At 51.1% G+C, this 141,393-nt stretch overlaps 4 protein-coding genes across 6 annotated transcripts in view; 2 read left to right on the forward strand and 2 right to left on the reverse strand.

Annotated features, from left to right (window-relative positions):
• The first annotated feature begins 33,921 nt into the window (after positions 1-33,921).
• Positions 33,922-75,530, forward strand: DTX1 (deltex E3 ubiquitin ligase 1). Its single transcript, XM_023203916.3, has 10 exons — positions 33,922-34,196; positions 34,701-35,706; positions 54,603-55,287; positions 70,645-70,706; positions 71,019-71,180; positions 71,493-71,554; positions 72,258-72,416; positions 72,510-72,671; positions 72,793-72,882; positions 74,216-75,530. The coding sequence occupies exons 2-10, from the start codon at positions 35,448-35,450 to the stop codon at positions 74,438-74,440; spliced, it is 1,866 nt and encodes a 621-aa protein (XP_023059684.1). The 5' UTR covers positions 33,922-34,196; positions 34,701-35,447; the 3' UTR covers positions 74,441-75,530.
• Positions 75,531-76,792: 1,262 nt separating this feature from the next.
• On the reverse strand, positions 76,793-114,924 carry RASAL1 (RAS protein activator like 1). The gene is made up of 21 exons (XM_023203906.1): positions 114,608-114,924; positions 110,123-110,179; positions 107,337-107,450; positions 107,085-107,146; positions 99,465-99,594; positions 97,298-97,379; positions 97,064-97,195; positions 94,695-94,783; positions 93,558-93,675; positions 93,259-93,412; positions 92,828-92,892; positions 92,431-92,543; positions 89,684-89,876; positions 85,457-85,594; positions 84,456-84,600; positions 83,077-83,249; positions 81,551-81,688; positions 81,329-81,464; positions 79,485-79,605; positions 78,142-78,194; positions 76,793-77,582 (listed from the first exon to the last, which is right to left on the reverse strand). The coding sequence occupies exons 1-21, from the start codon at positions 114,670-114,672 to the stop codon at positions 77,443-77,445; spliced, it is 2,418 nt and encodes an 805-aa protein (XP_023059674.1). The 5' UTR covers positions 114,673-114,924; the 3' UTR covers positions 76,793-77,442.
• A 14,447-nt stretch (positions 114,925-129,371) lies between these two features.
• CFAP73 (cilia and flagella associated protein 73) lies at positions 129,372-141,381 on the forward strand. 2 transcript variants are annotated; one of them, XM_023203965.2, is made up of 8 exons: positions 129,372-129,427; positions 131,477-131,582; positions 132,658-132,762; positions 133,076-133,276; positions 134,281-134,502; positions 135,099-135,257; positions 137,243-137,331; positions 141,021-141,381. In XM_023203965.2, the coding sequence occupies exons 1-7, from the start codon at positions 129,372-129,374 to the stop codon at positions 137,318-137,320; spliced, it is 927 nt and encodes a 308-aa protein (XP_023059733.1). In that variant the 3' UTR covers positions 137,321-137,331; positions 141,021-141,381. The 2 variants fall into 2 exon arrangements, with proteins under 2 accessions (XP_023059733.1, XP_023059728.1); XM_023203960.2 differs by lacking the exon at positions 141,021-141,381 and having other exon boundaries at positions 137,243-138,910.
• The window catches only part of DDX54 (DEAD-box helicase 54), a 28,274-nt gene continuing 23,690 nt past the window's right edge, over positions 136,810-141,393 (reverse strand). Inside the window, exons 19-20 of one of the 2 annotated variants that reach the window (XM_023203924.3) lie at positions 140,908-141,020; positions 136,810-138,746 (exon numbers count right to left, since the gene is read on the reverse strand). In XM_023203924.3, coding sequence (XP_023059692.1) covers positions 138,514-138,746; positions 140,908-141,020 — 346 coding nt within the window. In that variant the 3' untranslated portion in view covers positions 136,810-138,513. Of the gene's footprint in view, positions 138,750-140,907; positions 141,021-141,393 lie in introns of both variants that reach the window. The other variant, XM_023203919.3, reaches the window with a different exon arrangement.

Consider the following 141,393-nt stretch of genomic DNA (forward strand, 5'->3'; position numbering starts at 1 on the left):
GCCTGGACGACAGAGCAAGACTCCGTCTCAAAAAAAAAAAAAAAAAAAGAAAGAAAAGAAAAAAGAAAAAATTTACAAAAAAAGAAAAATATAAATGCAGCCACAATATACCTGGAGCTCTGGGGATGTGGGTCTCCAGGGACACAGCTGCCACCCACAGCACACTGGGCAGGAATAGTCACGCCCAATTGCTGGGCTAACAGCCTCCTGGTGAATTAGGAATGAGGACTCGCCTTCATCTCTGCTTTGTCAAAATTCCTCCAGGAAATGAGTAAGATAAAATTAATCCCATTCTTGTTCCTCCATGCCCTGCCTCTTCCTTCACTGAGCAGTTTTTTTCCTGCAAACACAATGCTCATGTCAGAAAAAAAGAGACAGAACTACATCATTCAACACTACTGATTAAATGCCAACTTCTGAACACTGACATTTGATGCTTCTGACATACTCTTGATAGATTCACATTTTACAGAGGGGGAAAGGGACTTGGCAGTTGCAGAACTGATTCAAGGCTGCAGAGCTTATAAGAGTCTGGAATTTGATCCAAGCTGGAATTTGATTCTTTCCTATGGCAGCTGTAACAAATTACCAGAAACTTAGTAGCTTAAAACAACACAAATATATATATTCTATTACAGTTCTGGAGTTCAGAAGTCTGAAATGGGCCTCCTCAGCCTTCAGTACCTCTAAGATTTGTGTCTAGCATGCTTTTCAGAGATCCACTGCCTATTTGCAGTGAAACCAAGGTATCAATAGAGCTGCTTCCTTCTAGAGGCTCTAAGGGAGATCCATTCTTTGCCTCTTCCACCTTCTAGAGGCCACCTGCATTCCTCAGCTTACAGCTGCAATTGCTACAATCTCTGCCTCCGTGGTCTCATTACTTTCTCCTTATACCTCTGACTCTGGCCACCCTCCCTCCCAGCCCCACTGCTTCCCTCTTATAAGGACCCATTCCTAATGTATATACCCAATGAAAATATATATCTGATATGGCTCGGCTCTGTGTCCCCACCCAAATCTCATGTCGAATTGTAATCCCAGTGTCGGAGGTAGGGCCTGGTGGGAGGTGATTAGATCACGCAGGTGTTTCTCATGAATGATTAGCACCATCCCCTTGGTGCTCTTCTTGAGATAGTGAGTGAGTTCTTGAGAGATCTGGTTGTTTAAGAGTGTTTAGCACCTCCCCTGTCTTGCTCCTGCTCCCACCATGTGAGACATCTCACTCCCCTTTGCCTCCCACCATGATTGGAAGCTTTCTGAGGTCTCCCCAGAAGCAAAAGCTACTATGTTTCCTGTAAAGCCTGCAGAACCATGAGCCAATTAAACCTTTTTTCTTTATTAATTACCCAGTCTCGGGTATTCCTTTAGAGCAATACAAGAGTATATAAGAATACCTGAGACTGGGTAATTAATACAATATTTTTTAAAAATTTGCATTCACATGTTCGTAGGAACTCTATTCATAATGACCAAAAACTAGAAACGACCCAAATGTTTCAACAACAGAGGAGCAGAGAAATAAATTGTGGCAGAGACATGCAATGGAATACTACCTAGCAAAAGAGGAGGAACAAATACCAATAACATGGAACAACATGAATGAGTTTTGCAGGCTTAACACTGAGTACAGGAAGCCAGACACAAATGAGTACAGGCAGCACAATTCCATTCACATGAAGTTCAAGAACAAGCAAACTACTTTCTGGTGATAGAAATCAGATGGTGATTACTGGACAGTGGTCGCGGAGCAGGTGGGGTAAGGTGGTTCTTTTAAGCACATTTTTAGCATTTGCTAATCTGTCCATTTGTGTTTCTGTACTTTTATGTATGTTTGCCATATTTCACACAAGGAAAGTTAAAATTTTACATTTTCTTCATTACCTCTAAGATCTGTGTCTAGCATGCTTTTCAGAGAGTCACTGCCTATTTGCATTTATCTTTCTAATACCACCTGCCCGTGTCCTTTGTCCACCTCCCTAGGTTGGTCTCCTTTTACCTAGATTTGTGCAAGCTCTTTCCATATTAAATAATCCAGCCTTTTTAACTAGTGCTGCAGGCATTTTCCTCTGGTGCTTTGTTTATACATTCCAGTCATTAAATTGTGTGATTTTTTTCCTTTGAGTTTTATGTCATTGTTAGAAAGCTCTCCACTTCTGGAACTTCATTTGTTTTAGTTTTTACATTTTCATTTTTTATCTGAGATTTTCATGGCTTTGTCCAGAATATTTTAGTGTAAGAAATCACAGGGAAATTTGGCTTTATTTTATTGCTAAGACCAGTTACCTTAACATCTTACCACTTTCTCACAGGTAAGTGGTGCTAGCTTTATCATACATCTATTTCCTTTTGTATTGGGCATGGTTTTGAACCTTCTATTTTTTCTTTTTTTTTTCAACAGAGTCTCGTTCTGTCACCCACACCAGAGTGCAGTGGTGCAATCTTGGCTTACTGCAACCTCTGCCTCCTGGGTTCAAGCAATTCTCCTGTCTCAACCTCCTGAGTAGCTGGGATTACAGGTGCTTGCCACCACCCCCAGCTAACTTTTGTATTTTTAGTAGAGACAGGGTTTCATCATGTTGGCCAGGCTGGTCTCGAACTCCTGACCTCAGGTGATCCACCTGCCTCGGCCTCCCAAAATGCTGGAATTACAGGTGTGGGCCACCGCGCATGGCTCTGAACCTTCTTTTGTGTCACTCATACATCCACCACCCATTCCTGCACCAGGGTCTTCATGGAAGAAAACTCCAGCCAATTGAACTGTTATCCTGCTATGGAATGTGTCATTCATACACACACACAGGGACTGACTCATGCTTCCTCTTTACCTGGGATATCTTTACCCCGTATCTTAGCAGACACATTCCCATATTTCAAGCATCATGGCAAATACCACCTTCTTTAAGTCTTTCTTAATCTTCTGAGTGATGTGCACTCTAGGGAAATCTAGCATCTTGACTTTGGACATGTTTCCAAAGACTATTGCCATGATTATTTCCAAAGACTATGTTGTTCTGTAGGAAGAGAATTTTGGATCTACCAATAAATCAACTGACATCTCAATGGTTATCGAAGGGAAGTTCATCAGTCTGCAGGTAACCCATGCTGAGATAGAGCTAGAATGAGAACAAGAACTGACAGTTGTATAACTTTGCTGGTTGCTAAAGTATTAAAGTGTTGCATGATATGGTGTTTTGGTCCATTCTCACATTGCTATAAATAAATACTTGAGACTGGGTAATTTATAAGGAAAAGATGCTTAATTGGCTCACAGTTCTGCAAGCTGTACAGGAAGCATGGCAACATCTGCTTCTGGGGAGGCCTCAGGAAGCTTCCAATCATGGCGGAAGGCAAAGGGTGAACAGACATATCACATGGCGAAAGTAGGAGCAAGAGAGTGAGGGCAGGAGGTGCTACATACTTTTAAACAACCAGATTGCATGAGAACTCATGCACTATTGTGAGGGCAGTACCAAGGGGAGTGGTGCCAAACCATTCATGAGAAATCCACCTCCATGATCCAATCACTGCCCACCAGGCCCCACCTCCAACACTGGAGATTACATTTCAATATGAGATTTGGGTGGGGACACACATCCAAAGTATCTCATATGCCATGGTGCATTTGCTCTAGATTGTAAGTTTCTTGAAAGTAGAAATGAAATACATCTTTGTGGAGGCCAAAGCAGCTCCATCTCAGACACTAATCCACCATATGGGCTTCTGGTTAACCCCAGTTCAAGAGGGCCCCTAAAATTTCCAGTTTATCTATTGTTCCTTGTGGAAGGACCGGTACTTGCTATAAATCTTGCTCTCAGGTCAAACCACCTTGATGTTTTCTATGTCAATTGCCCTAAGCATCCCCTCTGAATCACCCTTTCCCTATGGTATATAAGCCCTGGGTCTGGGAGTAATGGTGAAACTGCCTTTGCAAAAATTCTAACAGTGAGAAAATTATGACAGTGAAGAGATCTGACCCAACCGACTCCATCTTGCCTTTAACCTCCAAGCTTCCTTGTTCACTCCTGGGTGTAGGCTGAACTAACTTTGGGGAGGAATTTAGTTTAGAGTTTAGCTTTAAAACAAAGGTGATAAGACTTCCTTCCCAAAAGAAACTCCCTCCTTGCTTAGAACTCAAACCACCTTTGTAAAACCAACACATTAACCACAAGATTAGAAATTGTTGCTCAGGAGTCGTGCAGCCAGAGGCCACAAGATTCCTAACTTCCCCGGTTGCACCTAAGGATAATGTTACTATTGTAAGACCTCAGACTGGTGTTTGAGATATTTTTCAGCCACTGAATTCTGATGGATTAGTTGGTCCCACCCAGACCAGTAAACTGCCTTATCTGGCCTTATGGCCCCCACCCAGAAACTGACGTGGTACAAGAAGACAGTTTCAACTCCCTGTGATTTCAGCCCCGAACCCACCAATCAACATTCCTCATTTCCTATCCTCAGTCTGCCAAACCATCTTTTTTTTTTTTTTTTTTTTTTTTTTTGAGACAGAGTCTTACTCTGTTGCCCAGGCTGGAGTGCAGTGGCACAATCTTGGCTCACTGCAACCTCCACCTCCTGGGTTCAAGCGATTCTCCTGCCTCAGCCTCCTAAGCAGCTGGGATTACAGGCATGTACAACCATACTCAGCTAATTTTTTTTATTTTATTGTTTTTAGTAGAGACGGGGTTTCACCATGTTGGTCAGGCTGCTCTCGAACTCCTGACCTCATGATCCATCCACCTCAGCCTCCCAAAGTGCTGGGATTACAGTCGTGAGCCACCATGCCCGGCTTAAACCCTCAGCCTCTGAATTTTCAGGGAAGCTGATTTGAGTAATAATAAAACTCCAGTTTCCCGTTTAAATGTCTCTATGAGTATTAAACTCCTTATTGCAATTCCCCTGTCTTGATAAATCGACTCTATCTAGGCAGTGGGCAGGAGAACCCACTGGGCAGTCATAATAGCGTGGGGATCCACCATCTGGTCTTCCCACTGCCCAAGACACAGACATGGCTTCGGTTTGTAAGACACTATTAAGTATTTTTTCCTAAGAAACTTGACTTACCAGCCTCTTTCTTTGGCCTCTCAGCTTCTTCCAACTTTTGGGGGTAGGTTTACATAGACCTGCCCACTGCAGAACGATCTTGTATTCATGTATTTAGTCACTGACGTCCAAGGAGATTGATTAGCAGAAGGAACTTGGAATATCCAGTAAACTATAATAATGTTATTTGCCTCCTGTCTTAAAATGCTAACTGAAAAAAAAAAAAAGCCACATATTTAACTAGGTTCATTCATCCAAAACACACCTAGTTGTGATGTGCTTCTTTGAGTACAATGACCAAGTTGAGTCTTACTAGGTGAAATTTAATGGTGTCTGTAATCCCCACTGTTCCCAGCATTCCAGAAGTCCCTCTCTGTTTGACGCTTAAAAATAATACCACAAGCAGTTACCATTTCCCAAGCTCTCTGTATGTGCTGGACACCTAGAAGACATTAGCTCCTTTAGTCCTCACAACAGCTCCCTGAGTTTCATACCCCCAGAGCAGAGCTCATAGAGGCCACGGGCATAGACTCAAGCAGGGCTGTCCAACAGGACTTTCTGCAGTGATGAGAATGTTCCAGATCTACAATGTCCAACTCTGTACCCAACAGCCACATTGGCTACTGAGCACATGAGATGTATGCCTGAGAAAATGAATTTTAAATTGTATTTAATTTTAATTAGTTTAAACTTAAATGGCCTCCAAATCTAAATCCCAGCGCTGCCACTTACTGAGTGGGCTTGGGCAAGGTACTGTACCTCACTAGCCTGGCTTTCCTTTCTGTTAAATGTTATGAACTGAATTGTGTCCGCCCCCCCCACCCCCCACCAAAATCATATGTAAAAGCCCAAATCCCCAGTACTTCTTTTTTTTTTTTTTTTTAAGACAGAGTCTTGCTCTGTTGCCCAGGTTGGAATGCAGTGGCATGATCTCAGTTCACTGCAACCTCCCAGGTTCACGTGATTCATTAAGTAGTGATGGTAAAGGAGGTCATGAGAAAGGGGAAGTCATGACATCAATACAATAAGACCAATGTCCTTATAAGAAAAGGATGCAATGCCAGCGGTACATGTACACAGAACACAGGAAGTGTAAGGTGGCCATCTGCAAGCCAAGGAGAGAGGCCTCAGGAAAAACCAATCCTGCTGGCACCTTGACCTTGGACTTCCAGCTTCCAGAACTTTGAGAAAATAAATTTCCACTCTTTAAACCACCCAGTCTGTGATATTTTGTTATGGCAGCCCCAGGAAACTAATACAGTAAGATAAGAATTATAAGAATTGGCCAGTCATTTTGGTTTGCACCTGTAATCCCAGAACTTTGGCAAACTGACGTCAGAGGATTGCTTGAGGTCAGGAGTTCGAGACCAACCTGAGCAATATAGTGAGATGAGACTCCCTTGTCTCTACAAAAAAATTAGCCAGATGTGGTGGCACGCATCTGTAGTTCCAGCTACTCAGGAGGCTGAGGCAGGAGGATTGCTTGAGCCCAGGACTTCAAGGCTGTGGTGAGCTGTGATTGTGCTATTGCACTCCAGCCTGGATGACAGAGCAAGATTCTATCTTTAAAAAAAAAAAAAAAAAGTATAAGAACTGACTTCCAGGGATTGTCGTGAAAGTTAATTAACAGATATGCAAAGCACATGGCATAGTGCCCAGCACCTAGTAAGTGTTCACTAATAGTCACTAATGTTATTATCATTACTGATGAGCAGGCTGAGCTCAGAGCAGAAGGAACTTTCCAAGGCCACAGAGCCAGAAAATAGGAGAACTAAGTCTCAAACTCGGTTCTATCTGATACCAAGGGACACTGTTCTGCTCTGCTACCTTCCTTCCTTCTTCCCCACCTGGAATAGGAGACCCCAATCCCTATTTGGTGCAGATAGATGGCACGCAGTGGGAAGAACACAAACCCACTGCTACCTTCCAAGTCTGTCTCTTCCCAGTAAGGAATCTTGGCACACGGATTCCAGGTATTATTCTGGGCCCAGATAAAAAACTAAATGTCCTGGCCGGGTGCGGTGGCTCACGCCTGTAATCCCAGCACTTTGGGAGGCCAAGGCGGGCAGATCACAAGATCAAGACCATCCTGGCAAACACGGTGAAATCCCATTTCTACTAAAAATACAAAAAATTAGCCAGGTGTGGTGGTGGGCGCCTGTAGTCCCAGCTACTCGGGAGGCTGAGGCAGGAGAATGGTGTGAACCCGGGAGGTCGAGGTTGCAGTGAGCCGAGATCACGCCACTGCACTCCAGCCTGGGCGACAGAGCCAGACTTTTGCCCCAAAAAAAAAAAAAAAAGAAAGAAAGAAAAAACCTAAGTGTCCTATCATGGAAGTCTCTTAAGGAACACCAGAAGACAGGAACGGAAATGTTCACTGGCTTAAACATCTGGTTCCTTGGCATTCCCAAAGATGAGACTAATGTCCTATTGATGCAGGACAGGTGAGCCCCGAAATTGGGGCTTAGCCCAGGAGGGTTCTTGGCTTCACACAGGAAAGAATTCGAGGGCTAGCTAGTGGTGTTAGCAACTTTTATTGAAGCAGAAGGGCACAGCAGCAGCAGAGGTCCTGCTCCTTGCAGAGTAAGGCTACCTCACAGGTGCTATGCCCAGAGTAGCAACTCAGGGGCAGTTCTGCAGTCATGTTTATGCCCATTTTTAATTATATGCAAATGAAGGGGCAGGTTATGCAGAAATTTTTAGAAAAGGAGGGGTAACTTCTGGGTTTTGGGGTCATTGCCTTAGAAAGGGATGGTAACTTCCAAGTGTTGCCGTGGCAACTGTAGACTGCAATGGCACAGGTGGGCATGTCTTACGGAAAGGTGCTTTTGCCTCTTCCCTGTTTCAGCTAGCCTTCAATCTGGTCCAGAGTTGGAGCCTGCCTCCAGCAACCAGTCCCGCCTCCTACCTTTCTACTGACTCCAGAGAGTGTCCAAACCTCTGGCTGTCTCATCTTGGTCAGTCAAGTTAGACACAACCATGCTTATTTCTGTCAGGAATGCGCGAGTCCACCACATAACCAATTCCACTGCCAAAGCTGGGGCTGATTTCTGGCCAGGGGCCCCCAAAGACTTCTTATCCTCAGTTAACCTTAACACACTGTTTGGGCCACTCATACACAGAAATACTACCAAGAGAAATAAGGCATCTGCCAAAACCAGATTACTTCTTTTTTATTTTTTTAATTAATTAATTAATGTTTTGGAAATGGATTCTTACTCTGTCGCTCAGATTTGGAGTGCAGTGGTGTGATCTTGGCTCATCACAACTTCCACCTCCCAGATTCAAGCGATCCTCCCACCTCAGCCTCCCGAGTAGCTGGAATTACAGGCACGCACCACCATGCCTGACTAATTGTTGTATTTTTAGTAGAGACAGGGTTTCACCATGTTGGCCAGGCTGGTCTCTAACTCCTCACCTCAAGTGATCCACCCACCTCGCCTCCCAAAGTGCTGGGATTACAGGTGGGAGCCACTGCACCCAGCCCAAACCAGACTACTTCTTGCCACCACATAAGGCCATTGCTGAGAAGGAAGTAAGGAGCCTGCCCTCAAATGCTGCATAGCCTCTCCTCTCCGAGGGGGAGAACATTAGTACCTCCCAGGAAATCAAGCTTTAGACTAACACAATTCAGCAGAACAGCCAATATGGTCATCGGAGCTGAAGAACTTTTCATCTGATGAGCCTCAATAATCAAGAAAGTGATTGGGTGCAGACAGGAATTCTGTCCCCACTCTGCCATGAAGAAACTTGGCCTCCATTTTTTTAACTGGCAAAGACAAATTGTATATATTTATGATGTACACCATGATGTTTTCAAATATGTATACATTGTGGAAACCTAAATCAAACTATTTAACATAAGCATTACCATACACACTGATATAGTTTGGCTCTGTATCCCCACCCAAATCTCATGTCCAGTTATAATTCCTAATGTTTGGGGAGGGACCTGGTAGAAGGGGATTGGGTCATGGAGGAGGATTTCCCCTTGCTGTTCTCGTGACAGTGAATGAGTTCTCATGACAGTGAATGAGTTCTCATGAGATCTGGTTGTTTGAAAGTGTGTAGCACATCCCCCTTCACTATCTGTCCCCTGCTCCACCATGGAAAGACGTGCTTGCTTCCCCTTCGCCTTCTGCCATGATTGTAAGTTTCCTAAGGCCTCCCAGCCATGCTTCCTATACAGCCTGCAGAACTGTGAGACAATTAAACCTCTTTCCTTCATAAATTACCCAGTCTCAAGTAGTCCTTTATAGCAGTGTAAGAACAGACTAACGCACATATTTTGTGTGTGTGTGGTGAGAACACTTAAAATCTACTCTCTGAGCAATTTTCAAATATACAATACATTGTTATTAACTACGGTCAACATGTTGTACAATAGTTCTCTTGAACTTATACCTTCTTGGCCTCCACGTTCTAGTTTCTAAAATGAGGGTGTTACATTAGCAGGATAACTAAGTTCCCTCCCAGTGCTAAAATGTTAAGTACAGAAGAAGAGAATTCTATAGTAATCCCTAAAAGTATTTTAAACCACTATTAAAATTTCCCTTTATACAGTAATGATGCAATAGGAAAATGAGTGCAATCTTATCTTTCATTGTAATAGCCTAATCAAAAAGAAGACAACACTGAATGTAATAAAATTGTTAACTGCTCTGGGCTTGGTGGGCAGGATGAGCAAACGCAGTGAGAAGGGGTGAAGGGGAAAGGCGCTCTCTCTGATCACAATGAGAAGACAGCGGTGCCTCCATCCATCATCACGCAGGGGCTCAGAGAGCTGAGAGGAGCCCCAGGGTCAAGGGCTTAAACTTTCTGAGCTTTGAACCACTTGGGCAAACCACTCACCCTCCTTGCCTCCCAAAACCGACTTCTGTAAAACTATGAGAACTTCAGTGCTACCATGGATTAAAAAAAAAAATACAGTGGCTCACACCTGTAGTGCCAGCACTTTGGGAGGCCAAGATAGGAGGATCACTTGAGGCCAGGAGTTCAAGATCAGCCTGGGCAACTGAGCAAGATCCCATCTCTACAAAAAATTGAAAAATTAGCTGAGCATGGTTGTGCACTGCTGTAGTCCCAGATACTTGGGAGGCTGAGGTGGGAGAATTGTTCGAGCCTGGGAAGTCAAGGCTGCCATGAGCTATGATCACACCACTATACTCTAGCTCAGATGACAGAGCAAAACCCTGTCTCAAAAAAAAATTATAAAAGATCTTTCCACCTAGTAATGTTTAACACTGAGTAGTTGGCAAAACTTGTCTGGGTATCAAGAGTGACTTGAGATAGGTAGGGGGATGGGCAGAGTTTGGGGGTCCTGAGATACAAGGACCAGTGCTCTGAGGCGGTGCCCTGGGAAGGATTAACAGCATGGCACCGCCATAGAGATGTGCCCCTAAACAAGGAATTCCAGCCTGAACAAAGAGGCCCATTCCCCAGGCAGTAAAAAGAAACAGTTGAGGACCACCCAGGTGCCATATGATTGGAACAGTGGACATTTCAGTGGAGCCCAAGTTCAGAGATAGCCAGTGGCCAGGGACTCAGCCCCTCCTTTGCACTGCAGGAGATCCCTTCACCAGGGAAGAAAGCCCCAAAAACCACCAAGGTGGAATTTTCCACTCTACATGGATGGGAGCCTAGAAACAAAACTAGGCTGATTCAAAGAAAGCAAAGACACGTGTTACGTCTAGCAGACCTGAGTCTGTGGGCTGTGAGACATTCTCATGCCATTCTACAGGGGGCCCCTTCTGTTCTTTCCTACTTGGTGGCTGGTGGGACTTGCTAAAACTCCTCACTTTTAATATCTTCGTCCTTAAATCTGGATCTTCTAGAGGGATTGAAGAAGGATAGACCTTTCAATCCAATCTTCTTTTTTTTTTTTTTTTTTTTGAGACAGTCTCGCTCTGTTGCCCAGGCTAGAGTGCAGTGGCATGGTCTCAGTTCACTACAGCCTCCAACTCCCAGGTTCAAGAAATTCTCATGCCTCAGCCTCCCAAGTCTCTGGGATTACAGGTGCTTGCTACCACATCCAGCTAATTTTTATACATTTAGTAGAAACGGGGTTTTGCCATGTTGGCCAGGCTGGTCTCAAACTCCTGAGCTCAGGTAATCTACCCACCTTGGCCTCCCAAAGTGCTAGGATTACCAGCATGGGCCACTGAACCCAGCCTTTTTTTTTTAGCTCGAGTGCAGTGGTGTGATCTCAGCTCACTGCAGCCTCCACCTCCCAGGTTCAAGCAATTCTCATGCCTCAGCCTCCCAGGTAGCTGGGGCTACAGGTATGCAGCCACCACACCTGGCTCGTTTTTTGTATTTTTAGTAGAGACAGGGTTTTACTGTGTTGGCCAGGCCAGTCTCAAACTCCTGAACTCAAGTGATCCACCCACCTAGGCCTCCCAAAGTGTTGGGATTACAGGCATGAGCAACTGCACCTGGCTGATCCAATCCTCATTTTACAGTAAAGCAAACTGATGTCTAGAGACTTGGAGCCACTTGCCAAGGTCAGCAAGTCGGTGGCTGGGCTAGGACTTGAACCTAGGTCTCGCACTCTACCCTTGAATTCAATTCTCTTTTGGCTTCTACTCTGTCTCCATAGCCACTTATCTCAGTGATCCAGTGGGTTTTGCTGGTTCATTGTTACATACTTGCTGTGCACTAGAGCTCTCTCTATGGAACACTTTTGTCCATTTCATAGGGAACGTTTCTAAGATTCTAACATTTCTAAGGCAGGGGGCGTTTCTTTGACAGGAGATTGCAATTGTTGAGCATGTTGTCATGTAAAATAGCTTTCCATCAGTGGACATAGGGAGGAAGACGGAGAAGTTCTTTGCTGTCCCTAATTTCCCCTGCTTCCTCCATGCTCACTATTAAAGGAAAATCCTGGCTTCAAACAGTTTCGTGTGTTATCTTACTTCAAGCATGATAACCCACCTGCACAGTGTGGTTGCACACCCGTGGTCAGTAACCTGGGCCCGCCAAGCATGCAAGTCCACAGGGTGGCGTCTGTCCTGCTCACGCCTCATCCTCCTCTCTCTCTCCATCTCCTCCCCCCATCTCCCTCCTTTTCTCTTTGTGCCTGACTTTTTCTTCTACTCCTGCACTCTTGGCTCAGGGTGGCTGTGCTCTTGCTGCCATCTTGTGGTATTAGAGAGAATTAAATTGGCCTGAGCAGGAAGTAGAAAAGTCCTAGAAGATGGTTAAGTACAGTGAAAGCCACTGTAATGTGATTAGGGAAGGGAGGTCCGTTCTGAATCTTGATCCACGTAACCAGGGCATCTTTAAGCACTTGAGTGTTTCCATGTACTGTGCATTCGCTACTCACTAGGAGTACAGAAGGATGAGCTGGCCAAAGGCTCAGAAACAACCTTTGTTCTTCTAATTTGGCTTCCTACAAATTGAGGGACACTGGATGGGCTCTACCAAATTAACCCACTGTGGTATTTTTGAGATCATTCTGTGCTATGTATTCGAAACACAGGTCTTCCCTATCGACCTCAAATTTGACCATTATGGATGGATTCACGTCTTGGAGTTCTGAAGGCAGTCCCATTTTTAAGAATTACCTCCTAAGGTGTTAATAAGGTCCTTAAAAATAAATGGAACAATGTTGTTCACAGATTGGAAGACTTGATGTTGTTAAGATGGCAATACTACCCAAAGCAACACACAGAGTCAGTGCAATCCCTATCAAAATCCCAATTGGATTTTTTGCCAAAATGGAAAAACTCATCCTAAAATACAGAATTTCAAGGAATCAGAATAGCCAAAACAATCTTAAAAAAAAAAAAAAAAGTTGACTGCTCTGATTCCTTGAAATTCCATATCAAGATTTGATACAGAGCTACAGTACAGTAATCAAAGCAATGTGGTACTCACACAAAAATATATATGTGTGTGCATGTATATCAATAGAATAGAACAGAAATGAGAATCCAGAAATAAGCTTTCAGATCTATAGTCAGTTGATTTTCAATAAGGGTGCCAAAACCATTCAATGGAAAAGAATGATCTCTTCAATGAATGATGCTGGGAAAACTGAATATTCACACACCAAAGAACGCATTTGGATCCTTACCATACACCATATACAAAAATTAACTCAAAATGAATCAAAGACCTAAATTTTAAAAGCTAAAACTATGAAATTCTTAGAAGAAAACATAGAGGAAAATCTACATGACCTTGTATTTCTTAATACGACATTAAAAGCCCAGGCAACAATAACAAAATAGAATTTATTAAGATTACAAACTTTTGTACATTAAAGGATACTAGCGAGGTAGGAGATGGGGCTTGACTCCAGAAGCAGGGCTCAGACACTGGACCAAATTGAGGACTAGCTAAAACAGATCTGGGGCAGAAGCAGAGCAGCTTTCCATAAGACACACCCACTAGTGTGCCATTTCAGTTTACCATTACCAAGGCAACACTCCAATGTTACTGACCCTTCCCATGGCGATGACCCAACAACCCAGAAGTTACCACCCTCATCCTAGAAATGGCTCCATAAACCGCCTCTTAATTTTCATATAGTTAGAAGTCGGTAAAAGTTTAACTGAAGAACTACCTCTGAGCTGCTACTCTGGGCACGCTGCCTAGGGGGTAGCCCTGCTCTGCAAGGAGCAGTACCCTGCTGCTACTATACATCACTGCTTCAGTAACAGTTGCTGTTTAACATCACCAGCTCGTCCTTGAATTCTTTCCTGGGTGATATGGTTTGGCTGTGTCCCCACCCAAATCTCTTCTTGAATTGTAACTCCCACAATTCTCACATGTCATGGGAGGAACCCAGTGAGAGGTAACTGAATCATGGGGCCAGGTCTTTCTTGTGCTGTTCTCATAGTAGTGAACAAGTCTCATGAGATCTGATGGTTTTAAAAAGAGGAGCTCCCAGCCCAGGCATGGTGGCTCACGCCTGTAATCCCAACACTTTGGGAGGCAGAGGCGGGCAGATCACGAAGTCAGGAGATCGAGACCATCCCCGCTAACATGGTGAAACCCCGTCTCTACTAAAAATACAAAAATTAGCCGGGCGTGGTGGGGCTGCCTGTAGTCCCAGCTACTGGGGAGGCTGAGGCAGGAGAATGGTGTGAACCCAGGAGGCGAAGCTTGCAATGAGCTGAGATCGCGCCACCGCACTGCTGCCTGGGCAACAGAGCGAGACTCCATCTCAAAAAAAAAAAAAAAAAAGAGGAACCCCCCCCTGCACAAGCTTTGTGTCTTTGCCTGCCACCATCCACCTAAGATGTGACTTGCTCTTCCTTGCCTTCTATCATGATTGTGAGGCTTCCCCAGCCATGTGGAACTGTGAATGCTCCATTAAACCTCTTTCCTTTGTAAATTGCCCAGTCTTGGGTATGTCTTTATCAGCAACAAATACACTGGGCAAAGCCAAGAACCCTCTAGGGCTAAGCCCCAGTTTTGGGGCTTGCCTTTCCTGTATCACTATTAAGAGCATTGAAAAGACAGCTCACAAAATGGAATTAAAATATTTGCAAATCATATATTTGATAAGGATTTAATATTCAGAATATATAAAGAAGTGTAACTCAACAACAAAAACACAAAACTGCAATTCAGAAATGATCAAAAGACTTGGATAGACGTTTCTCCAATGAAAATACGCAAATGACTAATGGGTTTATGACAAGATACCCAATGTCATTAGTCATTAGAGAAATCCAGATCAAAACCATAATGAGATACCACTTCATACCCATTAGGATGACTTTTTTTTTTTTTTGAGATGGAGTCTCACTCTGTCACTCAGGCTGGAGTTCAGTGGTGTGATCTCAGCTCACTGCAACCTCTGTCTCCCAGGTTCAAGCGATTCTCCTGCCTCAGCTTCCTGAGTAGCTGGGATTACAGGCGCATGTCCCCACGCCTGGCTAATTTTTGTATTTTTAGTAGAGACAGGGTTTCACTGTGTTGGCCAGGCAGGTCTTGAACTACTGACCTCAGGTGATCTGCCTGCCTCAGCCTCCCAAAGTGCTGGTATTACAGGCATGAGCCGGCTATAAATTTTTTAATGAAAAAATAACAGTTGTTGGAGAAGATGAGAAGAAATTGGAACTACTACACATTGTTGGTGGGAAGTGGAAATGGTGCAGCCACTGTAGACACAGACTGGCCATTCCTCAAAAAGTTAAACATAGAATTTCCATGTGATTCAGCAAATTCATGCCTAGATATAGACCCCAAAAAGTTACAAACAACGACTTAAACAGATATTTGTACACAAATGTTGATAGTGTGCTGTTCACAACAGCCTGAAGCTGGAAACAACCTGAGTGTCCATTCACAGATGAGTGGCTAAACAAAATGTGGCACATAACACTATGGACTATAATTTAGTTGTAAAAACAATGACATTCTGATACAGACTACAACATGGATGGACCTCAGTGCTAAGACACTGTGCTAAGAATGAGCATGGTGGCGCACACCTGTAATCCCAGCACTTTGGGAGGCCAAGGCTATCCAAGAGGATTGCTTGAGCCCAGGAGGTCAAGACCAGCCTCAGCAACATGGCGAGACCCTGTCTCTCCAAAAATAGAAAAAAAAAAAGTAACCAGATATGGTGGCAAGCACCTGTAGTCCCAGCTACTCAGGAGGCTGATGCAGGAGGATGGGGTTGAGCTCAGAAAGTCAAGGCTAGAGTGAGCCGTGATCGTGCCACTGCACTCCAGCCTGGGCAGCAAAGTGAGACTCTGTCACACACACACAAAAAGTGCTGATTGAAAGAAGCCAGACACAAAAAAAAATACTGCATAATTTCAAATTCAGAAATCATACAGACAAAAAGTGGTTACCAGGGCCTGGGGCAAGGAATAATGAGGCGTTACTGCATAATGGGTATGAAGTTTATGTTTGAGATAATGAAACAGTTTTCTAAATAGGTGGAGGCAATGATTACATGGCATTGTGAATGTGATTAATTCCACTGAATTATGCATTACAAAACAATTAAAATTACAAATCTTATGTTACATATACTTTACCACCATAAAAACAATAAAAAAAAATAGAAGTGGGAAAGACCACTTAACTAAACCCACAAGAATGAAAATGTCATAATAAATGGGAGTAGGAGAACAGGCTTGATTGTGGAGCTATCTTGAAAAATAACAGGCTGGGCATGGTGCCTCATGCCTGTAATCCCAGCACTTTGAGACGCTAAGGCAGGAGGATTGCTTGAGCCTAGAGTTCGAGACCAGCCTGGGCAACATGGAGAAACCCCATCTCTACAAACAAAAACAAAAGCCTACAAAAATTAGCTAGGGTTACGCCTGTAGTCGCAACTACTCAAGAGGCTCAGGTGAAAGCATTGCTTGAGCCCAGGAGGTCAAGGCTGCAGTGAGCCGTGGTCATGTCACTGTACTCCAGCCTGGGTGACAGAGTGAGAACTTTCTCAAAAAACAGAAAGGAAAAGAAGCTTATTTCTATGATATTTAACATATTTTACATTATGTTTCAATCAGCATATTTTACATTGTGTTTCAATTAATTAGTAACTCAAAACAGAGACAAAATGAGGAGCCACGGTGACTCAGGCGTATTGTCCTGGCGCATAAGGAGGAGACGCTAGGTGTTCGAGGCCAGCTTAGGCAACATAGAAACCTCTCATCTATATAACCAAAAAAAAAAAAAAAAAAAAACAGAGACAAAAATTAAGTCTTCATTTTTTTCTCCCCCCAAAAAATAATATCCTTCCCTTAAAGACACCCAAGCTGAGCACACACGTACCTCTACTGTGGGGCAGGAGGGATGTTTGAGTGCAGTCTAATTCTATGATGGGCTGCTCCCTGGCGAATGATTTTGCATCTTGAAGTCTTTTGTTTCCCTAAGGTCATAAATATATGGGAAACCAAGAAACCTCTGGCCTCATAGGAAAAGTGGCTATAGCACCGTGAGCAGTAGGCAAGGCCAACTCCATGACCTGTGAGGCCCAGTGCAAGGTGAAAATGCAGGACCCCTTGTGGAAAAGGTCTTAAGAGTTTCAAGACTGGCTGGACGCGGTGACTTACGCTTGTACTCCCAGCACTTTGGGAGGCCAAGGTGGGAGGATCACTTGAGGACAAGAGTTGGAGATCAGCCTGGCCAATATAGTGAGACCCCATCTCTACAAAAAGTTTAACAATTTAGGTGGCTGTGGTGACATGAGTCTGTAGCCCCAGCTATTTAGGAGGTCAGGGAGGGAGGCTTGCTTGAGCCCAGATCGAGGCTGCAGTGAGCCATGACTGTACTGCTGCACTCTAGCCTAGGTGATAGAGCAAGACTCTGTCTCGAAACAAACAAACAAACAAAAAGGGTTAAGGCTATACCACCAGAGTGTTTAACCACGGGCACTTCTGAGTGAAGGGCTCTGTGTGACACACCTAGGAAGCTGTCCCTGGCTGTAGCTAAGAACCTAGAGTGTTCAGGTAGAAGTTCAGAGAAAGAAGAGGTACCTGAGTGGCCCCCAGGTACCAGTGGGGTTCACATAACTGAGGAGGACACAATCAACTGACGGGCCCAACAGCCATCCCCACGCCTTCTCGCCTGCTGCTTCTCACTGCAGGGGCTGAAAACCTGTCTCTTTTCAGAGTCTTTCACAGCTAAAGGGAGCCTTCTGCTGGATCCCGATGCTGACGGATGGGACTGATGGGGAAATCTGCTAGGGGACTTCAGAGAGTTTTTACTTTCCTGATGAAAGGAACAGCTCAGCCACCACCATCTGGGTTCCCCTTACTTGCCCTTGAATGCAATATCAAGTCTGTGGCTGTAACAACCATCTAACAGGGACAAGGTGATGTGCATGCGACCCCACACGCTAAGTGTGGCAGTGCAGAAGCACCTGCGTATGTCCTCCATCACACGGTAAGCAGCCCATACAAAGCTAGCACCCGCCCACCTCCAGGTCTGTCTCCTCCTGCCACCAAACCCACCTATCCCCACCCCTAACACCACCGTCTTCCTATGGGGCACACACTCCACACTTCTCCCCAGCCTGCACCCCCACCCAACCAAACTTACCAAGCCCGGGTCAAGCTCCAGCTAAATGCTAGCTCATAACTCTTTCTTTCTTCTTTTTATTTTTTTATTTTTGAGACAGAGTCTTGCTCTGTCACCCAGGCTGGAGTGCAATTGCAATGGTGCAATCTCAGCTCACTGCAACCTCTGCCTTCTGGGTTCAAGCAATTCTCCTGCCTCATCCTCCCCAGTAGCTGGGATTACAGGCACCCACCATTACGTCTGGCTAATTTTTTGTATTTTTAGTAGAGATGGGGTTTTGCCATGTTGGCCAGGCTGGTCTCGAACTCCTGACCTCAGGTGATCTATCCACCTCAGCCTCCCAAAGTGCTGGCATTACAGATGTGAGCCACCACACCTGGCCCATAACTCTTCTTAAGGGCTCTTGGGAAATCCTGTTGGACTAAATACACTGGGTTGCATCCCCATCTTACTCTTCACTCATCCAAGGCCAAGCTAGGCTCAGCCCTGGGCATCCTATCCAACGCAGAGAGAACAAAAGCAGCTCACTCTTACAGTGTTCTGTGTGCTCAGCTCAAAGTTTTCATCCATCCTCATTGGATCCTTGCCTATGAGGTAGATATTTTCATCTCCATCTGACCAAGGGGGAAACTGAGGCTCAGAGCAACTCTCCCACCCAAGGTCACTGCCCAGGTCTTGATCAGGAAGTATTCCCACACTCACACCCTGGAATCCTCATTGTGCAAGATTTGGAACTTCAACTCAGCTGGACGCTGGAGAGCCTCACTATCTTCTACCTGCCTCCTGCTGCAGGTGACAAAAGGCTCACAGTCCTTCTTCTCCCTCCTCCCATCCCCACGTCCTCCAAGTCTCCTGCAGTAAACAGTCCAGAAAGGCCCAGAGCCAAGGCAGAAACTTCATTAGCAAACTACATTTCAGGGGCACTGTCGGGCCCTGCTATTTCAAAGCTGCTCTGAGTCCCGATGTCCCTACTGATGGGCAATGCATGTCCCACAGTCCAGCTTGATTTAGAAGACTGAGACGGCCTCCTCCAGGAAGCCAGCAATACAGCTCACTGCAGACTGAGTGAAGAGGGATGGCCAGGGAAAAGAAGGAACCTGCGGCGGGCCCTGATCTGGCCCAGGCAAAGGTGACAAGAGCAGCCGCTATTTACGGAGCACTCCCTTCCCTTGTGCCAAGACCTTAGATAAGCGCCTCATAGCCCTGAATGCCTCCAAACTGCCCTCTAAGTTGAAGACCATTATTCACATTTTACATATAGGGAAACTGAGACCCAGGGACGTTAAGTCCCTTGCCCAAAGAGCCTGCACAAACAAGCAGCCTGGCAGAATTCTACCCTGGGCCCCCTCGACCTCCAAATGCTCAGCTTTTAATTCTTTAACTCTATGGGCTCCCAGAAACCTGGTTTTGGGTAGGACACCCCCTGGCTAAGATGTCACTTTGCACAGAGATAAGGTTATAATGGCCATGGGTAATCAAAAACAAAAGTATTGACGAGGCACCATGGCTCACGCCTGTAATCCCAGTACTTTAGGAGGCGGAGGCAGGCAGATCACTTGAGGCCAGGAGTTCAAGACCTACCTAGCCAACATGATGAAATCCTGTCACTACTAAAAATACAAAAATTAGCTGAGCATGGTGGGGCACATTTGTAATCCCAGTTATTCAGGAGGCTGAGGCAAGAGAATCACTTGAACCTGGGAGGTGGAGGTTGCACTGAACCGAGATCACACCAGAAAGAAAGAGAGAAAGAGAGGAAAGAAAGAGAGAAAGAAAGAAAGAAAAAGGAAGGAAGGAAGGAAGGAAGGAAGGAAGGAAGGAAGGAAGAAAGAAAGAAAGAAAGAAAGAAAGAAAGAAAGAAAGAAAGAAAGAAAGAAAGGAAGGAAGGAAGGAAGGAAGGAAGGAAGGAAGGGAAAAAAGAAAGAAAGGGAAAAAGAAAGAAAGAGAAAGAGAGAGAGAGAAAGAGAGAGAAAGGAAGGAAGGAGGGAGGGAAGGAAGGGAGGAAGGGGAAAGAGAGAGAGAGAAAGAAAGAAAGAAAAAGAAAGAAAGAAAGAGAGAGAAAGAGAGAAAGAAAGAAAGAGAGAGAGAGAAAGAAAGCTGTTCTCCCTTGAATGATAAGAAGCCCCCAAAGTCTTCCCACTGAGCCCTGAAGCCAGGGTGCAGCCCCCCACACCCAGACTGGGTTCCTCCCATTGTAGTCATGCTGATTTAAGACCCAGAGAAAGACCCTCACCCACGGGGGTTATTTTCAGGACTGCCATAACACAATACATAGACTGGGTGGCTTAGAAACTACAGAAATGTGTTGCTCATAGTTCTGGAGGCTGGCAAGTACAAGATCAAGGCATCCACAGATTTGGTGTCTGATGAAGGCCTTCCTCCTGGTTCATAGGCAGCTGTCTTCTCTCTGTGTCTTCATATGGCTGAAGGGGCAAGGAAACTTTCCAGGGTTCCTTTTATAAGGGCACTAATCCCATTCATGAAGGCCCCACCCACAAGACTTAATCACCTTCTCACACCACCTCCTCACACCATCACATTGTGGGTTAGGAGTTCAATGTATGAATTTAGGGGTTGGGGAGACATAGACATTCAGTCCGCTGCAGCAGTGCTGCCCAAAGCCTGGCGGATCTCATCAAGACTCCTCAGCTGCAGGTTGTTGGGGGCACCCCTCTTGAGCTACAGTTAACTCAGGCTGTGTTAAAATAGGCTGGGCTAGGTGGCTCACCCCTGTAATCCCAGCACTTTGGGAGGCTGAGGCTGGTAGATCACCTGAGGTCAGGAGTTCGAGACCGGCTTGGCCAATATGGCGAAACCCCATCTCTATTAAAAATACAAAAATTAGCCGAGTGTGATGGTGCACGCCTGTAATCCCAGCTACTGGGGAGGCTGAGGCAGGAGAATGGGAATGGCTTGGACTCAGGAGGCAGAGATTGCAGTGAGCTGAGATGGTGCCACTGCACTCCAGCCTGAGCAACAGAGTGAGACTCCATCTCAAAAAAATAAAATGAAGATCCCAGTCTAATTACTGTAATGATTTCAAAGCAGTGATGAGTAAAGGCAATATATTTTGAAACAGCATCAACAAGTGAAATGTAATAGGAAACTATAGGATTCTATTCATGACACAGTCAGACACTACTCAAGCCATTGTGGTTTGTTGCCTATGTTCATAGTAGAAGGAAATGCTGTCTTTCAATTCATGGTTAATGAGAATAAAGACAATCAATTTCCCCATCCAAGTTCAAAGAAGTGTGTGGTCCCCAGGCTGAGAACCCCAGCCAAGAGGTTCTTTGCTGTCTTCTAGGCTAGAGCTTTGGGATCGGAATGTGTCAGGGTAATGTCTCCTGGGTATGCCAAATCCTCAATGAATCACCCAGTTCTCCCCTATCCTTTTTTCTCAAGGATCATCTCCCATCTCAAGATAATCCAGATACTGCCCTTCTACTCTCTGCATCTATGAATTCGACTCTTAGATTTCGCTTACTAGTGAGATCCTGCAGTGTTTTTCTTTTTGTGTTTGGCTTATTTCACTCAGTATAATGTCCTCCAAGTTCATTAAGGTTGTTGTAAATGGTAGAGTTTCCCTTTTGGAAGGCTGAATAATCTGTGTATATATTCCACAGTTTCGTTATCCATCATCTGCCCTGAACACCTGGGTTGTTTTCATACCTTGGCTATTGTGAATAATGATGGAATGAGCATTGGAGTGCAGCTGTCTCTAAGTATCCAGATTTAGTTTCTCACCCTGAATGTTGAAACCTTCATCTCCTGCAGGGTTTATCCCAGGACCACATCCAGGATTGTCCTAGGCAAGTTCCTGTTCAAGCTTGGAGTTACTCATCACCTCCTCGCTGAGGCCTCCGTGACTCCGTGGGATGCATTAGTGGTTTCTCTGTCCCAGGCTCCACCTCCCAACCCAGCACTGACCACCCCATCCCTGCCTCCACTGACCTAGTTCCTGGGCTGGAACTGGAGTGAGACTGACATGTGACTTTGGGAGTTAAGGCAATAGAGAGCTGGTGTTGCGAAATGGAGCAGTCCCACTGCTTTCCTGCCCTGCCACAGTGACCCTGAGGCCACGTGTTCTCTCTGGGGAAGGGCTGCCCTCCTCCTTAGAAGAACAAGAAGCAAGCGTGATTGTGTTTCGCCACTGCGAGCCCAGGGTTTGTCTGTTGTGGCGCTGGCATTAAACACCCTGGCACACTCAGACCTCAAAGCCCAAGCCTAGAAGACAGTGAAGCAACCTGGTAGACGGTAAATGATGAAATATTCTGCTTTTAATAATTTTTTTTGAGACTGTCTCACTCTGTCACCTGGCTAGAGTGCAGTGGCGAGATCTCAGCTCACTACAACCTCCACCTCCTCGGTTCAAGCGATTCTCATGCCTCAGCCTCCCATGTGGCTGGCACCACCACGCCTGGCTAATTTTTTTATTTCTAGCAGAGACTGGGTTTCACTATGTTGCTCAGGCTGGTCTCGAACTCCTGACCTCAAGTGATCCACCCAACTTGGCCTCCCAAAGTGCTGGGATTACAGGAGTGAGCCACAGCACCTGGTGAATAATGTTTTTGTTTAATTTTTTTTTTAAGCTAGCTAACATTAACTATTAACTAAGCTAGCTAACAGAGGTCATTCTGAATTAGGTATTGTTCTAAGAATGCAACAGTCATGAAGTCATTTAATCCTCACACCCCATACCTGTGGGACTGGTACCTATTATCTCACTCCCATTAACAGATGAGAAAACAGAGGCACAGAGAGGTATAGTAACTTGTCCAAGGTCACACAGCCACAAAGCATTGAAGCCAGAATTTCAACTCAGACAGCCAGACTCTGGGGCCCATATCTCACTTCTTAACTAAGAATGGCAGCTGGGCATGGTGGCTCACGCCTGTAATTCCAGCATTTTGGGAGCCTGAGGCAGGCAGATCACAAGGTCAGGAGATCGAGACCATCATGGCCAACATGGTGAAACCCTGTCTTACTAAAAATACAAAAATTAGCTGGGTATGGTGGCGTGTACCTGTAATCCCAGCTACTCTGGAGGCTGAGGTGGGAGAATCGCTTGAATCCATGAGGCGGAGGTTGCAGTAAGCTGAGATCACACCACTGCACTCCAGCCTGGTGACACAGCAAGACTCAGTCTCAAAAAAAAAAACAAGGCAAGTGCAGGATTCACTAAAATGCTGCCACTGAGGCATGCAACCTCAGACAGAGTTGGTCAACGACTGCAGCCCTGGCGAAGCAGGTGAGTAGTTTGGGAGCAAAGGAGCAATGAAGAGGCTCAGAAGGTCTCAGCCAGTCTTCAGCCAGGTAGCCGTGATAGGCTGAATAAGGGCCCCCAAAGATGTGCGTATCTTCGTCCCCACACCTGCACATACAGCAAAGGGGCCTTGCAGATGTGACTAAGCAAGGGTCTTGAGATGGGAGATGATCCTGGATGATCCAAGTGAGCCCAGTGTCATGAAAAGGGTCTTTATAAGAGGGAGTGTCCTTCTAACAGGAGGCAGAAGGTCAGAGTGGAGAAAAACGTGACAGCAGAAGCAGAGAAAGGGACTGGAGGGTGCTGCTGGCTGTGAAGATGAAGGAGGGATATATATAATTTCAGAAAATTATAAGATCTCTCTATAAGATCTCAAATTAATTTAAAATAAAAATTTTAACAAAAAAAAAAAAAAGGAAAGGAGCCAGGGTTCAAACCTGATTTGGGGCTTTCCATAGGAGACCAGGGTTGCACACTGGCTCCCAGGGTCCCAGAGTTCATCCCAGGTAAATCTGAGGCTCTCTCAAACTCGACTAAAACATACTCCACAAAAACGGCATGAGGATTAAGCCCTCTAGCCAGGAGAGTTATGGTGGTGATGCTTTCACTGAAGCAAAGGCTGTCTCCCTCATTTTTACTTTAGGGGAATTTAGATTTTGGTAGGTGGAATTTTCTTGGAGTCATCGGTGCCCATATGAAGGCAGAATAGGATATTGAGTTAGAATCCTGGTTGTACCATTTAGTTGCCATATGACTTTGAACAAGTAAATTGAGTTTTCCGTACCTCAGTTTCCTCATCTGTAAGATGAAGATCATAATAGTAGACATCACATAGGGTAGTTATGGATTAAATCCATTAAAATGTATGTAAAGAGCTGGGGACAGCGCTGCTTGTCATCATCACCACCATCATCACCAAGATTAATAGGATTTCCATTAAGATTCTTGACTTCAGAGTCAAGAAATCCAACTTGGAGCCAGTGATGCATGTAGCACTTACTCATTGGTGACACTGAGTTAGTTACTTGTCCCATCAAACCACAGTGTCTTATCTGTAAAATAGGAATGATATCAACCACTGGGCATGTGACATACTCAGCCTGGTGCTGGGCACACAGGAGCTCTCATTGATGGCTGGGAGAAAAATTACCTGGAAAACCCATTCAGATGGCTACTATTATTTTAATAAAAAGAAAGACAGGAAATAACAAGTGTTGGTGAGGATGTAGAAACATTGGATCCCTGCGCACTCTCAGTGGGATGTAAAATGCTCTGGGAACAGTATGACAGTTCCTCAAAAATTAAAATAGAATTACTCTATTGTATTTGCTCTGGCTGCCTTAAGAAAATATCGGGCCTGGCGCGGTGGCTCACACCTGTAATCCCCGCACTGTGGGAGGCCGAGGCGGGTGGATCACCTGAGGCCAGGAGCTCAAGACCAGCTTGGCCAACATGGTGAAATCTCGTCTCTACTAAAAATACAAAAAAAATTAGGTGGGCATGGTGGCCTGTACCTGTAGTCCCAGCTACCTGCTACGCTGAGGCAGGAGAATCACTTGAACCCCAGGGGTGGAGGATGCAGCGAGCCGAGATCACACCACTTCACTCCAGCCTGGGCTACAGAGCGAGACTCCATCTCAAAAAGAAAAAAGAAAATATCATAGACCAGGTGGCTTAAACAACGGAAATTTACTTCCAACAGTTCTGGAGGCTGAAAGTTTGGGATCAGAGTGCCAGCGTGGTCTGGTTCTTGTGAGACCCCCACCCCTGGCTTACAGGCAGCTGTCTTCTTGATACTCCCTCACACGGCCTTTCCTCATTGCCTGTATGCACAGGGAAGGAGAGAGAGAGAGATCCCTGTTTCTCCCCTTCTTATAAGGCCACCCATTTCATCAGATTAGAACTTCATCCTTATGACCCCTTTTGATTTTTTTTTTTTTTTTTCTTTTGAGATGGCTGTGTCACCCAGGCTGGCGTGCGGTGGCGCCATCTTGGCTCACTGCAACCTCGCCCTCCAGGGTCCAAGGGATTATCTTGGCTCAGCCTCCCAAGAAGCTGGGACTACAAGACCATGCCACTGTGCCTTGCTAATTTTTGCATTTTTAGTATAGGCAAGGTTTCACCATGTTGGTCCAGCCTGGTCTCAAACTCCTGACCTCAAGTGATCCATCCACCTAGGCCTCCCAAAGTGCTGAGATTACAGGCATGAGCCACAGCACCCGGCCCCTTATGATCTTAATTACTTCCTAAAAGCCCTATCTCCCAATACGGTCACATTTCAGGTGAGGGCTTCAACATATGAATTGGGGAGCGGCGAGTTCAGTCTAGCTCGTATGATCCAGCAATCCTGCTTCTGGAGATACACCCAAAAGAAGTGACAACAACGTCTGAAAGAGGTATTCGTACACCCATAACTCATAACAGCTCTATTCACAACGACCAACAGATGGAAGCAATACAAAGGTCCACTGATGGATGAACAGATAACAAATAGAGAACCAAATGTGGTACATACATACAGTGAAATATGATTCGCCCTAAATAGGAAGAGAATCCTGACACAGCTACAACATGGGGAAACCTTGAGGACATTATGCTCAGTGACATAAGCCAGGCACAAAAAGGCAAACACTGCATGCTTCCACTTATAGGAGGTACTGGACTAGTCAAGTTCTTAGACACAGAAAATAGAATGGTGAGTGCTACAGGCTGGAGGGAGGGGAAAATGGTAAAGTTCTTGTTTAAAGGGTAGAGTTCCAGTTTTGCAAGATGAAAAAGTACTAAAGATTGGTTGTAAAACAATGTGTATATACTTAACACTTAGCTTAGATAGAATTGAAATGGTAAATTTTATGGTATGCATTTTTACTGCAATAAAAAACATTAAAAATAAATTACCTGGAAATGTCTGCAGCATTAGAATGAGAGACCAAAATGGACCACTAGGGGGCGCTCTACACACACGCTCCCATTTTATTTCTTGGCCTTCCCTGCTGGACACACACACACCACACACACACACACACACCCCTCCCCCCAACTCCCTCTCTTAGTCCCCTAGCCACACCAAACTTCCACCACACCCCAGGCCACACTAACTCTAAACCCCGTTCTTTCTCTGGGTCCCTTCCCTCCATGCTGGAGACACAGCGAGTCCCAGATTGAGTGCTCCCACCTCACCTGGCTGCCCACAGGCCTTCTCGATGGCCCAGGGGCTGGTGAAGAGGGGAGAGGAGGCAAGGACCCATCCACCCAAACTATAGAGGAGAGAAACTGTGGTCCCCAAGGACAAAGGGACACCACACTGGAAATAGATCAGATACCTCATATCCCAGGTCAAGAGCTCCAACGTCAGCCAGACCTGGGGTTTTCAGGCTCAGCTACTCACTGTGTATGCCATAACCTCTGCTGCCTCAGTTTCCCCACCTGTAAAACCTGTAATAACGTCTGTCAGGGTTTTTGGGAGGACTAAAAGAGCATAATAAGGTGGCTCACAGCTGCAATCCCAGCACTTTGGGAGGCCGAGGTGGGTGGATCACTTAAGATCAGGAGTTTGAGACCAGCCTGGCTAAATGTACAAAGCCGGGCATGGTGGCTCATGCCTGTAGTCCCAGCTACTTGGGAGGCTGAGGCAAGAGAATCACATGAACCTGGGCAGAGGAAGTTGCAGTGAGCTGAGTTCATGCCCCTGCACTCCAGCCTGAGTGACAGAGCGCAAGACCCTGTTTCAAAAATAAAGAAAAGAAAAGAAAGAGTGTAATAAAATCCCTGTACCTAGAAATCACTCCATGAATGGGCTAACTACTATTCCATGCCCCTTAGCTGGTGCTGGCCTGGGTCCCCTTCCACCTCCCAGGGGCTTCTGTTATGCGAGCACCCACCTTTGAGTTTGCACTTTCTCTTAAGAAATCTTTCTTGAAGAAACTCACACCATGATCTTCTGACCACAGGGCCAGTGATTTCACCAGGTAGGAATCACTGGCTTACAAGTAATAGAAACCCAGTTAAATCACCTCAAGGAAACTGGGGTGCCTCATGGAACCTAAGGAAAAGTTGAATAGCCAGTCGCTGGAAAGAGCAGATTCGAGATTTGAACCTCTTGGGGAATGCAGGAAACATTCTCCCTCTCTTCTCCCCGCTCCCATGTCTCCATCTCTCTCCGTCCCTACGCCTGCTTCTCACATGGCTGCACTCACTTCCTCCAGCTTGCCATTCCTACAGCATGTCAAGCACCCTCCCACCTGCTGTGCCCTCTACCCCGTGCCCTCTTCCTCAGATCTCCCCTTATTCACTATTCTCTCCTTCAAGTAATGGCTCAGATGTCACCTGGGTAGTACCTTCCCTGACCAGCTGATTAAAGTTGCAACCCCAGTCTGGAAAACATGGCCAAACCCCGTCTCTACAAAATATACAAAAATTAGCCGGGTGTGGTGGTGCACACCTGTAGTCCTAGCTACTCGGGAGGCTGAGATGGGAGGGTCAATTGAACAAGTGAGGTTGAGGCTGCAGTGAGTTGTGATTATGCCTCTGCACTCCAGCCTGGGCAAGAGAGCAAGACCCTGTCTCAAAAAAAGAAAAAACAGCAATCATATCTCCACCCCCAGCATGAGCTGGATGATCTAGCCCCTCCCTGCTTACTCGCTTATTTCTTTAATCTTGGTCCACAAAAAAGGGGGTTAATAATACTTCCATCATCTTTTAATTAATTGGTTAATTTTAAGAAGGGCTGGGCACCATGGCTCACACCTGTAATCCCAGCACTTTGGGAGGCCAAGGCAGGAGGATCACTTGAGCCCAGGAGTTCAAGACCAGCCTGGGCAACAAAGGGAGACCCTGTCTCTACAAAAATAAAATAAAATTATTTTATGCTGGTCTGTGTCCGTAGCCCCAGCTGAGGCAGGAGAATTGCTTGAGCCCAGGAACTGGAGGCTGCAGAGTGCTGTGATCGCACCACTGCACTGAAACCTGAGCAATAGGGCGAGACCCTGTCTCTTAAAAAAGAAGAAGAATGTAATAAACACCAGTGAAACCACTACCCAGACAAAAGCTAGGATATTGACAGTGACTTACATCTTACCATATGGTCCCCCAACCCCCAGTGCCACATTCCCCTCTTAATCCTCATTCTAAATCCTGTATTTATTCTTCCCCTGTTTCCCTTTCATACAGTCTATTATCACGTACGTGTGCCTATAATTTTAGTTGCCTTTGACTTTATAAAAAGGGAATATGTTTATGTAAGAGGAAATTTTTCATTGAATATTTTATTTCAAAGATCCATCCATAGTTCCTTCATGTTGAGTGCCGTGTAATATTTCATCGTGGGAGTTAAACCATAGTTTATTCATTTGCTCTCTCACAGATGGGCATTTGGGTTATTTCCCAGCTTTGGCCACTGTGAACAGAGCTGCTATAAACATCCTTCTACAGGACTCCTGCTGTGAATGGGCAAGAATTTCTCCAAGGTCCATACTCCAGAGTAGAATGGGTGGACTGCAGGGTGTATATGTGCTTAACTATCAGAGATAAAGCTGAGCTGTTTTCCAACATGGTTACACCAAGTCACGTCCCCACCAGTAATGTCTAAGAGGGCTTAATTTTTCTCCACGGCACTTACATTACATGATGCACTCTATATTTATGCATTTATTTACTTTTTCTCTCCTGCCACCTAGAAGGTCAGCTCTAGGAGAGCAAGCATTTTGTGTCTTTTATTCGTCACTGTATCTTCAGTGCCTAGAATGGTATCTGGCGCATAGTAGGTGCTCAGTAAACAGCATCTGATTAGATGAATAAATGGATGGTTCTAAATGGGCCCTAAAAGCTCACAGTATCGCATATGATTAGCCCAACTACCTAGAGACAGGTTGACAACCATCTCTCAGTTTTAATCCCTTAAATCCAGGGAAAGAATCATTGGCCAAAGCCTACAAATACCTGGACCCCCCAGCCAACTACATCAGTTTCTGAGGGTGGGGCTTGGATATGGGTGATTTGTATGCACTCTGCAGGAGATTCTCACGTGAATCCAGCGTGGGGCCCAGCGCTCTGGGGTGGGGAGGGCGCTCATCTCACCATCTCGCCCATAGATGCTCAAGCTGCCTTCAACTCCGGCTGTACGTGAATTTCACAGCAAGACCCCGGAATGAAGCTGTGCTCACCTGGAACCAGCCTCTGGCTGGTGATGGGGAGACACTGCTCCGAGGAGCCATGACCTGGACACGCGGCCACGAGAGCAGTGCCCACCCTAACCTCGGGCCTGCAGACCCTCCTCGCTGAGCAAGGCCGGCTGTGGATATCACCCTTCTGAGGCTTCCCCAATTCCACCACCCATTCTCAGCGGGCAGCAAAAGACCTTTCACCACTCCCACCCCACCAGTGTCCTGCAGGCCCAAGGAGCACTCTGACTTCCAGGGGCCCCATTTCAGTCCCCAGAGACACCTAAACAGTCCTTCTCACTCTGTTTCCTGTTTTCCACTTAAACTTTTTCTCAGCTGCTGAAGGGGAGGTCACAGCTGGTCTGCACAGAAGGATGTAGAGGGCTGGAGAGAAGGGCTCAAAAGAGCCTAACTCACTCGGCTCCACAGGCTGGGGACGGGGGTGGCATGTGTCTCCCAGGGCTCATACCCTAATTGCACATGCCCCTAATACCGCCTTCAGTGTCACTCATTTTGTTTTGTGTCCCCTTCCAGACTCTCCTGTACCTAGACCAGGGCTGGACATACAGTAGGTACTCAATAAAGTCTAGTTAATTCCAGGCTGTTTCCAACACAAATCAAATCACATCACATCAAATTTTTAGTAACTCCCCATGACGCAGGATAAAATCGCAAACCCATACTGGGTCTTCCAAGGCCCTGCATGGTAGCCCTGCCTCATCTGGACCCAGGCTCACCCCTCTTCTTTCTCAGTGGTTACTTGGTCTCCTTTCTGTTGCTCTAACACACCAAGCTCTTTCCCACCTCTGGGCCTTTGCACATCCCTGTTTCCTCTGATTTAATCATTCCCCCTCCTACCCCACTCAGCCACATTAAGACCTATGAATCCTTCAGGGAGTAACTGAAACATCAGCTCCTCTGAGAAGCCCTCCCTGACTCCTTAGACCTGGTAGGACCCCTGTTAGATGTCCTCATGATATCCTGAACTTTTCCTTCATGGTCTTTGCAAAAGTTTGGAATTACACTTTGTGTGATTCTTTGATTCATGTCTGACTTTCTCACTAGACTCTGAGACCCAGGAGGGCAGGGACCATGCTGCTTGGGTTATATCCGTATCTCAGTACATAGCCCAGCGCCTGGCACATAGGAGGGCATCTGGTATTTTTTGGATGGATGGATGGATGGATGAATAAATGGATAAGAGGAAGGAAGGGGCCAGGCGTGGTGACTCACGCCTGTAATCACAGCACTTTAGGAGGTCGAGGTAGGCGGATCATGAGATCAGGAGATCGAGACCATCCTGGCCAACGTGATGAAACCCTGTCTCTACTAAAAATACAAAAATTAGCTGGGCGTGGTGGCATGTGCCTCTAATTGCAGCTACTTGGGAGGCTGAGGTAGGAGAATCGCTTAAACCAGGGAGTCGGAGGTTGCAGTGAGCTGAGATTGCACAACTGCACTCCAGCCTGGTGACAGAGCAAGACTCCATCTTAAAAAAATAAATAAACAAAAAGAGGAAGAAAGGAAGGGAGGGAGAGAGGGAGGAGGGGAAGGGAGGAAGGTGGGAAGTTTCATACATGAATGTATAGATGAATGGATGAATAAATGGATGGATGGATGGATGGATGGATGATGGCTGGGTGGGTGTATGGATGAATGGATGATGCATGAGTGGGTGGATGGATGAATGACTGGATAGATGGTTGGGTGGGTGGATGGATGGAGGATGGGTGGATAGATGAATGGATAGATGGGTGGATGGATGAGTGGATGGTGGATGGCAGAACAAAAAAAAAAAAATGAGTTCGTCTCTTTCTGCCATCTTTCTGAGCTGCTATAATGGTGCACGTGAACATCCTGGCCAATGCTCTCAATAGCATCAACATGCTGAGAAGAGAAGCAAACACCAGGTAGTTTTAGGTTGTGTTCCAAAATCGTCATCTAGTTTCTAAGTGTGATAATGAAACTTAGTTTATATCAGTGAATTTGAAATCATCAATAATCACAGAGCTAGAAAAATCACTGTGGACCTCACAGGCAGGTTAAACAAGTGTGCAGTGACAAGCCCCAGTTTGATTTGCAACTCAAAGATCTAGAAAAATGGTACCCCTATCTCCTTTGGTTTCATTGTCCTGACAACCTCAGCTGGTCTCAGGGACCGTAAGGAAGCAAGACAAAAACACATAAGGGGGAAAATCCTGGGATTGTTTTTCTAGGGATGTAATAAATTTATATAAATAAAATGCCTCAATGGACCAAAAAAAAAAAAAAAAAAGCAGTTCATGATTGATTGCTTTTGTCCTATTGACTTCCTCATTGGCATCTGAGCCATCCCTCCAGTGAATTGTGGGCTCCTTGGTGGCCAAATTCCTTCCCTCTCCTTGGAAATCTTTTCTCCCCAAGTTCCCTGGGAGCAGTTTTGCATTCCCAGATGTTCCAAACCCAGTTGAGAGGGGCTATTAAGGGCCACGCTGCACCAGATCCTCGGCTGGATGCCATCCATTAGTCACTCAACAAACACAGAGGCAGCATGGTGCTATGGGAGGTGCAAAAGCATTTGGGACACAGATCCTAGCTCTGCCACTTACTCCCTGTGGGAACTTGAGTAAGCCACTTAGCCTCTCTGAGCTTCAGGAGGTTTTCTGTTTCTATGTGTAAAATGAGGACAATATAACCTTCCTTATGGGGCAGTTGTGAAGAGTAGTAAGTATTATATAAGTGCCTGGCACATAATAGGCACTCAGTAAATGACACCCTTATGTAACGGGCACCAGCTATACCACACCAAGATGAATATGATGGCTATCTCACTGTAGCAGGGACAGATTTCATTTAAGAGGCTAATTGTGATACAGGGTGTCATGTCAAGTTATGGGCAAAGGAACACAGAGGAAGATGGGATGAATTCAAGAAAGGCTTCCTGGAGGAGGTGACATTTAATCAGACCTTAAATAGCATTTGACAGGAAGTTCAGAGAGTTGTGTTCTTTTTTCCAATTTGCTGCTAAATCACCACGCGACCTTGAGTCAATCTCTTCTCCACTGTGGGGTCCCCAGATCCTTCTATAACATAAGGTGGTTGAGCATCTGCTCTGAACCTGTTCAGTCATAGTCTCCTGTGAGAAGAATCTGCTGACAGCCAGTGCCCTTCTTCCCAGACACACAAGGCACACAACGCCTAGACACACAAGTTTGCCTATAATGGCAGAAGGGGACTTCATGGACCCCAGAAGGCCATCCATGGACCCTAGGCTAAAATCCCAGAACTCAGTGATCCTGTGGGAGTATTGTCAGTACTGTCATACTGCAGGCTTGGCCCTGCCGTATGCAAAGCCTCTCTCTGTAGTCTGCAGCAGGAGAAAGAAAGCAGAATCATTGACCCAATATGAAAAAGCCCATCCAACACTGGGCTGCTGGTCAGAGCAGGGGCCTGGGGAGGGGAGGTCCCTCCAGCAGGCCGGAGAGCCAGAGCTGGGTTCTGGGAAAGCACCCCTGAGCAGCCTGCCCCTGCCCCTGCCTAGTGTATCCCCATCTGCCCTGGGGAGGCAGGCGTGGGCTGCTCTGGGCAGGCGCCCAAACAGGTCACTGACCTCCGTCAGCCACCCAGGCTAGAGTTCCCGGACGCATCCTTCATCTTCCCCAATCTAAACACCCAAAGGCCCCGGGTGGTCCACCCCCCTCCCAGCCGACGTGTGTCTCAGCTGCATCCAGCTTGCTGGAGGAGAGAGGAACTGGCCATCCCATTTAACACTTGAGCCGCTGTCATTTCCAGTCATCCCTTCCATCCAACCAATGCTCACCCACCATTTATTGAGCACCAGTTGTTTGCAGGTGGCTGTGAATGACATGGCAGAGGGCCTGCCCTTCTCTTCCTCCAGGATCTCACCTCCTGGCCAGGGTCCCCTCCCCTGGTCCCACCCCCTCTCACCTGGAGCAGGTGGGTGCTTTGGGGGAAGTGGGCTCAGGGCTGGGAACTGAGTACTGGCAGGAGATTCAGATCGGGGTTGGTGTCTGGGCACTGCTCTAAGCTTCTGTGATCCTGGGCCTGGGTCTTACTCTCTCTGGCTTCAGTCTCCTGATCTGTACTCTTCAGATTCCACGGTTCCATCTGAGTCTGAATCAGGCCTTGTCAGCACCCTCCCGCCCCCAGGAATAGTTAGAGGAGGAAAGGAGGCTAGCTCTGAATGCTTCAAGATCTTTCTTTAGACAGTCTCTGGATCTTATTCATTCATTCAAGCATTTATTGAGCACCTACTCAGTGCCAGGCCCTTGATGGGAGACTGGAAATAAAGATGACAAAGATTCAAGCCAGCGACTCCTAAACACCCCACTCCCTGCCTCAAGCCCTGCTTGGGGTCAGAAGGCCCCTTGGGTTCTCGGGAGGGCCTGGCCGAGGATTTGGGGCGCCCTGAGACTCGCGTGTCAGCGCCGGTGGCGCTCAGGGCCGCGATCTGTCTCCTCCCCTTCCTCCTCCTCCGCCCCCTCCCCTCTCCCTTCCCGAGCACTGCCGAGGCCGCCTCCCACCCGCGGGATCCCGGCGGCCGCCAGCCAGCTCCTGCGTCCGTCCGTCGGCCGGGCAGTCTGTCCACGCGCGGAAAGCTCGGCGCGGCGGCCGAGGGGCCTGGGAGGGAACGGGCGCGGAGGCAGGACCGCGGCTCCCTCCCACTCCGGGGGGAGCCCAGAAGGCGGCGGTGCTGGAGCGCGAGCCGGAGCCGGAGCCGGAGACGAAGAGAGGCGGTGAGAGCGCGGGTGCTTAGGGACCCCACCCCCGGCTCCAGCTGGGGGCCCGCGAGCGGCTCGGCGACGTCTGAGCTGGGGAAGGGGGGTTGTTATCCCCAGGGCGGGAGGCAGAGACGGTCCAGCTCCTGGCTTCGCCCCCTCCGCGACGCGACCCCCGAGGGGCCCTGGGCCGCGCCTGCAGCTTCGCTCATCCCCTAGCTTCCCGACGCATCCCCGCGCACCCGGCATCCCCCCGGCAGGGTGAGGGCCCCAGGGGAAGGGAAGGCTCTGGGAGCCAAAGAGGGCACCCCCCAGGCGGAGAGTCTCTGAAAACCGCGCCCCCGGCCCCAGCCCGCCCTCCAGGCCTGCCCCAAGGGAAAGCGGGCGGGGCGACCCCGTACGCCCCCCTTGCTGTCCCCCTTCGGTCCCCCATTGTTCTCAGCCGAACGCCCTCCTGGGAATGGGGGAGGGGGTGCTGCGCTCTCCTCTTAAAGGGCCCTCTCCCCTCTTGTCTCCTGGCAGGTCGCGAGCACGAGTGGGGTGGGGCGTGCCCACGGGCCCCCGCCCCCCTCGTCCCCCTCGTCCCCCTCGTCCCCCAGCCCAGCTCCGGAGCCGCAGTCCAGGCGCACCCCCCCGGGGGTCCGCGCCGCACCCCTCCCCCGTGTGTTCTGCAGCCACCCAGGCCTTCCAGGACACCGTGGAGAGGGAACAAGGGGGCAGGGACGCCCCCTTCAGCAGGAGCCGTCGGAGAAGGGGGCCCGGACTGGAGGGAGGCAAGAAGCCCCACTGAAGCCAGGCGTAGGGTCTGGGACGTAGTTGGGAGGGCACTGACTGAGAGCCGCAGGAGCAGCAGGCTGTGGCCCAGGCCTCCTGGGTGACAGGCCCTGTCTGGCGGGGAAGAGGGACCGGAGACAACACTGAAGAGGCTGGACCTAGAACGGGGGCGTCTGCCTCGCTCCCTACCTGAGCCAGCCGAGGGGGCCAAGGACTTTAGAGCTGTTTCCTCCGGCATAAGAGAGACACTTGCTTTCCAGGGCAGCACCCTTTATCCGAGAAGGCTCTCCAGGGAAGAGGTCTTTGCAGCCTGGATGGCCACCCCACATTCCTTTAACGGAGGCCTCTAGGCCTCAGAGAGAACCCAGAGTTAGAAAGGAGGCCAGACGGTCCTTGCTGTCCCCCTGGGGAGAGAGGAAGTTGCCGCCTGCTGCCAGGCCCAGGAGTAGCTGGGCCTGCAATAGTGGGGACCTGGCCCCTGAAGCAGTGGCGGCCATGTCACGGCCAGGCCACGGTGGGCTGATGCCTGTGAATGGTCTGGGCTTCCCACCGCAGAACGTGGCCCGGGTGGTGGTGTGGGAGTGGCTGAATGAGCACAGTCGCTGGCGGCCCTACACGGCCACCGTGTGCCACCACATTGAGAACGTGCTGAAGGAGGACGCTCGCGGCTCCGTGGTCCTGGGGCAGGTGGACGCCCAGCTTGTGCCCTATATCATTGACCTGCAGTCCATGCACCAGTTTCGCCAGGACACAGGTGAGCAGACTCCCCACCCACCCCATGCCACCCGCCCTGCCGAACCACCACTACCTTGCAGCGTGGGCTGCTGAAAATCCCAGTAAACCTGATCCCAAATCCCTTCCCTGTCTCCCTGCCTCACCTCCAGAAAAACAGGGCAGTCTAACCTTGTCCAGTTTAAGACTTGGATTCCAATACAGCCTCTGAGCAAGTTGTAGGGCCTTGGGCAAGTTGCATCCTCTCTCTGAGCCTCAGTTTCCTCATCTGCATAATGGGTAAATCAATATCTGTCACAGCTGAGTGAGGATCAAATAAAATGGTGCTCACTGAGCACAGAATCTAGAATAGCAGTAGCACGTGATTGTAGAATAAGGGCTTCACATGCGCTTCCTCATTTGATTTTTTCCAAGAATCACAGGCAGTAAGTCTGTTTATTGTTGTATTATTATGAGTCCCATTTTAAAGATGAAGAAACTGAGTCTCCCAGAAGCTGAATGATTTAAACTCAGAGCTGGGATTTAAACCCAGGTGGTTGAATTCCAGAGCCAAAACTCTTAACTGGTATCCTGTACTGGCTCCAAGTGTTGGTTTGGGGGGTGGAGTCATGCTGGTGGTAATTAATTGGGGATGGGGGGCATTGGTGGTGTTGATGGTGGGGGGGCTGGCAATGATGGAAGAGACAGTGTTAGCAGTTGTGTTGGTGGTGACTCAGTGATAGTATTGATGGTGGTGGGGTCTTGGTGATAATGGAGGGATGGATGATGGTGACTTGGCAGTGTGATGATGTCAGTGCTAGCGTTAACCCTGGAATTCATTGGTGTTGGTGACACTGACAGTTGTGTTGGTGGTGGTGCTGGAAGTGGTGTGATGGGGTGGTGATGATGGAGAAAATGATGTTGGTGGCAGTCTTCGTGGCCATGTGGTGTGGCTGGTAGCCCTATGTGTGGATGTTACTTCGTGGTATTGGTGATCCTGTTGTGGTTGTAATGATGGCGATGTTGATGGTTGTGTTGGTGGTAATGCGATAGGTGATGATGGTGATAAAAATGATGAGGTCCCATTCTCAGGCCTACTCTCTTTTGTTCTGGAGATTTGTCATTGTTTGGGAGATCTCCCTGAGTCACTGCCCAGTGCTATCTGTGACAAGCTCCGTGGGCAGTGGGGAGTGGTGGGATCCTGCCGTGTAGAAGCAGCCTAGAAATCCTTGGCACGTTTGATCCCCCAAGGACCAGCCGAAGGGGTTTGGGGAAGTCCCTACGAATTCCTGGATGTCAGAACCACACATAATAACCCCAGGCTAGTCGGGTGCTCTCCTTCTCTCTAGAGCTGTGCCAACCAATACGGTAGCCACCAACCACATGTGGCTACTTAAATTTACATTAATTAAAACTAAGTAAAATGTAAAATCCAGTTCCTCAGTCTCACTAGCCACACTTCAAGTGCTCAGAGCCACATGAGTCTCGTGGTACCTTGTGGGCCAGCGTAGATCCCGAACATTGCGTTATTGCAGACACTTCTATTAGACCGTGCTAGTTAGAAAGAAGGCCAGCCTTTCTAACTAGCACAGTCCAATAGAAGTTTCTGCAATGATTGGACGTTCCAAGAGTCTAGAACATTGCTTGGTACCCCCAGGGTGCTTACCATGTCTAGAAACACAGGTGAATTCTTAACAAATGGCTTATTGATGGTACAGATTAGTACATCTATGTTTCCGTAACTCCAGGCATTGACCACCATCACTGGTGGTGCCAATTGTTTGTGCATTCCATCATATGATTATTTATTGATCTCTGCTGTGTGTCCATTTCTGTGCTAAGCACTGGAGTACAGCAGGGAGCAAGACAGAGTCATCAGTCGAGGTTTTCTGCTAGAGGACCTACACTGAAGGTCCCGGTATGGTCAGGAAGCAAGCAAACATACCACCACAGAGACAATCAGTGGCAGATCTGAGAGCATGAACTAAACCTGGCCCAGAGGTACTCAGGGAAGTCTGGCCTGAGAAAGTGATGTTTGAACAGAGATCTGAAGAATGAGTGAGGGCGCCAGTGTCCCTGGCAGAGGGCACAGCCAGTGCAAAGGCCCTGGGGTGGGAAGGAGCAGAGGACATTTAAGTCCGTTCTGTGTGGGATGCATCTCCCACCAAGGGGAAGATGGAGCAAGATGCAACTAAGCAAGGACCAGATGTACAGGCCTGGACAGCCATGCAAAGAACTTTGAATTTGATCCAGAGAGTAGACGTCATCATTAGCTCCATGTGCCCATTCTTCCAGAGAGGCACCAAGGACCTGATGGAGGAATGGGAAGTGTTGCACATTGCCCGCCCCATTCTCTTTTCTCCTAGGGGTAGAGGGCAGGGCTGTGAGAGCAGAAGTGGGTGGACATCACTCCTTGCTAGGAGGCCTGGTGTTCTGCAGGTTCAGAGCTAATGCTGGGTGTAGCGATCCTCCAGGACCTAGCTGGGTGGGGGATGGGCGCCGGGGTCCTTAGAAGCAGGGACAGACTCCCCACAAGGCTGCCAAGTTGGCAACTCTACCTTTGATCCTCTTATCTTTGGGGGGACCCTCATTTCTATTCCTAGCATCCCCTTATGTTCCCGAGTACCCAGACTTGCACACTCCCCTTTCATCAGGCCTCATTCTCTCAATAGTACTCCCCTTTTACGGTTCAGCCTCACTGGATCCCCCAGAAGTTCAGCTCCGGTCACTTCCCCTCACCCCCTCCCCAGAGCTGTTCACTCCACACCTGCCCCCTGTTTGCCGGAAAAGGGAAAAAAAACACTCATTCCTAAATGGACTCCTGGGAGCCTGCCAGGAACCCCCTTCCACCCCAACCAGAGAGGGAGGAAAGCCTGGAAACCTATTGCGGTTGGCAGGAGACCTCGGCTGCCTGGGAATCTGCTGGAGAGTGGGGCAAGAGGCTTCCTCACCAGACATGTGAGGGTTTCTCCCCCGCTTTACCCAGGAGCAAAACAATGTCAAGAAAGGACGTCTTGTCCTCATTGGTAAGGGACTGGGAAAGAGCCTCAACCGGCAGGGAGCAAACCTGAGTGCCAATGGTGTGACCTCAGGCCTCTCCAGATCTGTTTCCACATCCATGAAATGGGTGAGAGCATCACTTCTCCAGCAGCGTTCTCAGATTGACAGGGAGAATCTGGCTGACTTCAAACATCAACGAATTATCTACTGTGCACATAGCACGGGTTCACCACTGTGTGTATGAGAGACCAGCAAGAGATCTTAAATCTTTTTTTTTTTTCTTTTTTTGAGACAGTATCTCACTCTGTCGCCCAGGGTAGAGCACTCAGCTCACTGCAACCTCTGCCTCCCGGGTTCAAGTGATTCTCGTGCCTCAGCCTCCCAAGTAGCTGGCATTACAGGCAAGCTACTACATACCACACCCAGCTAATTTTTGTATTTTTGGTAGAGACGGGGTTTTACCATGTTGGCCAAGCTGGTCTTGAACTCCTGGCCTCAAGTGATCCACCCACCTCGGCCTCCCAATGTGCTGGGATTACAGGTGTGAGCCACCGTGCCCGGCCGTGAATCTTGAAAATATTATATTTCATACACACACACACACACACACACACTCCAACATAATGCTGTAAAACCCAAAACTCACGTGTATGTGCGGAAATCAACACAAGCTTCTGTCTAGATTTTCTAATTGTAAGATTCTCGATATGTTCATTGAAGCTGAACTTTAATTTTGAGGGGAGACTGCCCTAGCTTTGCTAGTTTCCCAATACAGAAGCTGGCTGATTTTTTTCTGATCGCGTCAGATAATAAATCTTTTAAGCTTTGTGGGACCCACAGTCTCTGTTGTAACTATTCAACTCCATCAGAGCAGAAAAGCAGCATAGACAATATGTAAGTGAACGAGTGTGGCTGTGTTCTAATCAAACTAGTTGTGGACACAGAAATTTGAATTTCATATCTTTTTCACAGGTCATCAAATTTTCTTTTTCCCCTGCCAACCATTTAAAAATGTAAAAGCCATTCTTACTTTCGGAGCTGCACGATAGCAGATGGTGGGTGGATTTGACCTGTGTGCTGCAGGTCACTGACCCCTGCCCTCACATGTTCTTAACCTGAGCATGGGGTAAGACCGTGCTGGTGCCACGGAACACCCAGCATGGCTTCTCCACGCCTCATGGTGTGTACCAAGGTACACGTGCATGTGCGTACACACACACAGCACCAGCCTGTTCGCACAATGCTGACACACACACGCCCTGTGTATGTGCCTCTCGTGCAGTGCAGCCAGCGGAAGAAAGCCCAGGTGTCAGGCTGGGGCCACAGGGGAGAGGCCAGGCTCTGGCCCCACAGGGGCTGCTGTTTGTTCAGCCGGTGCCCCCTCACCTTTCCCCTGCTGGGCTGTTTTCACTGCTCCCTGCAGGGGGTGAGGTTCCCTTTGAAGCCCTCTAGGTCCAGAGCCCAGAGTCTGGACTGGAAACTGGGGCCCCTCCACAGGGAGGCCTGATGCTGTGACCCTGAGCTGGATGATGTTAGATCAGTCACGGTGGTGTCCCAGGCAGAGGGCTGGAGGTAGAGCCAGAGCTGGGCGAGGGTGGGTGGCTTGCTCGCTTTGCAGTACTGAGCCAAGTGCCCGGTTTCCCTCAAAGCTTTCTTTCTTCATTTCCCTCTGTCTCCAACCGTCCTTCCCACAGACAAAGATTGCCACATATGGGAAGCCTAAGGCCAAGGAGTGCTCAGCTGGTGGCTGGGCCGGGCCCAGGAGCCGTCAGGGTCTTGGGGTGAGGGGTTGGCTGCCACCAGCAGTGGGGGAAAGGTTTGAGATTGGCTTTCTGCTCCCAGAGAAGAGGCCACAACTTCCCTGGGGGATCATTGACATCCTGCCACTGGGACAGCCGCCTCACCCAGACCATAAATTTCCCACCCAGTCCACACAGTTGGACAGAGGTGCGACTCAGCCACTTCCGCAGCAGCTCCCAGCTCACTCCCTGGCCTCGTATAGCTGGAGCTGGGGAGGGGCACCTATCTGCCTGGTATCTCCCATGTCGCTCTCCATGTGCTCCTGGAGGGGTGCATGGCAGCCTCCTGCCTACTCTGCTGATGGGATAGCTGAGGCTGAGGGAGGCCAGCTGGGGACCATCCACGGATGCCATATCCGAGGCTGCAAGCCTGGCCTTTTCTGGTGCCCCCAAGCTGGCCGACAGGTTGGAGTGGCAGGTGGTGGCTGGTTCCAGGATCTTCCAGCCTGCCTCTTTCCCCGGAAACCTTGAGCTTCACTCAGCCCTGGCCCCTGCCCTGAAAGTAAGCACTATCTGAGGACACTTAGGCTGGAGCCCCTTAGGCTGTTACCACCCAGATAGGAGGAGCTTTTCCCATCACCAGGGAAAGGACCTCCGGAATTTAGACACCAACTGGGGACAGTGAGGCCCAGAGAGGGTGAGTGACTTCCCCAAGGTCACACAGCCTACCAGTCCTAAGCTAGAGCCCAGGCCTCCCAGACAGGCCTTAGGGATAGAAAACAAGGTGGCATTTAATGCCAGGGCTGAGAGAACCCCCTCCCCCTTCTCCCTTGAGAGCGCTCTTGGAGCTTGTTGTCGGAGTCTAGCCCAAGGCAGGGACAGCCTGCACTACCCTGGAGGCCTCCAGGGCTCAGCTCCTGGTTACAGGACCCTTTGGGACCCTCTCTGCAGCCTCCTCACTGGAGACTAAGGCTGGCTCTGATGCCAGGAGCAAGAAAGACTATGTGTAGGGGCAGGGCGGTCCGTCTCTGCTAGCAGCAGGCCCAGCCAATCCACATGTGGGTGTCTCCCCAACCACCAGTCACACGGTCTGTATTTCTGCCATTGCAGACCCATGGTCTCTGGCTGCTCAGCTAACTCCAGAAGCCTGTTTTGAAACTATAAATTCATCGCTCATATTTGGTAGTCATTGGTGGCTTCTCAGTACCAGGTCCTGGGATGGGTCTTGGGGACTCAGACAGAAGGACATAATGTATTTCAGAGTCTAATCTATGCACTTCAGATCAATTTCAGAGTCTAGTGAAGGTGAAGGCAAATGCATATCATGGGAATAGCCTTTGAACCCTTTGACTCATAAGGACAGGAGATACAGAACTAAAACCCAGCTTGACCCCTTGCTGGCTGTGTGACCATGGGCAAATTCCTTAACCTCTCTGAGTTTGTTTCCTCCTCTGTAAAATGGGGATAAGAATAGTCCCTAGCGCGAGGGTTGTCATGAGGATTAAATGAGATATGTAGGTAAAAGCATGGAGGATACAACTTTGCACGTAGTAAGCACTCATGCTCAAGGAAGGAAAAGATTTAAATGCCTCACTAGGGAGATGCAGGGTGCGTTCAGCCATAGGGTGTGCACAGTGTATGCCTGGAGCCTCTGAGAGGAGGACTTCCTGGAGGAGAAATCCTTTGAGAGTGTGTGGTTTGGGTAAACAGAATGATGGGAGGAACACTTCCAGGTGGAGGAAATAGCAGGGGTCCTTCAGCAGGGTCCTGGAGGAGGGTCTCAGGCCTGGGTGGCAGAGGGAGGCTGTGATGGGAGATAGGGGATGGGTAGAGGAGGTCTCTTGGGGCCCACTGGGGCCTGGCAGGCTGGGCTGCCAGCTGCTGCCCTTTAGCAGCCAGGCCCCAGGGGACTTACAGCCACACCGCAGGACCAGCCTCATTAATCATGGGCCCTTGGAGCTGGAGCAGGTGGGGCAGGGGCAGCCTCAGGCACTTCCTACAGTCTGTCTGGGTTCCCTTCACCCAGTCAGCAGGCGTCACCCCCTTTTACACATAGTAAAGCTGAAGCTCAGAGGGTGGGGAGCCACCTGCCCACACTGGGAAGAGGTGGATCTGAGATCAGATCCAGGTCTGCAGCTGGGTGGGCAGGGCCCTTCCCAGGCTCGCCCAGGCCACCGAGTACCTTGGACAGCACCATCAGCGACCCGCCCACGCTGGGGGGTGGCGATGCCCGGGACAGACCCCCCTCGCAGCTCTCTCCCTCTCCCTCTCCTCCCCTGACCCCTTTTTCCTCCTTCTTCCCTCCCTCCTCCTCTCCCGCTTCCTCCCATCCCCCGCCTCATCCTTCCGAAGGAGCTGTGGAGTCTGACCTGGAGAGGAAGGAGGAGATGGAAGCTGTGATGGGAAGTGTGGGGGCTGGAGTGGGGGAGGTGATGCGGAAGTGACAGGTAGCGGGGGACTGTGGAGGGGATGGTGAAGAAGGCGGTAAGGAGTGAAGGGCGAGGGGATGGGAGGGGAGATGATGGAGAGCGTGATTAGAGAGTGACGAGGAGGGGCCAGGAAGGGGAGGCCATGGGGAGGCCAACGGGATGGGGCAGGACCAGTCACAGTGGCTCCAAGTGCCCATTCAGGCAGTAGGCAATGGGGCTGGGATCCCTAACTCTCTCCCCAGTGTGATGTTCTTGGGGCATGGGGGTGCCTGGGATGCTCCCGGGCCTCCGCCCGCCACCTTTGTCTCTCTCCCTGGGCCTCCATCCTTCCACCTGGCTCTGGAATCACAACCAGTGGTAGCCAGTCCCCAGGACAGCTCCAGACCCTTAGATAGTCACCCCCATGAGCCCACCCAGCCTCTGGGTTGACATAGACACCCCCCACCAGCCCCTAGCTGCCTCTGGCTGACATCAACTGAGGACACGGGGCCTGGAACCTGGAACCAGCTGCCTTGGGGAATGCTGCTGGTGAGGGCCGGGCTATGGGTTCCCGTCCCAGTACCAGCTGCTTACTAAGAATCGTGGGGTGTATAGGCCAGGTGTGGTGGCTCACGTCTATAATTCCAGCACTTTGGGAGGTCAAGGCGGGTGGATCACCTGAGGTCAGGAGTTCGAGACCAGCCTGGCCAACATGGTAAAACCCCATCTTGTATTTTTAGTAGAGATGGGCATGATGGTGGGCACCTGTAATGCCAGCTACAGGAGGCTGAAGCAGGAGAACCACTTGAACCCGGGGGGTGGAGGTAGCAGGGAGCCAGTGAGCTGAGATTGCGCCACTGTACTCCAGCCTGGGCGACCGAGTGAGACTCCGTCTCAAAAAAAAAAAGACTTTGACCTTAAGTAAACCACACTCTCTCCCTGAGCCTCTGAGCCTCTGTTTCCTCACCTGTAATATGGACCTGATGATAGTACCAAACTCGTGTGATTGTGGTCACTACTCATTCATTCATCAGGAATTTCATGAGCACCTACTGTGTGCCAGGCAGTCCGGGCACCAGGAATGTCACAATCAACAGGACAGACACAAATCCCTCCCCTCAAGGTGCTTCTGTTCTGGGGGTAAGGGGTGGGGTGATGATGGGTGTGATACAGGAGGCTAGGTGCCAAGGAAATCCCAGCATATAGGATTGCCCCCCACCTTGGAGCCCAGGAGCTGCCGGGCTAGGAACTGAGTCTCCTCCAGGTCCCGCATGGTTGTGTCCTTGCTCAGCCACCCTGGCCAAGCGCCTCTCCCTCTCTGGGCTCTTTCCATCATCCCTCTGGAGCTGCTCCAGGCTGCTACTGCTGCCTGCACAGACAGCAGTGGCAGGCTGGTGACGGGCTGCATGAGGGAGTCTGGCACTGGGCCCTGGAGCTGAGCACCCTGAGATGCAGAACAAAGGACGAGGCAATCAAAGGAGGCTGCCAGGACAGTCCTGCCAGCAGCTGCAGCACAGCCACCTCTTGTCCCGATGACCGACTGGGCCTTTGTCCCCTCCCCCTCCAACTGCAAGCAGAGCACAGCAAGAGGAAGCGCAGAGTTTACCTGGAATACCACCTTCCCAGGGCCCTCCGCCTGGCTGGGGTAAGCATTGCCCTCCCCAGCTTCCTCTGTTCTAGGGAACAAAGGTTCATTCGTTCCAAGGTGTTACTCACCTGGCCCTGTGGAAATGACAGTCAGGGAGCCTGGGTCCAAGACCTGTCTCTAATTTGCCAGGTGATCTTGCCCAAGTTTCTCTCTGCAGCTCAGCTTACCCATCTACACAAAGGCTGCAAATTCAGATGCTTACAGGGCCTGGGCAACTAATAGAAGTGTGCAGTGTCTGGGAAGGCAGAGGTTTTTTAACTGTCTTGCTCTCCAGTGCCTGGTATGCAGCAGGTGCTCAGTAAATACTTGAAGGCATGAATGGGGCCAGCATAACTCAGCTTCTGCTCACTGTTGCCAAGGAGGCCAATTGTTGTGGCCCCACCCTTGGATATCTGGGGATTTCTGAAATCTGGACTGGTGTGAGTCTGCCCCAATTTTTAAATGTGAGGCCGATTGAGGTGGCTCATGCCTGGAATCCTGGCACTTTGGGAGGCTGAGGCAGAAGGATCACTTGAGCACAGGAGTTTAACACCAGCCTGAGACCCCATCTCTACCAAATAAAAATGAAAAAAAAATAGCTGGACATGATGGCACACACCTGTGATCCCAGCTACTCAGGAGGCTGAGGCTGGAGGATTGCTTGAGACCAGGAGGTGCAGGCTGCAGTGAGCGATGATGGCATCACTGCAATCCACCCTGGGCAACAGAGTGAGATCCTGTCTCAAATAAATAAATAAATAAATACTAAATAAATATTGGTCACTATTTTTAAAATGTAAATAGCATGTGAACCAGAACAAAACCGTATCTGCCCAGCTTGCAGTCTCGAGCCTAGTCATGAGCAGCATTCAGTTAGGTTCATTCAGATGTATTTGGTTATTCATTCATCCAACATTTTGCAAGTACCTACCTCCCCACACTCCTGACCACAGAGGGATGCCAAGGTGACTGTAAACCAGCCCAGCTTTGGAGAGACTGCCAGGCTGGAAGGAACACAGACACCTCCGCACCTAGTGAGCTATGTGCTTTGATGGGAGCATTGCAGGTGCAAGGTGCTTTGGCGGCCCCACAGAGCAAGTGGTTTGCCCTAAGGATGGCAGAGAAGATTCCGAGAAGACAGAGTGCTTGTGCTGAGCCAGAAGATTGAGAAAGAACTCAGCAGGGAGGCCAATGGGGTGGGGTGGGCAGGACACTCTAGACAGATGGAACAGCATATGCAAATACAGAGACATAACCACACACACGGTGTGTTCAAAGAATAGCTGGGATTTTGGTGTGGCTAGAGAGTGAGGCTGTGCAGACAGCTTGTGATGGGCTTCAGAGGCTACACTAAGGAGCTTAGACTGATTCCTAAGGGCACTAGGGAGCTATTGATAGCTGTTGAGCAGAGGAGTGACACAGTCAGCCTTGAGGCTGTGAAAAATCCCTCTGGCTGCCATGTGAGAATGCACTGCACATTGCAAAGGGTGGACACTGGGACATGGAGAGAGGAGACCCCTGCAACAGTGCAGGCTAGCACTCTGGTGACATGGGCCAAAGGGCCGACAGTGGAAGTGGGGGAAGTTCAAATCCTGGCTAGATTCAGTCTTCACTTAGTAGCCCAGTAGCTATGTGACTTTGGACTTCAGGCAAATTGCTTCACCTCTCTGTGCCTCACTCAGTGTTTGTACAAGACAGTGATAGTAATACTTATCATTATTATCATACGTTTATTATCATTATTATCACAACAACCTGCCCGTCATTTTGTGGCTGAAGAGTTGACGTACATGAAGCATTTAGAACATAGCAGGCATATAGCAGGCCCTCTGTGAGTGTTTATTATTATTATTATGGTATTATTATTATAATTATGCCGTTTCACAGATGAGAAAGGAGCAGCTTGGAGGGCTCAGGCGGTGGAGGGCTGTCCAGCCCTCTGTCCCCTCCCCCTCCACTTCCTGCTTTGCTGGGGATCTGAATCCCCTGCTGGGTGTGTGGGAAACCGGGTGACCAGAAAGCCCCCCACACAGCCCATGGCATATGAGTGCCCGCCTCCGCCTGCCAGCAGCTTCCAAGGTGGTAGCCTCTCCGAGTGCCATGCAGCCCCTCCACCTTCCTTAGGCAGTGCTGCAGACCTCCTCTCCTCCCCTCATCTCCCCACCGCCCTGGCCTGGCTTCCAGCAGACCCTGGAGAACCTGGGCTGGCTTCAACCACGAGGAAACCACTAATGGGCCACAGCTTAGCCTGATGAGTCCCAGAGGAGAGTTTGGAGGGAAACAGAACACTGCGAGGTTATCGATCTTGAGGCAGGAGCCGGCGAGGCAACCTGGATCCACAGGCTGCAGCTCCAATCCCAGCCCAGCCAGTGCCCCCAGCCAGACTTCCATGTCTTCTCAGGGAGCCTCAGTCTCCCCATCTGCTCGATGGGGCTAATATTAGCACACACCCCTGGGGTTGCTGTGAGGACTGGGAGATGATATGCGTGAGCCCCCAGCACAGTTGCTGGCACTGCGGAGCATTCGGTAAGGTGCTGGGTGCTGCTGTTGTCCTTGTTGTGGGAGAGAGATGAGTAGCCACGCAGATGCCAGCTAAGGGACTATTCCAGAAGGTTAAGTAGCAATCCGGGGTTGGAACCTCAGCCATGTCACTTACTTACCGTGCAACCACTGTGCCTCAGTTTCCTCCCCCAGAACATGGGCTCATGAGACTAAGTCAGAGGGAACAGCAAATGAAGCGAGGCGGCCTTGTGTGGGCTTCGGCTGGACCGCTCACAGATGGCATCCGGTGCACTCCTAACTGCTCTGTGCCTCTGTTTTCTCGCCTCTAAAATGGGCCAACAACACCCCCGCCTCCTAGGGGTGCTAAACACACCCTTTAGCTTAAATGAGCTAAACACAGCCTGGGGCAGAAAAGCGTGCTCTTTCGGTGTGGATGGCTGTTAGTATTATGACTTCTGGGTTGGTGAAGGATTCAGTGAAGTCTCTGACTGGGGCCCAGCCACTGCCCAACCCCCGGTCACAGCCCTCAGCCTGTGGTGGGACTCCCCCAGCCCGACAGGATGTCCCATGACTGCCTCCCACGTGCCCCCTTCCCGTCAGGGTCTGGGTGCCCCCAAACTGAGATCATTTCCCTCCGGGAAGCCAACCCCAAAGGGAGGGGCTCCCTGCTGGGCCTTGAAGCTGGCCCAGCCCAGAGAGGAACCGTTTAGAGTCTGAGGGACCGGCAGGAGGAAGGCTCAGGGGCTCAGAACCCTCCCCCTTCTCCAGAGTCAGCTGCTTCTTAAGGCTAAGATGTGGGGGCTGAGGCACCCACATACCCACCTCTAGGCAGCGGGGTCAGATCGGGACCATGCTCTAGGGCAAAAACCTCACATGGCTAAACAACGGAAGGTAAGGCTGAAGTAGTGAGCTCTCCATCGCTGAAGGTATCCTAGGCTGTGCTACCACTTGGTGAGGCTGAACCCCTTGGAACCAGTCCAGCCTGGGCCTGCCTTTACTCCACGAGTGTGGCATTATTCCCAGCCCTCTGCTCTCACCCTCACAAGAGTTCACCTCTCCGGGCCTCAGTTTCCTCATCTGTAAAATGGAAATAGTCCTGGTCCCTCCCTGGAAGCAATGGTGTGAGGATGAAATGAGTGAGTGCAAGGAGATTGCTGAGCGCAGCATATGCCATACAGTAGGTGCTCAATAAATGCTAGCCTTAGTTTCCCTGATTCTCCGTGATGGTCTCAGCCTCTAGGTTTCCAGCTTCCCTTTCTTTTCATCTCTCAAGCTAGTTCTGTCTCTGACTCCTGCTCTCTTTGTATCTGCTTCAGTTTCCCATGTTGGCCTTGGCCTGTCTCTGACAGTCTCTTTGATCAAGTGTGTCTCTCTCTGTCTCTCTCCATCTCGCTGTCACCCTGTCTCTGCCCCAGGCATGAAGCAGTCACTGGCTGCTGTGGCTATGGCCGCCCCCACACCCGGTCTCAGGGGGCCCGGCTTGTGCAGTGCTCCAGCTGACACTGACCAAAGCCCCTTTCTCTGGTTCAGCTGGAAGAAGCCTGGAATTTTTCTGCCAAACATTTTTAAGCAACTAGGGAGGAGAGGGAAGGGGAAGACAACAAAGGCAGAGACACAAAAACAGGCCGAGGCACGGGAGCCTGTGTCTGTCATAGGCCCCTAACTGCCTGGGGGACCCAGGCCCTGTGGCCAGCACAGCAGGGTGCCCTGAAGGCCAGAGTGGGGTGTGTTCTGCTCCGGGCCACCAGCCTGAGGCCCAGCCTCTCTCCCAGGCTGAAGAAACTCCAGCCCCTTCTTAGACCCATTGTTCTGGCTGAAAATCTAGGCCACGGCCACTGCGGAGGAGACGGAGCATTTCCACCACTGCTCCCTTGGAAATCTTGAGATTGAAGTCCAGGCAGGTCACCAGGGAACCAGCTGCCCGCCCCCTCGGCCTGGTCCGCAGCCAGCCTGGGCCAGAGAGGCGGACGGATGGGCAGGCGGGCAGCGGCGGGCGCTGCAGGGTGCAGGGCCCAGCGGGGAGGACAGCAGCTGCCCTAATTACTCCCGCTCTCCAGGTTCCAATCTTGTTTCAAAAGGACTCCAGGGACACAGCCTTTAATAACTACCAGTAAACAGGCAGGAAAATCGATACCTGGTAAATAGAGCCCTGGAGAGAGGGAGGCCTGGGCTAGCTGGCCCTGATGAGCTCCCAGAGTCCTTTGCTGCAGAGCTGGCCAACGTTGACGTTGAGAATCCTCCTCCCGGCCTGAGGGTCCTCCCCAGGGACCCCTCAACACTTGGCCTCCACCCTGGGGGCTGCTTGCTCTCCAGTCGCCACTCCCTCTCCATCAAGCCCAAATTTTCCTCTTTCCCACTCCTCCAAGTGCCAAGTAGGTTGCCCGTCTCGGTTGCAGATGCCTTCTTTGCACCAGGCTTTGTGCCTGGTGCTCGAAACATAGTTGCGTATCTGACCTAGTAGTCTTTGTCCTCCCAAAAATCATCTACCAATGAGAATGACTAAGAACAAAAACAAATGACAGTGTGAGGACAGACATGCAATAAAAGACTGCTGCGTTTGCCAACTATAGCAACAGAACAGAGAAGCCTGTGTTGGAGGAGATGAGCACATGGAGGGCTTTGTTGGGTGAATAGGAGTTCGCCAAGTGAACAAGGGCTGGGGGAGGATGAGTGTGGGTAACGTACGTAATATCAGCCATTATAGCTGTATTCATTGAGTACTTACTAAATGCTAAGTGTTCTGCTAAGCATCTTTGCCTATGCATTATCTAATTTTGTTCCCCCAGTAATTCTTTGGGGTAGATATTAATACCCCCATTTTATAGATAAGGGCACTGAGGCTATGTGTGGTTCCAGCCAGTTTTTGCCCAAGACCTGAGAGACTTTTTTTTTTTTTGAGACAGAGTCTCGCTTTGTTGCCCAGGCTGGAGTGCGATGGTGTGATCTTGGCTCACTGCAACCTCTGCCTCCCAGGTTCAAGCGATTCTCATGCCTCAGCCTTCTGAGTAACTGGGATTACAGGCATGTACCACCACACCTGGCTAATGTTTGTAGTTTTTAGTAGAGATGGGGAGTTTCACCATGTGGGCCAGACTGGTCTCGAATTCCTGACCTCAGATGACCCACCTGCCTCAGCTTCCCAAAGTGTTGGGATTACAGGAGTGAGGCACCGCACCTGGCTCGACCTGAGAGACTTCTGAGTTGTTTGAATCACTTCACTCTGCACCTCCTGTCCTGGCCCCTCCCCTGCCGAGCTCAGGACTTGGCACACAGGGGAAGTTAAATAAGGCGGGTTCCCATTGCTTCCCTTCCTATCCTGCACATGTTTCAGGTAATACACTGCCTTCCCCTCACCAGGAGCTCAATGGTGGTACTTCATGCACATCAGCCTTGAAGATCAGTCATCACAACCCCTCAGTTTGCAGGTGGGGAAACCGAGACCCTAAGAGGGGAAGACCAGCACACAAGAGCAGGTGGGGGCGGGATCCAGGGTTTTCTCTCTAACTCATCCCCTCCCGGGCCTGCTGTGGAGGAAGCCCCATCACCAGGGAAGAAATCAATCTGCACACACTCAATTAAAATGATAAATCAGGCATCAGAGTGAGGCTGCCCCAGAGGTGCAGGGGAAGTTTTTGTCTGATTGGCTGGAACATGATAGGCCCCAGGGACCTTATTTCCTGGGGCTGGGCTGCCAGTCGAACCTCTCCACCTCTTCAACCCCGCCCCTCTCATATCAGCAGCCATAGCTCCATGCCTCGATTTCTCCAGCTATTGGGGCCTGTCCAGTTGGCAGGGCACACGGCTAGTCTGTAGCCCTTGTGATTCTAACAGAGGAGAGGGAGAGGACAAGCTCTTTCAGCCCTGAGTAGGGACATACCAGTGCGGAACGGTCTGAGTTCCCCATCCGGTTGCAGATCCCTGGGCCAGGCACCCGAGGAAGATGCCAATTAACAATGGAAACGCCTTCTAGGTATTGAGGGCCTACTGTGTGCAGGCACTGTGCCAGGTGCTGGGAGTACAAGAGTGAGCAAAGCAGACAAGATCCCTGACTTCGTGGCTGACAGCCTAGAGTGAGGATACGCAGTGTAAAGAATGCATGCAGATGAATACATCTTGCCTGGCTCAGTGGCTCACACCTGTAATCCCAGCACTTTGGGAGGCTGAGACAACTGGATCACCTGAGGTCAGGAGTTCGAGACCAGCCTGGCCAACATGGTGAAACCCCATCTCTACTAAAAATGCAAAATAATTAGCTGGGTGAGACATACCTGTAATCCCAGCTACTCGGGAGTTTGAGGCAGGAGAATCATTTGAACCTGGGAGGTGGAGGTTGCAGTGAGCCGAGATCACGCCACTGCACTCCAGGCTGGGTGACAGAGAAAGTCTCTCTCTCTCTCTCTCTCTCTCTCTCTCCCTCCCTCCCTCCCTCCATATACATATATTCAGGTAATGCCAAGTGCCAGGGAGGAAAATAAAGCAAGCTCAGAGGACAGCAATAGGAGGGCTGCATTTTTAGATGTTTGAACACGCACCTGTAAGAAAGAAGGGAGGAAACGATGAGAACATATGGGAATGGTGAGGTCATATTCCAGGCAGAGGGAACAGCCAGTGAGAAGGCCCTGAGGCTGGACAGTGCCTGGTGTATTTGAGAAACAGCAAGGAGGCCAGGGTGGCTGGAATGGAGTGAGTGACAGGGGGAAGTAGGCAATGTCAGAGGAGGACAGGACCCCACAATGTGGGGTTTCGTTGTAGGTCATAGCAAGGACTTTGACTTTGACTCCAAGTGAGCAGAAGCCCGGGAGGATCTTGAGGAGAGGAAGGATGTGATCTGACTTGCATTGAGCAGGACCCCCCTGGCTGCGGTGTGGGAAATGGATTACAGAGGTAAGGGTAGTATCAGAGGCCAGTCATGAGTCTACTGCAGTGGTCCAGGCAGGAGGGAGAACATGGCGTGGACTGGGTGGTGTGAGTGCAGTGGGGAGCAGTGGTCAGATGTGTATGTGTTTGAAGGTGGAGATGACTGGATTTACTGGCAGATTGGAGGTGGGATATGAGGTAGGAAGTCAAGGATGAGACCAAGGTTTGGGGGTCCAAGGAAGAGCATCTGGAAGGGTGGAAGCTGCCAGGAATTGTGATGTCAAGACTTCGGGAGGAGCAGGTTTGGGGCAGGGGAGAGCAGAGCTGAGTTCAAGGTGTCTGTTAGACCTCTCCAGGGAAGGGTCATGAACCTGGCTCCCAGGGGAGAAGATGGGGCTGAAGATGGCAGATTTTGGAATCATCAGCGTAGACACAGTATTTATCTCAATTGATCCTCTTAGCAACCCCACAAGCAACTGTTGCTATAGCTGGCAAATGCAGCAGTCTTTTATTGCATGTCTGCTTGTGCCCATTTTCAAGATGAGAAAACTGGGGCCCAAAGATGTTGAGTTGCCTACGCACAGTCACAGAGCTGGAAAGTCAGAAAGTCAGGACTTGAAGTGAGGTCCGTCTGCCTCCCAGCCCTGACGTCCCATCCAGACCCTCTGCGGCTGTTCTCACTCACTCCTCCCCTAAACCCTGTGTGAGAGGGAAGGGGTGGGTCATGGATGATCACCCCTCTTTTTGAGATGGGGAGGTTTAAGGGACTTTCCCGCAGTTGAGGAGCAGTCGAGTGTGCAGTGTTTCTGCAGGTGTGCCAAATGAACCCAGCAAAAGACTCACTTCATCAGCCCCAAGACACAGAGCAGGCTAAAGGCTCTGAGAAGTCCTGCAGCCTCGACCTTAGGTTATCTCTGGTTAGCCCAGAGTTTCCTGTGGAGCCTTGCTGTCAGGGGAGCACGTAGAGCTTTGGCAAACACAAAGCTGTGGTTGAGAGTAAAGCCTCAGTGCCCTCCTTTATGAAAGGGGGCCCACCTGGCAGTCAGCAGGGGTTTGTTGAAGGAAGTAACAAATGAAACAAACAGATGAATGAAAATAACAAATAAGCAAATGAAGGAATGGACCAATGCAGGGATGAGCACAAAGTGTGAATGAATTTTTAAAAAAATGGATCCATTTGTGACCTAATGAATTCATTCATTCATTCAACAAATATCGCTGGAGCACCTGCTGTGTGCAGGTGCTGGGGATACAGCAGTAAATAAAACAAAATCCTGACCTTGTGGCTATTACATGCTACAAAGGGGGAGATGGACAGAAACCAACATAAATGGGTAGAATGTGAAGTATATCTGATGGAGAAAATGGAGTGGGGAAGGAGAGAGGGGAAAGTATGTGGGGGTGCACATTTTTAAAGAGGATGGTGGTAAATGAAGGAATGTCTGAATGCCTGAATACGGGAGTGGGCTGAAGATGGAGAATACAAAAAGGTATCAATTTAAAAAAAAAAAAAAAAAACATAAGGGGCCTAGGGGCGGTGGCTCACACCTGTAATCCCAGCACTTTGCGAGGCCAAGGTGGGTGGATCACCTGAGGTCAGGAGTTCGAGACTAGCCTGGCCAACATGGCAAAACCCCATCTCTACTAAAAATACAAAAATTAGCCCAGCAAGGTTGTGCATGTCTGTAGTCCCAGCTACTTAGGAGGCTGAGGCAGAAGAATCGCTTGAACCTGGGAGGCGGAGATTGCATTGAGCCTAGATTGTGCCACTGTGTTCCAGCCTGGGTGAGAGAGCAATACTCTGTCTGGAAAAAAAAAAAAAAAAAAAAAAAGTGGGGCCGGGCATGGTGGCTTACACCTGTCATCCCAGCACTTTGAGAGGCCAAGGCGGGTGGATCGCTTGAGCCCAAGAGTTCAAGACTTAGCCTGGGCAACATAGGGAAACCCTCGTCTCTAAATAAATGAATAAAATAAAATAATGGATGACTGCAGGCAGGAATGAATGACCTAACAAAAGAATCATTGAATGAATGAATCATTGAATAAAGGAATATATGAATATATGAACTAGGGCATGGATAAACGAATGAACTAATGCAAGAATTGTTGAATGACTAAATGAACTAGTGCTTGAATTAATGAACGAAGTCATGAACAGATTGATGAATGAATCATTGAATGAGTGAACGAACTGTAAGGAAGGAGAGGACTGCATGGGGCCTCTGTGCATAGCCTTGGTCTCTGTCTATGCCTGCCCCACCTTATCTTACTGTGGTCTGAAGAACCCCAAAGCCCCTTTTGCCCTCTCTGGCACCATCCAGGGCCTGTGATAAACCCCCACTTCAGTGTCTGTCTTGGCCCTGGAGAGATGGAGGGTGGGGGAGCCCTCCACACCTTGCTGGTTTCCTACCTTAGGCTATCTTGGCACCCCCACCCCATTTGGTGGCTTTCCCACCCCGTCCCAATCTATTGACCACGCGCACCTGACCACCTCTCGCCCCAGTACTATGCGCTGAACCTTTAGCCCCGGCCCCCCTCACCCTGGCTCCCGCCTGTCCTGACCCTCCAGCCTGTACTGAACCTCATGCCTGGGCCTTGACCTCCTTCCTCTCAGTGCATGTGTTGACCCTCTCCCCAACTCTGGATGGACCCGTTGGAGGCCTTTGCTGACCCTCCAACCTCCCGCCCACCCCTGCCTTGCTGTGGCCCGCCCTTCCAGCTGCGCAGACCAGCGCTCGGCGTCCCCACCCCCGGCTGAGCCGCCCCTGCCAGCTGTGCTGACGCCCCCTCCTCATTTCGAGTACAGGCACCATGCGGCCGGTGCGGCGCAACTTCTACGACCCGTCGTCGGCGCCGGGCAAGGGCATCGTGTGGGAGTGGGAGAACGACGGCGGTGCATGGACGGCCTACGATATGGACATCTGCATCACCATCCAGAACGCCTACGAGAAGCAGCATCCGTGGCTCGACCTCTCGTCGCTGGGCTTCTGCTACCTCATCTACTTCAACAGCATGTCGCAGATGAACCGCCAGACGCGCCGGCGCCGCCGCCTGCGCCGCCGCCTGGACCTCGCCTACCCGCTCACCGTGGGCTCTATCCCCAAGTCGCAGTCGTGGCCCGTGGGCGCCAGCTCGGGCCAGCCCTGCTCCTGCCAGCAGTGCCTGCTGGTCAACAGCACGCGCGCCGCCTCCAACGCCATCTTGGCCTCGCAGCGCCGCAAGGCACCCCCCGCGCCCCCGCTGCCGCTGCCGCCGCCGCCCCCTGGAGGGCCTCCAGGCGCGCTCGCCGTGCGCCCCAGCGCCACCTTCGCAGGCGCCGCGCTCTGGGCAGCGCCCGTCACCGGCCCCGCCGAGCCCGCGCCGCCTCCCGGGGCGCCCCCACGGAGCCCGAGCGCCCCCGGCGGCGCGCCCACCCCGGGGCAGAACAACCTCAACCGGCCCGGGCCCCAGCGCACCACCAGCGTGAGCGCGCGCGCCTCCATCCCGCCGGGGTAAGACGGGGCCCAGGGGGAGGGGGCCTCTGTGTCGTCCGCAGGCAAGGACGAAGCCCGGGGGTGGTTGGCCACTAGGGCAGGAGCAAAGATTACAATAATATTAATGACGGTAAGTAATATCCAGCATCCACTAAATGTTCATTTTGTGCCAAGCATCAACTAAGCACCTTTACATGTTCCCACGCATCTATCTCCGTGCATAAGGACCCTGTGAGGTAGGTCCTGTCATCACCTCCAGTTCACAGACAGGAACTAACTCCCCCAAGATCAGACAATTCACGTGATGGGGCCATAATAGCAACATCAGCAATGGTGCGTGTTCCATGTTTATTATTTGCTAAATTCGTTATATGTATCACCTCGTTTATTCCGCCAAAAGGTCTACCATGTGCATATTCCAGATGGGGAAGCCGAGGCTGGGAGAGCTATGCTGCCTTCTCAGGGTCACCGGGGAAGGGTAGTCCTTGGAGTCCAGACCTGTCCGATTCCAAAGTCTGAGTTGTGTTGTCTTAGGATTTTTAGAGGGCTTCAGAGTCCATCTGTCCTTGTCCCCGTCCATACCCACCTCACATGGTGGCTCGAGCAAGCATCAGCTGCTTGTCCAAAGTATTTCCCCATAGGCTGCACCTGAAATACCACAATTACTCTGGGTTAATACTATGGTTTGCACACTGGGCTCCAGGGACTCCTGGGGTGACCTGGAATCGTGGGGGTGGGGGAAAGCCAGGCAAACAAGAGTCTGTCTCTCTGCTCTTGTTTTAACGAGAGCAGCCCTTTTTGGAAACACTTTTATGAACTGGCTTTCCCAGCATGATTTTATTAAGGACGGGCACCCAGCTTGTATCAAGTTTGCAAATTATTGGGTTAAGGTGTCCCAGGCCCCAGGATAGGGACCCAGTGAGCTGCTGTTGGGTGCCCACCCTGGACCCCAGATTCATTCCATCTGAGCAAAGAACCAAGGCTTGAGAGGTGGCAATGAGAGGAAAGATCAAAGACCTTGAACTTGGGAAAGACCAGGGGGATGTGGACTGTGGGCCACAAGAGGAAGAGAGGGCACCCAAAACTAACTGTGCTTCAGTCACCATGGCATGGCCCGGGGAATTGATAATGATGGCCTGAGATCACCAAAGCTCAGATCTGGATGTGATATTTGGGGTCACCGCATCCAGGTCACCCCTTTTATTATGGGCAAACAATGCCTGGGAAAAGGAAAGGTCAGGACCCTGAACTAGGTGGCCCTATTCACCCTTTGTCCCTTTGGGAGTCTGACTTCCTGGGTTCAAATGCCCTCTTGGCCACTTCTTTTTTTTTTTGAGATACAGTTTCACTCTGTTGCCCAGGCTGGAGTGCAGTGGCATAATCTCTGCTCATTGCAACCTCTGCCTCCAGGGTTCAAGCGATTCTCCTGACTCAGTCTTCTGAGTAGCGGGGACTACAGGTGCACGCCACCATTCCTGGCTACTGTGTGTGTGTGTGTGTGTGTGTTAGTGGAGACGGGGCTTCACCATGTTTCCCAGGCATGTCTTGAACTCCTGACCTCATGTGATCCACCAACTTTGGCCTCCCAAATTGCTAGAATTACAGGCTTGAGCCACCACGCCTGGTCCCCCTCTTGGCCACTTCTGAGCTGGGAGACCTGGGATGAGTTCCTCTCCTTCCTTAAGCCTCAGTTTCGTCATCTGTCAAATGGGAGCAGATCTTCCCACCGTGTGAAAACGCTGTGTACCTGAACACAGCATCTATACTGGCAGTAGTTCAGGCATGGCCGTTAGGACTTCTTTTGCTCTCCAGGAGGAGGGTTGGCATGGAGGGCGGGGAAGCTGTAATTTTCCAGGGACGCATCACAGCCAGCCACTACCACCTGCCTGCCTCACCCTTCCCTTCCCCTTTACCTCGTGGTCATTCCTCTTGGAAGAGAGTGCCATGGGGACACACAGAGGTGTGTCCCATGTGACCTCAGCCTAGGGCAGGCCCAGTGCCAACAGAGAGGAGACTTGAGGGGGTCAAAGAAGACCCCTTGGGGAAGCCTTGTCCAAAACTGTAGATAGACTCACCAAGATCTCAGAGAGATCTCAGGGGGCTGAAGTATCAGTTATGGCCCTATAAAGACAGCAGCTGGGCTCTGGCTGCCTTACAGAAAGAGGGGTTGGAGGTCCCAAAATGACAAGAAGAATGGGTCCTAGAATGGCAAGCCAGAGAGAATGTGGGAGGGGACAGAACCAGGAAAATTTCAGGGACCTCTGCAGTAAGAATTTGAGAACCTTCTCTCTGGGTCAATTTCTTGTAACCCGCAAGAAGACTAGAAATCAGAAGGTTGTAGCCAGAATTTTCTTGGAACAGAAAGAATGGAATGGAATGGAATGGAATTAGAATACACTGGCATGTGTAATGCATAGTAAAAATAAGAATTGTTACCTGTAGTCTGGGAACAGTGCCTCATGCCTGTAATCCCAGCACTTTGGGAGACCGAGGTGGGCAGATCACTTGAGTCCAGGAGTTCAAGACCAGCCTGAGCAACATAGCAAAACCCCATCTCTACAACAGTAACAAAAAATTAGCCAGGCAGGGAGGTATGCTTGTAGTCCCAGTTACTCGGAAGGCTGGGGTGAGAGGATCACTTGAGCCCTGTAGGTCAAGGCTGCAGTGGCCTATGATCACACCACTGCGCTGCAGCATGAGAGACAAAGCAAGACGCTGTTTCCATTCAAAAAAAAGTGCTCCATGAATATTTTGCATCATTTCTGCATACGTTGAATAGGTTGCAAGGTGAAATGAATTTCTCAGTCACTGATGAAATATTTGAGGTGGATGTAGTGGCTCACTTTGGGAGGCCAAGGTGGGTGGATCACTTGAGGCCAGGAGTTTGAGACCAGCATGGCCAACATGGTGAAACCCCATCTCTACTAAAGATACGAAAATTAGCCAGGCATGGTTGTGCATGCCTGCAATCCCAGCTACTCGGGAGCCTGAGGTGGGAGGATTGCGTGAACCTAGGAGGTGGAGGTTGCAATGAGCCGAGATCACTCCACTGCACTCCAGCCTGGGTGACAGAGTGAGACTCCGTCTCAAAAAAAAATTTTAAAAAGAGATTTGAAAGCTACTGTTCTAGAGGAGGCTGAAAATTACTCAGTTTTCATGGCCCAGTGTTAATTCTCCAAATATGTGCTGTGGGTGTGTATTCACAGAACTGAACAAGACAGACAAGGCCTGTGTCCCCCAAGGGCACACAGACAGATGGGGAGACAGACCTACAGCAAGCAAAGAGTAAATGAAGACCATCTCTGGATGAGACAGGAGTGCTGGGGAGGTAGTGGGACAGGGCGGTGTGGGAGTTCAGGGAAAATCCCTCTGAGGAGGTGGCCAGATGCAGAGAACAGCTGACCCAGGCAGAGGGAACAGCGTGAACAACTTCAAGGGGGCTCGAAGGGTGTGGTGTGTTCAGGGAAGGGCTAGAGGTGTGGGAAGGACTGGAGTGTGAGGCGCCAGCAAGAAGGGGAAGGACACCCCAGGCAGGGCATTGCAGGTGCAAAGGGGCGGAGGTAAGAATGAATCCAGAAGGTTCTGGAGACCACCGGGGGATAGAGGCTGCCTTCTGGAACAGTGGGGGCTGAGATTTTTTTCCCAAATGGGGGTACAGGGCCAGGTTGGGTGGCCTCAGGGAAGCCTGCACTTGGTGCTGCCATCAGTGGGGAGCTATAGAGTGTGCTTGAGCTCTAGAGGGCTGTAGTGAAAACAGTTTTATCTGTGGGGGTGCAGATCGTTAAACATGTCCTCCTCTGACCTGCCAGAGCTCTGTTGTCTCCAGCCACATGCCCCTCCCCCCACAGCCGACATCATTTCTCCTGCCCCTCCCTTTGGGGACTATTTCTGACCCTCCCTAAGCCTAGACATTGGCCTGGAAAACAGGAGATGTGGGGTGGGGGAAACGTTGCAAGAACTCCCTCATCCCTCCCCACCCACGCAAATTCTGCCCAGCCTCACTCCAGCCCCACTAACTGACCATCTCCAGCCAGACAAGCCTGGCTCAAAGTCCCCAACCCTCCATCTCCAAGAAACCCCCCCGGAAAAATCCCTCTGGCTCTCAAGACCCGTGGAGCCTGTTGCTGGGGAAGGGGAGTAGGAGGAAGGAAGATGGGGGTGGCAGACCCTGGCTTCTCCTGCCTAAAGCTTTCCATTGCTGAGGTAGCTGAGGTCCAAGTGCAGCCTGTGAGGGGAAAGGGATGGAGGTGGGGGGTCTCTGAGGAGCCAGGCAGACACTGTCACCCTCGTCCCCAAACCACCTCCCAGCCCTCCCCACCCTGGTCTCTTTGTTTCTATGTCTTTGTTTTTTGTTTTTAGAGACAGAGCCTCACTTTGTTGCTCAGGCTAGAGTGCAGTGGCACAATCATAGCTCCCTGCAGCCTCAAACTCCTGGGTTCAAGAAATCCTCCCAACTCAGCCTCCCACGTAGGTGGGACCACAGGCACACACCATCACACCCAGCTAATTTTTAAAAATTTTTTGTAGGGACAGGATCTCACTATGTTGTTGCCTAGGCTGGTCTCGAACTCCTGGCCTCAAGCATCCGCCCGCCTCAGCCTCCAAAAGTGCTGGTAATTACAGGCGTGAGCCACAGCACCTGGCCTGTCTCTATGATTTTAAGTCTGTATTAGTTTCCTAGGGCAGCAGTAACAAGGTAGCAGCTTAAACCACAGAAATGTATTCTCTTTCACATTCTTGAGACTAGAAGTCCGAGATCACGTTGTAGCAGGGTTGGTTGTTTCTGAGGCCTCTCTCCTGGGCTTGTAGATGGCATCTTCTACCTGTGTCTTCATGTGGTCTTCCCTCTGTACCTGGCTGTGTCTTAATCTTCTCTTCTTAGAAGGACACCAGTCCTACTGGATTAGGGCCCACCCTAGTGACCTCATTTTAAGTTAATTACCCCTTTAAAGACCCTGTCTCTGAACACAGTCACATTCTGAGGTCCTGAGGCTTAGGGTTTCAACACAGGACTTCTGTGGGACACGGTTCAGCCCATAACAATGTCTCTGTGTGTCTCTTCTTTTATAATTTGCCAATTTTTTTTTTTTTTTTCGAGACAGAGTCTTGCTCTGTTACCCAGGTTGGAGTGCAATGGTACAATCTCAGCTCACTGCAGCCTCCACCTCCCAGGTTCAAGTGATTCTCCTGCCTCAGCCTCCCAGGTAGTGGAGATTACACACAGCTGCCACCACACCCGGATAATTTTTGTATTTTTAGTAGAGACGGAGTTTTGCCATGTTGGCTAGGCTGGTCTCGAACTCTTGACGTCAAGTGATCCAGCCACCTCGGCCTCCCAAAGTGCTGGGATTACAGGCATGAGCCACTGCGCCCGGCCAATTTGGCAATAATTTTTTTTTTTTTTTTTTTTTTTTGAGACGGAGTCTCGCTCTGTCGCCCAGGCTGGAGTGCAGTGGCCGGATCTCAGCTCACTGCAAGCTCCGCCTCTCGGGTTCACGCCATTCTCCTGCAATTTGGCAATAATTTTAATGGCAAAAACCGCCATTTTTTTTGCACCAAACAATATCTCTGTGTGTCTTGGTCTCTTTCAGTCTTTCCATATCTCTTTGTAGCTCTGTGTCTCTCTCTGTCTCTGTCTTCCACCTCTTCCTCTCAGTCAGTCTCTTCCCTTCCCTGGCTTCCTTCTGTCTGCCCTCCTTCTCTTCCCTCCTTGACCCAGATGGATCCAGAGCCCTTTATAGGTTGGGTGACCTTGGACCCACTTGAGGCTTGGCTTCTCTAGCCTCAGTTTCCCCATCTGTCAGAGCTAAAACCACCACCTCTCACACAGGCAGACTCAGCAAGGATCAGCATGCAAGGGAGTTGTGAATTCCGCAGAGATCTCCGATGTCATTCTCACCTCCATCCTCATCTCAGCCCTGGATGGATAACAAGGAAAGAGGCCCAGAGAGGGGGACTGACTCGTCTAGGGTCACATAGCCAGTGGGGGCAGAGCATCCACCTGGCCAGGGTTTTTTCCACTTGCCCCTGTAACAGACAGGGCGGGGAGCCAGCTGGCAGCCTGGGCCTGGGGGACCTGCGGGGGTGGGGAAGATCCGCCCTGTCCCCTGAGGGATCAGTGTCCAGTGTGTTGGAACACAGCTGTGGAGCAGAGGAACCACACTCAGAGTTTCCACCCCACGTGGTGGGTGGGAGGACAGGGATAGCTGCGGGCCTGTTTCCATCTATCGAGCGCTCCCTATGTCCCCGGCTCTCAATTTCATGCCTTTTCTTGTGTGTATGAGACAGGGTCTGACTCTGTCACCCAGGCTGGAGTACAGTGACACAATTATAGCTCACTGCAACCTCGACCTCCTGGGCTCAAGCAGTCCTCCCGCCTCAGCCTCCTAAGGAGCTGAGACTAAAGGCGTGCACCACCATGCCTGGCTAATTTTTAATTTTTGTAGAGATAGGCACCTCACTATGTCGCCCAGGCTGGTCTCAAATTCCTAGGCTCTAGCGATCTTCTTGCCTTGGCCTCCCAAAGCACTGAGATTACTGGCATGAGCCACTGTGCCTGGCCGTTTACAGGCATGTCTCTCTTAATTCTCACAGATACTCAATGTGGCAGGTTCTGTAATCCCTGTTTTTCAAATGAGGAAACTGAGGCTCCAAAAGACTAAGACATTTGTACAAGGTAACACAATTAGGACTCAGATTCAGAAACCCAAGCTGACTCGCATATTGGGGATGCCTCATCTCCAGCCAGCCTGTGCTGTTTTGGATCGTGGTCCCAGAAGCCCCGCCCTGATTCCTCTGTGACCCTGCCTGAGCTCATCTGCCTCTCTGGTCTTCAGTTTTTGCACCTGTGAAATGGGACTGGCAACACAGGCCCACACAGTCCATCATGACGCCAGATGTCAGGCTTGGATTTCTCAGGCCCGCACCCCCTTTTTTTTTTTTTTTTTTTTTTTTTAAGGAGTCTCACTCTGTTGTCTAGGCTGGAGTGTGGTGGCGAGATCTCCACTCATTGCAACCTCTGCCTCCCAGGCTCAAGCAATACTCCTACCTCAGCCTCCTGAGTATCTGGGACTACAGGCGCGTGCCAGCAACCTGGCTAATTTTTTACATTTTTTGTAGAGATGGGGTTTCATCATGTTTGCCAGGTTGGTCTCCAACTCCTGACCTCAAGCAATCCACCCACCTTAGCCTCCCAAAGTGCTGGGATTTCAGGCGTGAGCCACAGTGCCCAGCCAGGCCTGTACCCATTTAAATCCACCCTTGTCCCTCCCATCTCTATCAGATTTGTACAACATTGCCAAGCTGATCATTGCTAAAGAGATGTCATTTAAGTTTCCATATCTTTGGTTCTTAGTTGAGCCTGAGAACTTTTTCCTGTTTACTGGCCATGAGTGGTTCCTTCTTTTGCCAATTACTTGTGTATTTCTTTGGCTTATCCTTCTCTGGAGCTGTTTATTGCTTCCTTATTAATTTGCAAGTGTTATTCCTGCATTAAGGGCATTAACCCTTTGTCTCCCATCTTTTCTGTAGTTTGCTGTTTCTTTATAGCATATGTTCATCTGTTTTTTAATTAATTCATTCATATTTATTGAATAATTTCTGTGTGCCAGGCACTGTTTGGGGCCCTGGGGACACAGCAGTGAACTAAAGAGACAATCCTTCCTCTCTTGGAGCTCACATTCTAGTGGGAGACGAACACAAAACAGAATAAATTAATTGTAGAATATGGTAGAAAGTAGTATCTGCTACAGAGGAAAAGTATAGGAGAGAAAGGATGTAGGGAGTGATGAGAAGGCCTCATGGAGAACATAATACCTTCTTGAGCAAAGATGGAAGGAAGTTAAAAAGTAAGGCATGGTCCAAGCACAGTGACTCACACCTGTAATCCCAGCATTTTGGGAGGCTAAGGTGGGAAGATCACTTGAGCCCAGAATTTGAGACCAGCCTGGACAACATAGTGAGACTCCATCTTTACACATTTTTTAAAAATTAGCCGAAAAATTAGCTGGGTGTGGTGGTGCTCACCTGTAGTCCCAGCTACACAGGAGGCTGAGGTGGGAGGATCGCTTGAGCCCAGGAGGTCAAGGTTGCAATGAGCCAAGATCGCGCCACTGCTCTCCAGCCTGAGAGGCAGAGCAAAACCCTGTCTCAAAAAACAAAACAAAAAAAAAACGCAAAAGAACTGGGGGAAGAGCATTCCAGCATTCCAGACAGCAGAACAGTGTGTGCAAAGACCCTGAGGCAGAGTGGGCCTGGGGTGCCTGAGAAGGCCGGTGTGGTTGGAGAGGCTCAGGGCAATCGGTGGGAAAGAAGTCAGAGAGGAAAAGGCGCCAAGTCACACACAGGGTCTGGAAGGTTGCGGTGAGGACTTCGGCTTTTGCTCTTCACGAGAAGGGAACCAGCAGGGCTGTGCGTTGGGAGAGACGGGTGTGACTGTTTTAACAGGCTCACTCTGAATGTTGAGCATAGACCGCAGCAGGGCTAAAGCAGGAGCCCAGGGGCAAAGGGACTTTGTTGTGGTGGGTGTACTTTAGGGTTTTCCTTCCTTTTTGTGTTTTCTTTTTTCTTTAAATTTCTTGCAGTGATTTTATGCTTTTATTTAAAAGAATCCACATTTTCTTTCTCCAGATCTTCCATAAGTATTACATTTCAGGGGTCTGAAAATGTTAAAGTAGTGACAGGTACGCTGTGAAGTCAAGGACCCCACCAGGCCCCTGGCTGCCCACCCTCCCCCACTTTCCTGCCCCGCTAGCCACTGGTGTGCAGTGACTGTCACCCCGCCTCACCGCTGCCGCAAGGTCAAACCAAACACTCCCCCCACCTGAAGCACTTCCTGCCCTGCTCCCTGGGAGACCAAACCACACACACTCCTGTCTGCACGTGGCTGCCCCGGGGCCGTGGGAACAGCTGGTCCTGCCCTCCCCTCCCCTACCTGACCCGTCCTCCCTGCCCCCAACCATCTCCTCCACGTTCCTTCCCCCACAGAAAGCTGGGCAGGCTGGAGGACCAGGAGGGTGGAAAAGCGTGACCCCCACAGCCCCCATACTTCTAGATAAATCTGAGCCTCCAATACCACTCACCCCTCAAAAAGTCTCCCTAGGGGAATTTTACTTCCTTTAATCTCTAGAAGATGGATAGGGACAGAGGTAAGGGGTCCCATTTCACAGAGGGGACACTGAAGCCCAGAGAAGCTCAGAGGTTTGTCTAGGAAGACAAAGGTGCTGGGGTAAGGAAAGGGGAAGTGAGGACCCCAGACAGAGGCTGAGGAGGACTCCATGGGTACTGGCTTGACGTCCTTCAAGTCTCTGCAGTGGGGGTGGCGGCGGGGACTTGGCCCCAGGCTGTGTTCCCCAGGACTGGGGGGGGAGGAGGGTAGAAGCAGCTACAAGAGAGAGACAGCCCTAAAAGTGGGGAAAGGTGACAGGTTCACACCCCTAGAAAGGAGAAAAGAGGAGGCTGGGGGTCCCCAAAGCACTGTTCAACTCCCTTCTCCCCATAATGTAACATCCTCACTTCTGCCCCTTCCTCACCCACTTGGACCCAAATGACTGAGTCATGAGCCTCCTGGGGCTCTTTGGGGGCTGCTGGATAAGTGTGAGGTATCCTGAAGGGGGCCAAGGCCAGTGGGGGGCCTGGAAACTATCATCAGAGAAAGTAACAAGTCTAGGCCTGCTGGGGGTGGGAGGGGAGAGATAAGGAGACCAGACTTTGCGGGAGAGGACTTGGCTGCCATAAAGGGAGGGTCAGTTGTCAGTGTGGTCTCCTGCGTTCCGGGGTCCTGGGACAGAGAGAAGTGACCAAAGCAGACCGATGGATCCACTTAGACAGCCCTGATCTACCCTGCCCAGGCCTGAGCCAGTTCCAGGATCCAGGTCAAAGACTTCAGCCCACCTGTAGAGCACAGAGGGCTCTCAAGGCTGGCTCAACTCCAGATGGCTCCACAGACCAACCTGGTGGGGTCATCCCTGGCCCCTGACTCGGAAACTCCAGGACCCGGTGCAAGCTGCACCACCGACCAGCTGGGTGACCTTAGTGAAGTCATTTCCCTTCTCTGGGCTTCAGTCCCATCATCTGCAAAATAAATGACAAATAGAGTTCATGACATGTGCCATCTCTGCTCCAGTGGCAGTGACTTCCTGAAGCACTGTGTTGAGGAGGATTCTGAAGTTGCATCTTGGCTTAGTGGTAAGGCATGCTGGAATTGATTAGTAATGCCTGCTGTGGGTGCTAGGAGGACAGTAGTGCTATGCACTCATATATTTGACATTCCTGCTCTAACTTTGTCTGGCAGAAGAGGCAGGCGTGGACCAGATCACACAGGGCCTGGTCATGCTTAAAGAGGGATAGCATTAGGAGATAGACCTAACGTAAATGACGAGTTAATGGGTGCAGCACACCAACATGGCACATGTATACATATGTAACAAACATGTACCCTAGAACATAAAGTATAACAAATTTAAAAAAAAAAAAAGACTTTATAATGTCAGGTTGTGAGTAGTGCTATGAAAAAAAAAAAAAAAAAACCTAAGTAAGGTAAGGATAAAGATGGGCTTTTTAAAAATAAAGTGGTTGGGCCGGGCGCGGTGGCTCACACCTATAATCCCAGCACTTTGGGAGGCCGAGGCAGGCGGATCACGAGGTCAGGAGATTGAGACCATCCTGGCTAACACTGTGAAACCCCATCTCTACTAAAAATACAAAAAAAAATTAGCCGGGCATGGTGGCGGGTGCCTGTGCCTGTAGTCCCAGCTACTGGGGAGGCTGAGGCAGGAGAATGGCATGAACCTGGGAGGCGGAGCTTGCAGTGAGCCAAGATCGTGCCACTGCACTCCAGCCTGAGAGACAGAGCGAGACTCCATCTCAAATAAATAAATAAATAAATAAATAAATAAATAAATAAATAAATAAAGTGGTTGGGGCCAGGCACAGTGACTTATGCCTGTAAACCCAGCACTTTGGGAGGTCGAGGAGGGAGGACTACTTGAACCCAGGAGTTCAAGTCCAGACCAGCCTGGGCAACATAGTGAGGCCCTGTCTCCACAAAAGTTTTGTTGTTGTTGTTGTTGTTGTTGTTGTTGTTGTTTCAGCTGGGTGTGTTGGTGTGTGCCAGTAGTCCCAGCTACTCAAGAGGCTGAGGTGGGAAGATCACTTGAGCCCAGGAGTTCAAGACTGCAGTAAGCAATGGTTAAGCCATTGCACTCTAGCCAGGGCAACAGAGCAAGATCTTGTCTATAAATAAATAACTAAATAAAGTGGTCGGGAAGGTGTCTCAGATAAGCTGACATTTGAGCAGAGACCTCTGCTAAGTGAGGAAGTGCGCCATGAGGATATCTGGGAAGAGCACCTCGAGAAAGGGTCAGAAAGTGCAAAGGCCCTGGGGTGGGAATGTGCCTGGCATGCTTGAGAAAGAGCAGAGAGACCAGGGTGGCTCGAGTGGGGTGGGAGAGGGGTGAACACACAGGAAATGAGGTTCGGAGGGTAGATGGGGGCCAGATCAGGAGGCCAGGTATTACCATGAGCAAAGTGGGAGCTGCAGGGGGAGTGAGAGCAGAGGACAGACGGGATCCGATTCGGGGCTGGGAAAGGCATAGAGGCTTGCATGCAGTGGGGCCCAGGCCTGCCTTCTGGTCAGAGCAGAGTTTGGGGAGGGCCTGAGGGACTCCTCAGGTCCTGTGCCAGGCTGGGCCCACAAAAAGGCAGAGCTAGGGGTGAAGGCTGGCTCCCCTTCCGGGAGCAGCGGTCGCTTGTCCAGGCAGGAGGATGTTCTCACTGACTCGGAGGAAACAGCATGTCCCACATCAAAAGGGGGCCGGGCGGCTCCCACGCTCAGGGTTCGTGGGAACTCTGCTACCCTGGGTTCTCGCAGGAGGCCTGCAGATAGAGAGAGGCTGGCGACTACCTCGGGACTGTCCCCCAAGCTCACTGATGGGTAAATAAATAACAGCCCCACCGTGACACCCCACACACAGTGCTCTTCCCAGGAGCAAGACTGACTTTTGTAATCTAGGGCTATGTGGTGTTTAAGGGGCTCCAGAAATTTTAGGGCAGCTGAGATCTAAGTCCTTCCTTTCCTGGAGTACCCTCTGTCTAACTCCTAGGCCAAACATTCAGCAAGAGCAGGGTTACCCACTGGGCCAGACTTTGGGCATTATATAGACCTGGGGTAGCAAACTGGCTTTACTGATTTATAGAGGCTGCCTGGAGAGCTGTACTGAGGACTCTGCTAAGCTTGAGAGAGTGCTGTGATGGATTAGTGATGTCTGCCACAGGTAGGAGACCAACCAGTGGTGGTATGCATGCTAAATATTTTTCTTTCCACCCATTTTATAGGTAGCTCTGGAGAAAAGAAAGAGATATTTTCTTCTTGTGAGACAGAAAGGAAGAAAGAGGTGCGAGAGAGACCTAGACTTAACTGGTGTGTCTGCACTAGAGGTGCTTGAAGAATGGGCAGGGAAGAGGAGAAGCTTGAGGGAAATACCTCTATGCATTCCTATAAAAGTATGGGGAGGGAGGAAGTTAGAGTGGTGAGAGCTGCCCACCTCAGGAAGGTCCTGGAGGATTATGACAGACCCTGAAAGGGATCAAATGAATACTCAGTGCCCCTTTTCATGGGCACCCTGCCACAGGGTGCCCGACAAGAAAATCAAGACACCTTCACTCTCCTCCTGGTGCCAAATGATGAGCTTTACATGTTTCAACACACTTAACCTTCACAGGACTGTATCCCCATTACAGATGGGGAAACTGAGGCACAGTGCTTTCTTCCCACCTCCACTGACCGGGTCCTGGGGGGCCCAGGGTACCTGCCATCCCATCCTGCCTCCCTCGGGAGCTGTGTTCATTGACTTCAGTCACGCCACACCTCCTCAAGGGGCTCAATCCAGATGTCTGCTCCAGACCTCTCCACAGCCTTCAGAGGGGTCTGGGATGGGAGTCCTGGCCACATGATACTAGCCAGTATAGCTGAGCAGCCACTGAGTGGAGGCGTGTGCGCTGTACCTGTGTGCATGTGTGATTGTGCATCTGCGTGTGTACGAGTATGGGCCTCCCAGGCTGAGTGTCTGTGTGTCAGTGTCGGGAGGTGTGGGTCAGAGCATGTGCGCATGTGTCCTCGCGTGCAGTGAGTCAGCGTGTCCTCCCGTGCCCCCATGCATGATGTGAATCAGTACGCACGAGTACTTCCCCACAGGCAGTGCGGAATCGTGTGTCTGTGTGTGGATGGCAGGCCGTTCTGCAGGCTGCAGCGCGCCGGGTGCATGTGAGGGCTGAGCGCGCCAAACTCTGGGTTTGCTGCCCACTTTACCCAGCTCCGTGCAGCTGGGGAGAGGGGCGGCAGTGGCAGGTGCAGTACTGGTCTACATGAGCCACCCTCTCTTGTCCATGGAGTGTCCTTCCAGGGGAGAGCTGTGTGTGCTTCTGTGTGTATTTGTGTGTCCCCATGTGTGCACGAGTCTCTGTAGGTGCAGGGAGGTGTTCCCTGGAATATGTGAGTGTGTGTGTATCTGAATCCATGTATGTTCGTGGGGGGTGTGCCCTGAAGTGTGCTTGTGTGTGTCCATGTATGTGTGCAGGGTGTGCATTCCCTGGTGTGTGCAGTGCGTTCCCCAAGTAGACGGATGGGGAGGGAGGCTCCCTGATATGTGTGTCTGTGTGTGTGCATGTATCTGTGGTATACGTCCTGGGTTGTGTGTGTTTGTGTGTCTGTGTACTTAAACGTGTGTGTAATGTGTCCCGGAGGGTATGATAAGTCTGTGTGATCTTCTCCACGTCTGTGTGTATATCTGGATCTGTGGATCTGTGTGGATGGTGTGTGCCCTGGGTGTATATGTCTGTATGTCTGCACCCACTGCAACAGTACCCAAGCCTGCCAAGGGCACCATTTGCTTGAAGATGCTTTCTGGTGCCAACTGTGCCTGCCAAGGACAGGTGACCAGACAGCATTGGACAGGCTGTGACCTGAACAGGCATGTCAAGAGCCAAGGCGGCGGCTGCAGCTCCTTCTCCAGCTGTCACTGCTCCCAGCCCTTCCTGCCCCCTCTCATGGCACATCCCCCAAGGCCTTCAGGTTGCCCCCTGGATTTCAGAACACCCCTCTTCATCAGAACATATCCAGCCAGGGTTCCATGCCCATCAACAGCAAGACACCAGTTTCCCTGCATAAACAAGTGCTGAAGCCAGGAGGACTCAGGCAGACACACCGCACACATCACTGCAAGCTCTCCTTCAGTCCTCCCAACAACTCTATAAGTGAGGTGTTAATATGCCTGTGTTACAGATAAGGTAACTGAGGACCAAGAAGTTAAATGACGTGTTCAAGGTTGTCACTACAGCAGTTTTGTGGTTTCCTCTCTAAGATGGAGAGACGTTACACCAGGACTTAGTGCCTGAGAAGCAGACAGGTGAAATTACTCGGCCAGGATTGCACAGCTGACAGTGATGATACCGATGGCTGTGCTTTTAGTATCTGTTAGGTACCAGGAACTGTGCTTGGCCCTTGACACATATAATTTCACGGAATCCTCACAGCAGTCAAAAAAAAAAAAAAAAAAAAAAGGTGCCATATTATCCCCATTTTAAACAGACCACCCCTTACAAGAGATGAGATTGATGTGCTGTGTGTCACCCAACTCATTAGTGGTTGCACTGAGATATGAACGCAGCTCTGACTGACTCCAAAAGCCAAAGCTCTTTTGAGGGCCAGGAGAAGAGGAGAGTCAGGATACCTTTTCCTAGGGGCTCTTCATTTGAAGAGAGGATAGTACCTTGTCACGGAAACTGACATCAGTAAATATTCCAGAAGAGAAAAAAAAAAAAATCATCACCAAATGCTTTTGAAAACCTGAATTTATCATTCTTAATATGTTCTTATGCAGGGCTTGTCAGGGCCTTTAATATGCTCAGATATGTTGTGAATTTCAGAGAGGGAGACAGTGACGTGTTCCTAACTTACTTGATTCCTGAATCCTTCTTTCCTGGAACATTTTATGGAGATTAATAATGCTACATCTAACAAGCTTTGAGAGATGCTAAAATAGTTACAACACTAGTAGTTGGGTTTCAGGCACAGCGGCCAATGAAAGGAGCCCTCAGAGCCAAAGCGCCCTCTCGAGGGAGGAGCTGACTGTAGGATAAGGAGGGGTCTGCACTAAAGTCTTAAGGGTGCATCCCTCTGGAACCTGGGCCGAGGTCCTGGCCACCCCCGCCCCATAATAGGATGTCAGAGTAGAAAGAGAGTTTCCTGGAGGTCACTGCAGTTGGCAGAGAGAGGTACAAAGAGGCCAGGGTGTGTGCCCAGACAGAAGGCAAGCTAGATCCCCTGACGTGGCGTCGGGGGCTAGAGTCCAGCAGCGGCGTCTCCTCTTCTCCCCGCAGGGTCCCCGCGCTCCCGGTGAAGAACTTGAATGGTACCGGGCCGGTCCATCCGGCCCTGGCAGGTGAGGTCTGGCCCGGGGAGGGAAAGAAGGGCGGGGCCCACTAGGAGGCAGCCCGCCTGTCACCTGGTGACCCCGCCCCCGAGATAGGCCGGTGGGCGTGGCCCGGAGGAAACGCCCCTTCCAGTGGGCCCAGGACACGGGGTGGGCGTGGCCCGCAGAAGGCCCTTCAGGGGCCTTCAAGGGGCTGAGTGGGTGTGGCCCGAGAGTGCAACCCTCCCACCCACAGGAAGGCCCCGGGATTCCCAGGGCCAATGGTCGGGGGTCTGGGCGGGGATGGCGCCCCGCCCGCTAACCGCGCCCCCCGACCCGCAGGGATGACCGGGATACTGCTGTGCGCGGCCGGGCTGCCCGTGTGCCTGACGCGGGCCCCCAAGCCCATCCTGCACCCGCCGCCAGTGAGCAAGAGCGACGTGAAGCCCGTGCCCGGCGTGCCCGGGGTGTGCCGCAAGACCAAGAAGAAGCACCTTAAAAAGAGTACGCCCTCCGCCCCCTGCCTCACACGAGATGAACCCCACTAAGCCTTGACCACAACTGTGTGACCTCTGGTCTCCAACTTATTCTTAGCATTTACGACCTCACCTCCATTGCCTGATCTCAGCTCCCCTTGCCCTGGCCCCATCTTTCACCGGCTCCTGTTACAGCTAACCTCCAGCAACCCCTGACCTCTGACCCTGACCAACCCTTTCCACCCTGACCCCTGCCCTCTGACCGCTGACCCAGTTCTGGGCCAAGCCTTCAGGGACAGACTCTGGGTACCCTCAAACCCACCCCGCTGTGTCCCTGCAGGTAAGAATCCCGAGGATGTGGTTCGAAGATACATGCAGAAGGTGAAAAATCCACCTGATGAGGTGAGGAGGGGGTGGGGGGGTGGGGGGGCAGGGGGGAGGGCCCTGGCATGGAGGGGGCAGGAACCCTCACCCCTCCTCCTGGGTTCTGGGTGATACAGAGCTCTTCTAGTTTGTTCCTTTCTTCACTTTCTTTATGAGGTTTTTTGATGCATAGAAATGCTTACGTTTAATGGACTCACATTTATCCATCTTTTGATGATTGAGTTTTTGTGTCATTTTCACCCATATTTTCCACTAAATGTTTTTAAGTTTTGCTTTTGATAGTTAAGCCCTTAATTCACCTGGGGAGTGGTGAGAGAGCCATCTTCCTCTGTGACATATCAGAATTCAATATATGGGAAGGGGCTGGGCGCAGTGGCTCATGCTGTAGTCCCAGCTATGTTGGAGGCTGAGGCAGGAGGATCTCCTGAGCCCAGAAGTTCGACTCTGCAGTGAGCTATGATTGCACTGCTGTACTTCAGCCTGGGCAACAGAGCCTGTCTCTTAATAAAAAATAAAAAATAAAAATAAAATAAAAATAAAAAGAAGAAGAAAAGAAAAGAAAACAATGTATGGGGCAGAGCGTGTGTCCTGTCTCCGTTTGCCAAATGGGCGCCAGAAAGAGTGTGGTCTGCTGCCCATGGTGACCCGCCGAGGGGCAGTGCTGACCCAGTAGGTGCCCCGCCCTTCCCAGTCCTCAGTCTCCCCTGCTGCCCACCTGCAGGACTGCACCATCTGCATGGAGCGGCTGGTCACAGCGTCAGGCTACGAGGGCGTGCTTCGACACAAGGGTGTGCGGCCTGAGCTCGTGGGCCGCCTGGGCCGCTGCGGCCACATGTACCACCTGCTGTGCCTCGTGGCCATGTACTCCAATGGCAACAAGGTGGGTTGGGGGGGACAGTGGCTGGGGAGTGGGCAGGGAACGAAGTGGGGTTGGGCGGCCACTGGGAACTCACTGCCAGCCTCCCCTGCCCAGGATGGCAGTCTGCAGTGCCCCACCTGCAAGGCCATCTACGGGGAGAAGACGGGTACGCAGCCGCCTGGGAAGATGGAGTTCCACCTCATCCCCCACTCGCTGCCCGGCTTCCCTGACACCCAGACCATCCGCATCGTCTACGACATCCCCACGGGCATCCAGGTGGACTCCCATTCTGCCTCGCTGGCCCCCAGCCCGCACTCCCCTCCGACTCCTCCAGACGCTCCTCTGCCCTGCCACCACCTGTTCATGGTCTAAATTCCTGCTACTGTCCCTCCTGCAGGGCCCTGAGCACCCCAACCCCGGGAAGAAGTTCACCGCAAGAGGATTCCCTCGCCACTGCTATCTACCCAACAATGAGAAAGGCCGGAAGGTGGGTGCCCAGCCGTGAGGGCACGGGAGATAGGCGCAGCCAGGGGCTCCAGCAACCACTGGCCTGGGCCTGTGGTCCCCATCATCCCCAATCCCTGCTCTCACTTTCCTCCCCAAAGCAGCACCCAAACAGCAGCAACCATGGCCACTGGCTTCACACATCTTACCTCCTTTCCCCAGCTGCTGAGGTCAAGGTCTTGACCCCATTTTATAGACAAAGATGCAAGGCTTCAGAGAGGGCAAGTCACTTGACCGTGGTCACACAGAAACTAAGTGACAGAGCTCGGATTTGAGCCCAGGCAGTCGAAGCTCTCACCACCACCCTACAGGCTGTCTGATTTGACTTTATGCTTTTCAAGAGCACCAAGGAAATCTCTAGGCTTTTGAATGTTAGTAACTAATTTACAAGTTGCTCTTTAATATAGTGTGGAGTCCAAACTAAATAGAGCAGAGAGCTGCCAGATACTTTCTTCACCCCAGAAAAAAAACAGGCAGGGCTGGGTGCGGTGGCTAATGCCTCTAATCCCAGCACTTTGGGAGACCGAGGCGGGTGGATCACAAGATCAGGAGTTTGAGACCAGCCTGGCCAACATGGTGAAACCCCATCTCTACTAAAAATACAAAAATTATCCGGGAGTGGTGACGTGCGCCTGTAGTCCCAGCTACCCGGGAGGCTGAGGCAGGAAAATTGCTTGAACTCAGGAGGCAGAGGTTGCACTGAGCCGAGATCACCCCAACGCACTCCAGCCTGGGTGACAGAGCAAGACTCCGTCACAAAAAAAAAAAAAAAAAGAAAGAAAGAAAGAAAGAAACAGGCAGGCCCAGCACAATGGGGCACACCTGTAATCCCTGCACTTGGGGAGGCTGAGGTGGGAGGCCAGGAGTTTGAGACCAATCTGGGCAACATAGTGAGACTCTGTCTCTCCAAAAAGTTTGTAATTTTAGCTGGGCTTGGTGGTGCCTACCTGTAGTCCCAGCTACTCGGGAGGCTGATGTGGGACGATTGCTGGAGCCCAGGAGTTCGAGGCTGCAGTGAGCTCTGGTGGCACTACTGCACTCCAGCCTGGGCAACGCAGCAAGATTCTGTCCCCCCTGCCAAAAAAAGAAAGGAAAGGAAAGGAAAGAAAAAACAGATAACTTGGAAAGAGCTTTTACTGGCAGTTCAGGAAATACAAATGTAAGGGAAATGGCAAAGCCAGCAGTACGTAGTCGCTGCCAATGGATGAACCCATAAGGTAGCCATGATGTGGCAGGGGAGGGAGGGAGGATGAGGCTGGTGGGCTGGAGGCTGCCTGTGACCTCCGCCTAGCCCCACCGTGTCCCTGTCCCCCCAGGTGCTGCGGCTGCTCATCACGGCCTGGGAGAGAAGACTCATCTTCACTATCGGCACCTCCAACACCACGGGCGAGTCGGACACCGTGGTGTGGAACGAGATCCATCACAAGACCGAGTTTGGATCCAACCTCACGGGCCACGGCTACCCGGACGCTAGCTACCTAGACAACGTGCTGGCCGAGCTCACAGCCCAGGGTGTATCCGAGGCTGCAGCCAAGGCCTGAGGCCCAAGGCTGCCCACCTTCCTTCCTGCTTTGCCCCTGGTCCGGCAAATGCCTCCTTCGCCAGGTGTGTCCTGGTGGCCCAGGTTCAGGGCTGGGGAGGAGCCTGCGGAAGGAGCCGCAGCCATTCAGGGGACCTGCCTGGTGGCAGCTGGGATGAAGAGAGATGGCATGTCAGGCTGGCTCCGAATCATAGCTCCCTGAGAGGGCCGTGCAGAGAGTACTGGAAACCTCCCTACCAAAAAGACAGAGACCCGCCCCCTCACACACAAACACACATGTCCTGTTGAACTCATGCACGCACACCCACGTGCCTCTACTTGCCCCCAGGCTGGAAGAGAAGAGACAGAAAGACCCCATGATCCCCCCTATGTGGATCCCCATCTGTGTCTCGGTTGCATCTGTACAGCCTTGTCTGCAAACTGGAGGATGCAGGGCAAGCCCTTAGGGGCCTGCCAGGGCTCGGGGGACAAACAGGGACTTGGGAAACTCAGTGTACCCCCGATGCCTCACCCATTCCATGTCTTCACCCATGTCTGCCACCCACTGGTTGGGCAATTGTGGGCCCATGGGGTGGAAGCCCCCAGATGACTGGGCAGTTCTACAAAAGAATGGCCAGCGCAAGCGGGGACTAGAGGGTCCTGCTTTTATGTTTGTCCCTCTTCATCTCTCTGGACTCTGATCCGCTTCTCCCTTCCCATCTCCAGGCCTTCTGTCTGTCCCAGATAAAGGCACTGTTCTCCCATCCTCCCTATCCCATCCTCTCCACCAAATTGCTCCCAATTTTGAGAGCCAAAGGCTGGCGCTTCTGACTTCAGGAGCGAGAGGAGGAGGCCTAGTTTGGGCCCATGTATTTTAAAGCAGAGTGGACAGCAGAGAGTCAATTTCCCTTTCGTTGGGAGTGGGCAGTGGGGTGGCTAATCGTCTCCGGCCAACCAGGGGCCCGTTGCCCAGGCAATTCACCAGCTCTGCCTCTGCTGATTGGCTGCCACGGTGGGAGTCAGCCAAGATTTAAAGGTATGCCAGCGATTGCTGTTTTCAAAACCTACCAGTCCCACTGTGGGTGGAGAAATAAATGGTCTTTCTCCTCCTCGCCTGGTCTTTTCCTGCCAAGAGAGGGGTGGGTGGCTCTGTTCCTGGGGGCTGCAGTCAGCCCCATTTGGGGAGTGATGGCTTGCAAGACAATGGCAACTTCAGGGTCATTGCCTCGGGCCGGAAGGGGTGGGGGCGGTGGAGCAGTGACAGACCCTCCTAGTCCTAGTCTCCAAGAATGCAAAGGTGAAAGTACCCTTCTCTTTCACAAGAGCACGAGGCAATGCACACGTCTGCTCCCTGGCACAATCACAAGAGACAAAAAGCAAGGAACTCGGGCGGAGAACTGGGAGCCTCGGGGAGAATACGGAGGAGCTGGGAGACACTGTGATCAGCTCATCAGGATCTCGGAGCTCGTCAGGACCCTGTCCTTGGGGAGGAGGGTCAGGTTCTAACTAGGGAAAAACAGGGATGGACCCCAGCCTTAAATCAGCCTCTCTGCAACATGCCAGGACGCCCCTGCAGCTCTGGTGGATGCTGCGGCTTCGGGCAACCCCTGCTGGCCAGCCTCGGGATAGCGCCGTGTCTTTCCTGGTCTACTTGATCCCCTGCCAGGTAGGCTTTGGTTTCTGTCCCACCCCCTAGTGACACAACACCGGAAATGAGTCCTTGGAGGCCCTTCCAGTTCTGCCAGTCACGTGTTCCCAAACATTTGTACTCCGTGGTTCATTCTCAGACAAAACCTCAACCCAAACCCTGGCATATAAAATTGCAAGCCAGGCACTGTGACTCACGCCTGTAATCCCAGCAACTAAGGAGGCCGAGGCGGGAGGCTCATTTGACGCCAGGAGCTTGAGACCAGCCTGGGCAACATAGCAAGACCCCTCGTCTCTACAAAAATTTAAAAATTGGCCAGGCGTGATGGCTTGCACCTGTAGTCGCAGCTGCTCTGGAGGCTGACGTGGGAGGATCGCTGAAGCCCAGAAGTTTGAGGCTGCAGTGATCTATGATCATGCCACTGTACTGCAGCCTGGGCAACAGAGTGAGACCCCGGACTCTAAAAATAAGAAAAAATAAAATTGCCCACTCCCCAGGCCTATGGTCCTCAAAGCTGATGCTCATCCAAATGACCTAAGGAATCTGTTAAATAACCCTGATTCTTGCCCTCATATACCTTCAGATTCTGAGTCAGTAACTGGCTGGGCCTTAGAAATCTGCATTTCTAGCAGACATTCCAGTGGGTAGTCTTTGGCCCACAGTCAGAGAAACCCCTCCCTGGCTCCTGAACTACCTCATTGGAATCCAGTTTGAAAACCACACATCTAGACTTTCCCTCCTCTTTTTATACAGGGTAATCTGAGACCCAAAGGGAGACAAAGAGCCTGGCCCAAGGTCTCCCAGGCTCCAAGGGTCTGAGTGTGGCACACTGGACCCCCACCCAGCCTTGGTTCTTCCTGAGGGTACCTAATTCTGGAAGCTTGTGGTTGGGGTCCTAGGCCAAGGGCAGGGTACAGAAGAATCAATGAGGTTATAGGGATTAGAAGACACAAAAACAGGAAGGAGTGAGCCCATTTAGTGCCTATCTGGGGCAACAACATCACATGGGCTTCAGGAATTCAGGTCCAGCTGTATCCAGCAGCTCAGAGCCAGGCTGGCCTCCTTGGTATGGATAGAGGCCAGTTTGGTGAAGCAGAGACCCCGGTCTCAGTCAAATAAGTCAGATTCCTTATCCTATCCACTCCAGTCTGAACCCAGAGAGCGAGATTCACTCAGTGCAAAGCTGGCGCCTGCCAAAGGGCTTCCATGCCCTGAGTTCTGGACTCAAGGCACACAGGACTAGGTACGTCTCTGGGAGCCTCCAAACCACAGAATCAAAGAGGTACAAGGAGACAGGAGATTCCTGGGGCAGGATGCGCTGAGGAGAGGACCCCCCACCTCCTTGCTCCTCCTTCCAGGCTAGCTGTGGCATTTCCTTAGGGGCCAAGTGGGCCCAGGGCTGCCTTCCCTCGCTCTTGCTGCTGGAACTCCTCATGGGCACGATCCAGGTCTGCGAGCACCTCCAGCAGGCGGGCAGCTGCTGCTCTTTGCCGGGCCAGGACGTCAGGACAGGCCCCTAGGAAGGAGACAAGAGGCCACAGGAGCTCAGCCAGTCCAAGGCAGGCTGCTGTAACCCAGACCCGATGGTTTCTCACGCTGCAGATGTGCCTTGTGCCCTGAGAACCCTAAAATCCTTAAGAGTCCCCACACACAGCCCTGTGGCCTGATGATGGACTGGAAACACAGGAGACAGTGGGGAAGCGCCTGTGAGGAAAAAAGGACCTCCTTAACCCCTTAGCTTACTTTTTTTTTTTTTTGGTGGGGCAGGGTGGAGTCTTGCTGTGTTGCCCAGGGTGGAGTTCAGTGGCATGACCTCAGCTCATTGCAACCTCCTCCTCCTGGGTTCAAGCAATTCCCATGTCTCAGTCACCCCAGTAGCTGGGATTACAGGTGTGCACCACCACACCCGGCTAATTTTTAAATTTTTAGTAGAGACAGGGTTTCACCATGTTGGTCAGGCTGGTCTCGAACTCCAGACCTCAAGTGATCCACCCACCTTGGCCTCCCAAAGTGCTGGGATTACAGGTGTGAGCCACTGCGCCCAGCCTTTACCTTCTGTGGTACAGAGCCCTTACCTGTGTCTGCCTCCAGAGTTGTATCCATATTAGAATCCTCCAGTAATTTCAGCCTGGAAGGTGAGAGGGAGAAAGACAAATCTGGTCCCTGATTCCCAATCCTGATTCCTACCCCAGAAATTCTCTGAGAAATTAGTTTTCCTGAATCATCACCATCACCATCTACCATTGTCATCGTCATCATCATCATCATCATCATCATCATCATCTACACAGCAAACATTTCTAGAGTGCCAGATACTATTCGAAACCTTTTACATGTTTAACTCATTTAATTGTCATGACAAACTCATATGAGGTAGGTATTTAGTATTAGCTCCATTATGCAGATGATCACTGAGACACAGAGAGGTTAGGTAACTTGTCTAAGGTCGCACCGCATCAGCATCATCATCATTACCACTTACTGAAAGCTAACTATGTGGCCGGGCAACTACAAAGTGCTGTATTAGCTCATCTGATCCTCAGGACAACCCACAAGGTCACCACCATTCCATTAGTATTCCCCTTTTCCAGACGAGGAAACTGAAGTACAAAGAAGTTAAGCAACTTTTTTAAGATCACACAGCCTGGTTGGGTGCAGTGGCTTATGCCTGTAATCCCTGCATTTTGGGAGGGCGAAGGCAAGACAAGTGGATCACTTGAAGTCAGGAATTCTAGACTAGCCTGGCCAACATGGTGAAACCCCATCTCTACTAAAAATACAAAAACTAGTCAGGCATGGTGGTGGGTGCCTGTAATCCTGGCTACATGGGAGGCTGAAGCAGGAGAATTGCTTGAACCCAGGAGGCAGAGGTTGCAGTGAGCCAAGATCATGCCACTGTACTCCAGCCTGGGCAACAGAGCAAGACTCTGTCTAAATAAATATATAAATATTTAAAAAAAAAAAAAAAAAAAAAAAAGATCACACAGCTAGTAAGTGGCTAGGTCAGGATTGGAACCCAGGCAGGTCAGCTTCAGAACCCACTCTGTAGTGAGCTGGGACAAATCTCTGTCACCAAATAACAGTGATAGTGATCCTCATGCCAGGAAGGGGAAGAGATCTATCCAAGGGCATTTAGCAAGCGCAGGGGGCCAGGATTTTATGTCAATTGTGCCAGGGTCTCTGGAGCCCCAGGTATTAAAAGATCCCAAGACCCAGTTCTGTATGAGGGACCCCTCCCACCGAGGATGCTTCCCAAGCCCTGACTGCGTAGACACCCAGTCCCCACCCTGGGCCAGGCCCTCAGGGAAGATCCACCAATGCACACGGAAAGAATGAATAAATGAACACAGCAAGGCCACGGTGGGGGGCTGGCTCGGCTGGTCATAGGAGGTGAAGTGGGATGGGTGGGGGCACCCACCTGAGCTGGTCCCGCCCCAGGAGCAGCTGCCGATACACCATCTGGGCCTCAGCATCGGGATCCAATGGGTCACTCCAGTCCCCCAGGGTGACAGCTGAGTGTGTACGGCTGCAGCCGGCAGCTGAGGGGACACAGCTTCATTCATCAGTAACGCCCCCTCCCCTTCCAGAAGCCTCCACAACCAGGCTGTCGCCAAGCCATGCTCCTTCATCTAAAATCCCTCGTCAAACCTACTATTTCTAGGCCACACGCGGTGGCTCATGCCTGTAATCTCAGCACTTTTGGAGGCTGAGATGGGAGGATCACTTGACCCCAAGAGTTCGAGACCAGCCTGGGCAACATAGTGAGACCTCGTCTCTACAAATAATTTAAAAATTACTCTTGGGTCCGGAGCAGTGGCTCACGCCTGTAATCTCAGCACTTTGGGAGGCCAAGGTGGGTGGATCACTAGAGGTCAAGAGTTTCAGACCAGCCTGGCCAACATGGTGAAACCCCGTCTCTACTAAAACTACAAAAATTAGCCAGGCATGGTGGTTCATGCCTGTAATCTCAGCTACTTGGGAGGCTGAGGCGGGAGAATCGCTTGAACCCGGGAGACACAGATTGCTGTGAGCTAAGATTGCACCACTACATTCCAGCCTGGGCAAAAGGGTGAGACTCCATCTCAAAAAAAAAAAAAAAAATTAGCCTCACATGGTGGCACATGTCTGTGGTCCCAGCTGCTTGGGAGGCCGAAGTGAGAGGACTGCTTGAACCCAGGAGTTTGAGGCTGCAGGGAGCCATGATTGCACCACTGCACTCCAGCCTGGGCAACAGAGAGAGGTTCTGTCTCAAAAACAAAAATAAAAAAACCCACTACTTCCTTTGAATCTTACATCCTCCACTCTCATCCAGCCCCACTTCTGCTCCCTAGACTTTAGCAGTAGCCTCGCCTCTCCCAGTACTCCTCTCTCATTCTAGGCTCCAGTCACAAAGACCTTTTTCCAACCGTCAGCCTACCTTGTCCCAACCTCCAGGCCTTTGCTCATGACACCTGCAACACTTCCTTAGCCCCAGCTCCCAGCTCTGTCTCCAACGTCGCTGCTTAACTTCTGCTCTACTCAGGTTGCATTTAAGCAACACTTCCTCCAGGAAGCCCTCCTTGAGTCCCCGTCCTGAGGCTGGGTCAGAGGCACCCACTGGAATCTCAAAAGCCTCATGTTGGCACTTAATAACATTGTATTAACAAAAGGCCCGTCGCGGTGGCTCACACCTGTAACCCCAACACTTTGGGAGGCTGAGGCGGGCTTATCACCTGAGATCAAGAGATCGAGACCAGCCTGGCCAACATGGTGAAACCCCGTCCCTACTAAAAATACAAAATTAGCTGGGTGCAGTGGCACACACCTACAATCCCAGCTACTCAGGAGGCTGAGGCAGGAGAATCACTTGAACCCGGGAGGCAGAGGTTGCAGTGAGCTGAGATTGTGCACTCCAGCCTTTGCAACACAGTGAGACTCTGTCTCAAAAAAAAAAGAAAAAAAAATTTGGGTTATGCACTCATCTTCCTTGAGAACAAGCTCATGATGTTTAGGCGCCACAGGATGCTGGCACCTAGTGAGTAGAAATAACACGTCGCATGCACCAAGCAGCGTCCTATGCTCTTTGTGTAAATCAAGTCATTTAATTATCACAACTCCATGAGAAAGGCACTGTTATCAACCTCATTTCACAGTTGAGGAGACTGAGGCATAGAGAGGTTGAGTAACTTGCCCAAGGTTGCACAGCCAGCCCAGGCGGAAGTGGGACACCCACTGATTGACGGGTAAGGCCGGCAGAGCCTGCAGTCCGCGCTGCCCCCTCACCTGAGCGCTCAGCCTGGAGGCAGCAGGTCCAGCGCGCGCTGCGGAAGGCACCGGGGTGGCAGGCGGCCAGCTTGTCCGGGTTGGGGGCGCTGGCCTTGCGCAAGGCCGAGAGCCACTGGTTGAGCTCGTTCACATTCTGCAACGGGTGGGAGGCGATCAGGGGGCGGGTGGGAACCGAGGGACGCCCCACCCCCACCGCTCCCCATCGCGGCGGGGTCTCACCTTGCACTGGAGGTAGGTGGTGTGCAGCGCCCCCGCGCCGTCCTGCGTCACCACCTGCATCACGTGGGGCAGTTGGAAGGCGCCCTCGTCTACGCGCTCCACGGCGCGGATGTGCGACACGGGGATGGAGTGGCGCGTCTGGGGAAGAGGATTGTTGCTACAGGATGGGCTGGGGGCTAGGGCTGGGGTGGGGACAGCTTCCGTCTGGTTGTGTGCGGCAGGTGGAGTCAGTTCCCAGAGGCGGGACATTCAACCCTGTAAGTCTGTGCTCTGTGTGCTCGTCCATCCATCCATGTGAGCTGTTGGGTGAGTCCTGCTCTATCCTTTTTTTTTTTTTTTTTTTTTTTAAACAGAGTCTCACTCTACCCCTCAGGCTGGAATGCAGTGGCACAATCTGGGCTCACTGCTACCTCTGCCTCCCAGATTCAAGCGATTCTCCTGCCTCAGCCTCCCAAGTGGCTGGGATTACAGGTGTGCACCACCACGCCAGGCTAATTTTTTTGTATTTTTAGTAGAGATGGGGTTTCACCATGTTGGCCAGGCTGGTCTTGAACCCCTGGCCTCAAGTGATCCGCCCACCTCGGCCTCCCAAAGTGCTGGGATTACAGGCGTGAGCCACCGTGCCCAGCCACCTGTCTAAGTGACAACTTCTCTGGGAATCCGTTTCCTTGTTAATAATAGCTACCACTTCTATGGTGCTTGGGACTTTACATTGATCAACTGATTTAATTATCACAACAAACTTCTGGGGTTGGTTCTGTTATTCTCTCTAACCTACAGATGAGAAAACTGAGGTGCAAGAAGATAGATGACCCTTCCAAGGTCACTCATCGGTTGGACCCAAAATTGGAACCCAGAGAAATGACCACTAGAATCTCTGTTCTCCTGATAAAATAGAAACAGTAAGCGCGGACTCCCTTCCCAGCATTAGCTGTCATCATCTACTGGTGTGCACACAGCTCCCCATTCGGAAGACTCCAGCACGTGTCTCGGGGCATTCTAGTCACCAACGCCAGCCCCACAAGGGCAAGATTTTCACCTGTCTTGTTCACTCCTGTATCTCTAGTGCTTAGGACACTGACACATAATAGGCCCAATAATGTTTGCTGAATGAGTGAACGAGTGAATGAATGCTTGGATGAATGTGCCTGAACATCTGCACATGTTCCTAGTGAACACATTCAATGTTATGAGTCTGTCTAGCATGTGCCCTGGATCCGGGTGGCAGCATTGGAGAGCGGTTCAGCATCGGCCCTGTCCTGTGTGCCTCCACGTCTGGGAGGCATATCCCCGCCACCGCATGTGCACATTCTGAAGCATGTGTGATGGTGCCTGTCCGTGTCCTGTGCCCACATTGGCCTGAACTTGTGAGCAGAGCCTGTCCTGAGAGTTTGTCATTGTTAAGTTGTTATGGCACCTTGGGGCCTTGCCCCACTGTGGGCCTCAGTTTCCCCCTGTGTACAAAGAGGCAGCATCCTGAAAAAGGCCACCCCTGGAAAGCCCTCCATTGTGGACGGGAACCCCACCTGGCACTCAGGGCTCTTGGAGAAGGAGAGGGTCTCCCCGCTGAGCCAGACGTAGCGCTTCTTGAAGGCAAAACGCGTGGCCAGGCCGGCGGGCTCCTCCTTGCGCTTCAGCAGATAGCCTTCTCGAACGATGGCTGAGGGCGGGAACAGGGCCCGGGCTGGGATACCAGCTTCTGGGAAATGGGAGAAGAGAGGTGGTAGACAGTGAGCCCTCCCTATCCAGGCTTACCTTACTCCACTAGCATGCCCAGGGAGGACCTCAGTGGACGGGCACGGTTCTCTGTTCCCCTAGAGGTGGGAGGATGAGCACAATGACTTCAGACTCCACTGCCTCAATAGGGAATGCAATCATGGAGGCCAGGAGGAGGGGGCGGGCAAAGTAGCCCTTAAAGACCTCTCTCCAACCAGAGAAATCTGCAGACAGTGTGCAGGCAGCCAGCAGGGGTAGCCACACCCTATGGGGTCCCACCCAGGCAATGTCCTGCATCTAACCATGCTCAAGGAGCCAGGACACAGCCCCGCTACCCCACCCCAGCAGCACAGGGACCCCACCATGCTACAACCAGGCTCTACCTTCTGACAGGTTGCTCCAACGGGACTGGGATCCAACTAGGTTATGACCTGAGCCCCACATTATGGTATGGATTCAACCACAACTTTTCTGCTACAAATCATCCTGTGATTCTGTTTCACTCCAAGTCAAAGCTAAAATTCTTCCCAAGGCCTATGAGGCCCCACATGATCTGGCCCCCCACCTCTCTGGCCTTGCCTCTTTGCCTCCCCACTGCCCCCACTTCACTCTTCTTCACGGGTGTCCTCAGTGCCACTCTCTGTCCCACCTCAGGGCCCTTGCACATGCTGTGCCCTGCCTGGCACTCTTCCCTGGGATTCTCACGGCTCTCTACCTGTTCCCTTTCAGATCTCTGTTCTTTCCTCCTCTATTTTTCCCCCTTAGCTTTTACAGCTCTCTAACATACCACATAACTTGCTTATTTATCTTGCTAATGGCCTGTGGTCCCCAACAAAATAAAACCTCTGTGAGATCAGATTTTCTCTGTCTTGTTCACTGCTGCATCCCCAGCACCTAGAACTGTGCCTATTATTTAGTAAGCGCTTAATAGATGTCAATTGCATGCACACCATGCCACGATCCTGCCCACAGCCACATCCCACGTTGGCTAGGATGGCCTGGAGGACAGCACCTGAGCTCTGTTCATCTCTGGGGCCTAGCACAGTAAGTGTCAGGAAATGTTAGTTGACTTGACTGACCCACAGATTCACACTCTCAGAGCTAAGGAGCTGGCGGGGGAAAGGGGAAGTCCCTGAGTGGTGTCCCAATTGGGTTGAGAAGCCAGATGTGGCAGGACCACAGGATCCACCTTCATCCCCATCCACATCCACCAGCCGGTCCAGGAAGTCTCTCACACGTGAGACGCTCTGCAGCAGGAAGGGGTGCAGGGGGGCCATCCACAGTTCCTTGCCCTGGCCCAGCTGCTGGCCCAGGTTTCCGATGCTCTGCACAGCCTGGAGCAAAGAAACGAGGGATGCTGGGGCCAAGGTCACAGCAGAGGGGAAGGCCCTCTGTGGACTGCTGGCTCCCAAATCAGTGCTCAATAAAAGAAGACTCTTATTGTCAGGCACAGTGGCTCACGCCTGTAATCCCAGCACTTTGGGAGCTAAAGTAAGCGGACCACTTGAGGTCTGGAGTTCAAGACCAGCCTGGCCAACGTGATGATACCCCGTCTCTACTAAAAATGCAAAAATTAGCCAGTCACGGTGGCTCACACTTGTAAATTCAGCTACTCCAGAAGCTGAGGTGGGAGGATCACTTGAACTCAGGAGGCAGAGGTTGCAGTGAGCCAAGATCGTGCCACTGTACTCCAGCCTGGGTGACACAGTGAGACTTGTCTCAAAGAAAAAAATAAATCAATAAGAAGACTCAACGCCTTCCTTGGGTGATATCTGTTTCCCCTTCCTCTTTTTGGAATCTGCACCCCCCAGTGACCTTATTCTGTTCCCTCCAAAGCCCAGACCCTCCCCCAGCCAGGACTGCTCAATTCTACCTTGCATACTCTCATGCAGAATCTCAAGTTGTTGCCCTTTGCAAAGGATGATCTAATTCATACTAAGGTGTGAATGACTGCTAGCCTGCTTTCCACTTTCTTTCTGTAAGGGTTGGGTTTTCACTTCCAAAGGGGAAATTGGAGTGCATAATGACTGCCTTCACCCTTGGGATGGATTGCTAATGGTGGTGTTTCAGACTTGGCTTTCTTTGGGTGTTCTTTGGGTCTTCTGCGGGTCTGGCCTCCCAGCTCTGCTCCTACCATGCTTTTTTCCCTGGCTAAGAGCACCCAGGATGGGGGAACCCCACGGCTGGCACCTTGGCAAGCAACAGCAGTGAGCGGCTGGTCTGGGGGTCCGCATGTTGGTCCCGCAGGTCAAACAGCTTTGGGGTAAGGATGGCGGGCGCGAAGAATCGCAAGAAGAGAAATCCGCTGATGGCGAGGTACTTCACATCCTGCTGGGAGGAGCAGCAGATAAGAGGAGCCCCCCAAACCCATTTCCCAGCTGGGTAAACCGAGGCAGTAAGGACTAGAAATTCGTGGTGCAAAGAGAAGTGGGATGGGGAATTGACCAGGAAGCCACAATGGCAGACCGAGAAAGTTTTTCCTCTCTGGGCCTCAGTTTTCCCACCTGAAAAATGAAGTAACAAAACCAATCCTACAAAACAGATTTGGCCAGATGTCCTCAGAGTTGGCTTTGTGCCAAGCACTATGCCAAGAGCACAGCCCTAAGAGGGAGGCACCATCATGATTCCCATTTTACAGATGAGGAAGCAGAAGCTCAGAGACATCAAGCGATTTGCCCAGGCTCACACAGCTAATGAATGACAAAGTCGGGATTCAAACCCAGATCTGTGATTTATGGTAATAACAGCAGCAGGACAGATACCTCTCTATACATTCGCTTATTTAATACTCACCCCAGGAAGGATTATATCTCCATTTTACAGCAGAGGCAACCGAGGCCCAGAGAGGGAAGGTCCCTCACCTAAGGCTACACGGCTATAAGTGGCAGAGCCAGGAGTTGGACTCAGGCAGGATTTGAATTTTTTTTTTTTTTTTTTTTTTTTTTTTTTGGAAGCAGAGTCTTGCTCTGTTGCTCAGACTGGAGTGCAGTGGCACGATCTCTGCTTACTGCAACCTCCACCTCCCAGGTTCAAGTGATTCTTGTGCCTCAGCCTCCTGAGTAGCTGGGATTAAAGGCGTATGCCACCGCATCTGGCCAGTTTTTGTTTTTTTGTGGTTTTGTTTGTTTGTTTGTTTGTTTGTTTAGTAGAGATGGAGTTTTACCATGTTGGCCAGGCTGGTCTTGAACTCCTAACCTCAGGTGATCCACCCACCTCAGCCTCCCAAAGTCCTAGGATTACAGGCATGAGCCACCTCATCCAGCCAAGGATTTGAACTCTCTGTTCTTCACCACACTCTCTTACCATTCAACACCAGCTACCAAGGAGCCCTCACCAAGTATTAGAAACCAAGCCTGAATTATCACATTTAGTCCTCAACCCCGTGTGGGTAGATAAGTGCTATTATCCCATTTTTTTTAGATGAGGAAACTGAGGCTCAGTAGTGAACCCAGTCTAATGGGCTCCAGAGTCCATCCTGTGTGCACCTCCCCACCTCCAACCTCTGCCCTCTACAAACTAGAGTATGGTTCCCCTCCATGTGAATCCGGGGCCTGGCCCATCTAAAGTTAAGGCTGGTTCTCCAGCATCAGCAGAGGTGACTCAGGGAAGGGTGCCCCTCCATCCTGGGTGCATCTTGCTCCCCCCAGACCAGCTCCCCACCCACCTCTCACACTTGCCCGGCTATATTTAGCCTGAGAGTCTGCGCCTATGTTTATTTAGAGGTTGTAGTCACACAGGAAACAATGCCCTCCCCGGGACTTGCGCCACCTTCCTGGGGCATCTTGGCCTTGACAGTGAGCCCTGCAGGAGCTGGGTACCTGGAACTGCCCAGAGGGAGCACATTCTCCTCCATCTGGAGCCCTGAACTGTCCCCAAGGCCACCACGACCCCACCGCCATCTGTAGTGCAGGGTCATTTTAGTCTTCCCATCAGCTCATTTGTTCCCTCCTTTCTGAGGGCAAAGAACCGGTGTCAGTGCAGCAGAGAAAGGGGCTTCCCTGGGTTCCCCGGGCCTGAGAAAGTCCCTACTCCAGGCCCACCTTGGAGGCTGAGAACTAGAGGACACTTGGGTGTCACTGATACTGACTCACCACACAAGATCTAGGCTGTCTGGGGAGCTGGCCTCCTCCCTTTCTTCCCTGTTCCCTGCCACAGCTGTGCCCCACTTAACACCTCTGCTGGCAGCCCAGGTGAGAGCCCAGCAAGGTGAGGCATAAGCCAAGCTACACCTCAGTGTCAAAGCCCAGAGCTTACTCCTCAACCGGGGCGAGGGGAGAGACCCCAGCTGGGAGTCTAGAAAACCCTTGGCCAAGGTGTTTTACCTCTCTGTTCCTCAGTTTCCCCATCTGTAAACAGTAAGTGGAGAGAGATGTGGCATAAATCAAAAGCTCTCAAATGAGGCTCTAGGAAGTGGGTTACGACACTGCCAACATGTAACAGGTCTCAGATCTTTCTGCAAAGTGAACCCTGGGTCTGATACATCAGCACTACATAAGAGTTCATCTCAGCTGATGTTATCTGCAAGTGAGGACAATGACAGCCACCTCGGGAGGTGTGCTGAGCATTCAACCAGGGGGTCGCAAACTGACCAGTCCAACCACAAATGTTTTGTAATGCTTGACCCAAAATTCTTTTGTGTGTTTGGTTTTCAGGTAAATTCATGCTGACATTTTAAAAATAAGACTCCAGGCCGGGCACAGTGGTTCATGCCTGTAGTCCCAGCACTTTGGGAGGCTGAAGCATGGGGATTGGTTGAGGCCAGGAGTTTGAGATCCTCCTGGGCAACACAGTGAGACCCTGTCTCTACAAAAATAAATAATTAGCTGGGTGTGGTTGTGTATCCCTCTAGTCCCAGCAACTCAGGAGGCTGAGGTGGGAAGATCACTCAAGCCTGGGAGATAGAGGCTGCAGTGAGCTATGATCATGCCACTGCACTCCAGCCTGGGCAACAGAGCAAGACCCTGTCTCAAAAGTTAGTAAGAAATACATACATACATACATAAATTACAGACCTCACATAAAATCCAGAATCTGGGCTGGGTGCAGTGGCTCACGCCTGTAATCCCAGCACTTTGGGAGGCCGAGGCGGGCGGATCACAAGGTCAGGAGATCGAGACCACGGTGAAACCCCATCTCTACTAAAAATACAAAAAATTAGCCGGGCGCCATGGCGGGCGTCTGTAGTCCCAGCTACCCGGGAGGCTGAGGCAGGAGAATGGCGGGAACCTGGGAGGCGGAGCTTGCAGTGAACCGAGATCGCGCCACTGCCCTCCAGCCAGGGGGACAGAGCGAGACTCCTTCTCAAAAAAAAAAAAAAAATCCAGAATCTCTAAAGATCTGGCAGTACTGGGTTTCCATTTCTATTCAGCAGTGATCCCCTGGAGCTGCCCCCTTTAGAAAAGCTCTAGGGGCTCCAGTTGGTCACAGTCTGTATGACTCCCTACCACCCCACGCGCCACCTACTTTGTTCTTGTGCCTCACCTGCCTGAAACTCACAGCATCTGAGTTTTCAACTTTTCTATCCATGTTAGTATAGCACTACACCTGCAGAGATTTATTTTTAGACTTTATTCTGGGTGTTTCTGAGCACTTACTGTATGCCAGATCTGCATTCTTCTCTCTTACTTCCTCTCTCTGTCTTACATCTGGAATTTTAAGAAGCACTTACTTTGTGCCAGACTCTATTATTTGCTGGTTATGAGCACAGACTCAGGAGCCAACCTGCCTGGGTGAGTGCCAGTCCCAATATCACCCCTTTCTACCTGTGTGACTTAAGCTCTCTGGGCCTCAGTTTCCTCCTCTGTGAAATGGGAATAATCCTGGTATCCGCCTCACATGCTGCATGTGATGATTAGATAGGGTAATAAATACATAAATCACCTAAAACAAGATCTGGCCCATGGTCAGGCTACCAGGCTATAGAGTATTAGCTGCTATTATTATATTTATTATTATTTGTTTTATTTATTTATTTATTTTGAGACAGAATCTATCTCTATCATCCAGTCTGGAGTATAATGGTGCAATCTCCGTTCACTGCAACCTCTGTCTCCTGGCTTCAAGCGATTCTCCTGGCTCAGCCTCCGGAGTAGCTAGGATTACAGGTGTGAGCCACCATGCCCAGCTAATTTTTGTATTTTTAGTAGAGACAGGGTTTCACCATGTTGGCCAGGCTGGTCTCAAACTCCTGACTTCAAGTGATCTACCCTCCTCAGCCTCCCAAAGTGCTGGGATTACAGGCGTGAGCCACTGCACCCGGCCAATTTTTATTATTATTATCATTCTTGGGACCCGGACCCTGCCAGGAACGCTATCCCCAGGCAGCCTGGGTTCTGGTCCCAGCTCTGTCCTGACTCCTCTGAGTGACCCCGACAAGCTCCAGCCCGTCCCCAGGCTGGGCCTCCCATCCCGGCGCACCTGGTGCTCTGGCTGGGGGAAGCGTTCCTCCACTCGCCGGTGCAGCTGCTTGAAGGCGAGGCGCATAGCGGGCGGGCAGCGCCCCACGGAGCCCACGATGGCGTCCACGATGGACCCCAGGTAGCCCGTCAGCAGCCCCAGGCTGGTCTCCCGCATCTGCTCCTCCGAGGGCGCACCTTTGAAGGAGATCCTCCTGGAGGGGCCGGCGGAGCAGCTCAGACTCCGGACACAGCATCTGCCTGCCCCAAACCCTCCACCGGCCCCGCTGAGCTCAGAGGGGACCCATCTTCCCCCGACCTCCGCAGCCTCCTTCCTGCCCCTTCCCACCGGGCTTCTTGCTGTTGCTTAAACACGATGAGCTCATTCCCATCTTGCAGCCTTTGCACTGGCTCATCTCCCTCCCCCAGAACACTCTCCCGTTAAATGTTAAATCTCCGCAAGACTCCCTTCCTCACCGCCTGCAAGTCTTTGCTTAGATGTCCCCTCCCCTGTGAGGCTGCCCCTGTCCTCGCCCTCTGGAATATTGCAGGCCTTTCGCCTCCCTCGTTTTTTCCATTCCCTGGTCCCATTCAATAACTTTTTTCCGACCAGGCACAGTGGCTCATGCCTGTAATCCCAGCACTCCGGGAGGCCAAGGAGGCAGGTCACTTGAGACCAGGAGTTCAAGACCAGCCTGGCCAACATGGTGAAACTCCATCTCCACCAAAAAATACAAAAATTAGCCCAGTGTGGTGGTGCACGCCTATAATCTCAGCTGCCCGGGAGGCTGAGGTGGGAGAATCACTTCAACCTTGGAAATAGAGGTTGCAGTGATTCGCGATCGTGCCACAGCACTCCAGCTTGGGTGACAGAGCGAGACTCCATCTCAATAAACAAATAAATAAATAAATAAATAAATAAATAAACCTTCTTCTTCCAGTTGCTCATTATCTGTCTCCCCCCAGAATAGGGACTTGGGACTGTTTGTTCCCCAGTGTATCCTCAGTGTTCAGCCCAGAGCCTGGCACTCAATCACTGTTTTGTTTTGTGGATGATAGAACAGCATTTTTCCATCTGCAATTATTGTGTTCCTGTCTTTCTTTACAGATTGAGGGTGTGTCTTGCCTACACCCAGACTGAGAGCTGGGGGTTCTCAGCTCCACTGTGTCCTGGACCTAACGTGCTGAGCCCTGGACTCGTCTCTGGCACAGTCTCTTTTAATCCTAACAGCAACAAGTAAGGCTACTTGTTGCCACTTAACAGACAAGAAAACTGAAGCTCAGAGAGGTTACTGGGGAGATGGTACAGCTGAGAATAGAACTCAGGACTGCCAGCTCCACAGCCTGCCTGCCACCCTGCCCTGCCCAGGTCCCCAGATACCCCTGTCCCCATGGGTGCCCACTGAGTTTCCTCCATCGTTATCAAGTGTGCTAGGAAATGCCCTCGACTTGGAGTCTCACAGGTGGACTGTGCCCTTCTGCTCAGGGCCTGGGATCAAATCCCTACTTTGTAACTTCTTGGCTGTGTGACCTTAGGCAAATGACCTTCCCTCTCTGAGGCTCAGTTGCATCATCAGTAAGAGGGGTCGTGATGCCTGCATCTAAGGTAGTCAGAAGGTGTGGACAGCACAAGGAAAGATCCTCTCCTGTCTCTGCCACAGTCCCCAATGGATATCCCAGCAACCATTTTCCACAGCCCCAGGCTTGTGGGCTAGACAGGAGAAGGTTCTGGAGAGAAAGGAGGAGGAGCCCATGGAGGGGTGGAATGACCCCCTAGCCACTGCTCTGCTTCCTCCCAATCTCATTGAGCACTCCACGATCTCCCTTGCAGGCAGGCCCACTCAGGGACCGCCAACACCACAATAATAAAGATCACTAATGTCGGGGACCCCCAGCAGCACAGCAGTAAATATCGCAAATGTTGGGGATCCCTAGCAGTACAGCAGTAAATATCACTAATGTCGGGGACCCCTAGCACCACAGTAATAAAGATCACTAATGCTTGTGGAGTACATGCATGACTCAATTAACAGAGTAGAGGTCATGAGCTCCATCTCTCAGGTGACAATATTCTCACCAGCTGAATAAAGGACATTTTAGAAGTAGTGTGTGCATTAAGTAGAAGAACATAGGATCAATATTTTGGGTTTTTTAATCTTAAAAAAATCTGATTATGCCAGGCGCGGTGGTTCACGCCTGTAATCCCAGCACTTCGGGAGACCAAGGCAGGAGGATTGCTTGAGCCCAGGAGTTTGAGACCAGCCTGGGCAATGTGGCAAAACCCTGTCTCTGCTAAAAATGCAAAAACTTAGCTGGGGGTGGTGGTGTGTGCCTATAGTCCCAGCTACTCTGGAGGCTGAGGTGCAAGAATTACCTGAGCCTGGGAAGTCGACATTGCAGTGAGCCGTGGTCACACCACTGCACCCCAGCCTGGGTGACAGAGTAAAACCCTGTCTTGAAAAAAAAAAAAAAAGAAAGAAAACAACTTAACCACTAAGGAACAGAAGTTTTGGCAACTTTGTCCACCAATAGTGGCAGAGCTAACATTTGAACCTAGGGAGCTTAGCATCAGAGTCCTGACCATAACCCCTATACTACACAGCCTGAAGACCTGTGGTCGTGTGTGTAAGGCTTTGAGCTCAGCCACCGAGCTCCTGAGCAGTCGTAGCCCCAGGGTGAGTGGCAGTCAGCATGAACCCAGCCCCCAGACAAGGCTCCAGGTAGCCAAAGGGGGCCGTCGGAGGGTCAGAGTCCTCGGGCTTTGCTCACCGGGTGCGGCCCAGGTCCATCTTGCAGGGATCCAGCTCCATGTACTTCTTCTCCTCAAAGACGCGGCTAATCACGGGCTTTAGGACCTCTTGCAGGTAGGGCATGCCCACGAGCTGGGGGCAGGGGGCACCACACGGGGTGGGGCTGAGGGCGAGGCCAGGGCGTGCCCATGAGCTGGGCGCAGGGGGAACCATGCAGGAAAAGGTTCAGAGAGAGGCCAGGGCTGGGGTGGGGGACACACCCGGGTGCAACTCAGGGCGAGGCCGGGCACCAGCCACCAGCACTGCAGCTCAGCTGCTCAGCCTCTGAAGCCAGCCAAGTGAGGGAGCCAGGTAGGCACTGGGAAGGAGGTTCCCGAGGAAGCTGCGCCCGGTCCCCCAGGCCTTCACCTACTCACCTTCATAAACTGTTCCATCGACTTGGATGCCAGGGAGTTAGAACGGAAGAGGGTGTTGGGGTCCACTGGGAGGACAGGAGGAAGTGTTTGCTGGGATTTAGGGAGCTAGACCTAGCTCACCCCACTCACCCAAGGTGGGGGTCATGATTCTTCCAGCCCCCAAAATCAGGAAGACCCAAAACATCAACCCCATTCACAGTACAGAGGCTCAGAGTGGTTAAGAGAACTGCCTGAGGTCACACAGCTCACAAGTAGCAAAACCAGGGCCTGAGCCGCAATTGGGCTCCCAACTGTCTAGGGTGCACAGCACAGGGACCCACAGAAAAAGGAGCCCTTTCCCTCTGCCTGATGCCTCCCCTTTTCTCCCCAGGGACCCTCCTGCAAGCCCACCATTGAGGGCGGTGATGTCAGGGGTTGTGCAGGCAACTCACTGGTCCGAGCCACCTCACGCCGGGTAAGATAGTCCAGAAAGCGTCCAGCCAGTCCCCAACCAAGAAAGAGTTTCACCAGCTTGGTGGCAAGGTCCTGGCGGCAGTCCCCCAAGGTCAGCTCTTCCAGCAAGGCCAGGGGGCTAGCAGTGTCCTCCTGGGTCGGGGTGGAAGACAAAAGTGACCTCGGCCCCTGGGACCCCAAAGCAGATGAGCCTAAATAGGGCTCCGTGAGGCAGGGGGAGGCCAGGATCCAGACCCCCCGGCACTCCCCTGGTAGCATTGCATTGCTACACACCCACCTCTGCTGGCCCCAGCACAGACTCCATGAGCAGCTCCACGAGAGGCTGGTAGTACTGGGAGGGCAGGACGCGGTCCTCGATCAGGCGTACCTTCACTCGCAGGGCACCCAGGTTTCCCCTGTCCAGGATCAGATCATAAGAAAATGAAAGGTCTGGCCGAATGCGATGGCTCACGCCTGTAATCCCAACATTTTGGGAGGCTGAGGTGGGCAGATCACTTGAGGTCAGGAGTTTGTGACCAGCCTCTCCAACATGGTGAAACCCTATCTCTACCAAAAATACAAAAATTAGCCGGGTGTGGTGACACACACCTGTAGTCCCAGCTACTAAGGAGGCTGAGGCAGGAGAATCGCTTGAACCTGGCAGGCAGTGGTTGAGATCGTGCCGCTGCACTCCACCAGCCTGCAGGACAGAGCGATACTCTGTCTAAAAAAATAAAAAAGAAAGAAAGATAAGAAAATGAAAGATGCTCTTATGGGAGAGCGCATGGGCAGGTGTGGAGAGCCAAGAGAGGCCAATGGGAACATATGGGAGGAGGGCGGGAGTTTGCAAAACAAGACAGGTGTAGGTAGGTATAGACAAGTGTGGACAGGTGTGAACAGGGGTAGGCAGGCGTGAACAGGCATAAATAGGAATGTATACAAACAACGTAAACAGGTGTGGCCAGAGTGGATAGATGCGGCCGGTGTGCACAAATATGTAAAGGATGTGTGGACAAGTGAAGATGAGTGTCAACAGTGTGAACAAGCGTGGACAGGTGTGAATAGGTGAGGCCAGTATAAACAGGTGTGAACTGATATTGATGGGTATAGACAGGACAGGCAAGTGGAGATGGTATAAATAAGTGTGTTCAAGAATGAACGGTATGGACAGGTGTGGAAGGACCCAAAGTTCTGAATATATATCAAGTGTGAGCCAACGTGTTTGCACATGAACAGGTGAATGGGTGTAAAGTGAACTCCTGTGGACTCATGTAAACACCTTGAGAGACATTCCATAGACAGTTGTTAAATGGATGAATGCATGAATGAAGTGGCATAGCGATAATGCATGGGCTGGCATGTGCTCTGCCCACAAGCTATGGATGCTGCCCGACATGGCTCCAGCCTGGCCGCCTCCCTCTGCACCCACATTTACCCAGAATCCTCCTCGGCTCGGGGAAAGGGCAGGAGGCGGAACCAGCCGTTGGGTGGCTTCTGCTGGAGGGTCTTCGGAGAGAACTCCACCTTTTGGGAGAGACACACAGACCCTCAGCCAGGTCATGGCCTGCCCTGCCCGGCTCAGGTCTCACCTAGCCCTGGAAGAACAGACTGCCCACCCACAGAGAAGCAGAATGGCCTGCCAGGGGCCCCCTCCTTCTCTCCTACAAGTCCCAAATTATCAGCTCCTGCCAGGACACTGAGGGCTTCCGAGGGCCTCCTAGGGACACTTAATTTACAGTTGAGGAAACTGAGGCTCAGAGACATGGAGTGATTTGCCCAAGGTCACACAGCTGCTAGAGATAGCATATCTGGACTGAGTGTATTTTCAGCTCTGTTTAGGCACATAAATTTCATCTATCAAAAGGCATAAGGACAGCCCTGGAGGCACTCAAACCCCACCCTCTCTCTCTTTTTAAATAACTTTATAGTGATATAATTCACATCCCAAACAATTCACCTTTTAAAAGTGTACAATTCAATGATTTTTAGTATATTTACAGAGTTACCACAATTAGTTGTGCTGCTGATTCCAGAACATTGTTTATGAGCCCTAAAGAGCCCGTACTCATTACCAGTCACTTCGTGCCCCCCAGCCCCTGGCAACCACTAATCTACTTTCTGTGTCTGTAGATTTGCCTATTGTAGATATTTCATATAAATGGAATCATATGTGTTTTGCGGGGGCTGGCTTTTTCCACTTAGTGTAATGGTTCATCCATGTGCCAGTACGGTAAGTCCTGACTCATAACATATAAGGAAATCAAATGTACCATGAGCTAATTACTATAAACAAGAATTAAGGCTGGGTGAGTGGCTCATGCCTGTAATCCCAGCACTTTGGGAGGATGAGGTGGGCAGATCACTTAAGGTCAGGAGTTCAAGACCAGCCTGACAAACATGGGAAAACCCCGTCTCCATTAAAAATACAAAAATTACTCAGATGTGGTGGTGTGCAACTGTAATCCCAGCTACTTGGGAGGCTGAGGCAAAATAATTGCTTGGACCCAGGAGGTGGAGGTTGCAGTGAGCTGAGTTCATGCCACTGCACTCCAGCCTGGGCAATAGAGGGAGATTCCTTCTAAATAAATAAATAAGTAAGTAAGTAAGTAAGTAAGTAAGTAAGTAAGTAAATAAATAAGAGTTAAATTCCTACAGCATACAGTATGTCATTTTGCTTAAGGCTGTAGTGTCCAAGAACCTATGGACGGGGCATGGTGGCTCACCCCTGTAATCCCAGCACTTTGGGAGGCCGAGGTGGGTGGATCACGAGGTCAGGAGATCGAGACCATCTTGACTAATACGGTGAAACCTCGTCTCTACTAAAAATACAAAAAATTAGCCGGGCATGGTGGCGGGCACCTATAGTCCCAGCTACTTGGGAGGCTGAGGCAGGAGAATGGCATGAACCCAGGAGGCGGAGGTTGCAGTGAGCTGAGACCACATCATTGCACTCCAGCCTGGGCAATAGAGCGAGACTCTGTCTACAGCAAAAAAAAAACCTATGGATGACATTAAATGAGGACTTACTATACTTCATTCCTTTTTATGACTGAATAATATTCCGTTGTATCGATAGACCACATTTTGTTCATCTATAATGGACACTTGAGTTTTTTCCATTTTGGGCTGTTATGACTAATGCTGCTATGAACAGTAATGTTAGTGAACATAAGTTTTCATTTATTTGGGGTACGTACCTAAGAGTAGAATTGCTAGGTCATAGAGTAACTCTATCTTTAACTATTTGAGGAGCTGCCAGGCTATTTCCAAAGACAGGGAAACCAAGAGAAAGAACCTGAGCCCAGGACTTCTAGGCGTAGGAGTTAAGGGCGTAGGTCTGGAGTCAAAAAGATCTGAACTCAAATCCTTGCTCTGCCCTTTCTTAGCCATATGACCTTGAAAAGGCCACTCAGCCTCTCTGAGCCTCAATGTCCCCATCTGTAAAATGGGGATAGCAACAGTCCCAGCTTCATAGGGTGGCCATGAAAGTTAAGTAATGAGGCTCTGTGGGAGGGACACTCCGCACAGGGCCAGCACACAGTCATCTGTCATGCTCTCATCCCAGAATGAGAATCTGGGCCCACCCTGTGATCTTGGGTAGGTTCCTCTACCTTTGACAGCCTCGATTTCCTCACCTGTAAAACAGAGCAATGTAACTGCATCACTCCTGCCTAACCAGGGGAACTTGATGAGGCAGCTGCACATCCACCCTTCTGAGAGCCAGGAGGCTCAGCCCATCTTATCTTCCTTCCCCCATGGAGGCACTGGGGAGCCATGGAGGGTGTTGCAGGGAGTGAGGCTCACCATGCCCAAGAAGTCATTCTTGCCCACCATGTCCCAGTCCCAGAGCTCCACCCGCAGTGGGGATGGGGCACCTGGCATCTCCCGCAGCTCCAGCACTTCATCCCAGTGTGGGAAGCGAGTCTTCTTGATGGTCTGTGGGCGAGGGAAGTGGTCTGTGAGTGGGAGAGCTGATGGGGACCCCTGCCCCACCACCAAATGCCCCACTCCTTCCTGGTTTCATTCCCCATCACTCACTGAGGTCTCCAAGCTCTGGCTGCCCCAAAACACACGTGCAAATGGGTCAGATGTGCCAGAGATGTCTCTGGGAGCCAGGTCCCTGGGAACAGATGGGGGAGGAGTGAGGGAACACGGCACCCGAGTTGGGCCTTGGAAAGGCTGTTAAGAGTATATCATTCCAATGTCGCTGGTTTCCAAGGCAATTAACTGTTCCATTGTAGGGGTCGGTCCAGCTGGGGACACCCCTAACCATGCCCGTCCAGACCCAGTATCTTCCTGTCACCACTCTATGAGGAGGCACTTGTATATCCTTATTTTTCAGATGAGGAAACTGAGGCACCAAAAGGTCATATCCTACATCATAAAGCCCAGCAAGTAGAAGTGCAGCGGGGAAGGGGAAGAGAGCCTCAGATTCTCTGGCGGCCCCAGATGGGAAAGTTGATGCAAAGGTTCAAAGCCTGGCTCTGTGCTCATTGGCTAGGAGACACTGGGGAAAGTCACTTCCCCTCTCTAAGTCTTCATTTCCTCACCTGGAAAATGGGAGTAATAACAGACCAACCTCATAGGGCCAAGAGTTAGATGGGATGATGTGTGTAAAGGGACTAGCATAGCACCTGGCAGGTGGTAGATGATAGGTTCGTTTATTCATTCAACAAACACCCATGCCCACACCTTGTCTAGGACCCAAGAGAAGGCAGGGACTCCTTGCCGTTGGTTGCCATGACAACCCAAAAGTCTTACTCCAGGCAGCTTCTCCATCCCTCCTTCTTGACGTTCCCCAAACCCAGGAACACACCACCACCCCACCCCCACACCAGGGGCTGCTTCCTTCTTCCTCCTGATCCCTTCCCACCCCTGCTCAGCATCCAAAGCCTTCTTCGGTTTCCTAGGAGCTGGCCCGGTTGCTAAGCGACAGCAGTCAGCCCCTCTCATGCCTGCAAGGATCCTGCACAGCCTTGTGGCTGGGGAAGGGGCCATGGGCACAAGTGAGCCTCTGCCCACTGCTGGGTCCCTCAGCCTGTCACCTGCCTCCCTGGTTCTCCCTCAGCGAGACTCTAGGGAGCCCCAGCTGGGGCCAAAGCTGGAAGCAAAAATCTGGAGGTGGTGGGAAAGGGTCAGAGAGGGCAAGGAATGGCTTTATGGTCACACAGCAAGCTAGAAATTGGAGGTCCTCTCCGATCTGGGCAGGGATTTGCCTAAAAGTGAGAGCTGGGAAGGTGAAAAAAAAGGCAGAAAAACAGGATGAGAGAGGAGTGGGGGAAGGGTGGAGATATTTGAGGGAGCAAAATGACAGAGAGCTGAGGAAGGGAGAAGGAGATGGCCATGACAAGTAGGCAAGAGGGAAGATGGGTGTCCCATGAGCTGGTGCACCTAGAGGGCCACCTGTGGGTTTTCCTGGTCTTGCGTCCACCTTGCGTCTGACTTTTCTTTGGGACAGGACCTATCTCCTTCTTACTACTCCCTCTCACATGACTTAGTGGGGGCCGATCCCTCCCTCCGCTCCAGTAATGGGCTTGTCACTCAGGCCTGACCCATTATTCAATGTAATTGGTTCAGAGACAGGCATGCGCCCCAGCCTGAGCCAGTAAAACTTCATCCCAGGACACTGGTTGGAAATGGTAGGAAATAGAAGTTTTTTTTCTGTTGGAGTGGCTAAGCTGGCAGGGCGCCAGACTGGAGCTGCTAGGGCCACCTCTCACCTGGGGAGAGGTTGCCTAAGAATGAAGCTAACTCAGAGACCAGCAGAGCTAAAAGACAGACTCTTTTTTTTTTTTTTTTTTTTTAAAGACAGATTCCTTATGGCATCGTTTGAACACCTGAACCCAGCCATGCCTGAAGCTACATGTCAGTCATATAAACCAATAACATAGCTCTTTTGCTTAAGCCAGTATGAACTGGGTATTTGTCGGTTACAATTTAATGACTACATCTCCACACTCACCTGTCACCTGTCATCCTGAGTGTCTGGTCTGTTGCTGCTAGTCCCTGGGGACTCAACAGGATTTTGCCCCCAGGAACTTACAACCCAGTGAGCTTGGACTGTTTGTCCACACAGGGAACCTGACTGTCAGCCCAGAAGTATGCCAGGAGTGAGGAGGCCCCAAAATCCAGGCAGCAGGGGAGACCCAAGGGACTCCTGCTCATTCTCAGACCACCCTCCACACCACCTCCACCTTGAGCATACCTGGCCTGAAGCACATGGCAGCGAAGGCAGCGGCCCTGCCCATCCTCCAGCATCTGCACTGACAGGCAGATCTCACCCTGCACTTCTGCATCTGGGTCCACTCGGCTCAAGTTAATCCAGCTGTCAATCCCTGGAAGGCACAGGCACTAACGTTTATGAAGCGCCTACCATGTACTGGGCATTGTGTTAACTTAAAAATTCAATTAACATTATTTTCATTATTATTATTATTATTATTATTATTATTATTATTATTATTAGAGACAGGGTCTGGTTCTGTTGCCCAGGCTGGAGTGCAGTGGCACGATCTTGGCTCACTGCAACCTCCGCCTCCTGGGCTGAAGCGATTCTCCTGCCTCACCCTCCCAACCAGCTGGGACTTCAGGTGTGCACCACCATGCCTGGATAATTTTTGTGCTGTTTTTTAAAGATGGGGTTTCATTATGTTGCCCAGGCTGGTCTCGAACTCCTGAGATCGAGCGATCCACCCACCTTGGCCTTCCAAAGTGCTGGAATTACAGGCATGAGCCACTATGCCCTGCCTCAATTAAAATTAAAAATGTGTTAAGACCCTGGCTTCTGATATAAGTGCTGTAATTATCCCCATTTTCAGATGAGGAAAATGAGGCAGAGGGAGGAAGAGTTTTGTCCATGGTCTCACAGCTAGTAAATGGCAGAGCTAGAATTTGAATGCAGGCAGTATAGTTAGTTCTAGGGCTAATGCTCGTAGCTATGTGCCATCACACACTTCACCCTGGTATAGAAAGAACTTCATCATGTAATCCCAGCACACTCTCCCCTTGAAAAAATCTTGGGCATTTCTCCCTCTCTGTATTTCTCTCAACACTTTGAAGATATTGTTCCACTGACTTCTAGCTTTCCATCACCAGGCTGGAGTGCCATGGTACAATCTCAGCACACAGCCTCAGCCTCCCAGGCTTAAGTGATCCTCCTGCCTCAGCCTCCCCAGTAACTTGGACTACAGATGTATATCACCACAGCCAGCTAATTTTTTGTGTTTTTTGTAGAGGCGAGGTTTTGGCATGTTGCCCAGGCTGGTCTCAAACTCTTGAACTCAAGCTGTCTGCCTGCCTTGGCCTCCCAAAGTTCTGGGATTACAGACAGGAGCCACCGTGCCCAGCTTTTTCTATCTATTGTAATTCTAAGGACTATGTCTCTGATGCACTGCAGTTTCATCACAATGTGTCTAGATACAGATTGTTAAAAATCCTGCTTAGTAGAGATTGTGCATCTTCTATTTATGGAATCATATCCTTCCTTTAGTTCTGCAAAATTCTAGATGATTGATTTTTTAAAATTATTTCCTCTTCCCAATTTTTGTTAAAATTTTTGCCTGTCTTGATTTTTAAAATTCTATCCTTCTTGAACTCCAATTAAATAAATGTTAAACCTCCACAGTTATTTTCCATGTCTCTGAACTTCTATTTTATCTTTTTCTCCTTTTCCTCTGAAACAAATTCTGAATAATTTCTCTAGACCTTTCTTCCAGTTCACTAAATCTCCCTTTAACTATGAATAATCTGATGTTTCACTCAACCACTCCATTTTTTATTTCAACAATTACACTTACCTCTAAAAGTTTTATTTGGTTCTTTTTTAAAATCTGCCTGCGTAATTACTTGTAATTTATTGCTGTTATTGCCAAACTTTCTTGTGATTACATCTTTTATTTCTTTAAATCTGATTCTTTTTAAAAATCCTGCATATTACGATTACAGATTCTAAAGTCTTTGTGGGTCTAAATCAGATGATTATTGTTTCTGCTGACTATTGCCCAAGGTGTCTCATTTTCTTGTGTGTTTGCTGATCTTTGATTGTGAAGTCGTGTTTGTTTGAACTTACTCTGGGAAACCTAAGGAACACGCTTATCCCTAGAGAGGAGCAGGAGTTGCTTATTCTGGGACCCCTTGAGGGTCTCAGCCTAAGGGAGAATTCTTATGTTGAGTAACATCCACCTTGCCCCTAGTCCAAGTTTTAGTCTCTTTGTTGACTGTAGAATTGATATTGACCTTTGCTTTCAGGGAAATCCTTCATGGTTTCCTCGCTTTTTGTTTACCATTCCCTGTTAGGTTTTAGCTAATGGTTTTTGTTTTTGTTTTTGTTTTCATTTGAGATGGAGTCTCACTCTGTCACCGAGGCTGGAGTGCAATGGCACGATCTCAGCTCACTGCAAACTCTGCCTCCCAGGTTCAAGCTATTCTTGTATCTCAGCCTCTCGAGTAGCAAGGATTACAGGCACCTGCCACCATGCTCGTCTAATTTTTGTATTTTCAGTAGACAGGGTTTTCACCATGTTGGCCAGGCTGGTCTCGAACTCCTGACCTCAAGCAATCTGCCAGCCTCAGCCTCCCAAAGTGCTGGGATTACACACGTGAGCCATCCCACCCAGCTTCATGATTTGAGATGGAAAAAATACTGAGGGATTTCCCGTTCTGTAAAGAAGTTTGGCCTGGCATGGTGGCTCACACCTGTAATCCCAGAACTTTGGGAAGCCGAGGCGAGCTGATCACCTGACGTCAGGAGTTTGAGACCAGCCTGGCCAACACGGCAAAACCCTGTCTCTACGAAAATACAAAAAAAGTTAGCCAGGCGTAGTGGTGCACTCCGGAAGCTGAGGCAGGAGAATGGCTTGAACCTGGAAGGCAGAGGTTGCAGTGATCCGAGATCATGCCACTGTACTCCAGCATGGGTGATAGAGCGAGACTCTGTCACAAAAAAAAACAAAAAAAAAAAGTTACCGGAAGTCCAACAATGTATTAGGAATCCTATTTAATCCAGGATCTCACTGTTGTGTAGCAGGAAAGCACTTTCGAGGACTGAGTCCCTCCAGCTGCTGAAAGTAGAAGTCCCATCTCACATCTCTCTATCTCCACTGTTGCCTCCACATTTCTGTCCCGCTTAAATAAATAAAAAACACCCATATGCATGCAGACACATGGACACATTCCTTCTTTTCTTGCTGCCTGTTCTGTGGAAATGTGTTCTGTTTTCCTATCCAAGTCCACAAGTTCCTGGAAGCCAGGCCTCATACTTCACTCATATAATTTCACTCCCCTGAGAGGATGTTTGTTTGTTTGTTTGTCTTTGAGATGGAGTCTCGCTCTGTCACCCAGGCTGGAGTGCAGTAGCACGATCTTGGCTCACTGCAAGCTCCGCCTCCCAGGTTCACACCATTCTCCTGCCTCAGCCTCCCAAGTAGCTGGGACTGCAGGCGCCTGCCACCATGCCCAGCTAATTTTTTGTATTTTTAGTAGAGATGGGGTTTCACCGTGTTAGCCAGGGTGGTCTCAAACTCCTGACCTTGTGACCCACCCGGCTCGGCCTCCCAAAGTGCTGGGATTACAGGCGTGAGCCACCGTGCCTGGAGGATGTTTGAGGTACACTGGGTACAGCTCAGTGGGCCGATTAAGAGCACAGATTTTGGAGGCAGGCACAACCTGGGTTGGACTCCGATTTCTGCACCTTCTAGGAGGAAGTCACCTCCCCTCTCCATGCCTCTGTATATTGGAGATCATTTTGGTGGACACTTCACCGGCGTATTGAGAAGTAAATGTAAAGTGCTTAGCACCATGCCTGGCATATAGTAAACCCTCATGAAATAGGATTATAATGATGATCAGCACATAGTAGGTTTTCAACTAATTCCAACTGAGAGAAATAATGCAATATTCAATAAATGGTATTGAGACAATTAATAGTCATGTAGACAAAAAGTAATAAAGTTTTATCCTTACTATACCTTATATCTAGGTAAATTCCAAGTAGATCAAAGACTTAAATGTGTTTTTTGTTTAATGCAATAAATGGCCAGACATGGTGGCTCACACCTATAATCCCGGCACTTGTGGTGCCAAGGCAGGAGGATTGCTTGAGGCCAGGAGTTCAAGATCAGCCTGGCCAACATAGTGAGACCTTGTCGCTACAAAAAAAAAAAAAAATATATATATATATATATATATATATATATATATATACACACACACACACACACACACACACACACACACACACACACACACACATATATATGTGTGTGTAATACATTAATGTTAGAAGGAATTATGTTTTAAAATGTTTCTCTTAATCTTAGAGTTGGGAAGTTCTTTTTAGTTCTAACAGAAAATTCAGAACCAAAAGTAAATATGAGATTAAATATAGAAAAAGAAATTTTATACATGAAAAAATTATAGGCAAAGTCAAAACATGAGAGACAAAGGGAGAAAAAATATTGCAGCTAATATGACAAAGAATTAACTCCCCCTTGGCCGGGCGTGGTGGCTCAAGCCTGTAATCCCAGCACTTTGGGAGGCCAAGATGGGCAGATCATGAGGTCAGGAGATGGAGACCATCCTGGCTAACATGGTGAAACCCCGTCTCTACTAAAAAATACAAAAAGCTAGCCGGGCGAGGTGGTGGGCACTTATAGTTCCAGCTACTTGAGAGGCTGAGGCAGGAGAATGGCATAAACCCAGGAGGCGGAGCTTGCAGTGAGCTGAGATCCCACCACTGCACTCCAGCCCGGGAGACAGAGAGCGAGACTCCATCTCAAAGAAAAAAAAAAAAAAAAAGAATTAACTCCCCCAATATGTAGAGAGCTCCTACAAATCAATGAGAAAAGGCAAACAACCTAGTGGGAGGGGGGGAATTCATGTATGAGTAGACAATAAATGGAAGAGAAAATAAAGTGATTCTTCAAAGCTGCATATAAAAAAGGCTCATGGACAAGCACAAAATGAGGCCGGGCTCAGTGGTTCACACCTGTAATCCCAGCACTTTGGGAGGCTGAGATGGCAGAATCATGAGGTCAGGAGATCGAGACCATCCTGGCTAACAAGGTGAAACCCTGTCTCTGCTAAAAATACAAAAAATTAGCTGGGCGTGGTGGCGGACACCTGTAGTCCCAGCTACTCAAGAGGCTGAGGCAGGAGAATGGTGTGAACCCAGGAGGCAGAGCTTGCAGTGAGCAGAGATCATGCCACAGCACTCCAGCCTGGGGGACAGAGCAAGACTCCGTCTCAAAAAAAAAAAAAAATGAGAGAGAGAGAGAAGTGCAAAATGAACGTATGCTGAGGCAATATTTCACCTATCAGATACAAGATCAAAAAGTTTGATAACTGGCTGGTCTGCGTGCGGTAGTATTTACAACTAATTGATCACAAAAAGTTTGATAACTGTTTGCGAGAGTGTGGGGTGAGTGAATTGTTACCTCTTCCATGGAGGGTGATATAACAACAACTATCAAGTACGCAAATGTGTGTACTCTTTAATTCAACTCTAGGAATTTATCTGACTGATGGATATAACTTACATATGTGTGAAATTTTATTTGTACAGGCTAGTTATTGTAGCATTGCTTGAACCAGGGAAAGACTATAAACTCCCTAGATGCCATCAATAGGGAACTAGCCAAATAAATAATGGTAAAGCCACACAATGGAGCATCACGATGCCATCCCAAACGAAGAATGCGGAAACTCTGACAGCACTGTTACAGAAAGATCTCAGAGATACTTAGTGAAGTAAAAAGGCAAGGTACAGGCCAGGTGGGGTGGCTCATTCGTGTAATCCCAGCACTTTGAGAGGCTGAGGCGGGTGGATCACTCGAGGTCAAGAGTTCGAGACCAGCCTGACTAACATGGTGAAACCCCATCTCTACTAAAAATACAAAAATTAGCCAGGTGTGGTGGCAGACCCCTATAATCCCAGTTACTCATGAGACTCAGACAGGAGAATTGCTTGAGCCCAGGAGGCGAAGGTTATAGTGAGCCAAGATCACGCCATTGCACTCCAGCCTGGGTGACAGAGCAAGACTCCATCTCAAAAATTAATTAATTAATTAATTAATTAATTAATTAAAAAATTTTAAAGACAAGATACAGAGTAGAGTGTAAAAGGCTGCAATTTGTATAAGCACAGAAAAATGCGGCTTTTTTTTTTTTTTTGGGGGGGGACGGAGTCTTGCTCTGTCGCCCAGACTGGACTGCAGTGGCGTGATCTTGGCTCACTGCAAGCTCTGCCTCCTGTGTTCACGCCATTCTCCTGCCTCAGCCTCCCTAGTAGCTGGGATTACAGGCGCCCGCCACCACACCCAGCTAATTTTTTGTATTTTTAGTAGAGACAGAGTTTCACCTTGTTATCCAGGATGGTCTCGATTTCCTGACCTCGTGATCCACCCGCCTTGGCCTCCCTAAGTGCTAGGATTACAGGTGTGAGCCACCGCACCAAGCCAGAAAAACGCAGTATTAAGAGCACAGACTCGGCTGGGTGCAGTGGCTCACACCTGTTATCCCAGCACTTTGGGAGGCCGAGGCAGGCGGATCACTTGACGCCAAGAGTTCAAGACCAGCCTGGTTTCACGTGGTGAAATCCTGCCTCTACAAAAAATACAAAAATTAGCCAGACATAGTGGTGCACACCTGTAGTCCCAGCTACTTGGGAGGTTGAGGTGGGAGAATCACTTGAGCCCGGGAGGTTGAGGCTGCAGTGAGCCAAGATTGCACCACTTCACAACAGCCTGGGTGACAGAATGAGACACTGTCTCACACAAAAAAGCACAGACTCTGGAACTAGACAACTTTGGTTCAAATCCTGGCTGTCTGACTTAATAATGTAATCTTGAGCAAATCATTTAACCCTCCGTGCCTCAGTTTATTCACCTATAAAGTGGGCGTTAATAATTAGAGCACCTACCTCTCGGGGTTATGATGAACCTACTTCACTGAGTCCATACATGTAAAGAACTTAGTGTTAAGAATAATATCTATACATATGTATTTATTACATATAAACATATGTTGTATGTTTATATTTATATATACAGTATATAAATGTTTGCTGCTATTACTATTTTTAAATTATATTTAGTAGCGAGGGCGTCTCCCTATGTTGTCCAGGATGCTCTCGGACCCCTGGGCTCAAGCGATCCTCCTGCCTCTGCCTCTGTTTCCCAAGGTGCTGGGATTACAGGTGTGACACACCATGCCCAGCCTGCTATTACGACTGTTACTTGCTTATATATATTTAAAGTATTTCTAAAAGGACACACAAGAAGCTGACAATGTCAGGACGGGAACAGAGTAGCTGGGATGCTTATTGTAAAATCTGAATATTGAACTAGGCAAACAAATTAACTGCTCAAAAACTAAAGACAAGGCTGGACATAGTGGCTCACACTTGTACTCCCAACACTTTGGGAGGCCAAGGTGGGAGGATTGCTTGAACCCAGGAGTTCAAGACCAACTTGGGCAACATAGCAAGACTCCGTGTCTACAAGATATTTCTGAAAAAATTAGCTGGGTGTGGTGGTGTGCACCTGTAATCCCAGCTACTCAGGAGGCTGAGATGGGTGGATCGCTTGAGCCCAGAGGTTAAAGATTGCAGTGAGCTATGATAGCACCACTGCACTCCAGCCTGGGTGACAGAGCAAGACCTTATCTCTAACAACAACAATTAAAAACAAACAAAAAGTAAAGACAAAAGCAACAAGAGAAATAAGTTTCCACTGAAGGCTCTGTGCTTCCCTGTGCCACGTGCTATGCCCCTGCAAATGCCCACCCTGGGCATGGCCCCCTCCTCCCTCTGCCCGTGCCCCTCGCCCACCTCTGGGGTCAGCTATAATCGCCTCCCTGCTCAGCGAGATCTTGCCGATGATGTCGTCGTGCCTGCAGGAAGGTGGGCACGTGAGGGTCCGAGTCAGAGGTCCCTTTGCCCCACCCAGAGAGAAGTGGGGGCAGGTGTCAAGGTCTGGGTGGAAGGGCACACACTCAGGGGTGTGGACCCACATCCCCTCTCCCCTCAGGTGCCCAGGCTTGGGTCCCCAACCCACACATTCCAGTTTCCCCAGCCACACACCCGACGGTGTCCTCGTCCAGCACGTAGAAGGCCAGCTGGTGGAAATCCAGAGGCAGGTGCACAGTGTACTCCTCCCCCCAGAAGGGGCCCAGGCTCCTCCAGACAGTCGCTGTCCTGCGAAAGGACGTGCAGGGGGCTGGGGGTCCTTGGGCCACACAGGAGGCAGACACCTGGAGACCCAGGCACACACACACACACACACACACACACGGAAATCCAGACAAACACACACACTCAGAGACCCCCACACGAACCCGGCTAGGGGCCCAGACACGCACACACACCCAAGGACAGCCACTCCAAGATCCTAGATATGTACTCACCCAGGGACACTGGAGCATGTACGAATCCAGGCATAGACACACACACACCCCCCAACACTCACATACCCAGAGTATCAGACATACACCAGAGATCTCAACACACACACACACAGAGGCACATACACAAAACACACGCATGATCCCACACACACACACACACATACACACAGGGCCCCAATACACAACTAAGGTCCCAGATACACAGAGACCAACAGACACGCACAGCGACCCGCAGAAACATATGTGCAGATATACACACACCGATTCACACTGAGACAGAGTCGCTCACAGATACATCAAGGAGGCCAGAGACAGAGACACATTTACACATAAGCAGATACACATATGCACCCTCAGAAAGTCCTAAAAATATGTGCCTTTGTGTTTGGAAATACAGACACAAGGCACATGCAGATAGACACACAGAAAACAGACACAGTCATGAAAATAGACATATGTCAGGAACCCAGAGACACACTCGGAGATCCAGAGACACACACTCACACGCTTACAATGATATAAAGCAGATACACATAGACACACACACACACAGAGTCATACAAACACAGTCACTGACACACACACACATGATTCCATTCCTTCATTTGTTCATTCATTACTCCACAAACATTCACTTGGACTATGGGCCCAGCCTGTGCTGAGTTCCAGGGATCAGAGGAAGAGGTGTGAGGGTTTACCCCACAGATCCCCCTTCCACAAGCAGGCGCTGTCTCCCAGCAATGAGGACATGGTGGGAGAAGTCCTGGGATTGGAGTTAGCTCGATGGCCCCTGGTTGAGTCTTGGGGGTAGGGTCGGAGGGGATCAGGGAAGACTTCCTGTAGGAGCTAGTCAGGCAGCGTGGGGAGAGACAACGAGGACAAGGACAAGTATTCCAGAAGGCTGGAACAGCATGGGCAAAGGCCCTGCGGCAGCAATGAGTTTGGTGAGCTGAAGAATAGGAAGGTGACTGCTGGGAATGGGGGAGGAAGAGGGGCCAGGAGACAGGAGGTGAGCAGGGGACGGAGCACTCAGGGCTTTGAAGTACACAGTGAGCAGGAGGGAGGCACCGGAGGAATGGGGGACCAAGACAAGCCCAGAAACAGGTGCACACGCACAGCATCTCTGCCCTGACACCCCTGCAGGGGTGCTTCCCTTTACCCAGCAGAGAACAAAGATTCTGCTTTGCCCAGTAAAGACACACCCACATTTGTGGATGCAAAGTTTGGTTCTCATACCTGTTGCTCCCTTCCTCCCTCCTCTCACCACTGTGCCCTAAGAAAGAGTGCACATATGTGCACGCGCGCGCGCGCACACACTGCTTTCTTCCTCCAGCCCAGTGGCACCAACCTCAGATGGACCCCCAGTGCTTCCTCCCAAATACCCTCTTTCCCCCAACCTGACCTTTTCCCACTCAAAGGTCTTCTGAACATTCCCCAGCTCCTGAGCTGAAAGGCTTCTTACAGCCCAGAGAGGGAGAGACAGCAGCCTGGGGTCACACAGAAAATCAATCTGTGGGGTTGGGGTGGTGTCAGGGACTGTATCAAGGGGCCGGCATGAGGACAGGGAGGACAGTGGAGGGAAGTCAGTGGAGTGGGGAGCTGCAGCTGGCCCCTCCCCCAGGCAGGCTCCCCACCCCCAGCTCTGAGCCCATCTGGACCTGAATAGGAGCATCCTGAATCCTGCCGTCTCCATAGGAACCAAGGCCTCAGCCACCCACCAGCCCACCCACCCCCATCAGGCCCCTGAGAGCTCTCCCTCGGCCTGCGGGGGTGGGAGCCAAGCAAGACCCAACCTGATGTCCCCCCCTGCAAGACTCACAGACACCCCAAACATCCTCACACCCTCACATGTGTCCACACCAGTGCCTGTGTGACCAAATCGGCAGGCATTGGTGTTCACATGCGTGTGCAGGGCAGCCATGTGCACGTGCATGTACACATACACTACACTGGTACACACACATGAGCCTGTGCCCTGCACACCCACGAGGACATATGCACATGGTCACAGGCGCTCACACTAGCCCCGAAACATCCCCCACCCTTGCAACTCACAAGCAGGCCCAGCTGGGCAGGTGCACACACAGACACACACGCACGCGCCCATGCACACAGACATCCCCAGTGCCCGCAGCACCCGGCAGGCCCGGAACCAGCCAGTCCAGTCAAGCGTGAGTTGCCCGCCCCCAGGGAGGCCACTGTAGGAGGCACAGGCTGGCAGCGCTGAGTCAGGCCCAGGGAGCCAGCAGGGACAGCATCAGGTCCAGAGGGTGAAGGCAGGGCTGGTCGGGAAGAGGAGCTGGCAGTCCCAGCTGTGCACAAATCACCCGCCTTCAGGCCTGCAAGTCCGCCTCAGGGTAAGCACCCCTTTAAATGTGAATTCTTGGTCCCAGATTCCCCAGGTCTAGAAAGAGACCCCTGCCTTCCTCCTCTCCCCCCAGGCCTGGTGTCACCACCCCTCACCTGGCCACCACCTCGTCGTCCACTTTCACTAGGCAGTAGGGGTCGCTGCTCCCAGACCTGCAGAAGGAGGGGGTTCAGGGAGGAAGCAGGTTGACAGGGCAGCCATGGGTGGAGGGTCCCAGTCATGACACAGGCAGGGGAGACGGACGCACAGAGAAGGGGACTTGCCCAGGGTCACACAGCAAGTCCAGCTCAGAAGTAGAACCTCAGGAGACCAGCAGAAGATGTCACAGCTGCCCAGGCCACCACATCTGTGCGCTCTGGGCTTCCACCCATAGAAATAGAACCGGGAGGCCTGAGGCCAGCAGGTTCAGAGTCCTGGCCCCGAAAAGCCCAATGCAGAGGCCCAGAGCATGTCAGGGGGAGCATCTTGAATGCCTGGCTTCACCACCCTCTGGCTGTGCCATCCCAGCAAGTCCCCTTCCCTCTCGGCCTCAGTTTCTCTGCTCTATAAATCAGGTGTGATGCTCACACACATACCTCCTAGGGGGCTGGAGGAATTCAAATGCTGGGCTGGATCATGGTCTGGCCCCCAGCTCTCCCTTGCAGGGGCTTTAATGCTGTGTCCCCAGCTTTTCATTTCATTGGGAGCTTCCCTGGGGAGGGGACTCCCCATTCCTCAGCCCTCTACAGGGACAGACTCAGTGCACCCTCCCTACAGGCAAAGACCAGGGAACCCAGGCCTCAAAATCAACCCTCAAAATCTCTTAAGATGTGCTGCAGCCCCTTAAGTAGCTATGAGTCATCTGCCAATTCAGGCCAGCTCCATCCCCCCCTTCATAATAACAGTCACCTGCAAATCCCAAGCTGTCTAACAGGCCCCTCATTTCCTCCTCCATCCCATCACATAGGCCTCCTTTGTCTTTCATCAGGCCCCGGGCCAGCCTCAGGGCCTTTGCACCTGCTGTTCCCTTTGCCTAAGATACTTTAGCCCTGATACTACCATGGCTGGCTCCTTCCTGCCATTCAAGTCTCAGTCCAAAGTCACCTCCTCGAGAGGCTATCCCTGGCCACCACTGTCCTGTCTAAAATGACCTCTACCTAAAATAATCTTTTTTCTTCTTCTTCTTCTTTTTTTTTTTTTGAGACAGAGTCTTACCCTGTCACCCAGGCTGGAGTACGGTGGCGCGATTTTGGTTCACAGAAGTCTCTGCCTCCCAAGTTCAAGCGATTCTCCTGCCTCAGCCTCCCGAGTAGCTGGGATTACAGGTGCGCACCACCATGCCTGGCTAATTTTTTGCATTTTTAGTCCAGACAGGGTTTCACCATGCTGGCCAGGCTGGACTCCACCTCCTGGCCTCCAGTAATCCACCCGCCTCGGCCTCCCAAAGTGCTGGGATTACAGGAGTGAGCCACCACGCCCAGCCTCCCCTATTTCTCTATGTGTTTAGTGTCTCTCTCCCCACCTCCCTGCCACTTCCAAACTGTGAACTCCTGGGGAGTCTGTGTCCTCCTCTTCCCCACCCCCGCCCCCACATCTAGCACGCATTGGCACTCCAGAGCTATTTCTGAATGACTGGGTTTATGGGTGCTTTCTCTGGAGGCAGGGAGTAACAGTGGAGATAGGACTGGAATCCAGTTTTATGGACTCCCACTCGCGTTCTTAAACCAATGCCCCCTCTACCCCTCCAAATGGCCCTCTCCCTCGATGCCCCAGCACCACTCCCTTGATCTCTGCCACCGTCTTTCTGTCCAGTTTGTATAGATCCATAAACGCCTCAGGAAAGAGGGATGTTGGCGCTAAGACTTGGCTCCAACCTGAACCTATCTTGCTGGATAAGCCCTTCCCTGTGCCTCAGTTTCCCTCTCTAGACTCCTTCCCTTATCCCCCTCTGGCTGGAAGCTCCAATGCCTCCATTTCCCTACCTGGCTTCTATCCCTGAACACTTTAGACAGGTGATGGTCAGTGTCTTCACGAACTTCTGTGGGTCCCACCTCTGAATCTCCTTCTGTGGAGTGCCCCAGGCCTCAGTTTCCCCTTCTGGCTCCATCCCAAATCCATTGGACTGGGTAACCCCATAAGCCTCAGTTTCCCCATCTGGGCTTCACCCTCAGACACCTGTGGCTGGGTAATGCCCTGTGTCTCAGTTTCCCTCCCTGGGTTCTCCACCCCTAAGCTTCCTTTATGCAGGCTCCCATTCCTCAGTTTCCCCAACTACAGATGTGGAGTCAGATGGGCTGGGATCCCACTAGCAGAGGGCTGGGAGACACGCCCCGTCCTGCAGAACCAGCCTGACCTCCAGGCCCTCCTGGGAGCCGAGCTCAGCACTAGTCAGCTGCCCGGCTCTGACGCATGAGGGCCTTATCAGACTCCTATCAGGGAGGGCAATGGTGGCAAGAGGGGGTGGCTGCTTCCAGACCCCTGATCTCTGCAGACTTGTGGCCTCTCCCACGGCCCCTGACTCAGCTCAAACTTGGGAAAGCAGGCCCCTCAGCCATCGCCTGCCCAGTCTGGTTTGGGCACGGAGTAGTCAGAGTTCAAATCGCAGCTGGGTGATCTTAGGCAAGTGACTTTGCCGCTCTGTTCCTCAGTTTCCCCATTTGTAAAATAAGAGACGCCGATAGGACTATATGAAGTGTTAAGCACAGGGCCTGTCCATACTAAGTCCTCGGTGACTGACTGCTACTATTTTTAATAGTAAAAACTCTAAAATTACCTGAAGAGGCCTCCTCCCAGGCCAGAATGGATGCCCCCCAAACCTGGCAATGCTTTAGGCAGAGTCTGGGCCCTTTCCCTTAGGAGAAGAGGGAAAAATCACACCCCACCTAAGAGCCCCCATGGCATCGAAGCCTACAGGAAGCCTACAGGAAGAGCCCCTTTGAAGAAGGGTGCTAACAGCTAGGGAAACTGAGGCAGGGTGGCCGGACCCCCCCACCCAGCTGGGGTTAAGTGACTCCTCCCCACCCTTGCTCTATTTCATAGCTCACTGGCCCAGGAATTGGGGGCAGGAAGGGTGGTCAAGAGCTGCAGGAACCAGGCATGACTCAAGTCCCTTCTCCAGAGAAGCAGCAGGTTACCGTGAGCCAGTGTCCAGGTGCAGGGGAGACACCCATCGCCCCCTCGTGACCTCTCACCCGGACTGGTAGAGGGGCCAGAGCTCAGTGAGTGAGAACCCTGTTTCTGGAAAGGACTCCTTTCACCGCCTAGCAGCTGCCAGGCCCCCAGCCTGGCCTCAATGCCCTAACAGTGTAGGCTGTCTCATTCCCAGGGGCTCTGAGGGGACATCTCAGAAAGAGGAGGGCTTGTCCAGTCACTGAACTGTCACAGCACACACTCTGCTTCTCATTCAGGGCGTGTTTATTTGGAGTAGCCGATGAGGACGAAGAGTGGCAAAACTTGCTCTCAACAGCTGCCCCCTTGACACAGCTGCAGTGTTTTGGGGGTTGGGAGTGTCATCAAATCAGGCAGGAAAGTCCTCTCTGGGAGCCCACAGCTTGGGGAATCAGCACAGAGCTAAGACTGAACCTCGACACAGGCGAAGGCTCCCAATACATGCTCCTGCTCACCTGGGCCACAGGGGAACTCCTAACAGGTCTTCCACCCTCCCAGCTGGATGAGAGACCCCAGGCAACCAGACGGGGACTCCGGTCCAGAGCTCTCATTGCCCAAATGGGAAACCAAGGCCCAGAGAGAAGCAGGTTCAAGGTCACACAGCACATGTCCTTCAGAGGATCCCACACCTGTCGCAGGTGCTGAGGCCCTCAGAGCCCCTCCTGGGCGCTAGGCCAAGCAGGAGGGGGACCCCCCCACACACATTCTGCTGATTCAGCAGCTGCTGACTCAGCCCCCGGGGGAAGCATATCTTGGGACTTGGTAGTGAAGGGAGTCGTAGGGTCCCCCAGTCCCATTGCATCTGGCTGAGGAGGGGCTCACAGTGGGGAGTTGGCTCTTCAAGCGGTTCAGCCCCCCAGGAAGGCCCACACCAGGCTGGGAGCCACAAGACTGGGGAGCTCAGGGCTTGGGGTAAAAGGGACCCTGGAGGGCCACCTGGTGACACTCTGCAAACCTAAGTACCAGATCCACACAGGATGTTGGGGCTCATCTGATCCCAGGCCCTCCAAGGGTCCTCCCCAGGGTTCGCTTGCTAGGCCCCCACTCCAGCCTGGAGGAGCTGCCTCCAACACATGACTGGACTAAGGAAGAGACCCCCCGGCTTTGTCCCTCCCAGATCTGACAGAATCTGGCCCTCTAATCCCCTCTTCAGCTCTGGAAGACCCCCTTTAGTACATCCCGGGAACAAAGACATCCCCTCCCCTGCCCAGGGGTGGGGCGGGACATCTGCTAAGTCTAGGTGCCCCCCTCCCACCAGGACAGCCATGGGCATGGGGCCTCTCGCCCCTTTAAAGCGGACCTGCCCCAATACCAGTCTTAGACAAGAACCCCTCGCCCTCCTGCCAACCCGCTCTGGCACGCGGAAAGGGCGATCCCGGCCCCACCCCAGGCCTTGCGCGCCCATCACCCCGAAGCGCCCGAGAGGTACTCACACGTCCTTGGCGGGCAGCGCGCGGCCCTCCACCACACGAACATTCAGGGAGCTGCTCTTGGCCATGGCGCCTAGCCACAAACTTTCCAGGCAGAAGGGCGCTCAGGTTCCGAGGTTGGACCAGGGGACGTCTACATGTCACCTGTTTCAAGCCTGGCGCCCTGCCTCGGGGTCCCAGTGCCGCCTGTCCAAGACCCGGGTAGCTGGACGGGAGACTTCCGAAGGAGGAGAAGGTCTAGGTGCCCGGGGAGGGAGCGCCCGTCCGGACTCTACAGGTAGGAGCCGTGCTGCAAGCAGGAGGAGCGCGCAGGGGGCGCAGCGGGCTCTTGCCTAGGCGTCTGGAGCTCCAGGCAAGCGGGCTGGGCGGGCAGGGGGAGGGAGGGGCGGCCCAGGGACCTCCCCCCAATCCCGCCTCCCATGGGGTACCCCGCCTGACCCCGGCCCCCCTTGCGCGCCCTCTGCCGGCACCCCAGTCATGCGCGCCAGAGCGCACGGGCGGCGGAGACCAGGGTGCACTATCAGGTGGGGAGGGGCCCCCGTCCTGATGGGCGTGGCCGCTGGCTCCTGGTGAGTTGGCATTGGGCTCAAAAGACATGGTTTGTGTCCCCGCCTGTCCCTCATTCAACATATTCACACTTCTCCGCCCCCACCCCTCCTTGCCTACCATGCAGACACCAGCCTCCTCTCTCCAACCTCCGCGCCTCCGGTACAGAAGCAAGTATTATCGGTGGGTGGGAGGCGTCGCGAGAGAGGGTCGCATGTTCCCTGGGTCGCATGTTCAGAGTCAAGGGAGGGGCCTCGAACATCCCCTTCCATCTCGTTCTAGGTTCCAGTTAAACACAGAACCCAGACTCTGCTCTAACGTCACGGGCTGGCACTGCGGGGGAGGAAGCCGCGGCTGGATGGGGGAGGGGAAGGCTTGAAGGTAACCACTACAGCGATGATAAAAAGTCATCTACAGTTGTTTGAACACTTCATGGGTGCCAGGCACTGTTCTAAGCGCTTTACTGGAATTAGCTCATTTTTGCCTTCACAGATGTGCACTACACACTGCTGCACTATGACCCCATTACCCGCAGCTTATAGATAAAGAAACTGAGATTCAGAGGGGTTAAATAACTTGGCGGAGGGTTCACAGTCAGTAACTGATTTGCCTTCCCGGGTTCGAATCCTGGCTCTCCATTTGGTAGCTGTCTGGACTTGGGTAAGCCATTCAACCTCTCTGTGCTTTGGTTTGGTTTTCTCATCTGTTGAGTGAGGATGACATTGCATTTCAGTCACAGGATTTTGAAAGAGTTAAATGAGTTAATGAAGATAAAAGTCTCAGGACAATGAGAAGTACCTAATACACATCCAGAAAGTGTTTGATATTCTGATTGTTGTCTTTTGAGGCGTGGCCCACGCGTCACCTCTCCTGGGAAGGCTTTCAGAATGCTCTTCCACTCCAGGCAGAGATTTTCTTTCCTTTTTCTCTGCTCCAGTGGCTCCAGGTTTGTACATTTCTCTGATTTTAAATGAGATAATATGACAGGCAGGGCCTGTCATATGGCTTAAACCCGGGAGGACGGATCTGTTCACACACTTATTTCTCCCTGTGAGTTCATTGTTGACCTGCCCAAGACCTCTTAGAAAGGCCAGGCACCAATGGGAGTGCCCCTGCAGATTGAGTGCAGAAGCCGACGCCCAGACCGGCGGGACCAGGAGTGCCCTGCCCGGCTCTGCCAGCAGCCCAATGGTCTGCTTCCCAGTCTCCCTACTTGACTCCCCACCCAGCACCCCAGACAGGCTGATGAGGAACTCAGAGCCCTGGAATTCCTTCCCCAGCTGGTGGCTGCCTGGTGAGTCTCTGACCCACCAGAGATGGGGTCTCAGTTAACCCCGTCTGGGAAATGGATCTAGCGGAACAGGCTCCAAGGCTTAGAAGTATTGCAACATCCTCAGCAGGGCATGAGGGGTCATCCAGCGTTAGATCCAGAACAATAATAGCCCAAAGGAGTCGTTAAAGACCCCCTCCCATTGTGATTTTTTTTTTTTTTTTTTTTAGCCCAGGTGGAGGGCAGGGGCTCCATCTTGGCTCACTGCAACCTCTGCCTCCCAGGTTCAAGTCCCTGCTTCAGCCTCCTGAGTGGCTGGGACTACAGGCACCCATTACCATGCCTGGCTAATTTTTGTATTGTTAGTAGATTTTTGTAGCTTGTATTTTTATATCATCATGTTGGCCAGGCTGGTCTTGAACTCCTGATCTCAAGCAATCCCCTACCTCAGCCTCCCAAAGTGCTGGGATTACAGGCGTGAGCCACGGCGCCTGGCCCACTGTGATCTTTATCAGTTACCCCAGATCCTCCCTCAAAGAAAAGATACCGGCTGGGCGCAGTGACTCAAGCCTGTAATCCCAACACTTTGGGAGGCCGAGACGGGCAGATCACGAGGTCAGGAGATCGAGACCATCCTGGCTAACACGGTGAAACCCCGTCTCTACTAAAAAATACAAAAAACTAGCCGGGCGAGGTGGCGGGCGCCTGTAGTCCCAACTACTCCGGAGGCTGAGGCAGGAGAATGGCTTAAACCCAGGAGGCGGAGCTTGCAGTGAGCTGAGATCCCACCACTGCACTCCAGCCTGGGCCACAGAGCGAGACTCCGTCTCAAAAAAAAAAAAAAAGAAAAAAAGAAAAAAAACAAAGAAAAGATACCACCAAATGTGGTGAGGGGAATGGTACTTATGGTATTTGCTACGTAACTGCAGCTTTAAGACAAGAATCCTGCCCCCCCGCCCCCGCCGCCCCCCACCACATACATTTAGTGGAAACTACCATTTGGGCCTTTTTCTTCTGTGAGCCTGCAAAGACCTCAGACAGGCCTCCGGATCCCCAGGACCCCTGTTGGAACCTCCCGCTGATGGAACCTGAGGGGCCTGTTCCTACAGCCCCCATGGGATGCCAGCCAAACTGCCACGCAGCAATCTTGGCCCATCTTCCAGAGCTAAGCAGGAAGTCACATACCCAAACACCCTTCCCCAGTTCCCCAGGGGGAAATACCAAGGATATAGACTGTGCCAGCTGGGCCTCCAGCAAGCCAGCTCTGTCACCTGTGCAATATCTGGAGTGTGACCCCACAATTTGCCTGGGGCGCTGGCCACACTCCCCAAACTTTCCACATGGCCCGGCCATTTCCTGTTGTTCTGAGAAGCTCTGACCTGAAACTAGCAGGGGGTTGGAGGTTGCCTAGGGCAGTCCATGTCAAGGAACCAAAGTGGGAAAGGCAGACCAGAGAGAGTATGTGGCCTGCGGGGGACCATCCAGCTAGGCGGGGCGAGGGCAGGCTCGTGATTCTCCCAGGGTTATTATGAGAGTTAATCTCGAGGGCAGAGTAAGGCACTTAGCATCATTCCTGGCACATAGTAGGTGCTCAAGAAATGGCCAAACCCCAACCCCAAGCTCCTTAAAGGCAAATTCATAACCATCTTCTTGCCATCTCCCTCCATAGTCTAACACCCATGAGATACACACAGCAGGTGCTTCATAAAGACTTAAGTGGGGAGAAATGCTGAGTTCAGGGTTTACCAGAAGAAGGTTTAGCATCAGGCTGACCTGGGATTGAACCCTGGCACCTGCACTTCCAAGCCAAATGTTCTTGGGCAAGCGAGTTACTCTCTCAGTGCCTCAGTTTCCTTATCTGTAAAGTGGGGATACTGATAGCATCCATCTCTAGAATGAGCATGAGGCTGGAAAAGAAATAAGTGCCAGATGTTTAGCACAGCCTGGAATACTGCAAGCACTCAATAAATGTCATGGCCATTGTGGGACGTCCTGTGCCTGATACCGAGCCCCATTTGGTGGCTTAGCTCTGAGGCTAGGTCCTGGAGACATTGCCCAGGTGGAATGCAGGTCCAGCCCCAGATTCCAGGCATGGACGAAGGCCCACACTTCAGTGGCCAGGGCAGTTTCAGATCACTGAGCTGGGGGAATCTGAGGATTTTCATCCTGGCTGAGAAAACTGATAGAGAGCTTCCAAAGTCAGGGCTCCGGCCTTCCCGATGGGCCCTCTGTCCAGGACAGGCTGAGTCTTCGCTTGATCTGAGATGCTGGGCCCGGGCCCCACGGAGGGCTCATAGACATGGAGGAGAGAGGGCTCCTCATCCCAGAAGAGGGATCAGGACTGGGCATGGTGGGGTGTCCTGGAGCCGGCTCCCAACGGCACTGGAGAGCCGACTGCGTTCATAACTTTCCAACTCCATGTTTAGCCACATCACATGGGAACTTGAAATTGACTAGGGTAGGATTTACAGTATGGAAACTGGCAAAAGCTACATTTGTTTCTGAGAGCCAGTTTCCCAATACACTACGGGGCACAGGAATCCCTAGTCACATAACTCTCTAGATACCATTCCTGAATTCAACACCCTGAAGACTTTTCTCACATCCTCCCAATCTGCTCCCCCAACACATACTGCCTTTGCTTGATCAGTCATTTCCCTCAAGAAGGCCTTTACAGGACCAGGCATGGTGGCTCACTCCTGTAATCCCAACACTTTGGGAGGCTGAGATGGGAGGATCGCTGAGGCAAGGAGTTTGAGACCAGCCTGAGCAACATAGCAAGACCTCGTTGCTACAGAAAATTTTAAAATTAACGAGGTGTGATGGCTTGCACCTGTAGTCCCAGCTACTCAGGAGGCTGAGGCAGGAGGATGGCTTGAGCCCAGGAGTTCAAGGCTGTAGTAAGTTATGATAGTGTCACTGTACTCTAGCCTGGGCAACATAGCAAGACCCTCTCTCTTAAAAAGTAAATAAATAGGCTGGGCATGGTGGCTCACACTTGTAATCCTAGCATTTTGGGAGGCTGAGGCAGGAGGATCACTTGAGCTCAGGAGTTTGAGACCAGCCTGGGCAGCATAGTGAGGCCTCGTCTCTATTATATAATTCTTTTTAATTAAATAAGTAAATAAGACTAGGTGTGGTGGCTCATACCTGTAATCCCAGCATTTTGGGAGGCCGAGAGGGGCAGATCACTTGAGCTCAAGAGTTAGAGACTAGCCTGGGCAACATGGCGAAACCCTATCTCTACTAAAAATATAAAAATTAGCCAGGCATGGTGGCATGTGCCTGTAATCCCAGCTACTTGGAAGGCTAAGGCACAAGAATTACTTGAACCTAGGAGATGTAGGTTGCAGTGAGCCGATATCGCACCAGTGCACTCCAGCCTGGGTGACAGAGCAAGACTCTGTCTCAAAAACAAATAAATAAATAAGTGAAACTCCTCCCAATAGGTTAATAAAGATTATAAGAGATGGTGGGGGGGGGGGAGAAGTAAAGCACAGATATCAATGTAAATGAATACTGTATAGCTCTCTCAAAAATGTTCTCAAGGAAGATTTAATAAGAGGAAAATACTGAAAAAGCATAATGGTGAGGAAAAGGTATATACAACCATATATACAGTGTGAGTCCGAGGCCATAAAATATTCTATGCATGTATATATAAGATCTTTTGTTGAACAAACGTGTATTGAGTGCCTACTATGTACTAGATGGTAGGGATATAGCGAGGTGCAAGTGAGGGATAAGACAGCCCTGCACCGCTCTCCTGGGGCTCTCAGTAAAATAGGAAAGTGACAAAAGTAACACAGCTCAATAATATACTCGCAGAGAGTAAAGAACGATGCGAAGATGATGGAGCAGACATGGGGGCTACAGCTGGAGCTGGAGGGATTCCTTACACACAATAGCATGTACTTTTTTTTTTTTTCTTGAGGTGAAGTCTTGCTCTGTCACCCAGGCTAAAGTGCAGTGGCACGATCTCGGCTCGCTCTGTTGCAGCCTGGGTGGCTGGAGTGATCTTCGCTCACTGGGAGGTAGAGTGGCACCTCTGCCTTCTAAGTTCAAATGATCCTCCCACCTCAGCCTTCCGAGTAGCTAGGATTATAGGCATGTGCCACCATGCCCAGCTAATTTTTTGTATTGTTGTTGTTGTTGTTGAGATGGACTTTCAATCTGTCGCCCAGGCCAGAGTGCAGTGGGGCAATCTTGGCTCACTGCCACCTCTGCCTCCCGGGTTCAAGCAATTCTCCCAAGTAGCTGGGATTACAGGGGTCTGCCACCACACCCGGCTAATTTTTGTTTTGTTTTGTTTTGTTTGAGACCGAGTCTCACTCTGTCACCCAGGCTGGAGTGCAGTGGCACGATCTCAGCTCACTGCAAGCTCCGCCTCCCGGGTTCACTCCATTCTCCTGCCTCAACCTCCCAAGTAGCTAGGACTACAGGTGCCCACCACCATACCTGGCTAATTTTTTGTATTTTTAGTAGAGATGGAGCTTCACCGTGTTAGCCGGGATGGTCTCAATCTCCTGACCTTGTGATCCACCTACCTCGTTCTCCCAAAGTGTAATTTTTGTATTTTCAGTAGAGACGGGGTTTCACCATATTGGCCAGGGTGGTCTTGAACTCCTGACCCCAGGTGATCCTCCTGCTTCAGCCTCCCAAAGTGCTGGGGTTACAGGCGTGAGCCACCGCACACAACCCCATGTGCTTCTTTTATCATCAGAAAAGGATTCATGGTCCCTCCAGCTTCTAAAAGAACCACTGTCCCAAGCCATGTGCAGTGGCTCTCACCTGTAATCCCAGCACTTTGGGAGGCCGAGACAGGAGAATTGCTTGAGCCCAGGAGTTCAAGACCAGCCTGGGCAACATAGCAAGACCCTGTCTCTACAAAAAACAATTAAAATTTCGCTGGGTGTGGTGGCACACACCTGTAGCCTCAGCTACTCCAGAGGCTAAGGAAGGAGGATGTCTTGAGCCCAGGAGTTTGAGACCAGCACTGGGCAATGTACTGAGACCCCCATCTCCGTACATAAATAAATGGAATAGTTGTCCTTTATTTGTATTTCCACAGCCTCTGAGAAGCCCTTGCAGAGGAGTAGGGAGGCAGAGATGCTCCCCCAACCCCAGGCCCCAGTGGCACCGCTGTGTGACCTTGGTCTCTTGCTCCCTTGTTTTGTGGCAATTTACATGCTCCTCTTACCTTCTAAATGTCAGGGACAGTGTCTGATTCATGTTGAGCCTCCCACACAGCTTGGCACATTAGAAAGACTCACGACACGCACACCGGGTTAAACAGAATTCAGTTCCCCTGGAGGGCTGGAACTTGGCCTCTTTTCATGCGATAACAGTCATATTATTTTTCACTTCCTCCCTCCCTACAGTGCCTAGGAGGGCGGCTTCGTCATTGCCAATTTACCACCTGCCCAGTATACTTACACCCCCAAGCCAGGAGGCCTGTGTCCCCTCCTGGAAAGTGGCACCTTCCCTTCTGTGGCCAAGACCAGGGCAAAGCAGACACAGGCCTCGGCCTAGGCTGGGGTGACGGGTTGTTCTTTGTCTCAGGAACACAAAGCCCCGTTTGTGATTGCTGGGCACGATTCTGGGCAGGGAGCCACGTAGGACAGGAGGCATTAGTGGGAGGAGTGGGCAGGAATTCCCAAACCCCCGCCTGCAGGCTGGCTGCCGAGGAAGCAGGGCCCCACAGGTTCCCTCCTCCCAGGGCCTGGAAACAAGGTGTCTGTCTTTCAGTCGGCACCCCCACTTCCTCCTGCCTCAGCCCCACTCCCCAAAGTTCTCCCCACACCTTGGAATAGAGAAGTAGAAAAGAGGAAGGCACAGAAGCATGAGATGGGTGGGTTGGGGGATATTTCCAGAGCTTTTCAGCCAAGAGCAAGGCCGGATGAGCTGTGTCCTGCTGTCACTCAGCGTCCCCACCCTCCAGGAGGTAGGGGCAGAGGCAGGAAGGCGGCAGAGCTGGCAAGAAACTGGGACTCCCACTCCGAAGCATGGAGGGAGGGCTTGGGAACAGCACCTCACTGAACAGAGAGGAATGCTGAGGCCTGGGTAGGTGGGTGGATTGGCTGGCTGCAGAGAAGAAGCCACAGCCCCAGCCTTCTAAGAGAAGTGGTTTGTGCAAGGACTTTTTCCCCTCCCTTAAGCCATGAGCAGCTCCAGGAGAGGGAAGTTGAATGTTTTTTTTTTATTTTTTATTTTTTTGAGATAGAGTCTCTCTCTGTCATCCAGCTTGGAGTGCAGTGGTACGATCTCGGCTCATTGCAACCTCCTGGGCTCATCCCTTCCTCAAGGAGGCCTGGCTGCCCTCATGCTTGCTCTCTAGGCCTCTCCTCCTAACCCATCACATATCTGCAGGGTGATTTGATTCCTCTGACTTCTCCACTGGCCTGTAAGCCCAGGAAGTCAGGTTTTGTCTTGTCCCCTGCTATATCCTCAGCATTGAGCACAGTGTCTGGCATAGGGTAAGATGCTCAATAAATATTTGCAAAAACCACTTATAAAACCACATAATGGCCAGGGGCAGTGGCTCACGCCTGTATCCTAACACTTTGGGAGGCTAAGGTGGGTGGATTACCTGAGATTGGGAGTTTGAGACCAGCCTGACCAACATGGAAAAACCCCATCTCTACTAAAAATACAAAAAATTAGCCGGGCGTGGTGGTACATGCCTACAATCCCAGCTACTCGGGAGGCTGAGGCAGGAGAATCACTTGAACCTAGGAGGCGGAGCTTGCAGTTAGCCGAGATTGTGCCATTGCACTCCAGCCTGGGCAACAAGACGGAACTCCGTCTCAAAAAAAAAAAAAAGAATAGAAATTGCTGGTGTGGTGGCTCACGCCTATAATCTCAACACTTTGGGAGGCTGAGGCGGGAGAATCACTTGAGCCCAGGAGTTTGAGACCAGCCTGAGCAACATAGCAAGACCTCATCTCTACAAGAAATTTTAATAATTACAGCCGTATACGGTGGCTCATGCATGTAATCCCAGCACTTTGAGGGGCCAAGGCAGGTGGATGACCTGAGGTCAGGAGTTCGAGAGCAGTCTTGCCAACATGGTGAAACCCCGTTTCTAACGCCTGTAATCCCAACACTTTGGGGGACCAAGGTAGGAGGAGGCAGAAGTAGGAGGCTCTCCTGAGGCCAGGAGATCAGAACCAGCCTGGGCAATGTAGTAAGACCCCATCTCTACAAAAAAAATTTTAAAACTTAGCCAAGTACAGTGGTGCACCCCTGTAGTCACAGGTACTCAGGAGGCTGAGGTGGGAGGATTGCTTGAACCCTTTTAGTCCAGGCAACAGAGTGAGACTCTGGCTCTAAAATAAATAAATAAGTAAAAACTCAACAGTTGAAAACAATCCAGTTAAGACATAGGCAAGAGGCGTTTCACTGAACTGAACATATATTTTACTGAGGAGGATATACAGATGGCAAATAAGCACATGAAGAGATGTTCAACTTCATTAGCCTTTAAAGAAATGCAAAGTAAAAACACAATGTGCTATCACTACACACGTGTCAGAATGGCTAAAATAAAAAAATAGTGATCACAGCAAAGATGCAGAGGCACTGGATCATTCATTTGTTGCTGGTGGAAATGTAAAATGTGCAGCCCCTATGCAAAAGAATATGAGAGTTTTTATTTAGTTTTTTATTTAATTTTTAATTTTTAATTTTTATTTTTTGAGATGGATTCTTGCTCTGTCCCCCAGGCTGGAGTGCAGTGGCGCGATCTCAGCTCACTGCAACTTCTGCCTCCTGGGTTCAAGCAATTCTTCTGCTTCAGTCTCCCAAGTAGAGTAGCCGGGATTGCAAGTGTGCACCACCACACCAGGTTAATTTTTGTATTTTTAGTAGAGATGGGGGACTTTCACCATGTTGGCCAGGCTGGTCTCAAACTCCTCCTGACCTTAGGTGATCTGGCCACCTCAGCCTCCCAAAGTGCTGGGAGAAGTGCTCGGCTCACTCTGTTACAGCCTGGCTAGCTGCAAGAATGACGCGAGTCACTGTGCCTGGTTAGCAGATTCTTTAAAAATGAAATGTCACTTACCATACAGCCCAACAATTGCACTCTTGGGCATTTATCCCAAAGAAATGAAGGCATAGGTTCACACAAAAAGTAGTACATGAATCTTCATGGCATCTATCTATTTATCTATCTATCTATTCTTTATATATAATTTATATGTATATATATTTTACATATGTATGTATATATTTTGGAGACAGGGTCTCACTCTGTCACCCAGGCTGCAGTGCAGTGATGTGATCACAGCTCACTGCAGCCTTGACCTCACAGGCTCCCGCCTCAGCGTCCCAAGTAGCTAGGATCACAGGCCTGTGCCACCAAACCCAGGTAATTTTTTTTTTTTTTTTTTTTTTTTTTTTGGAGAGACAGGGTCTCTCTATGTTGTCCAGACTGGCCTTAAACTCCTGGGTTCAAGAGATCCTCCTGCTTCAGCCTCCCAAAGTGCTAAGATTACAGGCATGAGCCACTGCACCTGACCCAGCTTTACTCTTAATAGCTTTATGCTTTATTCTTAAAAACTGGAAACGACCCAAATGTCCTTCAGCCTGAATGGGTAAACAAACTGTGATACACCCATACCATGGCATGCTGCTCAGCAATCCAAAGGAACAAACTATCGATACATGCAACAACCAGGATGGATGGATCTCAAGAGAATTATGCGGAGTGAAAAAAGCCAATCTTAGAAGGTTACATACTGAATGATTCCCTTTCTCTCCCCTTTCCTCCTTTCCCCTCCCCTCCACTCCCTTCCGCCACCCCTACCCTGCCTTCCCCTTCCTTCCTTTTGAGACAGGGTCTTGCTCTGTCACCCAGGCTGGAGTGCACTGGTGGGATCAGGGCTCACTGCAGACGCTGTCTCCCAGGATCAAATGATCCTCCCACTTCAACCTCCCGAGTAGCGGAGACTACAGGCATGTGCCACCACACCTGGATAACTTCTGTATTTTTTTTGTAGAGACAGGGTTTCATCATGTTGCCCAGGCTAGTGTCAAACTCCTGGGCTCAAGCGATGCTCCTGCCTCGGCCTCTCAAAGTGTTGGAATTACAGGCGTGGCCACCGTGACTAGCCAATTCCATTTCTCTAACATCCTTGACATGTCAAAATTATAGAGATGAAGAACAGAGGAATGGTTGTCAGGGCTTAGGGAGGGGAGAAGCGGGAGACCGGTATGCCTCTAGTGAACCTTGTGATGAACCGTTCTGTATTTTGACTACAGTGGTTGTCACATAAATATACCTGTGGCAAGGTTGCATAGAACTAAATATACACACACACACATACCCATGAGTGCATGTTAGAATGGTGAAATCTGAGTGAGTTCAGTGGGTTTTACTAATGCCAGCTTTCTGATTGTGATATCGTACTGTAGTTACGCAAGATGTTACCACTGGGGGAAACCGGGTGGAAGGGATATGGGATCTCTCTGTATTGGTCCTTAAACTGCATGTAAATCTACAGTTATGTCAAAAATTAAAATGTAATCTAGGCCGGGTGTGGTGGCTTACACCTGTAATCTCAGCACTTGGGAGGCAGAGGCAGGCGGAGAGCTTGAGCACACAAGTTCAAGACCAGCTGGACGGTACGGTGAAAGCCCACCTACAAAAAATACAAAAATTAGCCGGGCGTGGTGGCACCCAACTGAGGTCCCAGTTTCTTGGGAGGCTGAGGTGGGAGGATGGCTTGAGACTTATGTTTGCACAAAAACCTGCACATGAATACAGCCTGTATTTGCAAGTGCCCAGAAGTGGAAGCAACTCACCTATCTTTCATCTGGGGAATGAATCAACAAACTATAGTATTCATAACATAATGTACCCGGCAATTAAAAAGAATGAGCTACTGATACACATATCAATATGAATGAATCTCAAATGAATATTACTAAGAAGACAGACTCAAAGGGCTACTAAGTGTATACAGCAATTTCATGTATGATGTCCTGCAAAAGGTAAAACTCGAAGGACAAAGAATATGTAGAAGTTGCCAGAGGCTGGGGTGGAGGGAAGGGTTGATTATAAAGGGGCACAAGGGCTTTTTGGGGTGATGGAAGTGTTCTGTATATTGATTGTGGTGGTGATTACATGACTTTATGCATTTGCCAAAACCCATAGAACGGTATATGGAAAAAGTGACTTTTACTTTTTGTAAAAGATACCTTTATGTTTTTAAAAATTAAGAAAAAAATGAAGGCCGGGCGCGGTGGCTCAAGCCTGTAATCCCAGCACTTTGGGAGGCCGAGACGGGCGGATCACAAGGTCAGGAGTTCGAGACCATCCTGGCTAACACGGTGAAACCCCATCTCTACTAAAAAATACAAAAAGCTAGCCGGGTGAGGTGGCTGGCGCCTGTAGTCCCAGCTACTCGGGAGGCTGAGGCAGGAGAATGGCATAAACCCAGGAGGCGGAGCTTGCAGTGAGCTGAGATCCGGCCACTGCACCCCAGCCTGGGCGACAGAGCAAGACTCTGTCTCAAAAAAAAGAAAGAAAAAAATGAAGCCAGGCAAGGTGGCTCATGCCTGTAATTCCAGCACTTTGGGAGGCCGAGGTGGGCAGATCGCCTGAAGTCAGGAGTTCAAGACCAGCCTGGCCAACATGGCAAAACCCTGTCTCTACTAAAGACACAAAAAACTAGCCAGATGCAGTGGTATGCACCTGCGATCCCCAGCTACTCCAGAGGCTGAAGCAGGAGACCCGTTTGAACCCAGCAGGCGGAGGTTATGGTGAGAGGAGATCATGCCACTGCACCCCAGCCTAGGTCACAGAGCGAGACTCCATCTCAAAAAAAAAAAAGAAAGAAAGAAAGAAAAAATGAGATCGTATCTTATTGTAACTTCACATCAATCTGTACAGAAAGATAGTGTGTCCAATTTAATTTTTAAAAATGCTCAAAGATAAAACGTACATTGTTTTAGTTCTTTTTAATTTCATAGATATTGATTGATTGATTGATGGAGACAGGGTCTTGCTCTGTTGCCCAGGCTGGAGTGCAGTGGAGTGATCATAGCTCACTGCAACTGCAACCTCCTGGGCTCAAGTCATCGTCCTGCCTCAGCTTCCCGAGTAGCTGGAACTACAGACACACGCCACTACCCCCAGCTCATCTTATTATTTTTTGTAGAGATGGGGTCTCTCTATGTTACACAGGCTGGGCTGGAACTCCTGGGCTCAAGTAATCCTCCCACCTTGGCCTCCCACCTAATCTCAATCAAAGTGCTGAGATTACAGGCCTCAGCCACCGCACCCAGCCCTAGTTCTGTTTTTTAAAACATGCTCTCACAAAATCCTTAGGAGTTTTTTAAGCAGTGTAGGATTAAAAGGAACTATAGGTTTTTGAAACACCATTGCTCTACATTAAGAAAATACATTTCTTTGAATGGCCGGGCGCGGTGGCTCATGCCTGTAATCCCAGCACTTTGGGAGGCTGAGACGGGCGGATCACGAGGTCAGGAGTTCAAGACCATCCTGGCTAACAGGGTGAAACCCCATCTCTACTAAAAAAATACAAAAAACGAGCCGGGCGAGGTGGCGGGCGCCTGTATTCCCAGCTACTCGGGAGGCTGAGGCAGGAGAATGGCGTAAACCCGGGAGGCGGAGCTTGCAGTGAGCTGAGATCCGGCCACTGCACTCCAGCCTGGGCGACAGAGCGAGACTCCGTCTCAAAAAAAGAAAAGAAAAGAAAAGAAAAGAAAAGAAAAGAAAATACATTTATTTGAATGGAAAATAAATTATTTAAAATGGAAAATAAAATGACCGGAAGCAGGGAGGACAAGATGCTAGTGTTTGTTGCTTTGAATTGAGAAACCCAAGGGTACTTTTCATATTACTCTGAGTACTTTTCCCTAGTACCACCCAACCCCCACAGGGCTGTCTTAGGGATTAATTTAGATACTATAGAGTGCTGAGCATAACATCCAACCCACAGTAAAGCCCAAACCATTGGTTGGGCGTGGTGGCTCATGCCTGTAATCCCAGCACTTTGAGAGGCCAAGGCAGGTGACTCACTTGAGGTCAGGAGTTCAAGACCAGCCTGGCCAACATGGCAAAACCCCATCTCTACTAAAAATACAAAAATTACTCAAGCATGGTGGCGTGCACCTGTAATCCCAGCTACTCGTGAGGCTGAGGCATGAGAATCGCTTGAACCTGGGAGGCAGAGGTTGCAGTGGGCTGAGACCGAGCGTCTGCACTCCGGCCTGGGTAACAGAGTGAAACTCCATGTCAAATAAATAAATAATAAATAAATAAATGCCCAAACTATCTCAGCTTCTCCCATCCCCCAAGTCCAGACCATCCCTTCTAAGCTGGTCTATGAGGTCTAGGAGGTCCTGATGGTCTCCCTTTCTCTCCCTAATCAGTCTAGGGGCTCCCTGAGAAATAGCCAGAGGAGCCCCATCGCCCATCACCAGGACAGGGAGTGGCACCTCAAAGGACTGGGAGTGAGTGACTCCACCCAGGGCCTGGCTAGCAGTGGGTGCCCAGGAATTATTCTTTCGAGCCATTGACTGAGTACACACGAGTGTGGCCTTGATAGTGAGGCTATCCTACCCAACCAGGAAGAGGCTTGGGCAAACGTGGGGCACCAAGAGAGGCAATTTCTTGGCCAAGGGACCCCCATCCACTCCATTGCATACCCGATTTGATGCGGTATTACAGGCCTCTCCTGGAGGGGCAGAGGTGCTCCTTTCCTGGCAGCTCCCTCCCTCTCCCTCCAAGGGTGGATTCCCCAGGCGGCAGCCAGGCAATGGAATGTTGTGTGGTTGGTTGCCAGGCAACCAGAGCCTGCTGGTGGCTGCCTTCTGGGAGAGCTGAGCAGGCTTCCACACCACGCTCCACAGAACCCCCAGGGTCTCCTAGGCTTATGCAAAACTCCAGCTGGTGGAAAGAAAGCTGGGGCAATTGCCAGAAGGATGGCGGTGCCCTGGGAGGAATATTTCCGACTGGCTTTGCAAGAGAAACTGTCTACGTGAGTGGGACATAGAGGGAGGGAGGGAGGGCCAGCAGGAGGGCGGAATGCGTGGGCTGGCCCATCCCTTCTTCCTCACCTCCTGCGTCCTGGCTTCTTTGGGCAGATCACAGTGGGGTTACTGTCCCCACTTCACAGAGGAGGAAACTGAGGCTCAGGGAGAAACCAAGACATCACCGTGGTCTCAGGGATCGTTCCTGATCCCCCAACCCTAGCTGAGATCCGGCTGAGGTTAAATCATTCAAACCAAGCTGGGAAGGAATTATTCTATGAAATCCTGCTCCCCAATCCACCCCCAAAACTGCATTTTCAGGAGGAACAGAGGAAGCTTGTTCTGTGCCTCCTTCATGTTCAGTAGCACGGCCTCAAGTCCCAACCTCAGTATTAGCATCTGTAAAATAGGGAGGGGGGTTCCCTCCTGGACCATGGCTGGGAAAACCTTGATGATTACACATTAGTCATTCCTTCTGCTCTCCCTTTCTCCCGAGGCGCTGAACTCCAGAACTCCACTGCCTCGTGGGCCTCTGCCTGCAGTGGTATCAGGCATTTGGGGCTTGGCCACAGCAGGGAGCTGGTCTCCCCACCCGACCTGCTCTCCTGCAGACTGCCCTGGCAGTAACATCCTTCCGGTTCCTGGGGTCACCTCTGACCCATTTCTCATCCCCCTCCCCATTCCATCAGTTCTGCTCTCACCTCCCGCCACTGCTGCCCTGCTTGGAACCACACTATCTCTGGAATATCCCGTGGCACCACCACTGGTCTCCTGCAGCTGCCCACTGTCCTTGCTCCTCACAGCAGCCAGAAGGACCCCTCCTCTGCCCAAAACCCCCCACTCCGCTCCCACTTCACTTCAATTCAAGGCCAAAGTCTCCACTCACCATGGCCCACCGCAGTTGGATTCTCAGCCCCTCCCTGCTCCCAATTCCCATCTTTTTCCTCCTCCCTCCCTCCTCTGCACCCACCCTAGCCACACCAGGGTCCTAGAATCTCTTCCCTGGAGATGTCCACGTGGCTTGCTCCCTCTTCTTCTGCAGGTCTCTGCTCAGATGCCACCTCCTCCCTGTTGAAAGATTCCTTTAGTCCACTTAATTTTTCATCTCAGTGCCTACCATGTCCTGTCATTCTTTAATATTATTATTATTATTATTATTTATTAGCTTGATCTTCTGTGGCTCCCAGCAGAATGCCAGCTCATGAAGGAACAGGGATTTTTGTCTGTCCTGTTCACAGCTGCACCCCCAGTCCTACAAGGGTGCCTGGCCCAGAGTAGGTGCTCAGGACAATTTGTTCAATGAATAAAGAATTCAACCAGGTTGCAGTGGCTCACGCCTGTAATCCCAGCACTTTGGGATACCAAGGCGGGCGGATCACATGAGGTCAGGAGTTCGAGACCAGCCTGGCCAACAGGGTGAAACCTTGTCTCTACTAAAAATACAAAAATTAGCCAGGCATGGTGGCGTGCACCTGTAATCCCAGCTACTTGGGAGGCTGAGGCAGGAGAATTGCTTGAACCTGGAAGGCGAGAGGTTGCGGTGAGCCAAGCTCGTGCCACTGCACTCCAGCCTGGTGACAGAGCGAGACTCCATCTCAAAAAATATGTAATAATAATAATAATAATAATAATAATAATAATAATTCAACCAGATATGGTGGCTTATGCCTGTAATCCCAACATGTTGGGAGGCTGAGGCAGGAGGATTGCTTGAGTCCATGAGTTCAAGACCAGCCTGGGCAATAAAGCGAGACCTCATCTTTACCAAAAAAAAAAAAAAAAATTAGCCAGGTGTGGTGGCACATGCCTGCAGTCCCAGCTACTCAGGAGACAAGATGGGAGGATCGCTTAAGCCCAGGAGTGAGCTATGATTATACCACTGCACTCCAGCCTGGGTGACAAAGCAAGACCCAAAAACAGGTCTCAAAAAAAAAAAAAAAGAAAAAAAAAATTAAACAGCCAGCAGGTGGCTAATGGGGCACTCCAGACACAGTGGTGAGATGTGGGGCCCTGAAACATGCTTCCTTCACCCCCACCTCCTACTTGAGCCTCTTCAGAAAGCTACCAGAGCAGGCTGAGGATTACGTTCCACCAGTGCTGCGTCTCCTGGAGAAGAGGCAAGAGCTGGTAGATGCAGACCAGGCCCTGCAGGCCCAGAAGGAGGTGAGCCCCGACTACTGTAAAGAGGTGGTGAGCCGGCGGATGGGAAGTGATGGAGCCAATTTATTAGTGACAAGGTCTGAGACAAAGTCATTTTACCACTCCAAGCCTTGATTTCCTCATCTGTCAAATGGGGATCAAATGAGACCAGTTGTTGGTGCAAATATATTTGTGAGCATTGAGTATGTGCTGGGCACTGCATTAAGACCTGGAGGTCGCTGCGCGGTGGCTCAAGCCTGTAATCCCAACACTTTGGGAGGCCGAGACGGGCGGATCACGAGGTCAGGAGATCGAGACCATCCTGGTTAACCTGGTGAAACCCCGTCTCTACTAAAAAAATACAAAAAACTAGCCGGGCGTGGTGGTGGGCACCTGTAGTCCCAGCTACTCGGGAGGCTGAGGCAGGAGAATGGCTTAAACCCGGGAGGCGGAGCTTGCAGTGAGCTGAGATCCGGCCACTGCACTCCAGCCTGGGTGACAGAGCGAGACTCCGTCTCAAAAAACAAACAAAAAAAAGACCTGAAGGTCTTACAATGGTCCCTGCCCTTGTGGGGCTCACAGTCTAGAGAGGAAAACAAGTAAGTGTTCAGGTGGTGACTGCTGCAGGGAAGAAGCACTGGGTAGGGGTTGTGGGAGCCCAGAAGATGTCCCTACCTCCCCGTGGGGGTGGTCAAGGAGGGCTTTTTGGAGGAAGTAACGTCTTGGGGATTGCTGAAGGGCAAGTCGGCTTATCCAGCAAAGGCGAAAGGGATAAGGAAGGAAAAACAGGCAGAGAAAAACCATACACAAAGACTGGCTGGAAGGCGAGAACCAAACACAGGTAGTTAAGCGGCCGGAAGACAGAGTATGGGAGGAGAGAGGGTAAGATGAGGCCTGAGGGAAGCACAGGGACACTGGCATTCGGGGGCTGGAGGAGGGTGTTTCGGCTTCATCCCTGGGTGATGGGAGCCACGGATGGGTTGAGCAGGGAGCAGCCACAGATCAGGGACAACAGGTGGAAGGGGTTAAGTGTGAACCTGAGAGCATGGGAGGACCCGGACCCCCAAACCCACACAGACAACCCACTCCTCACCCCCAGGTGTTCCGCACCAGAATGGCAGCTCTGAAACAGCGCTGGGAACAGCTGGAACAGAAGGAGCGGGAGCTAAAGGGGTCGTTCATCCGCTTTGACAAGTTTTTGCGGGTAGGTGGAGACTCCTGGGGGGGAGGCGGGGTCTATGGGTAGCAGCTCACACCCCCATAGGAGCCCAGCAAGTAACAAAAAAAAGTGGTTTTCGTCATGCAAAAGGAAACGGCAGGAAACACACACGCCGATTTAAAAAAAAAAAAAAAAAAAAAAAAAGCGGGCGGGGGAATTGGGTGAAGAGCCAGCTTCCGAGCCAGGTCTGCTGGCTGCCCCTGGTTTTGCATGCGAATGTCAGGGCAGGATGGAGGTTCCGAACTCCCTGCCAGCTCCCGATTCCTGAAAATCGCCTTCTGCCCACCTTACTCCCCAGGACTCCGAGGCCCGGCGCAATCGAGCTCTGCGGAGGGCGGCGGAGGAGCGACACCAGGCGAGCCGCCGGGAGGCGGAGGCGCTGCGTCTGCGGACCCAGCTCCAGGAGCTACGGCAGGAACGCGCGCGGCTGCAGCGCCGGCTTAAGCGCCTGGAGCCCTGCGCGCGCCTGCTGGAGCAAGCGCTGGAGCTGCTGCCCGGGGTGAGTCCTGGGAAGAAGGCTCGGAGCTCGGCGCCACCGCGCGGCGTTGAGTGGCTCAGGGACGGCTTCGGACCGGCGAACTACTGTAGCGCTGAACTACTGGAGTTCTTGGCGTGCATGCCAAGAACTATCGCTTATGGAGCGCTCACTGTATGCCAGGGATACGCTTTAGTTTTTGTGGTTGTTAGTTTTGGAGTATTTTTGAGACAGTGTCTCGCTTTGTCACCAGGCTGGAGTGCATTGGCGCGATCACGGCTCACTGCAGCTTCGACTTCCTGGGCTCAAGGGATCCTCTTGCTTCTGCCTACCAAGTAGCTGGGACCACAGGCGCATGCCACCACGCCTGGCTATCTTTTTAATTATTATTTTTAGTAGAGACAGTGGTCTTGCTATGTTGCCCAGGCTGGTTTCGAACTCCTGGGCTCAAGCGATCCTCCCACCTCGGCTCCCAAAGTGCTGGGATTACAGGTGTGAGCCACCGCCCACGTTTTGTTTTTGAGTCCTCCCTAAAGTCCAGTGAAGTGAGTCCTGTTATTGTCAACTGTCAACCCCATTTTACAGCTAGGAAAACTGAAGATTCAGAAAGCTAACACCGGCCGGGCGCAAGTGGCTCACGCCTGTAATCCCAACACTTTGGGAGGCCAAGACGGGAGGATTGCTTGAAGCCAGGAGTTCAAGACCAGTCTGGGTAACATAGAGTGACCCCTGTCTCTACAAAAAATTAGCCGGGCGTGGTGGTGTGTGACTATATCCCAGCTACTCTGGAGCGGAGATGGGAGGATCACTTGAGCCCAGGAGTTCGAGATGACAGTGAGCTATGATCGCGCCACTGCACTCTACCCCAGGTGACAGACCGAGACCTTGTCTCTAACAAACGGAGGTTGACATTTAAGTCACTTTCCAGAAAGATTATTCCAATAATAAGGAACGCCGGCGGCCAAGTGGGATGGGGAGGGTAGGGGACTGCAGGCCCATGTGAGTCCCTTCCCCGCCCCCAACTCTAGTTTCAAGAGGTCCCGGAACTGGTGGCGCGCTTCGACGGCCTGGCCCAGACACAGGCGGCGCTGAGGCTCAGGGAGCGCGAGCGGCTAGCGGAGCTGGAGGCGGCGCGAGCGCGACTGCAGCAGCTGCGGGACGCCTGGCCGGACGAGGTGCTCGCACAGGGCCAGAGGCGGACGCAGCTGCAGGAGCGCCTGGAAGCTGCCAGGGAGCGTACGCTGCAGTGGGTACGGCCCGCCCTCCGTCGGGACCCCAGGCTTCCACAGCGGGGTGGGGAGGAGCGCCAGGGCTGATGAGGACAGATCGGGCAATGCGTACCCCAGAGGGTCCGCTGCACTAAGGAGGGGATCTCAGGCATCACTGAGCCCTTTCGGGCATGAGGCCCCGCCCTATCCGCCGGCACGAGGCTCCTGCAACCCTCTGCCGAGAGCACCTCGGGAGGTGCCTGACTGGCAGAAGTGGATGGGAAGAATGCCGGGCGCTGTGGCTCATGCCTGTAATCCCAACATTTTGGGAGGCCGAGAGGGGCGGATCACCTCAGGTCATGAGTTCGAGACCAGCCTGGCCAACATGGTAAAACCCTGTCTCTACTACTGGCAGGCGCCTGTAGTCCCAGCTACTCGGGAGGCTGAAGGAGGAGAATCGCTAGGTCCCAGGAGGCGGTGGTTGCAGTGAGCTGAGATCAGGCCACTGCACTCCAGCCTGGGCAACAAAGCTAGACTCCATCTCAAAAAGAAAAAAAACAAAAAAATGTGGCTGTGAAGAGAGGGCAGCCCGCTTCGGGCCAGTTGCCATAATTGGGAGCAGGGTGGGTGTTCTCCAGGAATCCAAGTGGATTCAGATTCAGAACACAGCAGCGGAGAAGACTCTGCTCCTGGGACGCAGCAGGATGGCCGTGCTCAACCTGTTCCAGCTAGTGTGCCAGCATCAGGGGCAGCCGCCCACCCTGGACATTGAGGACACGGAGGGACAACTAGAGCAGGTGAGGGCCCCTCTTTATGGCACCTCCAGCCCCCAAACACTCCCTCTTTGGAAAAATTAGGTACCTAAAACCCCAGTTAGCAACACCTTCCCTGGGTTAAGCATGGCCCTCTAAGGTCAGAGCCCTTGCCCCAGCCGTGGCTCGATCACCACGCGGGCACCAGGTCTAGGATGGATTCCTGAGTGTGTCTTGGCTCTGACAGTGGCCAGAAGAAAGCCATGCCCCTCTCTGCGATGAAGCTAGACTCTATCTCAAAAAGAAAAAAAAAAAAGTGGCTGGTCTCAATGCCCTCCCTCTACCAGGAAGGCCAGGGTTTGTGCTGAGTCCCTCTTTTCTCACAGGATCCAACAGCCCACACATGTGGCAACAACTGTAAAAAATCATGAGGTCCAGACTTGCTCTTCCTTAATCTCTGGCCCTCTGGCTCCCTGCTTCCTGCACAGAGAGGCCTCAGCTTCTGCAGGGAGGGTGAGGGTGGGGTGAGGTTGAGTTGTGTAGCGTAGAATGTGACATAGGCTTTTTTTTTTTTTTTTTGAGACAGAGTCTAGCCCTGTGTCACCCAGGCGGGAGTGCAGTGACATGATCTCGGCTCACTGCAACCTCTGCCTCCTGGGGATTCTCCTGCCTCAGCCTCTCAAATAGTTGGGATTACAGGCACACACCACACCTGGCTAATTTTGTATTTTTAGTAGAGATGGGGTTTCCCTATGTTGGCCAGGCTGGTCTCCAGCTCCCAACCTCAAGTTATCCTCCCGCCTTAGCCTCCCAAAGTGCTAGGATTACAGGTGTGAGCCACCACACTCAGCATGACATAGGTTTATAATGGGGGGAGATTTCAGACTTCAAACACTTCTTGTTTCTAGTGGGTATACCCAAAGCGTGGCCCCTTTGAGAAGTGGAGGCAAAATAAAGGGAGGCATCCCACCTTTTCCCCAACCCATTCCCATTCCTGTTCTGCCCAATGGCCAGGATTCCAACCGAACACCAAGATGTGGAACCTGGGAATCTGCTTCGCCCCTCCTAGTTGGTTGGATGCATCAATGCCACTGTTCTTCCCAGCCTGGCCTGTTACCTGGTTACCTTGTGGCACATGAGACTAGCAGAAACACAGGCTTGATGTAAACAGGCAAAAGTCAGTCCCTTTTCTTTCAGTCCAACTGGAGTAGTGGAAATTAAGAAGGAACAAAATCTGTAACCGGTTGTAATTAATTAGTTGTAAACAGCACTGCACTAGGACCAGATCATCTCTTTTCAAATCAACTCTCTGCCCGTCAAGGAGAAAGGCTCCATGGAGGGAACTATGCCTTTTCCCACCTCCCAACACTCCCTGGCCTCCGGGCCTGGGACTCACACTGTCCTGCGGCTGCCAGAATTCAGTAACAGCTTCATTTACTCATTGCACTTTCATTATTTTTCCAGTTGCCCCCTAGTTAGGACAAGGGATAACTATTTTTCTCCATTTTTGGTGGAGATAAAGTTTCCTTCTCAGTTGTTGATACGATGACAAATATGAGGGGAGCCCACAGATGGTTGTAAGTTCACCCTCAAGTCCTAGTTTTTACAATGGATCCATGGCATTTATTAAGCTCATATTCATGAAGAAGTTAATTAAAACACAATCAAGGACGACCACCCATGGAGATAAGAGTAGATCACAAACCAATGAACATGACTGATCCAGTTACAAGAAAATAAAGCCGACTGATGTAAATGAAAATACTAACTGGATAGTGCAGGTGACAGCAGCAAGGAAGCTGTGAAGGTGTCTGCTCACGCAGCAGTTGGGAAGGTTGGCCTGAGGCTTTTAAAACCCAGAACGGTTTAGGATCTCAGTCACCGCCTCTGGGAACCACCATCATTGCTGTTCTTTTAATGAGGGGGTCTCCAGTCCCCACCTGGCCTTTTGGCCTCTCCGCGTGTTGAGGGATGGGGGCTGGACAGTGACTCTGGGGCTGGGATGTGACTTGTGTTGGGCTCCCCCGCAGGTGAAGCTGTTCATGCAGGACCTCTCTGCCATGCTGGCTGGCCTGGGTCAGGCTGAGCCTGCGGCCCCTGCCTCCTAGCCCTGACCCAGGTGAGCAGCGGGAGAGGGGATCCCCGAGAGACCCTGACATAGGAGGGCCCACATTTCCATTGGGGTGTGGACTGAGTGGCTCTTCCTGAATCCATTTCCTCATTGGGAAGATGGGAGGGCTGTGCCTGTCCAGAGTGCTGTGGGCCTGCCATGAGGGGCACATAGCAAGCACTCAGTAAGTGCAGGCCCTGATGAGGAGGTGATGGGAAGGTCAAGGGGCTATGTGTGGGGCAACTGCCTCTAAAATGAGATCAGACCAGGCCCTCCCTGCCAGGGTGGCTGGGGCATGAAAAAAGCTCTTTGTCAGGTCTCAGCAGGGTCCATGCTAGATGAGAGATCACCAAGGCCCCTCCGCTATGGACTCGGCCAGGTGAGGGGCCCAGCCTGAGAATTCAGCTGCTGGGGCCACCGTTGACCTTCTCAGAACCTCAAACAGGGGGTGGGTGGTGAGAAGACAGAGGGCAGGCCAGGTTCTGACCTCCAGGTGTGGAGGGGTCGAGTTAACCTCTTCATAGTCAGAGGGGAGCAGCTGTGCCCTTGCCCCGGGGCTGCACATCCTGTTCCTCTCCCACAGCCCACTCCCAGCTGCAACCATGTCCCGGTGGGAGGAAGGGGGACCAACTCCCACCTCCGGTACCTGGCTTGTGCTCTGAGCCTCAATTTCCTCATCGCTAAATGGACACAGCAGCAGAACCTACCCTGGGGAGACCCACAACTCCTCTGCCACGTTAGCTGGGATTTTAGTACCTGGGTCTCTCCATTCCAACTCCCCAAGTAGACCGCACTCCTGGCCCACCAGCAGTGCTCAACAAAGATTTATTATATTAAAAATTCCATCGCCAAACCCTGAGGCACTCAGGGCTCTGACTGGTGCAGCCATGACCTCTGAACCCAGAACACATGGAAGCAGCAGCAGCTGAGTTGCCAACTCAGGTCTTGGCCTGCCTGGCTTTGCTGCCGAACTCCTACACACCCTTCAAGGCCCTGCTCAAACGTTTCTGTCTTAGGCTGACGCAGCTGCTGCCCTTCCGTGGCCATACAGTGCTCCTTTTCACGGACGATGGCTCCTGCAGGGAGTGCCCCCAGTCCCAGCACTGGGCCAGGCACACAGTGGTGCACAGGAACGTCTGCCGATGCCCACCCTAAGGCCAATCAAGGAGCCACGGGGCTGGGTCCCGGTCCTCACATCCTCTTCCGCATCTTGCCCTTCTTGGAGCGGGCACCCCGGCCGAAGGCGCCCTGCTGCAGCTCCTGGACGCGGCGGCGGTTGCGGGCAGAGAGCTGCTTGAGGCCACCACGCTGCAGGAAGCGCAGCTTCTGGGCCCGGCGCCGCTGCTTCAGGATCTGCTGCTTGGTCTTGAGTTCCGGGCGGACGCAGCCTGCAGGGGTGCCTGAGGCGCGGGGCCGGGATGCACCTGCTGGGACAGGGATTCAGGGAGCTCAGCTGTTGGGATCACTCCCAAGATCTCCTCCTCCCAGAAGCTTGCAGACTCCTCCCCTGTCCCTACTCCTGTTCTGTGCTTTTTGCTGTGGCCCAGTGTCTGTACACAGTAGGTGGCTAATAAAGTTTTAGGCAGCCTCATGGAGTGGTCAATAACACGGGGCCAGAACTGCTGGGGTTAAAATCCCAGGTGTGACCTCTTGGACCCTGGGCAAGTCAGTAAATGGCTCTGTGCCTCAGTTTCCCCATCTGTGAATTATAAATCACAGCACCTCCTTCACGGGTGAAGAGAAAATGCATTTCCACGGTATAAAGTGCTCAGAACAAGGCCTGGCCCATAGTGAGAGCCTTTTAGGCATGACTGTTACTATTAAAAATTCTCCAACCAAGAAGTGTATGTTTCCACACCTACTGCTACTGCACACTCTGAGGTCCCCCATAGTAACCAAAACAGACCTCAGCCTCTGTCTCCATGGACACCATGCTCTAGGCTTGTTAGATGAAAAAAGGGTGTAGATGAACCTTCCTTTAGGTGGGAGAGGAATCAGAGAAGGCCAGAGAGGGAGAGGGACTTGTCTGAGGTCACACAGCAAAGCAGCAGCAGCAGCAGAGGTCAGCGGCCCTGCCCTAGCCCGACAGGTGGGCGTCAGGTAGTCCATTCTTCTAGTTCTCCGGGAGGCAAGCACCACCCTCCCTGGCTCCCACTAAGTCCTGTGTCCTCCTCCTCCTCCCCATTCATAACAGCAGCCTCCCCAGCGGTCCTAGAGGGATGACCATTGGGGTGTTCCCAGCTGTCTCCAGGGGAGCCAGGGTGCCTCGCAGGACCTATCACCTCCAATGAGGACAAAAAGGAAGAACAGCTGTTTTCTCCCAAAGCCCATAGGTCGCCCCCGTCTCCCCAGCCCCTGCCCGCCCACTGCACAGCACTGCTCACAGCAGAAGCTGCTGTTTCACCCAGGTAAAAACAGGCTGAGAAGTGAGGTGTGGGTGGTCCCCACCCAGCCACGCTGACAAGGAGACACTCCCACAGATGGGAAAGCTGGAGGGGGAGGAGCCACAGAGAACAGGCCCAGGCAAATGCACGCAGGCTCACAGAGACACCCAGAGAAGGCAGTGACCAGCCCCAGAAGGTGGAGGGACACTGCAGGGGCTAATGCCATCTGAGAGAGACCCAGGACATGGTCCCAAACTCCCCACTCCCCAGGGAAGGCCCCAGGTGGGAGCCTTGGGCAGCTGGGTGACTCAGGTTCAGTCACAGCCCTCATAAGGCACCTGTTTCCCGGCCTGTAAAATGGGTATTCGCAGTCATCTTGCCTCCCAGGTCATGTGTGGCCTTCCAGGACACAGCCTGCCCACACCCAGCAAGTGGGAGCCCCTCCCTGACAGCAGCCCTTAAGCACAGGCTCTGGCAGACAGAGCTGGCTTCAAATCCACCTTAGCCTTTTACTGGCTGAGGGACCCAGGCCAGATCAAAGAGGTCGAAGTCCTCAAATGACCAAATATTCTATTTGCCAACCCACATTTTGAGGAAGTATCTTCCTCAACATCCCCCGTGATCGCCTCCTCCCAGAACCAAAGCTGCTTCTGACTGCGTCTTTGGTGACATGAACTTCCCCACAGCATTGCTAAAAAGAACGTCACTCCTGAGGATGCCACAGGGGTTCAATTCATGCCCACTCTGTCAGGTCGAACCACATGCAGATGCCATTTTTGCAGGTGAAAATGGACCACATAGCAGCATTCCCACAAGGTTCCACCTCCCGAGTTCTTTAGGATTTTAGACAACAGGCTTAATAGGTGAACAGGGCATCTACCAGAAGTCACCCCCGTGGCTTCATCTGTGAAGTGGACAGAGGTCCGGGACAAGGCACCCGAGGGGCACGGTACTTCCCAGCGCCTGTCAGGTGATGCTCGTGACCATCAGAGACCGGGATAGTAGGAAGGGGGAACCTGTGGGTGTGGGGGTTGGGTGGGGGGATCATGGAGGGACCTAGGGTTTTGGCAGCATACCCCAACACACCGAGCTCTGGGGCTCTGCAGTAGCCCCTGCACCCGTGCCTCAGTGTTAACCTAATCTGACCATAACTGCTCTACCTACCTGTGCACCCATACTCCCCACCCTCCCTGGCTCTCACCTTGGCCACGGCCTCGCTTCCCACCTCTTCGCTCTGGGCCTCGCCGGTCAGATGCTCCTTCTTCGTCCGAGTCACGATCATCAATTTTCTGTTTCTGTTTCCACTTCTGATAGCTGGGAAACCTTGTTAAGGAAGCTGCGTGAAGCCTCTGGGATGGAAGAAGGCTCCTCCCCACACCGCCCCAGCACAGTTCTGTTATCCCAGTCGCGGCTGAAGCTGCTCGGCCCCGCCCCCAGAACACAGGTCCCACTTATTGGAGATGCTGCTGCTGAAGCTGCTGGGCCCCGCCCCCAGAACACAGGTCCCACTTATTGGAGATGCTGCTGCTGAAGCTGCTGGGCCCCGCCCCCAGAACACAGGTCCCACTTATTGGAGATGCTGCTGCTGAAGCTGCTGGGCCCCGCCCCCAGAACACAGGTCCCACTTATTGGAGATGCTGCTGCTGAAGCTGCTGGGCCCCGCCCCCAGAACACAGGTCCCACCTAT

The sequence above is a fragment of the Piliocolobus tephrosceles genome, chromosome 10 (assembly GCF_002776525.5).
Source record: "Piliocolobus tephrosceles isolate RC106 chromosome 10, ASM277652v3, whole genome shotgun sequence".
NCBI lineage: Eukaryota > Metazoa > Chordata > Mammalia > Primates > Cercopithecidae > Piliocolobus > Piliocolobus tephrosceles.

Excerpts from the sequence above, each read along its gene's own strand:
- DTX1 (XM_023203916.3), top strand. The coding sequence starts at position 35,448 with ATGTCACGGCCAGGCCACGGTGGGCTGATGCCTGTGAATGGTCTGGGC. Across the intron at positions 71,555-72,257 it reads TGAAAAATCCACCTGATGAG|GACTGCACCATCTGCATGGA; the intron begins GTGAGGAGGGGG and ends GCCCACCTGCAG. Across the intron at positions 72,672-72,792 it reads ACATCCCCACGGGCATCCAG|GGCCCTGAGCACCCCAACCC; the intron begins GTGGACTCCCAT and ends TCCCTCCTGCAG.
- RASAL1 (XM_023203906.1), bottom strand. The coding sequence starts at position 114,672 with ATGGCCAAGAGCAGCTCCCTGAATGTTCGTGTGGTGGAGGGCCGCGCG. Across the intron at positions 110,180-114,607 it reads GCGCTGCCCGCCAAGGACGT|GTCTGGGAGCAGCGACCCCT; the intron begins GTGAGTACCTCT and ends CTCCTTCTGCAG. Across the intron at positions 83,250-84,455 it reads GGATGTGGATGGGGATGAAG|AAGCTGGTATCCCAGCCCGG; the intron begins GTGGATCCTGTG and ends CCCATTTCCCAG.
- CFAP73 (XM_023203965.2), top strand. The coding sequence starts at position 129,372 with ATGGCGGTGCCCTGGGAGGAATATTTCCGACTGGCTTTGCAAGAGAAA. Across the intron at positions 129,428-131,476 it reads TTGCAAGAGAAACTGTCTAC|AAAGCTACCAGAGCAGGCTG; the intron begins GTGAGTGGGACA and ends GAGCCTCTTCAG. Across the intron at positions 133,277-134,280 it reads CGCTGGAGCTGCTGCCCGGG|TTTCAAGAGGTCCCGGAACT; the intron begins GTGAGTCCTGGG and ends CCCCAACTCTAG.